Genomic DNA, 137835 nt, shown 5'->3' on the forward strand with positions numbered 1-137835 from the left:
GGATGTATTAGGGGATTGTCTCTCGCTGTCTGGAATTAATATTACGAAAGCGTTGGCAGTTTAAGTGCTCCTAGCCCTTTTCCACACCTAGGGCTGCATCTGTCCCTTTAGGGTTGGGACGGTCCCTGAGCTGGGGTCTATGAGTCAGGGTGTCAGTTCGTTCATTGCTGATTTCTTTTGGTTTAGGTCCATTCCTGGTGACTGCTGATGTGTTTATACAGGAACCATGGTCATTCTACGACAGGTAAGCGAAGCATTCCTCTCTTCAGCATTTCTAATTTTACTTCATCACCCCAAGGACTAATAAAAGTCTTTTTTGTGGGGGAAAGGGTCAAGTCAGGCTATTTTTATCCTATTTCCCTAAAAGGACTGTTACAAGATGTAGAGATACTCATTAGCCTTAATCCTTGATTGGCTTAGAGGAAATCATAGCTCTGTGTGTGCAGTCCAGATTAACCTCGTGCAATGTTCCACTTCTATTCTCTCATCTGGGATGGCCCAAAAGCTGCACGTGAGTCCTGGATATGCAGAAGAATAAAACAGCTTACTGCCTGCCTTGAAGAATGATCTAGTCAAGAACTGATTTTCAGTTTCCAGGAACAGTGCTGCTTTGGCTGTGTGAAAATGGAGTCCTTTTGCACATTTAAAAAAAAATCGAATTGAAGAATGAAGTTGTATGGCAGGTCTCATGTAGATTCTGAAATAATTTAGGGCTTCGTATTGTAGCATTTTCCCTGTGTCCGGGCATAACATGTCTCTCACTCTCGGCTTCTGGGTTGTCTCATTGCCATGTCTCACCTGGGGAGGACTGACAGTACTGCCATGTGTCCTGGGTTGGGGCTGCAGATTGAGACTCCAATACGTCAACGCAGTCAAGCATTGAGGCGATGGAGCAAATCTACCCAACAGTTTTGATTCAACTCTGTGTCTGTCTTGGCAAATATGCTTTTGGCTGAAACTGGGCAGAAAGCACTGGACCTTTGAAGCCGCATGCAGGAACTCATGTGGTACCAGTTTATACCAGTGACAAGAAGAGCTGAGGATAGCTTTGGGGGTGGAAGCAATGTCAAAGATCTCATGGAGCAACTGAAATGCTCTTTGCAGTGTTGCCCTGACCTATCGGGAGCTGTGGCCCAACAAAAACAGGCTGCACTTTGGTAGGGGTGATTAGGGGCTTGGTCCTCCTTCCAAAAGGCTCAGAGGCATTGGCCCTGTGTCACAAACTCTGACTGATGCAGTTTGCGATGCCAAGGAAAACGGGTGTGGAAATTAAAATGAAGTAAGTTCATATGCTAATTTGAAAACTCAGAATAGCAGTTGTGGCTCTAAGAAATACCCTATAACAACTCTGTCTAGGATGGTATCACTCCAGGCTGCCTGTAATGTCTCTCTGCTGGAGGTTACCCCTCTGTGGTTCAGCTCCTAGTTCATAGTCTTCTGTATTGGTCTGAATTCACCCTTTGCAGAGCTTTAATCAAACAGACCGTCTTCCTAGTTATCTAAAAACAAGGTGTCTTGTCTAGCCGGGGAGGCAGGGTGCTTCTGAAGTCATTGCCTTCCCACCTGTCTTAGGGTAGGATGGATATCCTTTCTGGAGATCCTCTCCCTTGTCTACCTAAGCCCTAAGCAAGACTAGCTTAGGTGCTTAACATTTAGATGGAGAATGGAGAGCTGTGGTGCAGGGACATCATTCTTTTCTTCTGTCACCTCTGCTATCAAGAAAGTAACTTACAGCAAAGGGGACAAGTAGATGGCTCAAATAACATCATCAAGGTGCTTTATGCCATCCGTCTAGTCACTAATTAGCCAGTCCCAGGATCTAGTCTGGGATTTGGGTCCTTTTTAAAACCTCAGGATGTGGTTGGTCTGGTGTGAAAATGGAGCTGAATTCTTGGGCTTTTACCTCTCTTGTCTGTAGTATTACAGCAGTAAAGCTAGAGCAGAGCAGGAGTGATGCTGCCCTTATGTTAGCAGATGAGGGGTTATTTCTAGATGTTACAATGGAAGGAAAAACGTAGTGGTGTTTCTGTACTGAAAGCTGGATGCTGGAGAATAAACCCAGAGCCATTTCTGATTGATGTGTTTGTATCGCCTGACTGTTCAAAGCCCATCACCTCCAGGCAGGTGTCCTGGTTTCGGCTGGGATAGAGTTAATTTTCTTCTTAGTAGCTGGTACAGTGCTGTGTTTTGGATTTAGTGTGAGAACAACATTGATAACACACTGATGTTTTAGTTGTTGCTAAGTAGCGCTTATCCTAAGTTAAGGACTTTTCAGTCTCCCATGCTCTGCCAGCAAGCAGGTGTGCAAGGAGCTGGGAGGGAGCAGAGCCGGGGCAGCTGACCCGAACTAGCTAAAGGGATACTCCATACCATGGAACGTCATGCCCAGTATATAAACTGGGAGGAGTTGGCCGGGAGGGGCGGATCGCTGCTGGGGCATCGGTGAGTGGGTGGTGAGCAACTGCATTGTGCATCACTTGTCTTTTCTTGGGGTTTATTTCTCTCTCTTTTTTTTTTGTTATATTCCTTTTCATTACAAGTATTGTTTTTTTTTTTTTTTATTATTATTATTATTATTATTATTATTATTATTATAGAATCATAGAATGGTTTGGGTTGGAAGGGACCTTAAAGATCATCTAGCTCCAACTCCCTGCCATGGGCAGGGACACCTTCCACTAGACCAGGTTGCTCAAAGCCCCATCCAACCTGGCCTTGAACACTTCCAGGGATGGGGCATCCACAACCTCTCTGGGCAACCTGTGCCAGTGTCTCACCACCCTCACAGTAAAGAATTTCTTCCTAATATCTGATCTAAATCTACCCTCTTGCAGTTTAAGGCCATTACCCCTTGTCCTATCACTACATGCCCTTGTAAAATGTCTCTCTCTGGCTTTCTTGTAGCCCCCTTTAGGTACTGGAAGGCTGCTATAAGGTCTCCCGGAGCCTTCTCTTCTCCAGGCTGAACAACCCCAAATCTCTCAGCCTGTCTTCATAGGAGAGGTGCTCCAGCCCTCTGATCATCTTCGTGGCCCTTCTCTGGACTCACTCCAACAAGTCCATGTCCTTCTTATGTTGGGGCCCCAGAGCTGGACACAGTACTCAAGGGGGTGTATCACGAGAGCAGAGTAGAGGGGGAGAATCACCTCCCTCGACCTGCTGGCCACCCTTCTTTTGATGCAGCCCAGGATGCAATTGGCTTTCTGGGCTGCAAATGCACATTGCTGGCTCATATTCAGTTTTTCATCCACTAATACCCCCAAGTCCTTCTCCGCAGGGCTGCTCTCAATCCGCTCATCACCCAGTCCTTATTTGTGCTTGGGATTGCCCCGACCCATGTGCAGGACCTTGCAGTTGGCCTTGTTGAACTTCATGAGGTTTGCACGGGCCCACCTCTCAAGCCTGTCCAGGTCCCTCTGGATGGCATCCCTTCCCTCCAGTGTGTCGACCGCACCACACAGCTTGGCATCGTCAGCAAACTTGCTAAGGGTGCACTCGATCCCACTGTCCATGTCGCCAACACAGATGTTAAACAGCGCCGGTCCCAATACCGACTCCTGAGGAACACCACTCGTCACTGCTCTCCACTTCGACATCAAGCCATTGACTGCAACTCTTTGAATGTGACTGTGCAGCCAATTCCTTATCCACCGAGTGGTCCATCCATCAAATCCATGTCTCTCCAATTTAGAGACAAGGATGTCATGTGGGACAGTGTCAAATGCTTTGCACAAGTCCAGGTAGATGACGTCCATTGCTCTTCCCTTATCCACCAACGCTGTAACCCTGTTGTAGAAGGCCACCAAATTTGCCAGGCACAATCTGCCCTTAGTGAAGCCATGTTGGCTCCTACCAGTCACCTCCTTATTTTTCATGCGCCTTACCATAGTTTTGAGGAGGATCCGCTCCATGATCTTGCTGGGCACAGAGATGAGACTGACCAGCCTGTAGTTCCCCGGGTCTTCCTTTTTTCCCTTTTTAAAAATGCGGGTTATGTTTCCCCTTTTCCAGTCAGTGGGAACTTCCCCGGACTGCCACGACTTCTCAAATATGATGGATAGCGGCTTAGCCACTTCATCCGTCAGTTCCCTCAGGACCCATGGATGCATCTCATCAGGTCCCATGGACTTGTGCACCTTCAGGTTCCTTAGACGGTCTCAAACCTGATCTTCTCCTACAGCGGGTGGTTCTTCATTCTCCCAGTCCCTGCCTTTGCCTTCTGTGACTCAGGTAGTGTGGCTGGAGCACTTGCCAGTGAAGACTGAGGCAAAAAAGTCAGTAAGTACCTCAGCCTTCTCCATATCCCAGGTAACCAAGTCTCCTGTTTCCTTTCAGAGAGGGCCCACATTTTCCCTAGTCTTCCTTTTATCACTGATGTACCTATAGAAGTTTTTCTTGTTGCCCTCAACGTCACTGGCCACATTTAATTCTATCAGGGCTTTAGCTTTCCTAACCTGATCCCTGGCTGCTTGGACAATTTCTCTGTATTACTCCCAGGGTGCCTGTCCTTGCTTCCACCCTCTGTAGGCTTCCTTTTTGTGTTTGAGTTTTTCCAGGAGCTCCTTGTTCATCCATGCAGGCCTCCTGGCGTTTTTGCCTGACTTCCTCTTTGTTGGGATGCATCGCTCCTGGCTTGGAGGAGGTGATCCTTGAATCTTAACCAGCTTTCTTGGGCCCCTCTTCCCTCCAGGGCTGTATCCCATGGTACTCGACGAAGCAGATCCCTGAAGAGGCCAAAGTCTGCTCTCCTGAAGTCCAGGGTAGCGAGCTTGCTGTGTACCCTCCTCACTGCCCTAAGGATCTTGAACTCCACCATTTCATGGTCACTGCAGCCAAGGCTGCCCTTGGGCTTCACATTCCCACCAGCCCCTCCTTGTCAGTGAGAACAAGGTCCAGCATAGCACCTCTCCTCGTTGGCTCCTCTATCACTTGGAGAAGGAAGTTGTCATCAATGCATTCTAGGAACCTCCTGGATTGCTTATGCCCTGCTGTGTTGTCCCTCCAACAGGTATTGGGGTGGCTGAAGTCCCCCATGAGGACCATGGCTTGTGAACTTGAGGCTGCTCCTATCTGTCTATAGAGGGCCTCATCTGCTCGGTCTTCCTGGTCAGGTGGCCTGTAGCAGACCCCCACTATAATGTCACCCGTCCCTGCCCTCCCTTTAATCCTGACCCATAAGCTCTCGGTCAGCTCCTCCTCCATCCCCAGGCAGAGCTCCATGCACTCCAGCTGGTCACTGACATAGACGGCGACACCCCCTCCTCATCTCCCCTGCCTGTCCTTCCTAAAGAGCCTGTATCCTTCCATGCCAACACTCCAGTCATAGGAGCCATCCCACCATGTCTCTGTTATGCCAATAAGATCACAGCCCTGCAAGCGTTTTTTTAATTATTAAGTGTTTTATTATTATTAAGCATTATATTTTGTTATTATTATTGTTATTATATTTTATTTTACTTTAGTTATTAAACTGTTCTTATCTCAACCCACAAGTTTTACTTCCTTTTTTCGATTCTCCTCCCCATCCCACTGGGAGTGGGGGGGAGTGAGCGAGCGGCTGTGTGGCGCTCAGTTGCTGGCTGGGATTAAACCACGACAGCAGGTATTACAAGAACCCTTAACAGCGAAGCCTTAACATTCAGTGTGGATGTTCAGTCTCCTATAGGCTTTTTTAGAGAAGATACTCAGTTGTTTTCCATACAAACATCTTTTAGTTCGTAAGGACTGGGTGTCAAAAGTGTATAAGGAGTCTCCAAGTGGACTTCCAGAAGTTATCAACAATATTTGATACATTACTTTGGGGTTAAAGCTTCTTACTATTAAACAAGAAAAACCCAACCCCCTAAAACAACCTGCAGTTTTCAAAAAGCTCTTCCATTTCTTGCTGTTCTCAATGGTTTTGAGACTAACTCTCCCTGTGGGTTCAGATGCTGAGCAAGTGCTGACAAATACCAGGGAAATGATAGGTTTGTGTAGAACTTGTTGCTTACTGCAAACATCTCTCTGCAATATGGATAAGGTGAGCAAGCACCCCTCCCTAATGAAATAAGGTTACCCAGTTGTTAGCAGATACAGGCTCTTTCTGAGGTCACTTTATACCAGTTTACCCCATCTAAAGGTCCAATCTGGGTCACACTTGAACCACTTTTTGCTCTCTGTGGTCCAAAAAGCTGCTGTTTATGGTGGCGCTTAATTGCAAGTAGCAGCAATATATGTATTTTGCATCCTTCAGTTTTGCTGTAAGATTTTAGAAATACATCTATGCTGTTCCTGATCGGTATGACTTTCCAGGGAGCTTTCCCTCTGTCTTGTCTTCTTTTTTTTTTCATTCTTGAAAGTGCACGACATGCTTACGGTCCTCCCCTCCCGCCCCTTTTCCCCTGAAAACTTTCTCCAACTAGATCACAGAAAAGACCACATCATCGCCTGGGATAGATCAGCGCAGAGCTTTTGGCCCCTACAGCTTGGTTTTCCTGTCCTTACCCAGCTATAAATCCAGGAATTTTGAAGATGAGCCCATGCCATTGCACCCCTTCCACTCTCCCATCAAAACAGTTCGCACTAGGATCTCCCTTGGAGGTTGGCTCTGGGCAGCTGAGCGCAGAGGGCAGTGCACAGCTCCGAGCAAGGAGGAGAAAACGCACAGAGCTCCTGCCCTGTGTTTTCCAGCCGGTAATTCAGAAGAAAAGCCAATATTGTTCCCCAGCAGGGGCCTGCAGGGAGCCGAACTCATCAGCTTTAGTCACTAGCAAATTACTCATGGCAAGTCCATTTCCATGCACAAAGAAAGGGAAGATGAAAAAGGAGGGCTTCCTAAATTCCTGCCTTGGCAGCCTGACAAGTTCATTTGGCTCCGCAGCACAGCGGCGGCTCATTCCCGCATGTTCTGTCTTTTATTTAAAGCAGAGATGTTTTTAGAGCCGGAGTGGAGACCAGGAGGGTGCGGTGGCCCCGGCGGCAGATGACCACACAGCCTGGTGAGGGGCACATCGCTGCTCGAGGGAGAGGGCTTTGCCATGGCCACCGCTGTCCTGGTGGCAAATAATAAATGTTTGCCGCTTGCCACATGGCTGTTTTTGCCAACTCCGTCTTCTCGCTTGTGTAGGCAACCCTCATACAACCTGATCTTAAATCCAGGGTTTGCCAGTGCTGCAAATTTCCTGCTGCTGGTCCGGACTGGCAGAAATCAAAGCCACTTATCTGCTGGGGAATAAAGCATGCTCATAAGTATTTCATGTAGGACCAAGTTCAGCATCCCACAAAGCTCATTCACTAAACTAGACTTGGCAGAAGATTGTATACGTATTGCTGTGGTCTCCTGACCATGTCCAGACCACACGAGGAGCACTGCTGCTGTTGTGGGTTTCTCCCAGTCTTAGTGGCCCCCCAACCGCTCCTGGGGTTATAGGGAAAGAAGTAGAAATAGGAGTGAAAAGAAACAGCAGAGACCTAAGCTAAGCAGATAAAGGAAACGAAAGCTCAACCAGAAATAAAGGTCCTGAGGGATCAAGCACCGTGGATGCCTCATGCTATAAAGCTCTTTTTAGTTCAACACCAAAGCAAGGAAGGTGTCTCCAACTAGTCTGAAGCTTTGCAGGAGCCAAGGCTTGGTCAGAGACTTCAGCTCTGCTCTCCTGGCTCAGCAGTGCTCCTGGTGAGGTGACTCTTGGGGGCAATGCCAAAACCTCGCAGTTTCTCTGCAGCCATCCATTCTGCAAAGTCTGTGCCACCTCTGGCATTTCTTTGAGCGTAAAACCCCCAATAGAGCTTCAGCTTTAAACCCCACAAAACAAGTCCTACATGAACAAGACTGTCCTTGATATGTTCATGTCTGTGTTTTCTGAGGGTATTTGTGGCTTCCTGATCTTGTGCCAGGACTGGCTTTTAGCTAAAATCGTCCTTTCCCCTTCTTGCCATTTCTCAGGTGTCTGTATAGAGAGCAATCGCTTTCCTTCCTAGCCTTGGAATTGACCAAAATCCTACAAAACCCTTTTTTCCCCCCCCTTGTAAAACAAGCTTTGCAGCCCTCTCGTGATGGTGGCAGCCCTTTCTGCACCTGCTCCAGCTTCATTTCTTCTTGCTAAGACCAGAATTGCACATTGCACTGCAGGTGAAAGGGATTTGTGCAGTTCATTAATGAGCAGGAACAGATTTTGTGACCGCCAGCATTTATGGTGACTCGGTTTGATACTCCAGGAGATGTTTTCCCTTGCTGGGTGTAAGACTAGCAGAGACCAGATTTTGAAATCTTTCAGTCCATCACAGACATCTCCCAGCTGGGCTCTGTGAGCACCGGTTTTACCTGGAGCTGACATACACTGTTTTGCGTGTTATTGGATAATATGCATTCAGCTTTGCTAAGTGATTCATTGTGCTATATATTTTATTAGCAAGAAGGAAGGGGCGGGGGAGAAAACCAACGTTATTGTAGGTCTTCTCAGGGCTGATCTGTAATCATGTTGTTATAAAAAGCAAAGCATAAGTCCACTGTTTGGATTCTCTTTCTCATAAACACTGAATAATTTAAGTCTTCTCCCATTTATGCCTTGTATCTGTCTGATCTATGAGTCTGAGGCTTCCCTGGATAGCTGTAATGCAGCAATGAAAAGTCCAGCACAAGCCAACCAAAGGGCACATTTGCATATAGATTGAAACATGAATCGTTGGGAGCCATTCATTAGTTGCAGTGCTCAAGACATTGGGCATTTTAACAGCTCTCTGCATCATATCCTTTCCATCAAATTTATGGGACAATTAAAGTGCTGGGGTAGCTGTGTGCAGAAAATAAAGCTGCAGGCTAGGGAGATGTTCTTGCAGTGCTATGGCTGCGGAATATAAATTACATGATGTCAAATAAAGGTAGAGCGAGCAATCTCAGCCCTAGTGTGGAGATACCCTGTCTCTTAGAAAGCCTGTCTGAAATGCCCTCGTTGCTGCTTTTTGACACCTTAGACAAGCCCCCGGGATCCATCTTCCCCAAAGTGTATGCACTGAAACCTTAATCTATTTGATCTCCAGATAGAGGAGGCTTGGAGTGAGAGTTCTTATATGTGTGGGTGAGTTTAGTTTTGCTTTTTTGAGAGGCAGTAGCAAAATACCCAGCCAATGGGACATTCATTTGAGGGTATAGGAAACGTCAAAGGACTCAAAAAATTTACCTCGAATTAATTTTGGGACCTTAGGTTTCGCCAGGGAAAATCTACATCCCCAGGGACAGCTCTTGCAGAGCAGCTCACATATCATCTTGTCTTGCTTGATGGTAACTTCTCTGTGTCTGTCAGAGCCCTTAAAGATGCCATTTAACTTGCTGAGACCTGAATTCCGGAGCAAGAAGAGAGCAATTCAGCCCCTCAAACTGCCTCCTTCTCTCAAGCCCTCCAACTCATCATGGCCTCAAGCTGTGCCAGGAGAGGTTTAGATTGGATATTAGGAAAAATTTCTTCACCAAAAAGGTTGACAAGCATTGGAACAGGCTGCCCAGGGAAGTGGCTGAGTCACCATCCCTGGAGGTATTTAAAAGACGTGTAGATGTGGCACTTAGGGACATGGTTCAGTGGTGGACTTGGTAGCGTCAGGTTAACGGTTGGATTCGATGATCTTAAGGGTCCTTTCCAACCTAAATGATTCTATGATTCTGTGATTCTATAACCTGACTCTGAAGAAATCTTGCTGTTTGTATATGCTTTCTATAAAGAAAAAACTGGTAATGAATCTTGAACCTCACATGGCCATTGTGCACCAGCTGGTGGAGCTGGGGACTGCTGGCCCATCTAGCAACCCCTTTGCAGGAGTGAGGTTCGGGGAGAGAGGTCAGAAATCCTTCATTTCCACCCACCCCCATCCCACCCCACATCTTATCCTGCTGCTAAGCATCAACACAAAGGTTGATTTCCCTTGGTCCTCACTCCAGCCATTGAGCCTCTGATTACTGTTCGTAACGGGAGGAAGCATCTTCATCCCAGCTGTGCAAACAGAGCAGAGCAAAGGAGCTCCCGTCCCATCCCATCCCATCCCATCGCATCCCATCCCATCCCACCCCATCCCATCCCATCCCATCCCATCCCCATCCCTGCACACCCACCTCCCTCTGTCTGCCCTCCACTCCCTCCCAGATGTGTGATACAGCTGTTGAATGGACCACATTGTCCATAATTTCACCAAAATCATATGACTTACAAGTACTTTAAAAAACCTTGAACATAATTTATTATTTCTTACTTATTGCTGGTTTTTTTACTCAGATCAGTTCTCAGATGGGATATAGGGAGTGACAATTGGAGGGATTCAGGTAAAAAGTAGACATTTAAGCCAACACAGCTGCTGTAAGAAATGTTTGTGGTGTGACGTCCTTAATGGAGTGTGAGACCATGCTTTTCATCTGCTTCTTGTACGAATGGCTGTGCAGCAGGCAGACGGCTCTCCCTCTTCGAGGCGACCTTCCTCTTCATCAAATTCCTCTTGCAAAATCAGAAAACATTCAACAGTAAGGCATTAAAAAGGAAGCCCTCAATATTTCATGGATTTGGGGTCACAGGCACATCTGTGGAATGACCCTGATGTACACTAGCGAAAGATTTGGCCCTTATGGTGGAAAATTCATTCCTTTTTCAAGCCACAGCATCATTTGCTAGCAGAGTGTAGATTTGACAGTTGTTTTCCTAAAAAAAAAACCTTAGCTCTGGCTTTCTGCAATCAGATTCAAGAAGCTGTGCGCAGCTCCTGGGGCCCAGGGGAAGGAAAGCAATAACAGACCTTTTCAATAGCACAAATGGAAAAATGGCATTTCTTTCTCAGGAGAAAGTTGAGCTGGGAGTACAGAGAATATCTACTGAGATGTCATTGCCTGGTCAATAAAAAAAATAATTTTATTGGAATTAAAAACTGACTTTGAAGACAGAATTCCAATGAGAATGTCAAAACGATACGCTCCATGTCAGTCTTCAGCCAAACTCAAGTGTTTTCATGAAAAGCTTTGTTTGTGTGTTTTTCCTGTTGCATTTTAGGTTTTGGTGAAATGGCATTCTCTAAGGGAGATTTCCAGTAAGAATTTTGGAGGAGTAAATCTATTTTTAGTTGTTTTATAAATGTAACCAAAACAGAAGGAGGATTTGGATGTTTGCTAGAATACACATAAGGAGACTTCTGAAAAAAAAAAAAAAAATCTGTTTAAGAGCAGAGAAAATTCAATACCGTGCGTGGAACAGCCTGAGATATGCTAGTAAGCCAGCTGGCACTTTAGATACCTCTACTGGGGCTTTCAACAGTGGGGAAATGAGATGAGTAAGTGTGGACCGGGACTTGGGAATTTGTATGCTGATGCTTTTGCATTTCCATTTTGCCACTCCTGGGTATATTTACAGATATTGCTCTAGTGGTCAGCAGTACTGACCAGCTCATGCAGGGGTTGTGCATTAGACTGTTGCAACGTAAGGGAATTACCTTTTCCCTGTTGACCACATCTATGTAGATGTGAGTTTTGCAAACATGAGAAGGTGAGACGGTGGATCAGTCCTCCTCTCCTTCCCAAATCACCCTTGCTGCTATCTGCACAAGGGAGATGGCGCTGGTGGAGGAATGCAGCTGCTTTCTTGCACTGGGGAAAGGTCAGTCTTAAAAGTTTACAAGGATTTCATCCTCCATTAGGCAATTTTCTGAAAGGAGAAAACTTCAACTGCTATAAATTATGAGGACTTCTGTTCCTGAACAGAAGTTATTATAGAATTCTGAACAGCGTTACAGTATGCTGAAGTTGGGAACATATATAAAATGACCATATTTGTTCAGACCCAGGTCTGTCCCATCTGGTATTCTGTATCCAAACTGACTGTTGGTGAATACCAAGAGACGAGCAAGCATACAGTGTAATTTCCTCACAATATTTTCCTATCCTTCAGCTAATTTCCTGACCTCCACCTATGAACTTTCAGCTCAGTGATTTCCCAAGCCTGATGTGATTTATTTGGTTAGTAGTCCCTAATCCAGCTTGCTTACTTCTCCAGGTGTCCTATCCACCTCCATTGCTTTTTGCTGAACCTAGTGCCTACTGACTTCGGTTGATGACCCCTTATTTTTGAACTGGAAGAGTATTTTAAAGAATTATCTCTACAGACTCATCCACTCTGCCCTAGGCATCCACGTGGGCCACTGGTGAAGACAGGATGCTACCCTAGATGGTCCTTTGGTGTGCCTTAACCTTGCACACCCGTTTTCACGTCCTGCCTGAGGCAATTCCACTTACATCCTGATAGTATTGCTCCCTCCCAGCTCTTTTACCAAGAAGCAGATGCCCTCCATCCTTTCCCCAGAGTCACTTTAGCAGAACCCAGGAGAAAAAGAGGTTGGCTTATTTTGCATGCTGAAGAAGAAAGAGCCAAACGTTGCTTGTTTTTAAGATCGGGAAAAATGCCTATCTGGGACAGAGCCTTGCCAGTGATTTGCACACCACAACTCAGAAGCCTTTTGTGCAGCCAGTGTGAATGCAATGTGAGCAATTTATGTGCATCTCTTACCGCCCAGTCAGACGTTTTATTGACGGCACCATTGCTGGCAAATGACTCTTAAGGTCACACGCTGCATTTTCATGATCTGCAAATCACTTTGTAAAGGCATTTTACTGCCCCTTAAGCCCATAAAATTGCGAGATTCGGTGCGAGACAGACAGGCAGCCCTTTCCCATTAAGTAGATGCTTGAAGTTAAACAGCATTTGCATCCAGCAAAATGCAATGGAGGCATTAACCATATTTCCATGCTGATACTCTGTCAGCCCATTCCTTACAGAAACATAGGCATAATTAATATATCTATGTGATAATACTCTTGCAGTCTCAAAATCAAGGCTATATGGCAATTATTGAGTTTCTCAAAACAAGTATAAAATTGATGAGCGTTCTTCACATGAATTAATTTCCCTTTACATGATTTAGGTTTTCGTATGAGCACCAACCAGCTGCCTGTTGCGGGACCAGGATCTCTGCCATGCTAGGCACCTTGCAAATGTACAAGAAAACCAAAAGTTTTGTTCCAGGAGTAACATTTAACAAAACCCATTTGTAATGCATCCCTTTTCGTAGTAAAGTGGATAAAATGTGAGACAAAACCCCTTTGGAGGTCACATCCCCTTGTGCAGTGTCTGCAGAATGGACTGTCCATGTAATAAAATACCCATGAGGAAAATAAGAATTACCAAGAATAGAGGAATTAGTTGCTGTGCCAAAATAATGCAGAGCTTATTTCTTTTATGGTTTTATTCTTCTAGCTACCGGGGTCCAGGATGTCCATATGAAAGTCTAATCCCACTGGCAATCTTACCAGTCACCATTCCTTGATAATTTCATGTAAGAAATAGGTCCAACTTGCTTTTTCAAGCTGTGGTTATTGCTTTGTTTGCAATGGCTGGTGATTATTTGGTGAAACTTGGATTTTGAAGCAGGTTTGTGTGTGTGAAAAGGACTGATGTTCAGGGTCTGGCTTCTGATCGCTTTCTGAAAGCCAAGTCTCTTCAATATGTGCCCAACAAGCTATGAACCGTTAGCTGTAAAGCCATCCCAAGCTCGCAGTTTGAAGGCATCCACAATGCACATCCGTACGTGTCTTGATCCAACAAGGCAACCGTCTTGGCTGGGTCTGCCAACTACAAGTGTGATTTGAAGAGTGATGATTGTCCCTATCTCTGTCATCTTGTGCCAACCTCAAAATTCCACTCTTTCTCTGTTTGCAACCTCTAGGCTAGGGTTTGTCTAGCTGGACTGTTCCTTCAGACCCTTAATTAACCTGGTTGTCCTCTGGGGTCCCTACCTTCTTCCAGAGACTTCTGGAATTTCACACCTTCCACAGCCCAGCTGTGATGATGTGAAATTTGGGATTAAAATGCACACTCTGTCATTCCTCATTCTGCTCAGTGTACTATTAACATGAAAGTTTAATTAAAACCCATGGAGAAATCATCAGAAACAAACCTCCTGACACACTTGGTAATTCCACAGAGTTACAGCAGATGGGGCTGGTATTGTGCTGCCGGGAGCCCACGGCGCAGCTCTGTGGCTGGTCCACCTCTTCCCTCAGAGGGACCCAACACCAGCAATTTGGGAAGTTATCCAAACACGATAGGCAGAGGGGCTTGACGAATCCAGGCAAGTGGCTGCAATTATCAGCCTGCTCTGGGTTTCCATTTCAAGGGTGGTCTTGCATGGAGCCAACCCTGGAGTCTTTGAACCCATGAAGCAAGCGATGAAATATAGATGATTTTGCTGGGTTTTAATAAATACTAGTAGTATTCTTTTAGTTATCTGTTTCCTGATGACAAAAAAGTCCATGTGCTTCATGTTCTGAAGATTTTTTTGACATCTGGGAGTATATTTTCTCCTTTTGGAAGGATGCTACTTGTATCGCAGCATCTCTGCACCCTTGTGGCTGGCACCTAAGGAACAAAACCCAGTATCAAGACGTTTTGGATTGCATCACAAGCATTGCCAGCATGATTTTTTTTTGTTTTCCATTATGCTTTCTCCTGCCATCCATTCCTCTCAGAACTGGCTTTTCAAACACACCCCTGGGGCAGTTCACTTCTCCCTTAAGCAGTCGTATCACAAACTCCCTCAAGAAGCTATTGACTGAGCTGCAAACTAACCTTCCTCTGGACTCCCTCACTCTCCTCAGTAACCAAGACAACCCTCAGTGGATAAGCAAAGGCAATGTGTAAAAAAGGCAGTGCTGCTCAGATCTGGCACGGTAGTGAAGAAAAATCAGCATTACTCTCCTTTCATTCAATATTTCCGAAGATGAGATATGCTATTTTAAGTGGTAGGGCTTGTCTAGACATATCAGTGCCATTTTGGCTAATGCAGACCCTTAGCACAGACACGTTTCTGCTGGGAAAACTGCATTTACATGAGTATAGATTACTACTATATGGGAAAATAATACATTTTTACTAGGATTAAGCACTTCTTTGCACTGTGTCTACATTAACAGTTGGACTTGATGATCTTAAAGGTCTTTTCCAACCTAAACGATTCTACGATTCTATGATTTCTGTTTATGCAGGAATAGCTGTGCAGATTACGATAGTCCCACATCTATTTGGTACACAGGAACTAATTGCAGACCAGATCTCAGTGAGGTTGCAAAAAGGCAGGGAGGAGGGAAGGAGGAGCCTGAAGTAAAGATATGAAGGAGAAAGGATCTTCCCAGAGCACAAAAGATGAAGCTGAAATTCTGAAAGAGAATTTGACAGGTTGCATATGAAAAGTAAAAGAGATTTTTATCACAGATGGTGGAAAAATCCTGTTTTGTTTCCCCAGGAATAAAATCAGGTAAAACAATTGAATTCATGTGGTTGCTTTTAGGCTTCTTTGAACAGCCTTTCTGAGCTAGAATGAAAAATATCCCTTCCAATTTACATTTCTGAGTATGATTTTTTTTTATTATTTTTCCCCTTCATCAGTAGTGTACATCAGAATTCAAACTGTGTCCTTTTTGTGAATCATTGTGATCTTGAAAAGGCTGTATGCCTCAGAGGCAGAAAAATGTTGGGTGGAAATACCTGATTACCTCCATCTGTTGCATAGTTCTGTAGCTCTCATGCTCATCAGCTGGGACTCTTCTTTCACAAATCAAATCAAACAGCTCTCTGCCTTCACCCGGGGAATAAAGCTCATCCATGAGCGAGGCAGAGCCTTTATCAGTGCTGCTTAGTGATGCCACAGCAGATACCTGCACAGGCAGCAGCTCCGCTCCCCGGGCTGTGCTGCCAGCTGCGTGTTCCTGCTGCTCTCCCTGCTCCTTCACTGGGGCTTTGCTGATTGCCTGATGAGCCAGTTCAGGGGCTAAACCAGCAAAACACTTTGCAAAAACATGTGAAAATGTTGCTGCTGCGTTAATTCCCTGAGCCTGTTCACCGTGGGATCAAATCAAAGAAAGGGATGGGAGCACGCAGCTTAGATGTATTGTCCAGCCATAGGGACCTGCTGGAACCAGCATCCCTCCCAAACTGTGCTCAGAGAAAGAGATGGCATTCCCTTAGTCCCATCTTCCTAAAGCTTGACATACAGAACAGCATGTATTTAAAGGAAAATGTCCAAAATCTTTGCTTCTGGATAGCTAAGGGCAAGGGGTTTCCATCGTGCCTCCTGTTGCAAACTAGGGAGCTCTTAGCCGCACCCTCGGTTGTCTGGGGGGACGGGGTGACTGTTGTTGGCAGATTTAGAGTGGATCTGAGAGCTCCCAGTGTGGTACCAGTGCATCCTCTCTACTCCTAGGACCTGAAGGAATATGTCTTGGTCTAACAGTACTGAATTACATGCTCCCATCCTAAAGTGCTCCCCCTCTGATTCCTCCTGGTTTTATTTTTCCCCTCTCCAGTTTTCCAGATTTGTATGTCTTACGATTGCTCTGTCGTCTTCCTTTGGATTTCTTCCATTTGCATTTAGGACAGGACCCAGCCGTGGGGTTAAAAGGCTCAGTCTTCATTTCCTGTTCCACTTCTGCATCTTAGCAGATTTTTCAATCACATCCCAAGCGGTGGCTGTCGGCTTTTTGTGTGAGACCTGATACGCAGTGCTCTGGCACGGCGTTTGGGTGGGTGATGCCCAGGGCCATCCTAATCTGCCTGTAACGTCAACGGATTGCCGGATTCTCTGCTTCGCCTGCGACGGTAATGCCGTAGGAGCACGGATTAAATCTTCTATCCCCGTGTTTGTCTGCACGCTTAAAACCCACTCCTGAGCCGAGAAGTCCCAAACAGTCAACAACAAGCTCCTTGCCAAAGCCAAGGATGAGGTCAGACGTCACTGGGAGCTGAGCCTCGTTGCACCACGCTGGATTGCACCCCTGCAAACCCGACTAAGTCTATCATTTTTTCTCCCAGAGTCTTTGACTACCCCTCAGCACTAAATGGGAAAATGTTGGGATGGGTGCCACGTTTGTGGGTTGTTTTTTCCCTCCTGTCAGTATCGAAGTTACAGGATGAGCGAGCAGTGCATTGATTATTGAATTATTTAACGATTCCTCTTGCGTCTCTGCCTTTGCTTCAGAAAGCCTTTGTGTGTAGCACGTTACCTTGGCTGACAGCTGGTGCCTGATGTGCTACAAGAAACTGGAAGGAGAATCTTATTTATTTATGAAACAGGAAAATTATTAGGGTTACCAACTACCAGCATGTGTGTTTCTTGCACTACAGTTTGTTGTTAAGTAGAAATTCGAGCTTTTTCTTCCTTTCCCACCTTTTCTTGATGCTGGTGGCAACTGCACAGCTAAAGATGAGTGCAAAGAATAGAGATGAGTGGTCCTAATTCTCCCTCGGGCTGCACAGCTGTGGATCCACGAAAAGCTCCATTAAACTGAGCAGGGTACACCCATGTAATCGAGAGCTGAATTGAACCAGACAGGTGATATCTAGAGGTGATGATATGTGGTTTTAGTGGAGCACAGACATTACACTGCCCAAAGGATTCGGGTAGCTGTTGGAAGTCTGCACTGGCATAATATGCTGCGGTGCACAAATACATTTAGATTTCAGTCTGCTCTCCAAATGACATTGAAATTTGGAGCTGGGCAAATGCCTGTGTTTGCACTTGTGTCTGTGTGCAGTAAGGATTTTCTGCTTCAAAGGTGAACAGCAAGGAAATGAAGGACTCAGCTTGGATCTAGCTCTCTGGAGACCTGGGTATGTGATTGTGCCTGTTTCAAAAACAAAACAAAACAAAAAAACAACTGCATAAACAGGTTAGTTTTTACATCAATTGTCAGAGGTATGGCCCACAGATCACATTGGCCCACACGGTGCATCGACAGCCATTCTGCAGGGTATCATCTTTCATATTTTAGAAAAGCAAGTTTAGTGCTGCAGGGAGTAATTGATGGAGCACTGCTGACCTGAGTCCACAGACAGCCTCTGGTAACCAGTGATTTGCCATATCCTTCAGCTATGCTTAGCTAGCTTTGGACACCTGTACTGTAGATTTCTACCTGTAAACTGTCCTCTTCACACACCCCTTTAGGTCAGTATCATCTGACCTAGTTTAATTACCTGCTTTATGCAGAGGTGACCATAGAAGTGCCTCTTTCTTTTCCTTGAGTGTAGAATAGAATAGAATAGAATAGAATAGAATAGAATAGAATATTTCAGTTGGAAGGGACATACAATGATCATCTAACAAAGATCTTGATGTCTTGCTCAGAGGTGGACAGATGCACTGGGTCAGTTGAGTCCCACCTGACCTGTTTCACTGAATAACTCAGCTTTTCAGTGATAGCTGCAAAATAACTGGTTCAAGAACACTTCCTCAGCCCTGGCAGTGTCTGATGCATTTGCTTTGGGCCTCAAAAACAGGCTGGGGCAAAGAAACCCAAGCTTTCATTAAATTAGGTGGTTCACCTGCTGTGAGGTTGCTTCCTGCAGGTGCATTTCCCTTTTTTCTCCAGCAGTGAGCTCCACACCACCACAGTAGCACTTAATGGGAGCTCAGGTCTCAGCACCAGCATAAACCTATTGCCTGGGTCACATCAGTTCCTTAGGATAAGCATTTGCCCCTTACTATGCGCGTGCACAAAGTGTGTCACAGCAGGACCTTGATCTCAGCTGTGCCTGCTGCTGCAGAGGTGTAGTAAATCATCAGATCAGGGACCGGCATGGCTCTCCGGGCTCATACTTCTATCTCTGCAGTGAAGAGTCTAATGTTACCCTGGGGAGCTGTAATCTAAACCGGATGGCATTGCTGACGGGCTGCCAGCCAGCTAAAGGTTTGTTTTCCTCCGTTGTGTCCCTCCCCTTATTGTCCTAAGTGTGTTTATTTGTTTCCCACATACGGCATAGCACGTTCCCTTAGAAAAAGCATGCTGATAGGAGGCTTAATGCTGTTGCTCTACCCCTTGATGCATACAGAAGGGAGGCTGGTTTCCAAGCCGGTCATCCCTTCAGAGGGATGGGATTTCCCGTTTCCAGGAGCCAGCATGCTCGGGCCATTCAGACAGACAGCACTGCAAATGCCAAGTGCCTCTGGCTGACACACGTGACTCTGTATAACGAGACTCCAGCAAACCTCCTGCTAGCAGAGGAGCAATGCAAAAAATAGGCAATGGAAATGTGTGGAATTACAGACCTTCAGCAGCCCCAGAGTCAGGGAAAAAATAAGCACACTCATGTAATAGGACTGCAGAGGTTGGATTCAGGCCCCTGGGCTTCCATCTCTACTTTGCTCCAAGGATAACCTAGGGCAAATCATTCCACTCCTCTGCCCCTTAGTTTACTCTTTGGCAGCACACGGAGATACGCAGCCTCAGAAATATGGTACAGGATGTAGCTGAGCAATGATCATAATGTCTGCTCCAGTGCAAAGTGAGATAAATACATTGGCTGCTCTTTCTCAGATCTGCTGCTCCCACACTGCTCCAGTTACCGTGGTGTGGCAGTGAGGAAAGGTGTGCTGATGAGCAAAGAGCATCTACAGGACCCAGCTCAAATCCAAAGACCCCATCCTATCAGTCCCTTTATATACATTTATTCAGTCCTTCCTTCTGCGTGCATCCTTTCATTGACTATTAGCCTTGATTGGACATCTATCTTGTACTTTCTAGGGGAGCAAAAATGCAGTCTTTTACAACGCTGTGTGTTCAGGTCATGCTGGAGGTAGACATCTCCCATGAGATCGCTACATTCAATCTGTGTCTCCTTCTCCCTACATTACTACTGCATCTCATGTACATTTTTGCTTGCTCCTTTGGTGGACTGTAGACATCCATCTTATTAATCTCTAACCTGCCTTCTTATCCGTGAGACTCAACCTCTTCCTTAAATCACCTGCACAGCTACAAGAATTAGACACCTTATTGTTTCAGGGTTTGTAATATGGCTTAAGCCTACAAAGTTATTAATCCATTATCTGCCCTTTGGGCAAGGATTGCCTCACTGTTGTCACCACTGTTCACTGATGAGCAGAAGTAGGTTGGTACGAGTTTGATGTACCCATCATCTATGGTCGTCCTTGGTGACTGTGTCCCATCAAGGGGACCTATAAAGCCTTTGTTCCTCTAGATAACTTTCCACCAAGAATATGTCCTCTGCATCATGGACAAATGGATTCAAAACCTCATGGAATCAAGGCATCAGTAGAGTTTTGCATTAAAATAGTGATAAATGAGAATGGCATAGAAAGCTTAGCAGCTGCACCACTGTCTAGTCATGCATTGCTCTGGTCTGTACAAATGATGCTGAGTTAGATTCAAAATTTCCATGGAAGAGACTGGGGCGCAGCTAGAGTGGCCTTAAATTCTCTAAATGAGCGGAAAAGCCTTTCCTAGATGAAAATGAGAAATCTCAAGCACATCTAAGATAGGACAAGAAAAAGCAAATCTGGGGTGACTGTAAAATGTCTTGTGCTCTTCTGGTTGGGCCAGCAGTCCTGACTAGTCCTGACAAGAACAGCCCCCACTACATAGAAGGAGAGATTGCAGAAGTGGATCTGTAGAGCAGGCAGGTGTAGAGTCAGTGTGACCTCGTTATCTCCGTGGTCCTCATGTTCAGCACATTTTCATCCACAGCCCAGGTGCTCCTCTCACCTATAGGCACAGAGGCTGTGCTGCTCTGAACACCTTCCACTCAATTATTTAAAATTCAGTTGCTATGGATCTACTCAAGGCGATCAGTTTAAAGAAAATGCAGATGGCCTCTGGTTTTGAGTTCCCGCTGCGCTTTGGTTAATTTGGTATGTAAAGGTATTAGGTTAATTAAATGCCATGTGTTGCATGGGGACTGACTGCATTTGTGGATTAATAAGCACCCAAGTGTGTTCTGTGCTGCAAGTCCTCAAGCTGGCAGACAGTTATTTCACTAAGAAAGGAAGGTAATGGAGAGAAGTCAAGGGGAAACGAAGAGGTTTCCTGTTAATCCTGCAGTCGTTTTTCCAGAACGGGTGGTTGCAGTGTCCTTCAGGTCTCTGACCAAGTATCAACCCTTACTGGAGAGACTGGAAGAATTTAAGTGAAGAGAAGCAAAGTCGTTCAGTTTGCTTTGAGACTCCTGCAGTGCCGATCGTACGGAGTGAGCATGCTAGCTGGCCAGTGGAGGACCATGGCAGGTGCGTGGAAATTTTTGTGCTAGGAGAAGATCTTTACCAAGATTGTGAATCAGGTCAGAGGGTGTCCTGCAAGCAGCAGGCATGGTCACGCTGGAGGTCTAAAGCAAACCAGCCACAGCTCTCTGGCATTATTCATGGTGGAATACACGTAGAAAACAGGGAGAGGGACAAATACCACTGCAAGATTTTGGAGATGTTGAAGAGGAAGAAAGTCGTTTTCATGCAGCCATGCCCTGAGGTGGTGGAAGATCAGGAGAGAGACCAGGGCAAATGGACACTACTCCGCAACATCAACCAGGCCCTGAAGCCCACGACCATTTTAGCGGTAAGACAGAGGGTCCCAAGATCTGAGCATGGCCGGAAGCTTTCAGGCTACTTCAAAATCAGTCTCGCTGTTTGATGGGATCCTCATACTGCTTGTGCAAGCTTCTATCACCTTCCTCCTGAGTCTTTGTTCCCCTCCAAGCGTTGTAGCTCCCCTGTGGTGCAACCTTCTCGCTCTTTGCATTTGGAAGCTCCTCCTAAAGATCCTCTTCATGATTTGTGTTGATCTGTGTGTGCACCCATCACAGTGTTTCCTTCTCTTGCACCACTGTTTGATTGTCACTGCCCATAGCTTGTGAGGTCCTGAGGGTTTGCCCCAGAGCGTTTGGAAGGACACTAGCACCCAGCGGCTGCATTGAGGAGGAAGAGTTGGACCATGTTGATACTGTAAAGTGACTGGTGGTATTCTCACTTCTCCAGTACTCTGTCGTGTGTGTTGGAAAATAAATTGCATCAGTCCAGGCGTAAGGCAGGTTATGCAACTTATAAGCCAGTCCACCCGAGCTGGTAAATGCATGAATCACCCCGATTTGCCCTGAAATCCCCAATATATCTGCCACTTTTTGGGCTGATCCGAAGGTGATTGCATCAGCAAAAGGAGCGTAACTGACTTCCATGGGTTTTAGATCAAATTCATTAAAGTCAGGGAAGGAAATAAGTTGGCACTCTTAATAAGTGATGTTATTTTTTAACCCCCCAGACCTTTCTGAGCTTACCAGCTTAGCCCATCCCATAAGACTTGCTTTTTTCACCAGTATTAAGAACTGTGCTTTAATGTGTTTAGAAAGAGCATTTTGAGGGGACGAGCACTCTGTGCATTAGGCAGGCAAAGCACAGGAGTTGTCTTAGTGCTAGTACAGTATCAATTTACCTTGGGCAGAGCAGACTGCCTTTTTATCTCAGCTGTGTGGTAGCACAACATATGAAGCAGGCTGCTTTTACAGCTATTCAAAATCAGAGATTTAAAAAAAACAGCATTACAACTCTTGTTTTCTTGATCAAGAGCAATTTTTACACAGCTGCTGAGGTGTCAGAAGGGCTTTCTGCTGAGCAGGGACTGAGCAACCTGGCTCTTCTCTTGCTGACACCTTGATCAAGTTACCCAGACTGTGCATGAATTTGCTCAGCTATGCAGCAAGGATAACAGTGCTGAACACTCTGAAATGTTTTGAGAGTCCTGGATCAAAGGAGCTAAGAAATAAATATTAATATGAGTGGATTTATAATGTATCTGTGCATGACTTACTGCATTCATTAGTTGGTTTTTTTTCCTTTTTAACTGAGTTATGAGATGTGAGGGTAAGGCAGTTAATGAGAAAAAGATCTGAATATTATATTTTTATGATCTGGGTAAAGATACTTACAACAATGCTGTAGCACAACCCTCTGAGGAAAAGAAAACCCAAACTAAGGGCTGGATCCTCAGCTCCATGTAAGCAGGATGACTTTGTTGATATCCTAGGTAAAACCTAGCAAGCAGCTGCCAAGGGTGGAGTCTACTACAAAATGCCTGGGGACTCCTCCTGTGTAGCGTTTCTCCATGGGTCGGTCCCTGGATATAGCCGACATAGCACTCGCAGGTTAGTATCTCTCAGTAGTCCTGGTGAGCAGTGACTTGGAAGGTGAATATTTCACCATGTTTTACATTGCTAGATGTCTCCAGTTCCCACCGCCCAGAGTGGAGCTGAAGGTTGTTCAGCAGCCCATTGGGTCAAAACAAATCTATAAATACTCTGTCCACAGAAATAGTCAATAGTGAATGCCCAGGAAAGGGGTTATATCAGAGCACATGCAAAGTGATCCCTCCTATTTTTCCCTTTCCCTTCTCCCAGCAGTTTTTCAGGACTTCAAAAGGTAGATATTGCATTTGCATTGTGCTTACTAGGTACAAGTGGAGCTGGCCCCCAGGAAAGTGGCATTAGGTGGGGCTACAAGTTCACAACATCAAACTCAGCTGCGTGAAAAAGTACATTTACTTGCTTGATACAAACATGCCTGACAATAATTTAACTAGGTGGCTCCCAGTTTTAGCATCTCTTCACATTGAAAATAGGGGTGGGAAATAATTCTGCCTTGTTTCATAGAGTGTGGGTCCTGCTTGGGAAGTTAGTTTTGTGTTATTTTGGGGTTTGCTTTTGTATTGAGGAAAACAGCTTCTTTAAAAGCCTGTTTGCATTTGAGTAATTTAATATCCACAGAGCTGATGAGCAGATAGATAGTCCCTGACCAGCAGGACTGACAAGAGGTCTATAGGATCACCAGTGACATGGAGTGAGTGGATAGGGGTCAACTGCTTGCTGTGTCTTCCAAAATGAAAACAGAGAGGTCTCAAATGAAAGAGGTGACGCATTTGAAACATACAAAAGGACACAGCTTTTCAGCTATTTGTCAACGCTATTTGTGTAAGCTAAAAATCGCTGTAGCTGGGAGACCTCCTGAAGAATTATATATATATTTACCCCTCTGTTATATTCTTAACCCTTCTTTAGTAATCCCCTTGTCACCAGACTCCAAGGTAGGGGAATGTATATTTGGTAGTGGTTAGCTGCAAGGAAAAAATGTGTCACAAGCCTCCAGACAAGGCTTTCCAGAGCTCAAAACCATCTCCTAAGCATGACTTTCTAGGCTTGTACATTGCACAGAGGGAAACCTCTACCTGGGTGGGTTATTCTGCCTGTATCACTGCTCTGTAACCTGCTTGCTGGATGCAGTCTGTGACCAACAACCACTCACGAGCTCATGAAATGGAGAGATCGTGCAGTGGGTGTATGCTGTGTGGAGCATGCCCTGCTGCTATTACCTTGCAGGGCGTTTCCTGAGCATCTGTGAAAAAGGGATGGTTTGTGGGTCACAAAAGAAGTCATTTGACTTGTACCAATGATTTGGGTACAAAACATCAGCAACTTGCATCCCAAGGGATGCTGAACCTTCTGCAGCCCTGATTCTAACTGTCCTCTCTTTGGTTCCAGGGGGATTATGTGTGGATGGACCTCAAAACCGGACGGGAATTCGACGTCCCCATTGGAGCGGTGGTTAAACTGTGTGACTCTGGACAGATCCAGGTTGTGGATGATGAAGGCAATGTACGTACAAAGGGTTGTGATGACCCTTCTTCAGCTCTATGGCCCGGCTAGGCCAGGGGTCATAGGGTCATGATGATTGACTTTGTCACGGACTTCTCATATGTCCTTGGGAATCAACTGTGCCATAGTTTTCTATTTGTAAAGACAAGATAATGTTGTGTCCCTACTTTTCTGGCTGTACTGGAAGTGAAAGGTTGAGAAGCTTCTTTGAGTTCAATGATACTCAATGTACTTCATTGAGTACAATGATAACAGAAGCCTGCAAAGTACATTTAGATAGTGCTTTGAGCAGAGCCACCTTGACATGCTGTTCCTCTGCTGTTATCCAGTCCTTCTTGACCTCCTACCAATACAGGATGTGCCCAAACACTGGTTCTCCTTCAATTTCCCACCTCTAATTCTGTGCAGTGGTGGCTGTTTTAGAGTAACATCTATATCACAAGCAGAGGGCAATCTGAGGAGGTTCTCTGTCCTTTATTATTTTCTTTTCCAGCCTGAGATGATTGTAAATGCTCTCATTCCCTTCAAGGATGGCAGAAAGAGATTTGGTTCAGCAGGGTCCTTGTGTCAAATTTGTAGTGGCTTTTGAAGCCACTTAGAAGTGTTAAGTCTAAACAACACTCTGCCAATAAAAGTGTGATCTTGCCACCTCTGTGCATCCCTCTCTCTTTTTATAAATCATCTTTTCTCTGCTCAACAGTATTTTGTGGCAGAGGGTTAACCAGTGGTGTGAAAATGTAGTTGGGTGAAGGGAAGAACAAATCTGCTATTTGTTAAAAACTCCCCTGATGTGCTGGATGTCCATGCTGCCATGGATGATGCTCCTGACAGGACGGCTCGTGTCTCACGTCTCTTGCTGCTCCAGTAAACCAAAAGATGTTTTCCTTCTTCTGCTATGAATCTTTTAAATTAGTCACTGCTACGCCCCAGGAACAGAAGCTGTGACCTGTGTGCTAATGCTCTCCTGTCTATGTTCTTCCATCTGGTCCTTCTGTCTGGGGTGGGCTGTTTCTGTCTCTCATCCCAGTGGTATCTCATTTGACTTATCTTTCTCTGCCCTCGCTCTCTTCCCAGGAGCACTGGATTTCCCCACAGAATGCTAGCCACATCAAACCCATGCACCCCACCTCCATCCATGGAGTGGAGGACATGATCCGCCTGGGAGACCTGAACGAGGCGGGAATCCTCAGGAACCTGCTGATCCGCTATCGGGAGCACCTCATCTATGTGAGTGTCCTCTCCACCTCTTCCTCTGCACTGCACCCCCTGCCTCCTTAGCTCTGGGGAACTCACATGGGGGAAACTAACTGAACTGAGCATCTGGGTTTCTACCTTCACCTGGACCCAAGTGGTGGAGGGCTTCTGCACTGCAGAGGACACATTGCAGAGCTTATGGATGCCTCAGTGAAAAACCCATGAGTTAGGTAATGAGCAAGGTCCATACCACCTCGCTGTGTGGCCCCTGTAGAAGTTTTGAGGACATGCATTAACTTTCTGCACGCCCAATAACCGGTTCAACCCAGGCCATGTGCATGCTGTAGTAATCCTAAAGTGAAAGCCTTTGGCAACTGCACGCTGGATGTGGCCCTTCTGACTTCTCCCTCTGAACCATTAACTCATTCAACCCAAGTGGGTGAAGACAACAATTGCGGGAGGTGCAAGGGGTGGAGGAAGGATGAGGAGGTGCGTGCATGAAATAACTTGCAACGATATAGTGAGCAACTCCCAGAACAGCTCTAAAGTACCTTCCCCATCTGTGTTTATGACTTACTAGCTCTGGGCTGCCTGGGATCCTGACAGCTGATCTCTGGGGACAGCAGTGTCCTTCCTTAGGTCAGCTCAGTCATGTCATGCCCAGTGGACCCAGTGCAACCTTGCCAACCCAACCAGACATTCAGAAATTGAGGGTTTTACAGGGAGCCGGCCAGAACTGCATCTCTTTTCTGCAACACCATCACAAAGGCCACCTCCCCAGCAGGACAAGAGTCAGCATTCAAGTCTCTGTGCTGGTTTTATCAGTGTGCTATATGCTGTGTAGTCTGGTGCACATTCTTGGGGCAGAAGTACGGAGTGCGTGTGTGTGTTTGCCACTAGCTGGTGTACTCAAACCACCTATGCAAATATGGAAAATTTGATATTGCTCTCAAATCCTACAGTCTTCAGATAGTCGGGTAAGTGCCTGCTGTGCCTTTGAAGGCCTTTTCAAAGCCACCTGGTAATCTAATTTTTAAAAAGCTCTAGAGTCTGCTAGATTTTCAGGCCAGAGGGAATTGCAGTACCGTCAGACTTCTCAGATAGCATAAGCTAACAGACCATATCCAGGATTTTATCTATCAATCAAGTCTGCTAGTTCTGCTTGATGTCCAGTGCCTTTTGATAGGATGGTTTTGGATTAGAGCTGGGCAGTGACGGAGAACACACCACTCTCTTACATGGGCTGTTCATATGGTTGACAGTTCCCTGCCCCCAACTCTGGAAGACATCCATCTCTTATTTCAGAGATGGGGTTCAATCCTAGAGGAAGGGGACATGGCTGCTGAAAAGGCACCCCTAAGTTCCCAAAGGTTGGAGGAGAATAGACACCCCCAAATTCATGTCTCACTCAAGCACCTTATTTGTTGTGCATGATGTTGTGCATGCCTAGGTCCCCTGTATCGTCAGTTTAGAGAAAAAGGCACGACCAGAAAATTGTTCACACATTCAGTGAACTGAGTTACTCCCCGGAGCTCTCTTCAGGCAGCCACAGCCATTTATAATGATAAACTAGCAAAAGTTAGCAGCCCAAATTCATACTTGAGGTGATGCCTCCATGTGCACTGAGCACTCATGGCAGTCACCGGAGATATCAATAAAGCCAACAGAGCCAAGACTGCCTTTCAGCTGTGCAAACATAGGTGCTTGTCAGATGAGGTGATTGCTGTAGAGCTGGCTGGAGCTTGGGTATCATAGAAGAGTTTATGTTGGAAGGAAAGTTCAGGTTGGAGGTCTACAGTCCAACCTCCTCCAGCTCAGAGCATGTCCATCTTCAAGGTTAGATGTAGTACTCATGTGGATAACTAAATACAAGCAACCTGAATGCCACCCAAGAAGTACAGATAGCCAATAATTTGTAGCTGATTGCCTCATTCAGGGAACATGTATTTATCCGTTGAGCATTGCCCCTTTTTCTCCTGCTTGTGGGCACCCTGCAGTGGTACCAAGTGGATTCCCGCAGCTCTCTCTTGCTCTCTGAGAAATTTGGGATCATGTTGGATATTTTTTCAGTGGTGTCCATGTGTCTCTCCTGGGGTCCCTGTGTCATCAGGCAAGCGCCTGTTGCCTCACTAAGTGAACAGAGGTCCTCAGATAAGATTTCATGTGTGCAGTATCAGATTGCCTGAGAATACACCCAGCTCCATGAAAGCTCTGCCTCTGAGCTCCCTCACCAAGCTGTTCACAGGCATCCAGGGAGATTACAGACACAAACGAGCACGGGGCAGAGTGTTGTTTGGCAGCATCGTACTAAGAAGGGCTAATGCAAAGGGCAGCTTCTAACCTGCAGGTGAGCGTGGGCAGTGATTTGGGCTGAAGTGACTCAGCAACCATGTGGTTTCTCCACGTGTTCTTCGGGTCTGATGGTGACAGTGCCATGTGTCCTACAGAGCTACTGCGTAAGGGATGGCCACATCCCACAAAGGGATTTGCATCACAGAGGTTCCAGGTTACTGTGCCTTGATTGCTCCACACCACTAATGGCTTTGGAGTGCCAGCCCACAATCCTGGGCACAACACAGCAATTAGTGCAATCTCAAAATTAGAATGACACTCTCAAAATGACATAGAGCGCATCATTGATAGAGGGGCACATAAACCACCTCTGTCTACACATGTGTTGTTGGAGGCTCAGGAACCCGACCTTAGATCTCAGCTTTTAAGAGTGGTGGCACTAGGAGTAGATTTGTGTCGAATGTGGTAAATATTGATGGCAAAGCCAAGGTGCCGTATGAATGCCATGTGGGTAGGGGATACCCAGTCCTCTGAGGTATTTTTTTCTGGGATATAATTTGCTCTGTTTTAAAGACAGTGGAACTCAGTGTAACTTTACCTTCACTGCTTGAAAAGATTTCTGAGCCTGCTGAGTAAAGGGTGACTTTTCCAATGGGACTTCAGTCCCTCTTGTTTCCTCATCTCCTTAGCTTTGTGGAAGGGGTAATTCTGCTCTAATAAAATATAATTTTCCTTTTTCTCCTCCTCACATTTTACTCGTAAGACAAACTGCGGCGGGAGGGTAAGTATGACTCTTGGAGCTGTCATTTGCAATCGCTGTCATGCCTTCCACTGGATCACTTGTTTCTGTTCACCATTGTGGCGTTCTCATTTACTTTGCACCACCATTGCTGCTGCTTCACAAATGCACTGAAAGCATCATCCCCTTTGCCGCAGAGCTTGACCCTCATGGTGAAGTTGTGACGCCTTCCCCGAGCTGGAAAGTCCCCAACCTGTGAATGTGGTTAAATCTGTAAGCGCTTCTCAGTAATGACCTCAACTCAAAGGAAAGAAACTTCTGCAGCAAAATGAGAAAAACTTCAACAAGGGCTTGTTGCCCATGGTTTGGCTTGCATGCACTAAGAGAAACTATGCTGAATAGCAAGATCTGGTAGGGAGTTTGGACTTGTGAGTAAGGTTAAGTCTCTTTATGTGGAGATGAAAGCAATGCCTGCTCCTGCTCTCTAAGGGTTGCCAAAATGCAGTAATGTTTGGTAGAGCTTTAACCCCATAAAAATCCAGATGAAGTCAGCCATGGTGTTCTGGGTAGCAGGGGAAGCAGGCTCAGAAAGGATTTGTTAGGGGCTAATTAAAATGTAGGTCATGCAGGCAGTAGTGAATTTGCACCAAGATGTGGTTCTGGTGGTCAGCTATGGCAGAGCCCCTGCCTATCGGTAAAGCTTTATTTTCCCAAGACAGAAGGGCTTTGCCTTCACCCAGCAATAGAAACCAGAGAGATAATATTTCCTTGGAGGTGCCCTTTGGCCCCTCATCAGCAAAGCAGACAAAGTTTTGCATTCCATCAACTGTGAGATCTGGGCAAATTGTGAGTATTTATCAACTAGGAATGACCTGCAAAAACAAGCAGTAGTACAAGAGTTCGTGCTGACAAAGTATTTTGTGGATCACAAGGGAAGGGTCAATGAGAGCATCCAGAAAGCATTCCTGCAACTAATGGTTAACTCCTTTAAAAGTCTCACTGGCTGCGTTCACGGCAGGGCAGAAATGTGACTGAAATGCAGGGATTTCAGAGACCTCTGCAAAGAGTCAGTCTTTTTTGAAAGAGGCTTAAGGAAGATTAGAAATGTCCCTAAAATTAACCTGGTAATAAATTAGGAAGAGGAAAAACAGTTTTCCAAGTATCTCACTGAGGACTGGAAGGAGTCTTGGGGTTCATTGGGGAGCTTGGTAACATAATCCCATTCAGAAATTGAGCTCACTCCTTCTCTGAGCACTAAGCTTACCTGCTCTGTCCCTGTGGAAGGCTGCTCTGGGACTTCTCTGCTCCCTTATTTCAATGCCTTCTTCCTCTAACATCCAGTCTACATGATTTCACAGCCAATTTCTACCCTTTGGATTTGTGACAACTTAGTTCTCGAGCTTAAAGGGCTTTTTTCCTTTCCTGGCACGTAACCCCCTATTAAAGGGAAGACTCTTGTATCCTTTCTCAGTTACCACTGTAAAGTCAAACCGCACCTGGGACTGAACAGAAAGTTGCTCTCTGGTGTTGGCCCTGAGGCTGGGAAGTGAGGACTCCCTCAGGGCTTTCAGCATCCCTACTATAGGACACAATTGCCACCTACTGGCTGCCTTTCAGGAAGCCTGAGCTGCTGGGAAGCATTGCATAGGTGGTGGCATCAAATTATCCTCTCACTCCACTCAAGCCCCTTCCATCATGATTGAGGGATACTGGCGTGATGGGAGAAACTCGACATGGGACTTGTGTCTCAAGTCTCCCTTTCCCCTCCGCTCGCCAGCAGTGGTAGTTATTTTGCTGCCTTCAGAAATGAGGAACAGTTCAGACTTATTTTATTCATCAGCCATTTTGCAATATGCACAAAAAGAGGAGCAGCCGGCAGAGCACGGAGAGATTTTCTTCTTGGTTCACAGCATCCTTCCCTGTGCCGCTTTGCTGCTTTGTGCCAAAGGCTTATTGTTGGTTTTAGTCCTCGCAGGTAAAAACCCGTAAGGATTATTCTTATGTTGAAATGATTTTTTTTTTCCTGAAAGGAATATATGCAGCAGTGGGGGCACTTTCACAGCTGGTCCCACCAGGAAAGAAAGGTGAGATTAATCTTGTAACTTTAGTTGCCAAAAGTTAACCTAGAGAAGGCAACTTGGCTCCTTTGAAGTCATGGAGTGAAAGTAGCCTTCACCTCATGCCCCTTGGTTAGCCCGAGATGGAGCCCCATTGACTCGCTTGCTCTAGACACTAACTTTTAGACAGCTGAAGTAGGGACGGAGATCCTTATTCTCTGCCTTGAGCTTGGGATGTGGCCAAACCTCCTAACCTCAGAGCTGCATCTGAGCAAGATGACAAAGGTCATGAGTCCTTTGGTGAGTGGCTTGAGAGAAACGGCTCCTGGAAGGGCAGAAATGAAAGAGCAAGACGCTACAAAGGGTTTGCTGCCCAAGGCCCAGGACAGCTTTGCTCGTTCGAGTGCTACGGAGAGCATGGGATGGACCAAAGGCCATTTCCAAAATTTCAGAAATAGCTGAGAAGGGGTATGTCAGGACTTTGTGGGCCATATCCATGTGCACAGGATAAGGTTTGAACTTCAGCATGGAGAGGTTTGGTTAGGCAGAGATGGTAGAGAAGAACGTATCGCAGAGGGAGGCTTAGCAGCTCTGTTGTGGGTTTATAAAAACAGGTTAGACAGACATCTGTCAGGAACAGTTTGGATCCAGCTGGTCTCGCTTTGGGATATGGCAATGGTCTTCAGGTTTCTTTCATCTCTAGTTTCTCATAATTTGTGCAATGCAATAGGTACGTATGGATATGTGCTTGCTCTGGCAATATTTTTGCAAATATGAATGTGACAAAACTCTGAATCTTACCTGAGGAGCATCCAAAATATGAATTAAGGCTTGAATCCATGCTGTGCATGAGCAGGGCTGAGTATGAACTGATTTAGGTAGTTTGGGACTTTTGTTCCAATTTTGCTCCAGGCTTCATCTTGCAGCATCTTTGACTTGAACATCATCTTTCATCCAGCTTTTGAAAAGCTTTGATTTTTCTGGCCTCCACACTCTATCCAAGCTGCCAAAGCCTCTCAGCTACATCTCACTGTCACCATAAACCTTCATGTGCTTCTCCCCCAGACATACACTGGTTCAATACTGGTGGCAGTAAACCCCTACCAGCTCCTACCCATCTACTCACCTGAGCAGATACGCCTGTACACCAACAAAAAGATTGGTGAGATGCCACCACACATCTTCGCAATTGCTGACAACTGCTACTTCAACATGCAGCGCAACAACAAGGACCAGTGTTGTATTATAAGGTGAGTTGGTGAATTTCCAGATGGGCCATATCCTGAAAATGGATGCTGAGCACCTGCGACGTGGGTGAGAGGGAACAGCTTATCAAATAGAATCAGCAATTTGAATGACCTATTAGATCTTACATCCACATATTCCCAGTGCAGAGGTGGTCTCTGTTTGCAGTCACTGTTCCTAGTAAAGATGCTTTATCGTTCCTTTGGTACTTACCCTACAACCCAATAGATCTCATATTCATCTTTAACCTCCTCTTTTAAATTTAAACTCAATACTCCTCCAGACATCAAAGATGCAAAAATCTATACATTCTGCACAGGGCCAAGGGCCAAGGACAAGCTTGATCACTGAACCTGTGATTGTTCACACTGCTGAGCTGGTGTCTTCCTGCATGGTTCTGCTCTGGATTGGTCAACCTTGGGCACCAAGAAATGCCTGGTCACAGCTATAGGTATAGTTCACTCCAGTGTCTGTCCCAAATGGTGGTATGAACCAGATTTGGTTCCCTCAGCCCTCCAATGCTGTCCTATCAAGTTTTGAACCCTCAGACAGTCTTTGTGCTTTCAGGGCACCACCTCTCTCCAAGGCATGCCTACCCTAAGTTTCATTGCATGAAAACATAACTCTGGAGCATCCCCTGCACAGTATTTCAGATACGTGGGACTGAAAAGGCCATGCAGTAATGATTACTTTGCAGGGCTAAAAAAGCGTCATATGGGGCCCAGAGGAGAGTCAAGGCCAGGCGTGATGCTGTGTGCCAGTGGCCAGCCAACCCTGAGAAGTGAGGCAATTCGGCCATGGGGCCGGCCCCATGGCTGAATTGCCTTACTTCTCAGGGTTGGCTGGCCACTGAACACCAGGAAGGTCCATTTTGATCATTTATATTGGCTACCCCATGTATCAGACAGGCCATAGACTCACACCAAGGGATTTCTGCCCAGCCCTTCCTCTTGTACGATTGCAAGATAACGGAAGTTATCTTTCAGTGGAGAGAAAGCTTTGAGGAGTAACTTTTGCTTCCTGCCCCGTGATCTTCTCCTCTCCTGCCTGCCCCTTGGTAGGACAAGCCTAGGGGACCTGTGAAAGTGCCTGCCACTAAAAGGCAGTATTTCACAGTCTGCCTTCTAGGGCATTTTGGCAGCTCAGGACTGGTGATGAAGATGCCCCATGGGACCAGCTAGTCCCTGGACCACAGGCTCATGGTTTGGTGATCATACCTGGAAAAGCACTGTCTGAAAGTGCTTCATGACCTTCTTAGTGCTGACTGAACGATGGTATTTGCTGGAGAGACCCAAACTCAAGCAACAGCTTGGGCCAAATGGACTGTAAAGCAAAACTGGATCTTGGCTGGAAGCTGTCTGGTACTGTGTCCTACCATTTGTCCTACAACCAGTCCTTGGGATGCTGGAAAGCCATCCTTAGTGGCCTTATCCTACCTGTGCTAAGAGAAGAGGCACAGAGACAGCAGTCCCTTTGGAGACACAGGGAGGGACATTGGCAGGGATGCAGCAGGGCTTTCACTGACCTCGATTCCTGTTGTCTTTGCAGTGGTGAATCCGGAGCAGGGAAGACAGAAAGCACAAAACTGATTCTGCAGTTCCTGGCGGCGATCAGCGGTCAGCACTCCTGGATTGAGCAACAGGTCCTGGAAGCAAATCCCATTTTGGAAGGTGAGGCCTCAGCTAAAACAGAGCCATTTTTTTGCTGGAAAAAAAAAAAATCAGATTCAGGAAACACAAAATATGGCAAAATGTAAGTCAATTTTGTTGCATTTTGAGTTTTAAAAAGTGACAAAATTGAAAAAAAATCAAAAGCAATGATGTAAACATTTGTTAAACAACATATTCAGTTTCTTTCCTTCTGAATTTATTTTTCACGAGACTAATATTCTCTGATTTGGGCTCTCAAATTTTCCATTAATATTTTTGACAACTATTGTTGAAAGCAAAACATTGCAGCTGACCTGAAAAATTTTTCAATTGTTTTATTCACTTAAAATTGAAAAATGTGTTTTTTCCACTTAAATCAGTACTTTTTTTCCCAAAATTTCAAAACAGAAACCTGAATTTTACCTAATTCTCTGTGTAGTCTGGGATTTAAAAAATGCTGATCACCAAATACACAAAGCTCTTTTGAAAAATCTCGCCACCTCTTCCAGTGCTGGAATTATAACTGTATGCAGAGCACCAATATCCTGTAAACGCTGCATTCAATTAACTAATTTTTTGTTTTATTTGACCGTAACTGCAAAAATCCTATTCCTATTCTTTGCTGGTTCAGCAGAACATGAGATTAATTTGACCAGAGCTTCACAGACTAAACACCTTGTGCCGGCAATACACAATAGCAAACCCCACCTTTTCCTTCGAAGATCAGTGAATGGCAGCAGAATGCAGAAAAAGAAATAAAGGCAGTTGAAGAAAGAACCAGATAACGAGAATTGGCTTGTGGCCTTAATAGGTTCATTGGCAAGCTGTTACTGTGATCAGCGCCACTGTTTTAATTGGATGTCTGTAAATTAGATAGGTGAGCTGACCCTCTGGCCCCAACATGATGCCAGATGGACCTTTTACACTTATGCAGAAAAATAGCATTTTCCTTAAAGAACAACATTATTTTTACCTCCCCTGCTACTCACAGAGAGCAGCGTTTTGCTTGGTAAATAGCCCCTTAGGAATCAACGGGAATGTGAATATCCTAACTGCTTTCCATGCGTAACATTAGCAGAGCAGACAAGAAAGTCACTGGCTGAGCTTTCCTTCTCTGTGCTCTGTTGGAGCTTCCTTCTGTCATGGCACGAAGATGCAATGAGGCTCTCAGGGCACCGCAGGGCTGCCTGACCGCTGGCGTTGTAAAGCATCACGGTGCATGGCCTGCACACAGGGTGTTTTTGAACATGCACTTCATCACTGCCAGGATTGAGGGGAAGCGAGGCTCTGTATTTCAAATGCATCTCCACCACCTGCCAGCAATCCTGGAGCATAAATTCCAGGGCGTGCTGGCCAGGGCGCTCATGCCAGCGGTCCGCACCCACACAGAGGATGGACACGGGTACCTTTCTCTGTACACAGCCTGTTTGCAGGGAGAAGTCTCCTCTGGAGGTTGGATTAGTCCCTCTGTATTTCCCCAAAGGACAAGCTCTTTCCTTTCCCTCTCAGTCACCAAATCACTCACCAGCAGCTCCGTCATTTCCTGCACGGCGTCACCTCGCATGCTGCAGCATCCTCCTGCCAGCCTTGCTCAACCCTCTTGTATTTCATCGGCTGCTGCCAAAATCCTGCTGTCCTAGCCTTTCTTCCTGGATGAGGTCACCCCGTTCCTATGCCTCCTTCTCTGTGCTCCTCTCTGTATTTCCAAGGACAGTCATCTGCTATATATCCTGTTTCCCCACACTGAGATGAAATTGAGCCAGGCAAACTTAAGGGAAAGGCTTTGGGGCTGCTTTTTACCCTCTCAGCCTCACTCTTTTGATTATTTTTTTTGGCCATGAGACCAGATCCATGATCCTCCCTGCATCAGGTCCTCTCTAACCCACTGCAATTCTTCCCCGCAGCTTTCGGGAATGCAAAGACCATCCGTAACGACAACTCCAGCCGATTTGGGAAGTACATAGACATTCACTTCAACAAAAGGGGAGCCATCGAGGGGGCAAAGATTGAGCAGTACCTGCTGGAGAAGTCCCGGGTCTGCAGGCAGGTAAGGCGATACATCTGCAAGGCGTGGGAGTTGGTACCCAGTCAGTTGACCTTTGCGGTGCCGTTCTCCTCGCAGAGCTGATGCTTGCTCTTCTACTGCAGGCCCAGGACGAGAGGAATTACCACGTGTTTTACTGCATGCTGAGAGGAATGACAATGGAGCAGAAGAAGAAGCTGGGTCTTGGGAAAGCTACGGACTACAACTACCTTGCGATGGTGAGAGCGCAGCGAAGCGGAGGTTTGGTGGGGTGATGTGGTGAGAGCTTCTTAGCAAGGGAGAGAGAAGTGAGAGGTGCTTCCTTCTCAGCCAGGAGCTGCTTTGCTGGTTATAACCTTCCTGAGTCTTAGCCACAGGATTTGTGGGACTTCTTTGTCCCACCACTGCAATCCTCACGGTCTTAGTGCAAACCCTCAACCCCCGTGTATGAGACAGGTTATTTCCACTCTTCCTGTGAAGCAGGACACACACTTGGATGGTTTTGGTGTTCGGTGCCCAGACCACTTGTTTGGAAATAACCAGGGTGTTAGATATGACCTGATGCTCTTGCAGCAGTGATGGATGGGGAGGCATGCATGGCTGGATGGCGCATTCTCAGCAGCATGTGGTGCTGAGCTGTCTCTGCTCCATGTGTCCGACAGAGCCAGCAATCTCCAGCCCTACTCCCTATATACCAGTGTTGCAATCCAGAGGAGCTAGTAGAAGCAGGTGTAATTAAGGCTAGCCCATCATCAGCAAGGCTGGCACCCAGCTTTCCAGCTGGATTGGTGGGAGCCTCTGGCACGTCTCCTTCTCGCTCTGTATCCCCACCTCAGGGAGCTTCTTCTCCTCTGCTGATTGCAGCCAGATACAGGGTAGCTGGGGACAGCAGGGTAAGTGCAGGTCACAAAGCTGAGCACCAAAACATAGTATACACCAAAGGGCAGAGCAGATCTACGGGTTCAACATCATCTTTTGCTTATTCATCCCTTAAACAAAATGTCTGCTGATTTAGGGGGAAGCCCCGGATAGCTTAGGGTTACACCCAGGCACTCTCTGCTTTACCCCATGCACTGTGTGACCTCTTTGCCTCCCCAGGGTAACTGCACAACCTGCGATGGCAGAGATGATAGCAAGGAGTACGCCAATATCCGCTCCGCAATGAAGGTCCTTATGTTCACCGACACGGAGAACTGGGAGATCTCCAAGCTGCTGGCTGCCATCCTGCACATGGGGAACCTGCAGTACGAAGGTAAAAGGACAACATACAGGGACGTGTCCAGCGCACTTCTACTCTTTATTCTGCATGGTGAGAGGGAGCCAAGCTTAGGGACAGGGGGCTCTATCCAGACCACCTGCCATGGTGCCATGCCAGGGACTCAGGTGCTTGTTGTGGCGTGTAAGGACAAGAAAGGAGGAGTAAGTCCACCTGCCCACTCTGCAGGGCTGCCAGGCTCCAGTATGCTCAGTGACATCCACCTTTTCTGAATGTAGGGAGGTTGAATATGGCCACAGGCCATTCAGTAGACTCAGGTTTTGCAAGGAGAGACTAATGGAGTGTTTGACAAGTGCCTGTGTGATTGGATATGCCTTTGTAAAGGTGCCAAACCGCCCTGCTGTCAGAAATGACACGGAGATTTAAAAAGCCTCTTTGGAAGATGGAAGCCTAAAGCACTTACGTGCTAGAAACGTTTTTACCCCATCAGTCATTTAGGGTGGCTGGCAGAGCAGAGTGCAGGTCCTGTGCAGCCAGCAGCAGGACTCCAGCAGCTGCATAAACTTTTCTCTCCCTTCTGATGGCCAGATTTTGCCTGGCCATCAAAAAGAGGCAGTGGAGAAAGACCCTTTCCCTCACCCCATCCACCCTCTGCAGAGCCATGTCCCTTGCTAATGGCTTTCCCTCTGCCTTTCTTCCCCCAGCTCGGACCTATGACAACCTGGATGCCTGCGAGGTTGTTCAGTCAGCGTCGCTAATCACTGCGGCATCGTTGCTGGAGGTCAGTGGCTCTGTGGTGCTGCTGTCCCCTTTCTGGCTTGTTCCCGTATTTCTAGTGTTGTGGCAAAGCTTCGTCTGAGCCAGGCTCTCCTTGCACCACCAGCTCTAGGAGGCTGGAGAGGCCTGGGTAAGCCATACTTTGCCCAGCACTGGCAGCATGAAGGTGGATGTCTCCATCTGAGCTGGGTATCTGAGCTCCCCTTCACGCCAGTGGAGAGAAACAGCCACTTTGGTGGCACGTCATCCTAAAAAGGACATCCAAAATAGCTCAGCCCCTAAAATAGAGTGTTTCCCTCATTGATGTAAAGAGAGTTCGTTACAGTAGCTGAGACAGAGATGTCACTTTTACTGTGTGTATCTGAAGCGAGGTGAGATGACCCTTACCCAAACCATCCATGCAGTGGCTGGCACATTCTTCAGTGGCCTCCCCAGCAGGCAACAGGGCTCCCTCGGGGACACCATCCACAGGCACCATCCACCTCCATAGGCACCGCTGGTCCCAGAGTGTGATCCACAGCTGTCTGCAGGCTGTTTTCATGTCACTTTAAGGGTGGACATTTCCCTGGCTTGATCTCAGAAGTATGAAAAGGGGTCACGGGGGTGCAAAGCTACATTCATGCTGGTAGGATACAGCTTTGCAGGCTTTGCTTTTTCATCTTCTCTCCCCGTGCCTCATTAACATCTCACACTAAGTCACAAGAACACTTTCCATAGTAAAACACTGTATAAAAGTGTTAATTACTCTCTCTGAAAATGCCTGTGGCATCATTTGAGATATTTGCCCTGTACAGCTAAGAAAAGTCAATTACCTCCAGCCATGGGGGCTGTACTGTTCCTCTCTGGCCGTGCACGATCAGGCCAGTAGCCCAGGCCGTTGTAAGGACACCTCGTGTTATAAAGTCAGTAGCTGTGTTTGGTGGTGTCTTTGCCAGGTTGACCCTCAGGACGTGATGAACTGCCTTACCAGCCGGACTATAATCACCAGGGGTGAGACTGTCTCCACCCCTCTCAGCATGGAACAAGCACTGGATGTGAGGGACGCTTTTGTAAAGGTAAATCTTAGGGCATTCCCTTCTGCTCCTGTCGATAAGCTGAAGAAATCTGCCACTTTTGAGACCAGAGCATGCACTGCACAGGAAAAGTGTCTCGCTTGGTGCCCATGCGAGCTCAGATCAGCAGATGGCCTTGAAACTATGTTCTCATTGGGATGCACAAAGAGTTGAGATGGAAGGAGTCTAGATAGCCTGGTCTTCAAGGGATTTGCAATCTGGACTTGAGACTGTCTATACTCAAAAATGACCTATGGAAGGAGCCAGCATTCTGAAATTACTTCACCTCAACTTCAGGAAAACATCCCAGATGGAGCCCCAGGGTTAGATCCTCAGCTGCTATAAATCAGAGCAGCTCTATCAACACCTGTAACACCCACACCTGAATTTCAGGATTTGGGCATGTCTGCAGCAGTAAATAAAGCCAAACATCACAGGAACAGGGATAGAGCAGTTCAGCAGCCACCAGAGCACTTAGAGAGAGCATCACCTGAGGCCTTGGGGTGATGAAGGTTGATGGGGTGGATGTGCATCACTGCTGTGCTGTTTGCAGCCCCATGTAAGGTTGCAAAACAAGCATCGGTGGCATACTTTGGCCAACTTGGGCCCCCTGCTCTATCTGTGGGGAACTGGTAGATCAAGCTAGCTGGTTGATACCTAACTAGTCTGCAAATTCAGACAGTGACTTCTCTAGTGGTGATGGGCCTTTGAAACAGGCTCCCCTCCCGGTAGCACTGCTGTAGCTTATACAAAATAAATGAATAACGCTGTAAAACATGGAGTTCTGGAACTACTGAAGCAGCAACAGTTGCTTCATTAAATCAGCAGACTGTTCAGCCAGTGCTGCAACATTTAAGTCAGCACCTTGTCCAGGTGAGATGTCCTTGGCTTGTCTAGCAGTGTAACATGGCTCTGCTGATCTGTAGAGAGAGAGATGTTTAGAAACCAAGGAAAGGACTGTCTGGCTTTACAGCGAGCCCATAGACCCAAAATTTAGGACTATCCAAATTTGGGATTTTGCTTTTGGTTGTCTTTTATCTAGGCTTTCAGGTCCATTTTCCTTGATCTACATAATGGCTCTTGAAGCTTTAAACCATGCCAAGAGTCTGGCATAAATGTTGGTGAGCGCGTCCTCAGGAACTGTCTAGTTGCTGGCCATGCTTTAGGGGAGCCTATGCCATCACAAGTGAAGTGGTGCCACAGACAAGCAGAGTGAGCTACTAACCCGCCTCAGTGACCTCCATCTTTGGGATATTGCAGGGAATTTATGGGCGGCTTTTCGTGTGGATCGTGGAGAAGATCAATGCTGCAATTTACAGACCTCCTTCCCAGGAACTCAAAAGTGTCAGGAGATCCATCGGCCTCCTTGACATCTTTGGCTTTGAGAACTTCACTGTGAACAGGTATGGAGCCTGCAAAAGGAGAACCAGGTCTTAACCCTCCTTCACCACCCCAAGTTCAAGGTCTTGCAGTCTTTTCACCTCTTCTGAGATGAACAGGACTGGGCTGGGCCAAGCCTTTTTCTATATGAGAGATTGTCAAAGCTGACCACTTTTATGTTGCAGCAGACAACATATTTCCTAAACTGATTGGTATAGGCTACACACAAATAATGGCTATAACATTGTTTTGGGGGAGAAAAACTGATTATCTGAACCCATAAGGAAATTCTCAGCCAACAGCAACCTTACTGAGTGGTTGACGTGGTCTGAGAGTATTGCTTCAAGCATGGAGAGAGATGGAGAAAGATAGACCATGGTGAATCTAAAATGGCCTTTCCTTGACCTTCCCTCCACAGTTTTGAGCAGCTTTGCATTAACTTTGCAAATGAAAACCTGCAGCAGTTCTTTGTGCGCCACGTCTTCAAACTAGAGCAGGAGGAGTACAACCTGGAGAACATCAACTGGCAGCACATCGAGTTCACTGATAACCAGGATGCCTTGGACATGATTGCCATCAAGCCCATGAACATCATCTCCCTCATTGACGAGGAGAGCAAGTTCCCCAAGGTGTGTTTTGGGCTCAGCCCTGCTGCCAGTGACTCTTCTGTTTTTACCCGCTTTGCAGTTGCACGCTGGCACTCTATAAGAGGTCTGATCAGCCCCAAACACACATTCACCAGTTGGTTGCCTATTCATAGTTTTTATTGCTCTGTCACATTTTCTTCCATGAGTACCACAACCATGCTTGAAACAAGTTGGTATTTCTGATGGAAGAATATGCCTGCAAGAGGCTCAAGAACAGCCTTTGAGAAAGTTTAAGAGAAAATAATGTTAAATATACTCCCTTTGGAGCACTATTTTGAATATAGCATGACATACCAGTGATATTTAATCCATTTCTTTAATTTCTGCCCTTGAGATATCCCCTCCAACACATCTCTTCTCAAAATAAATACAGATTGTCACCCAAGACAAAAAAAGAAATGCACTATTGATTGGAAAATTATTTTAATGGGACAAACCCTGGTTAAATGTCAGATCTTTTCCTGCATGCACAGGGTACAGATGCCACCATGTTACACAAGCTGAACTCCCAGCACAAGCTTAACACCAACTACATTCCTCCGAAGAATAACTATGAAACCCAGTTTGGCATTAACCACTTTGCTGGAATTGTTTACTATGAAACAAAAGGTATGGGACGGCTCCTGGGGCACTGCAGGTGTGAGGGGATGCTCGGGGGAAGGTGAGCTGCTGCTGCGTTGGAGCAGAGCAGGATGGTAGCCCATAGTAGTGTCAGCGTACTCCTTCTCTGGCTGCAATGACTTGGCCCTTCAGTGGTGCCCATGAGCTACAGAGTTTGGTGCTGTTTCATTCGTGTGTGCCCATGACAGAATTGCAGTGCTTTGCACCACGTGCGTCTTTGTTCCAATCTCAAGATGTGCCTCTTCTTTCTTCTCTTGGTCCCCCTTTCTGTGCCTACTCATTACCCCCATTACCTCCCCAAGAATGGCCAGTAGTCCAGCAACCCAGAGGCTGCTTGCAGGGCACATCCTGGCCATGTTGCACTGCATCATCTGTCTATGTGTTGTCCCATTATTCTTCTAGGTTTCTTGGAGAAAAACAGGGACACGCTGCATGGAGACATCATTCAGCTGGTGCACTCCTCAAAAAACAAATTCATCAAGCAGATCTTCCAAGCAGATGTGGCGATGGTAATGCAGGCAGGAGAAGACCTTTATTCATGGAGGGTGTTCCTGGAAGGGGCAGAAGATTTGCAAAGAGTCATATTGCTCTGATACTGTTTGGGGTGTTTCAAACCTGTTAGCGTGAGCCAACCATCAGAACGCGTTGATGCGCTGTCACGGGTACCTCCACATTCACGCCCCCAGTTCACTGCATTCAGTTCGTCAAATATTGATTTGTGCTGTGATTGCTCCTCTCCTAATTGTGTAGGGATGGGAACAATAAGGTTTGTGATTGTAGAAATCTGAGAGAGAAAGAGCTAGCCCCTCCAACTGAGTAGTCCGGATCTGTGTATAATAGAGCGAGAAGTGAAAATCAAGTAGTTGTAGACCAGAGCAGAACAAAGGGACAAACTGGCTGGCTGTTAAGCACTGCAGCAGGACTGGGAGGGACCAGCCAACAGTCATGTTTTACTGTTACCGCAGCAGAAAGAGGGGACACCAGGTATGAAAGCTGAACTTTAAAGCTCCCCTTTCTACATTCCAGTCCTCCAGGAGGGCATGTGCTTACTCCATGCTCAGTGCGGAGAAGACCATGTGCGCTGAAGCTTTGGAGAAAGGCACAGTTGTTGCTTTAACTCTTCCCATCCCATTTGAGCATTTATTACTAGGATACCAGCTTAAATGCTGAGATTAGTGACTATTTCACCATTAATAACACAAATATATGATGTTTTCTTGAGTAAGTTGAATATCTACATCTCCCTGCTAAGACATCATCAGCCCTGCTCCCAAAATTAAAGTAGAAACTGTTTTAAAATATCAGCCTTGCAGAACCTGAAAGCCTACACAGATAGGTCACTATGGCCAAATCCCCCAGTCTCCCTAGGCAAAGCCATGGGGCTGCAGAGGGTGTGGGGATAAAATTTTCCAAAGCAACCAAGTTTTTTAGAAGTTGGGGTCCCGTTTCCAAATGCCAGCCAATGCCGCTGATGGTCCAAAGGACTTAGGGACTTTCAGGAGTGCCAAACAGATGTAAGTGCTGAATTCCTTTGCCTCCTAAGGGAAAGAAATGTTGAAATTCCCAAGAAATTTCTTTAAATAGGCTACAGACATGTTTGCAAGCCTTTTTCAAAACCTTTAGCCACTCATTTTTGCTCCTGCTGAAATGAATAATCAATATCCTTTTGACTTCATTAGGAACAAGATAACGTTTATCAGCCCCAATTAAGCTACCAATTGGCATGACACTCCCGGTGGGTTCAGAGCTATCCCCAGATGTGGATACTCCTGCTGAAGTAGGCGCTAACTCCCTTAGCATCAGCGCTGCTTTGCTTTTTATTGCTTCTTCCTCACTGCTTTTTATTTTCGGTGCAAGCTTTGCAGTTCACCTTGGAAATGATTTCTTGGTTGCCTGAGCAGAGCAGAGATGCACTCGGGGGAATCAATGAGAGGGAGCTCTTAGGTTTACACAGTCGTGCAGACTTCTTCACAGGGACACCTACCAAACATCTTTAAAATATGCTGGAAGTATATGACAGCAAAATTGAGATTTTCACCCGGGCATTGCCTAGGACCTGAGAACTGAGACTTTTTAAAGCATCAGAGCACTTTTTTTGAAATAAACCTTTTATTTTATAGTTCCATTAAACACCTTCAGAATCTGTCCTGAGTGGTGGTCCCTGTGCTTTGATACTTTAATGATCTCTGCTTTTCTTTTTTGAATGAGAGATTTGTAACCTGACTGGCACAGAACTGGAAGAGGAGCAAACGTTGTGTACCAGCTCCCCTAATCATGCACAATGTTAGTGTGAACTGGGAGAGCACCAATCCCCTAAACACCACGCAAACAAAACTTCTCAGACAAACACGATCCAACATTGGGCTGAGATGATTTTCCCATTGCTTTCCACCAAAATTCAATAATCTTTGCAGCCCTTTTCTTAGAACACATTCCCCAAAAGAAGGAGCAGGTGAGCATGGGTCATGGGAATTGACTGCATGCAGCAAAGAGCCGGGGCAAAGGCTCTTCTTGGAAGTGTGCGTGCCTTCCCTGAGCATCAGTGAGACAATCCGTGGAGAAACCTTCCAGAGAGACTCGGGCCAGGTCAATCAAATCTAACATCTTCCCTTAAAAAGAGACAAGTGGCTGCTCTGCTAAGGGCTAAATCAAATAATGAGGCATTTTGCTCAACAGCTTCCAACCTTTGGTCCTCAGGAGCTTATCGATGAGTTTGTAGGATTTTGGGAGTCAGTGAAAAGCAAGTCCATACCTGATTTACATTCAGTCTTTCACATGGGATCCTTGTATGCCAGAAACTTGAGAAAGCCACAGATCAGAGAAGTTTGAAAACTAGCCGAGAGTGTACATTTGAATATCGTAGTAACTGTTTGGTCCCTGAAAGACCTAATATTTGTGCACAACGAAACCTGTGTGGTGAACTGGGTATTGCTGGAGCACATGGGGCTGTGCAGCCTGATTTGTGCATGCCCGTCATGGAGGAGGTCTATCTGCATGTGTTTGCTGGATCGGAACATTGCTTTGAGCGGTGCCAGGTGAAATGATGGATTCAGTGGGAATTATACACTGTTCCTCTGAGGAATTAGCCGGTACAGTCTGACAGCGCTGCTTGCTTGATTAACAGGTACAAGGAGCAGTGGGGGTGGAAACTGGTGAAGGGAGAAACAAACAGCAGATCTGGGGGCTTTCCCCTTGGCAAAAATTTCAATTCCATAGAAACTATCTGATAAATTGGATTAAAATTAGGGAGGAAGGGAGAGATTTCTTCTGAATTTTTGTGAAAATTTGTTTTTCCCTCGCATCTTCCCAACCACTGTCTATTGAGAGCGCCGGTCACAGGAGAGCAGGGATGTGTGAGGGAGAGGAGTGGAGGTGGCTGAAACTGGATGGATAACGAGTGAGGTTAAAAGATGTAGAAGAGTTGTTTCCAAGAGGCAAGAGCTGGACAGTGGCCATTCCCTCAGCTTCAGGGAAGTGAACATAGAGACGAAGAGGAAAAGCCAGGAGGGGGATAGACAAAAATCTAAGAATTAAGGCATTTTGTTTGTGAGATATTGTAACAGCTGGACCTCCAAGACTAACAATGTCAGGCTCCCATTTCAGTTATTCCTTCTTTTCACTATTTGCTCTTCTCTGTCTCTGTTTTTGTTTTGTTTTTTTTTTCATCTGTGCTTCATGTAGTTTCTCTGTGGCTATGCATCCAGCACATTTGGCCAGTCGCCCACACCCACACCAAAGGTAAACTGAATACATGAGTTCCTCTGTTGTATATTCACCTCTCCTTGGCAAGGATTGTGCTTTGCTTTTGTCAGTTTATTCCTCCTCCTGCACTATCTATAGAGGATCCATTTCAAGTGATTGATGTGACAGAGAGCATTTTTATGGCTTGTTGAATAGATGCAGGAGTATGACTGTCATTTATTTCTAGAATTCAACTCAGAAGAGCTTTGTAATGATGGGAATTCGGTTTGGATGAAATCAGAACCAGCTCAAGCCAAAGTTTTGGGGTTTTTTCCTAATATTTTGAATCATTTTAATTAACTTCAGATGGACCATCTGTGGGATTTGGCTGTTGTTTATCATGGTGCCACCACTGGCTTCAGTGGGACATTATTCCTCCATGGAACTGCAAATCTGGCCCTGTTTTGCCATTTTGGGGCAGGAAGCTGACACTTCATGTGCAAAGAGAGACTCCCACATAGCATTTCTGGGTCACTTGGAAATGCCATTATTCTCAGAGGGGGTGTAGGTCTTGTTCAGGGGAGAGCTCAAATCCAAACCTTCAAAGACACAGTTAATATTGAACTTTGCCATGATCATCCAAACAGGCTCTTGGCACCTTTTTTAGGTCTTTTCTGTTGCATCTCATCTCCTGACTGGTTCTGATGGCTTCCCAAACCTTTATGGTTAGATATTTGGTCATAGGGTAGCATACTGTGTGCTAAAGGTTTTGTGACATTAGCTTTGCGACTCTGCTCACATTTCCGTGACAATCTTTCGATAGCCAGAGGATTATGTTAGAGATGGACCTGACTTTCAAAATTCAAATCTTTGCATGGGGCTGAATTTCAACCCTTCTTACCTCTGCAGTGTCTCGGGGTGTTTGGACTTGGAATTCCAATGAGGGGGATTGGACCCAAAATGACCCAAAAAGTCATTCATTCCAGAGCTGGACTCCTGCCCCTCCATATCATGATTGCAAATTGTTTGGATTGCAGCATCTCATTGGGCCCTGCTCTAGAGCTGTAGCGATGCCACACACACAAGAAAATAGTCCTTCCTGAGTTAGGATATGGTGGGATTAAATCTAGGAGAGAATTGTTGTGCAAAATCTGTCAGAAATGCCCAGGCCAGTCTTCTTCTCTGAAGACAACAACAAGAGATACAGGGAAATGAGAGACATAGCGCTGATGATTTCTATGAATTTTGTTGTTGTCATAGTTGTTCTCATAATATAGCCTCGTGTTTTGTAGGTTTTCTAATGAATAAAAATTGATTGTATTTGTTAGGCACTGAGGCAAGGGTGGAATAGCCAAGCCAAAAAAGATTTTTAAAAATATGTCAACATCAGTAAGTTTTATAAAATGGAGGTGTAGTTCAAAATAGTGATACTCGGGACTGTTATGTAGCCCATGTCAACTTTGCATCTGAAGGCACTTTCCAGACTGCGCAGCCTTTAGGAGAGAGACTGTCTCTTCACTATATGTCACTGCAGAACCTGCTGTGAGGGGCCTCACCTTTCAGTGGTCACCTGGAGGCCTCCCCAGTGACATTTCATATCACAAAATAACAACCAAAAAGCATAATTTTTCTCAGACTTCAGAAAAAATGGCTGAGAAACAGCATGTCATGTCGGCATGGCCCATTTTAGTGACCTTATAATCCTAAAAAGATGGGAGGGCGGTCCTTTGTCCAGAACCTTTCCCCAAAGTATTACGGGTGGTACATGCTTCTCTCCTTCCCTAACTCATCTCAAGTAATTCATCTTTCCACATTTCCACTGAAGCAGGTCGCCATCTCCCCGACAGACCTAGAGCTGAGCACGGCGATCCTGGTGCAACACGCAGCCTTCTCCTTAAAGTGGGAGGAGAAGGTGCAGAGGGATAGCAGGAGTAACTTACCATTTCTGGCTCAGTGACATTTCTCCTTGTACTTGCCTTTCTCCTTGCTTCTGTTTTCTTGGTTTGAATGTTACAAAGAAAAAAACCTGGTGCTTGCCCTAGTTGGAACTCCGGGTCTGTATTAAGACCATCCTACTTAACATAACTTTGTGTCCACCTTAACCCACTGAACCCACAGGGTGCAGATAGGCTGAACTGGTTATTGCTTTCTCAGCCCTGGACACATGATAAGTACCTAAATGTGTCCGGGACACCAAAGTAAGGAATCTGAATAGGTCCCTAGAGATTTTACAGCTTCACAGAGATGCTGGGAAATGGCCTAATGCTCCAGCTGTGCCACTGGGATCTCAGACAGCCGTGCTGAGGGAATGTCCTCTTGTGTCCTGCTGATGATATTCTGCCTTGACTTTTGTCTTCACGTTACTGCAAACAGCCACACGTGCATCTGTGCCTCTAAAGTTCAGGCTGGCTTGAGATGGCAGAAAGAAGTGGCATTGAAGTATGTCTGAGTGTCATGCTGGTCTGCACAGCTTTCTGAACTTCTCTTCTGAGATGGTGCTTCTCTGTAAATCATGTAATTCTCTTATTTTTCTTATTTTTCGCTTCTGCTTTTTTTCCTTTGATGCTGAGCACAGGGTGAGTGATTACTCAGTGCCCCAATCTGGGCTACAGCACCTGTGAATCCTGCATGTCCTTCCCCATGACACACAGGTCATGTCCTCCTGTGTGCTAGACTCTGTATGGACACCAGTGAAGAGATAGTCTGTGTCCCAAAGATGCTACAGTCTCAGAGTTTGAAAGCTAAGAAAGACATATATGGCCAGGAGAAAAGAAGAATGTGTTCAGCTCTTTCTGCTTCAGGCTACAGGGACTGGGTCTGTTTTGAGCTAAAAAATGCTCCTTTCCTGCAGTAAAACCTGTATTTTCAGTGCCTCGCTAGACTGTGTCGGCAGGCTTTTTTTTGTGCCATTTTCTTGGAGTAAGGGAAGAGGCGTGATTCTCCCCACATTGGTGTTGAGGTGAGGCGGGAGGAACCACGATGACTTCAGTGGTGTCACCCTGTCCCTGCAGGAGGAGGCTGATGCAAAGCACTCGCCTGAGGTTTCGCTGTGTGGTTGAGAGCCTGGTTAGTGCCCATATGGCTGGTGCCCACCGTTGAGAGGGGTCTGTGCACAAACGTCAGGCCCAGGAGGCATGTGCATGGATGGGATGGTGCAGTCTTGACAGGAGGAGCTCAGACCACTCTGACAACTTGGATCGGAAGACAAGCAGCTTTCTGGCCGCTGTCCCTTCCCTCCAACCCCTCCCAGCAAAAAGCTCTCAGGTTTAAGGATGGAGATGGCACCACTGCTTTTTACCAGAGCTGGATGCGTGCAAGGAAGAAATGCAAGGCATCCGCAACCTAGAGAGGCAGGTGTTGCTGTCTGGGAGCAAACCACTCATGCATTCCCTTGTTAGACTCTTGTACAAAGTCTTGCACCCTTCCTACCACCACGGCTGAAAAATTACCTCTCCCAGCCAAGCCCAAATTGACAAACCTGGCTAACATGCAGTTGCTTCCAACTTCCAGCCTTGCTCCTGCATCTGTTGCTGCTTCTAACCCCTGTGGCTATCCTTTCACATTTCACAGAGGTGACCCCTTGCACATAATTAGCAAAATGATAAGAAGACATTAATCAAAGCTATCCAAACCAGGATTCTTGCTGAAACAGCCTATTCCTCATCAAATCTGTGGCAGAATCTGAGCACCAGACTCTACAGTGCTCTGCAGGTAGCAGCTGCATCCGTTAATTACTCTCGATTTGTTAATAATTTGTCCTTCGGGGGAGGATTTTGCTGGGAGAGATCACTGATAGCCCCCCATGCTCTTCTTGACAAGCAGGCCAGGTTTTTCTGGTGTGTGCATGAGCTGGGTTTTCTCTTGTTGGAATTCCATGATGACTTTGTGTTTGTGTTGATTGGGTTTGTCTCAACATCATATCCAACCTGAGCTGTGCAAATTCCCTGCCCACAGCAAGGGGGTTGGACTAGATGGTATTTATAGTCCCTTCCAACCCAAACTATTCTGTGATTCTGTGAAATTCCTCAGTTTTCGGGGGTGGGAATTTTATCTGACAGGTTGTTAGTGCTATACAATAAAGCACACATAAAGACTTTAGCAAAAATAGAAACAAAACTCGCCACCTTGCAAAACATAGCAGCAAGGCCAGTGCAAATGGGGACTTTGTGACTCCGCGCATGGCTTGACCACCTGCAAAGAAGGGGATGTTTGGAGGAAAAATGCATTAAAATCCTGCTGGAATCCTCCCTTTGGGAAATCCCTGGCCATCAGGTCCTGTCACTAGTCATGTCACAGTTTGCCCTATTTTTTATTGGGAGGGAGTTGCATCCTGGTGCCCAACTCTTCCTCCAACCCACCAGCAGTACCTGCTGCCCCACAAAGGCTCCCTGAACACCAGACCCTATGAGACACACAGCACCACTGCGACTGATGTGTAATGAGCTCAGGTAATAGTGACTGACACATAAGATGAGCTAGGGGCTTGATTTAGTTTGGAAGTGGTTTAACAAGGTTCTCCAAGGGCAGGGAGAAGGGTCTATTAAGGGAAACATCTCCATTCTGCTTTAGAAACACTTGCCCCAAAATGGAGATTGGATTATTAATTTAACCAAGGGAGCTAAACCAGGCAAAATACTCAAAATCATCTTGATTCACCCTAAATACTCACTTCATTTAGTCTAGTTAATATTCTTTTCCAAACACAACTCGAATCTTCCCTGTAGTACAGGCTGAGAAATATAGACCTTACCAGAAGTTTGTGGAGCTATTGCAGAGTCACCGCACAGCAAAAGTGTCCCTGGCTTGCTTTTTACCCTACATGGGTCTCTGGTACTACATCCCAGGGAGCAGGAGGGCTTCAGCCTGACAGGAGGAACCACGACAGAGGGGTTGGCATGACCATGCTGCAATGCATGGGGACAGGGAAGCCCAAGCCGTTCCCGAGGAGCATCCCTGGGCAGATGCATTGCCCCAAGCTGCAATACAGAGATTTTTGAGGGCCCAGAAGGGTCTGTTTGCTCTCATGGGCAAGATCTCCCTCGTGGCTCTGCATAGGGCAGATGGGATTGCCAGTCACACAGGGAGGTTTGAGCAGGAGAAATTAAATTATGGCACTTTTCCTCCCTGAGTAGAGGCGTATGGAGCAGGTTGCCAGGGTCTGGCCATTGCAAGCTCGCCAGCTCTGCCCTGCCCCTCTCCTGCTGCAACGCTTAACCACCTCTGGCCCTGCTCCCCGCTCTGGCCCCGGCTGTCACGGGAGGTTCCTGGGGACGCGGCCGGAGGGGAAAGGCGCTGTTATCCTTTCATTTCCTGAGCCTGCTCCGCTGCGGTTTTGCAGGGAGCGGAGACGAGGAAGCGCTCGCCGACGCTCAGCAGCCAGTTCAAGCGGTCCCTGGAGCTGTTGATGAGGACTCTCAGCGTGTGCCAGCCCTTTTTTGTCCGCTGCATCAAGCCCAATGAGTACAAGAAGCCCATGGTAAGTCCTGCTTTTCTCTCCTGGTTGCTTTTCGTACAGGACTGCCTGCAGGGTCACTCTGCCCTGGAGCTAACGGCAAAACTCCTTCGGGTGTCAGTGGAGTCAGGATTGACCCTGGGTGCTTAGAAAACCAACCCACAGCCTGTTCTGCAACCAAGGGAGTCACCAAAGGGTTGGCAAAAACAGGGACTCGCTTTGCGATCCAACAGCACCCCAAAAGCTTTTTGCAGAGGGGAGCTCCGGCCCCTGCCTTTCTTCCCAAAGACGACCTCGAGGAATTCACCCTGCAGCCCTTTCTCCTATAGGAAATGCCTCTGAATTGACTTAGGCTGAGCTGTAGGGCCCTGAGTTTAGTCCTATGGCAGGGTTCAATGTTTCCTAAAAGTGATTCCACTTCCCATGGGTGTTTTCTACCAAATCTTTGCCCCCGAGAGATCTCACTCGGTTTCACCCTGTTTGATCCTTTCAACTGCTTTTTTTTGCACCAATTGCGAAAGCAGGATGCTAAAAGCAGAGGAAAAAAGAGGCAAAATAGCACAGAGGAAAGGTGAGAGGAATTATTTTGCTCTGATTCCCAGGGACTTGCTTCAAAAGCAATGAACGCTCTGGGGACAAAGTTTAAGGAGCAAACGAAAGGGAAGGAGACGGCTGTAAAACCCCCTGACCACAAACTGCTCACAGAGGGGACTCCGAGTTTTGCAGTGAAAGGTAGACGATAAGGCGGGTGCTGAACGCCCCGATCTCACTGTCAGCACCTTGCAGGATTGGACCCTGGTGCTGTTAGCAATCACTGGTAGCTGCTCTTAATAGTGATACTGCTTGGGGAGCAAGAGCTTTGTTTAATAATAATTTCAGCTATTTGTTTCTGTGAATCATTTTGCCCATGCCTTTGCACTTCAGTAGCAGTTAATCTAGCCAGAGCTGGAAATTTATCTAAAGTCAGTGTCTGTTAGTGAAGCTCAACTGAATGCAGAAAAGCATAAAATACTAAATTTCAGAGCTGGTAGGTACAAACAGTGTTTGTTTGAAACTTGTTTTTGCTGCTCAGTGAACCTAACATGATGCAGGGCAAAAGGTTTGGTGGCTTTCTCAGAGCAGTTTACTATGCCCTTATCCTGATTTTGGTGAGCATAAAAAGGCACCTAATAGCATGTTAACGGAATACTTTGGGTTAATATTTAACAATATGTCTGATCTGAGGTTATCACCCGAGCTGAGATCAAAACAAGACCTTCTTTAAGAACATGGGTGATGTTGACAAATAGATGTACAACCTGAACTGATGTTAACAAAGTATTCCCAACGCCCTGACTTTGAGCTGCTTTTACACCTAGATGTCTGCGATTCAGTCTGGCATTTTGTGTTCTGCATGGGAAGTCTATATTATTTCATCAGCTCTTGCAAGTGCTAAGCCAGAAGTCTCTGTCCAACCCATTTGTCTACAAAACTTTCAGTGGGACATAAAAACAGCTATAAGTTTGAAAGAATCAGGCAAAGAGAAATTAACGTCCCCATTAAAATAACAAGTGGATGAGCTACGACTGAATCAGAGACTGTAGTGCTATATGATATGAAATGTGATTTCTTGCTAAATTTATTTTTGGCCTTGGTTTAATAATACAAAGGAAAAAAAAAATCCCAGATAATGGTACACAGAGCTGTGCAGGGTGACTGCAAAAGAGAACATTTTCTGGGAGTTCATTTTGTGTCCCTGGCTTTGAAGGAAAGTGTACTGATAGTGATAGGAAATGGGATAGTGGGAAGTGAAAGGTCAGTGGAAAGTCCTGACTGTTTGTTACTTTATGTTATTTTAAAACTTTTGCTTCCTTCTAAAACGTGCTTTGGGGGAAAAAAAAAATTGTTTGCATCGGGATGCTGGCTGGGGTTCTCTGGGTCTGTACATCGTCCCATGCTGCTGTTTCTGAGCATTGCTCTGTTGTTCTGGTTAGTCCAAGAGAAATGTGTGGGATGAATTAGGTAACAAACCATGCAAAGAAAGTCAAAACTGTCTCCAGCAGTCTGTGCCTCATCAGGCCCTGATGCCAGGAACGCATAGTTGCCCATATGTGCAATGAACAAGACCTACAAACTCTGGAGGTTATTTGCAAGCCCACAACTGCTCGCATACCCTTCTGCTTCATGGTGGGGGGAGACAAAGGAACACACACCTCTTTCCTCTGCACCTTTCTTGTCCCCAATACCCACTTTAGATAGGGACAGCTTGAGAACAATTCTGGATGGTGCTACTTGCTGCCTTTTCCTTGCTCATCCGTTGTCTTCTCCTGGGATCAGGATCTGTCTCACTTCACTCCAGTCCTTTCATGGTTAAGTCAAAAAGCTAGTCAAAAAGCTCCCTCCAGGGATGGGGAGATGGAAGCATCCATAGGACAGATCCTCCTGTCCCAGGAGATGCATCTGAGATACAGGGATATCTGAGATACAGGCACATACCTGTGTCTCCTCGCTCACTTCAGGGAGAGCCTAGGTGACTCACATTTTAGATGCTCATATCTGTATATGCACAGATGCTCACATTTTAGACAGCTGAAGGGAAGGCAGATGAATAACACCCTGGCAGTAACTCTTTGGCCCAAGCTGGGATTTACTGACCCGACTTTCTGTAGTGTGCCAGCACCACACCACATCTACCTTTATTTTACACTTGGGTTGAACACTTCTTGGATGCTCCCGACAAATATCATCAGGCTGTAAGAAGGTGCTCTTAGGGGCTCCAGGATCCTCCTCGATGCTCTAAAGCATGACAGAGACTTTCTTGAACCTCCTTTTGCTTCAGCAGATCTGCCCATCTAGCAGCACCACTCATTATCCATGCTGAGGCACCCGAAGCAAGGGAGAGCAGCCAGGTTTATTAGCAAACATCTGCAAGGACTGGGTTACCTATGTCTGCTGTCTGGCCTTGAAACTGTCCATTGCTTGTCAGGAGCAGCCACGCATGCTGGTCTGAGATTTGTCCTTTCCCTAAAACCCTCAGCTGGTCTCAGTTCTGACCTGTTAATTTTAAGCTTCTTGGATGTTCTCCTGGGTACAGGGTGGTTTGATGACAGCAGGCTTATCTCAGGACCTCGCATCTCCAAGGCTGCGCTCTTCCTTTGTGTGACTTTAGGGTGTCACCTACCCTAAGATCAACTGGTGTAGGCATCCTAAGACCTTTGAGTGTCTGAGCCTTCACTGATATGGTCCTCTGCTTCCTCTGCCTGCAAAACAGTACTGCCCTGCCCGTACAGGAGTGCTGTGATCATGCCGGTAAAGCTCAGAGCAGCAGTCAGAAGTTAATGACCATGAGTGGTCATTGCAAGGGTGACTGTACAGTTTGACCCTTGTAGATGCAGCATTGCTGCCCATTTTCCCAAGGTGATGTTCACCATTGCATTGCGCTCTCCAGTTCTCCTCTCAGTCCTTTGTGTAATGTGTCGGACACATCCAGTCTTGCAAGCGGGAATTAAAGAAATGGAGTGAGTCAAACATACTCAGCAGTTCATAGGATCAGGCCCATGACAGCCAACAGTCCTACGGCCTTGGGTCCACCAAGTGAAGGATTGGGGTGGATGCCTGACTTGCTTGCCCCTCACATCTTCAGAGTTCCCACTCTCTTATGGCCAATCCAGGCCAAGATGTGCAATCAAACCACTATGTCCTGTAACCTCCCCAGCTGTTTGACCGGGAGCTGTGCGTCCGTCAGCTGAGGTACTCAGGGATGATGGAGACCATCCGGATCCGCCGAGCTGGCTACCCCATCCGCTACACGTTTGTGGAGTTCGTGGACCGGTACCGGGTGCTCATGCCCGGGGTGAAGCCAGCATACAAGCAGGTGAGCATCTTGTTCCACAGGTAACGATTGCTCTCTGCTGGCATCTCCAGAGATATTTATGGGGTGCGCATCCTCTCCAAAAGCAATTATGCAACATTTGATCCCCAGATGTTACAGTGGTGCCCTGGGCTTTCCACGTGAAGGAAAAACGGTTACGGGGCTGGCAGGGACAGGTAGCCATATTCAGCCTGTCCCTCTCACTCACCTCAAATGTGGTGACAGTAAAGCCCTGGGAACCTCATGAGCAGAAAACTGCTGGAATTGGGACCAGAAAAGGTCTCCACTGGGCTTGGGAGGAGCGATGGGTGAGACTGGTCCTGGTGAATCCCACCCCCTCTCCTACCAGGGCGACCTGCGTGGGACGTGCCAGCGCATTGCCGAAGCGGTGCTTGGGAAGGATGATGACTGGCAGATTGGCAAGACAAAGATATTCCTGAAAGTAGGTGGTCCTCCACATCCCCCCTGCCACCTGGGACCCTTGCCTGTGAAGGGGTCTCCTATCATTCCCTTTCCATCACAAGACGTGACCCTTTCCCGTGGTCTCTGGGCTGGCGTGGCAGTGGGTAGAACCTGGGCCAAGGCAGGATATTTGGGGCCGGTTTAGGAAGCAGCAGGCAGGAGGAAATCTTGACACTGCCAGCACTGATGCATGCACATACCCATACGGACACAGAAATAGTCACATACGGCGCACAGCCTTTTCCCTCCTGGGCTGAGCCACTCAACCTCATCTCCTGCCTTCACCCAAAAAGCACAGCAGCAGGAGGGATGTCCATGCAGAGCCCTGCAGACAGAGGGACCGAGAGCACAAGAGGCTTCCTTTGCTTTCAGCACGTCCTTGCACAACCCAAGACATGCTTACAGCCCCCCTTTCTGCATTGGTCCAGCTGACATAGAGCAGCCCAACGTTGCAGGTCCCCTGCAGCCCCATTCGCACTCATCTCTCCTTACAAACCCATTCCTGTGTTGCTCTGGGAAGACGAGGCTGAGCTGGCCAGGAACCAGGCTGGAAGCAAAGGCTTCTCTCGAGCAAAAATCTCCGCAGTAAACCCTGACCGCTTATATCTAAATTCACCCCCAACCCCATTGCCACCGTGAACACCCCCATCTCTTCCCTAGAAGCTGTTCCCACTAGTCACTCTTTCCAGAGCCTGTTATCAAGATCTCGCAGCTGTCAGGGCAGGAAACTGAGAAATTGGGAGGCCCCGAGGGGCCGCATGAGGTCAAGCAAAGCAGGAAACGTGTGGAGCTGCCTCTGCTGCACCCAGCACAGCAGAGCTCAGCATGCCGCAACCGGGAAAGAAAGCCGAGTTACAAACAGTATGAGAGGAAGCAATAGAAAGCTTGGACTGGTGCATCTGAAAGCCTCAGGGCAAGGAAATTCAGTGTTTCAGGGAGCTGGTTTGTCCTTAGGGTATGGAGGCGTTGCAGCCTTGGCTAGAGGGAGTGATGGGACCTAGGCAGCCTGGAGTTTGTTCCCAAACCTCTCCAGTGCTCCTGGGAACTGCTCCCATGGCTGACAGCACTAGCAGGGAGCTCTGCATGGAAGGGCAATGTAATCTGGTTGTTTTCAGACTATGAAGTATTGCATATGCAGCTTCTGGATGCTCTGGTTCATTTGGGAATGAAGGCAGTAGATCACTAGGATTTATGTTAGGATTTCTCCAGTGAGTAGGTGGGTTGGTACTTGGGATGTAAAATGTCCCAAGAGTTTCTTTTGGACATGTCCTCTGGGCAAGGGCCTTGTACCACCCCTCCTGCCACATGTCACGCAGATGGAGAGCTTGAGACATGGGTGCTGTGTCGCTTCCTCCCACAGGACCACCACGACATGCTGCTGGAGATTGAGAGAGACAAGGCCATCACGGACAGAGTCATCCTCATCCAGAAGGTGGTCCGCGGGTTTAAAGACAGGTAGGTGTGAGCCCCAGTGCCAAATAGGAGGTGGGCTATGTGGGATGCTTCACCCAGCAAGCAGCTCCTGGGGGATGCGTCACTCCCTCAGTGCCATCTGACCTGCCCTGCCCGCAGCTGGGGAGAGGGGAACCCTGATGTGTTGGCACTCAGGTGCAGCAAGTATTAGAAGAAAACAGTAGAGGAAACAAGAGGAAAACTGTGTTATCTGCCTCAAACATGGACAGAATAGGACCTCCTGTCCATCTTCAGTGCTGTCTTCAGGGGAGCTGATGTTTGCTATGACAATGCAGCAGTGGGACTCTGAGCCTGCTGAAGGCAACGCTAAGCCTCCAGTCTGTGGGGATCCCCACAAGACTGCAATCGGACCACTGGGTCATCCACTGTGGCTAACGTTGCTCTCCCCAAAGCCCATGGGGTTCAGGACTCTTCCCTTTGCAACCCAGTTGCCAGACTTGGGAGGAGGCCAGGGAGCTCATGGCACAGTTGTGGAAGAAGAGGAGGAGCCACAGCCAAGGACAAGCTTCACCCACGGAGAAGGGACAGTTCTTGGGGCTTTTTGCTTTTTGACTGTCTGAGCCATGGCTGTGACTCAGGTTGTGCCTTAGGCTTCGCAGAAAGGGCACATGCTAAATAACTCAACAATCTTTCCGACAGTAATCCTAGCGAGACACCCAAGCCCTTCCAACACAGTTGTCTCCGAGGCGTCTACAGGTAGAATCAGGCCAGGCTAAGAAGGATGGCAGGAGCAGATGAGGGTAGCAGGGTGGTGTTGCTGAAGTTTGCTTTTGATCATCTGGGTGAGATTGAATCTGTTCTCAGGTGCTAGGACTGAAATGGGGAGAGCAGGCAGGGAAGAGATTTCAGATGCGAGAGGAGGGTGCAGGGCAGGAGGAAGGAGGGGACCATTCTCAGCATCTCCTACTCTGCCCATTCCCATAACCTGGCAGAATCTGCCTGCAGAGACCTATCAGAGAGAGCCCCTACAGGTCTTTTTATGAAAGCAAGGAGAGCTGGGGGAGGAGATATTTTCAGGCCAAAAATGCAGTGTTTACTCCACCTGGCCGCTCAGTTTCAAATCTCCAAAGAATGAGGCCCAGGAGGATGATAACTTGCGGCCAGACCGCAGAGGCAAGTGATTGAAATGCCTTTGCAGGTCCAATTTCCTGAAAGTGAGAAATTCAGTCCTGATGATTCAGAGGTACTGGCGTGGACATAACTGCAGGAAGAACTACGGTGCTGTAAGTATGGGGGTGCTTCCTCACACCTCTGCCTTCCTACCTCTTTCAGCTGGGACATACGTAAGAGTTTCCTGGCTCAAAATGCCCCACTGAGTGTAGGAGGGGGTGGGGTTGGCTTTTATCAGTTGGAGCGATGAATGGTGGTTTGCTCTTGCTGCTTCACCTTCTCATTAAAGAGAGCATCTGACCACCTTCTAGCTGTCCTTTTCCCTGTGATTTAGATGTCCATTGCACCAGCTGGTCACTTGGGGTTTTAAAAGTCTTCCTCTAGTTTTCAGGTGACTGAAAACTCAAGAGCAGCTTCCTCTGAAAAACAGACTCCATCTCCAGGTGGGACTGTATCTGGGTTTCTCCCCAACTCAGTCCATAGCCCTCTTCTCTCCCTGTCCCAGCTGGCTCTGACCCAACAGTGGGTCCTTTGGGAAGCGTGTTGGGGTCTAAAGTGTCTCAATATCACCCTCCAAGCCTGCAACTTGATAGGAATAGCCACTTCCAAGCTGGTCAGGATGCTGCCTCCTGCCATGAAACAGCACCTTGGCTGTCAGGCAGGAGGTCTGCAGATGCTGGACCTCCATGGGAGCAACCCTCATGGCTTGTGGCTACCTTGAGATGATCAACCAGACCTCCTGAGGTCTCTCAAGGGCAGAAACTCTGTAGGACTCAGTAGGGAAGAAATTGCCTTTGTCTCTCCTGGGCTTTGAATCAGCGCAGCAGCCAGAGGGCTTAATTTCTCCACCCTCTTGGAGAACCTCCCTCCTGAAGGCTTGTCCGGGTGGCGGCTGATTTCAGTGGCTCTTATTTACAGCCGTGCAAGGAGATTAGCGTTGGAAATCTGCTTATGGTGGGCAAGCCCCTGGGTGGTAGGGTGGTTTCATCCTGCTCCTTCTTGCAGATGCGGATCGGCTTCCTGAGACTGCAGGCCCTCTACCGATCCCGCAAGCTCCACAAGCAGTACCACATGGCTCGCCGGCGGATCATCGAGTTTCAGGCACGATGCCGGGGCTACCTGGTCCGTAGGGCTTTCCGCCACCGCCTCTGGGCTGTCCTCACCGTCCAAGCATACGCCCGGGGCATGATCGCCCGAAGGCTGTATAAGCGCCTCCGGGGGGAAGTAAGTACCACGGCGGAGAGGTCGGTCATGGGAAACGGAGGTGGGGAGAGGGGATATAAACATGCTTCTACATCACGTGCTTGTGGGATCGGTTTTTAAAGAGCAAAAAAAGAATTTCAAAAATAAGTAGATGCCTATTCAGAAGGGCTCTTGCGTTTATTCCCCCAGTATCATCGACGCCTGGAAGCAGAAAAACTTCGGCTGGCAGAAGAGGAACGACTCCGAAAGGAGATGAGTGCCAAGAAAGCCAAAGAGGAAGCAGAAAAGAAGCACCAAGTACGCGGGGACTGGTCTCTTTCTGGGGTTCTGTCTCTGTTTTCCAGGGACTGGTTTTGCTCCTTTGAGGGGCAATGCCAAAAATATCTAAGGGATTTCTGCCCTGCTTGAGCGGTTTGTATTTAATCCACTAAAGTACTCTGTGCACTAACTAGTTTGAAGCTGCTCCAGAATTTCTGATCTGCTGCACAGGAATGCCAGAGATTACAGTTATTATTCACTTGCTTTTGCTATTGTATAAAGGCTGAAAGGGGAACTGGGACACTCTGTATGTGTGCACATACAAGGTTGTTGTATAAAAGAAAAAAAATAAGGTCAGTGAGAGTCTCTGTGCATGAACCAAAGCCCCTAAACAGGCACTAAGGAAAGAGAAAATGCTATTGTTTTGTCTTTCTGCAGTTAGGAAACTGAGGCATGGACATGTCACTGATTTGCTCCAAGTCACGATGGTGGTATAGTGCCCCAAGCACCAGGCAGTCTGCCTTTCTAAAGCCAGGCCCTGCAGAATTTAGTGCCAGCTCTTTGGAGGGAGCAGTTTAGTCACTGTACTTGTCCTCTTGCAGGTACGCCTGGCCCAGCTGGCACGGGAAGATGCAGAGAGAGAAGTAAAGGAGAAGGAGGAAGCACGTCGGAAGAAAGAGCTTTTAGAAAAAATGGAGAAAGCTCGCAACGAGCCAGTGAACGACTCAGAAATGGTGGACAAAATGTTTGGATTCCTGGGGACGACCTCCTCCCTGCCTGGCCAGGAAGGACAGGCACCCAATGGCTTTGAGGTACTGGAGACATACATGAGCCTGGCTATCGCATGAAAGGCTTCAGCAACACATTAATGAATCAGGCAATGCAAAAGTGGGATTCTGAAGCCTTCCTTCAAGACCAGGCTCTTCTGTGTGGCCCCAGAGGGTTACCGTGCTGTGGGTGGGGACAGGCAGGCAGTCTGCAGGCTTTCTCTGGGGCTACCAGATGGAGGAGAGCAGTATCACTACCTGCTCACTGATCTGCTCACTGCTCACTGCTCACTGATCATTGAGGACCTGTGGCCTTTGAGATCTTTTCCTTCGTGGTTCATCACAGCTCACGGCATTTAGCTCTTGGACACCCTTTCCCCATGCTAGGAGCGGGGCCATGCTTGTTGCTTCTCCTACTGCTCTGGGGACATTCCTGGGCGCAGGCATGTTCTTCAGGACTTGGCTTTGCGTGGGCTCCAGAGTTATATTTCATGGTTTTCCCTCCAGCTGGCTTTTCCTTTTGGGATGGAAATCAGACAGACAGAAAAGTCAGGCCCAAAGGGAAAGGGTAGTTCAGTATCCAAAGCCATGCTGAGTGCCTGACATGTCCTTCCCCACCAGGATCTTGAGCGAGCCCAGAAGGAGCTGGAGGAAGAGGACCTGGATGCAGCATTGCCTCTCCCTGAGGAAGAGGAGGAAGATCTCTCAGAGTACAAATTTGCCAAGTTTGCCGCCACGTATTTCCAGGGCACAACGACACACACCTACATCCGCTGGCCTCTCAAGCAGCCTCTCTTGTACCATGAAGATGAAGGAGACCAGTTGGTGAGGCAGGGGATGAAAAACCTCGAGCAGGGCAGGGTGGGTTGGAGCAAGCCTGGGGAACACTTCAGCCAAAGGACACCGGCAGTTTCCCTTTGGGATACACTGGTGTGCTCGTGGTTCAGCGGAGAGCACAACCCTCATCTGCTGCACGTGTGTCAGTAGGCACTGTCCCACCAGCATGCTTTGAGCACTAACAAGACAATGAGTGTTAAAGGGACGTAGTGGTGAGTCCATCTCTGTACCTCGATATTTGTGTTAGGACAATAATGAAGTGCTCTGGGCTCAGGGCATGGATGATGCAAATTGTTGAGCGAGTACCACTTGTAAAGCTGCTATTTGGCAGCTAGAAAAGTTGCTTCTTCCTTACCAGTGCAGAGCTAGCAGAGGAGAAACACTTGTCCTATAACCAGCAGTACAAGAGCAGAACCGTATTGAACCTGCATGGCTACAATGAACACTACATTGGCCATGAACTTGCCTTCACTGTGGTTCTCCTTCCCCTCTGCAGTGGGTCAGGAGCTGCCAGTCGCTGCCCCTCTGTACAGTTGGCATCTCCCAGCCAAGAAGCAAACCTCTTGTAGGGTGCACAAACACACTCATGATGGCGTGAACACAGAGCCTGAATTTGTGGTCCCAGCTACCAGCCTGCCCGGCTTGCTCAGCTGGGATGTATGCTGCTATGTGTGATGTAGGAAAGTGTTTTATCTCCTGCAGATGTACAGAGAGACCACAGTGGCAATCCTGATGGATTCAGCATGGCTTGACCACCCCCTCCACTGCCCTGGTGCGAGCTAATGGAGTTAATCTTTCCTTTCAAATAGGCAGCACTTGCTGTATGGATCACTGTCCTCCGTTTCATGGGAGACCTCCCTGAGCCGAAATATCATACAGCCATGAGTGATGGTGGCGAGAAGATACCAGTGATGACAAAAATCTATGAGACTCTTGGGAAGAAGACCTATAAGAAAGAACTGCAGGCTCTGCAGGGAGAAGGAGAGGTAACTGCTGTGGCTGTAAAAGAGACGCTATTATTAGGTGTTGGATATTGAAATGTGTTGGAAAGAAACAACTTGTGAGGTTTGCTGCAGGCAATCAGTTTGTCAATGCTACGAAGGGACAATTGTCTGTGTGTCAGGTGTCGATCCTGTCCCTTCTTCACAGGCATAACTGAATGTCCCCAGGTAATACCGTAAGGGAAGTGCCCTGATATTTTTCATGGGGCTTTGATCTCTCTCCTCCACCCTGTAGGGCAGAAATACATGGGGGAATGCAATGTCCTGTGCCATCGGTCTCTCATTTGGGGATTTCTTTTTGATCTGCCCTGGGTCAGAAGAGACTAAATTAAAAATGTGCTCTTAATCTTGGAGCAGGAAGTAAAGAGTTACCAGGAGATTAAGCTGTGGAAATAAAAAAAAAAAATCCCTATTGCATCCTCAGTGCATTCTGGGATGTCACTGGAGGACTTCATCTTAGGATCTCATCTTAGGACATCTAAGACTTCATCTAAGGACCCTTCCCAGATAAGACCTTGCTCTGGATAAATCACTGATAAATCACTGAAAGCTGATATGCTTTCACCTTTGGCAATTGCTTTATTCAATAGGACAAGATATTACCTGATATTGGCATTTTCTAGATGGCACTGTTGCATTTTCAAGAAGTTTTCTGTAGTATCATCTGGACAAGCCCCTGCGGCATTTGCAGATGCAAATTAAGAAATCTCCTAGTTTTTAGAGACGGTGATATCATTCATCACTTTCAGTGAATTACCTGAGAAGGAAAGTAGCCTCATCTGGATTGTAATTCTGTAAAAATATACACCAAGAATCACCTTTCATTCCTTCTACCCATCATTTCTTGCTTGTTTGTTACAAAAAGGCACATTTTGGCCAATTGAGACATCAGGTAGTACAGAAGAGAAGGAAAATTTAAGCTGTCAGTTTTCTCTGTGGTTACATCTGCTCTGCAGAGTGCCCAACAGTGCAGAGAGATGTCTGAGCTGACCCGGAGCATGATGATCTGCAAATCCAAGTTTACAGTACCAACTTGGCTTTATAACGGATATAAACCATCACAGCTGCAGGACTCAAAGCGTTGATCTGGTGTAAAATCACAGTCTTTTCAAAGCTGTTTAAATGGGGAGATGTTAACTGGGTCAAAAAGTGAAGTGATTATCCATGCCATTTTAATCCCACAGCTGACATAAATTTGGTATACAAGTAGAAAGCCAACCGTAACTTGATGATATGTAGTCAGTGCCTGGTCCTGTCCCACATCAAATTTATTCTTCTGGGAAATCTGATAGAGCACAGAGCTGGTTAATGGTGATGAAACCACAATGGGTAACTACCTGTCCATGAATCCCTGACTAGATGACTTCCAGCTCACAAACCTGCTGTGCAAATGGCTCATCTCAGAGAGTGGTCTTGCTCATCTCATTTGCGATGTGGGAACAAGCCTGAATGGCATACAGCAGAACTGGGTGGACTTAGGTTGACTAGGAGTCAGCCATGTATTCGACATAACTTTTTTCAGACGTCCCCAGTACGTAATTTTGACCTGAGGGAGGCTCATTGATCAGAGATTATCTACAAAATTCAGAGCCAGAACTGGGTTATCGGGGGGCACGGGAATATGGGTCCACACCTCTGGTTCCCATCAGCCTCTGAAATATCTCACTCTCTGCCCAGGATTAATGGTCTTTTGCAGGAGCCTGGGGGAGGCAGGGAGAACAAGTACTCGGCAGGGCTCTGCCTCTCCCCGCATTGCATCCACGCCTCTTGCTTTGCAGAGTACTCACATTGATGGGCACAAGAAGAACAGTGTGCGGCACAAACTGGTCTCCTTAACACTCAAGAAGAAATCCAAACTGACGGAGGAGGTGAGAGGAGACGCTTGGCCGCCTGGCAGCACAAGTGCCATTGGATTGTCTGCAGCCCTCTCTGACTCTCTTCTGCTTTTCCCTAGACAACATAGAACCAGCCCTCCTCTGGGTTTGGCGCTACCTGTCTCTCTGCCTGAAAGATTTAAGGAGTGTTTAAGGGGAAAGGTTGGCTTCCCGTGTCTCCTTGAGTCATTCTGCACCTCGCGCCGGCCTCCCCTCGGCTCCCGTTCTCCATCCATCCAGCACCTTCCCTCCCCTCTTTCACAGCCCTCCATCCAGCTGCCGATACCTCTCACCACTCTCTGATGGTCTGAATGTTATCCCTGCTTTTAGCTTCCTGCCCTCCACCATGGCGTAGGTAGCAGAGGTCGGGTCTTCAAATGCACTCACCCGTCCTCTGCTCCTCTCCAGTGCCAGGGGCAAAACTCCCCAGGGGAGCAGTTAGCCCAAGCTGAGAGCTTTTGAAAATCCCATCTCAAAAGAGTGAGGAGCAATAAATCTTTTTTTTGGGGGGGTGGGGATGAAAGCAATGCAAAGACATGGATTCAGTCTTCTTTTACACACTGCCATGTCCACTTCCAGAGCAGGCACCATCTCACCTGGCTATAGCTGCTTGAGAGCATGAAGATTGCTCTCTGAGATAGTCACCCTCCTTCCCTTTAGGGTCAGTGGGGAGAAATAGGACCCAATCCAGCTTACCTTAATGTGGCTCTGAACGCACTCTAGAAATGGCCGTCTTCCTTCAGTGACTCTAAATGGAGACTGGGTTGACTAGCTCAGAGAGAGAGCTGGTAGGTGGACGAATGCCATCCCTGTTTTCACAAACAGCATCGTGCTTATGCGCTTTCAGCTGCATCATTAGCATGGGGAGCAGGTCCATTTTGTCAGTGTTTTAATGATTTTTTTTTAACATGGCTGAGTTAAAGGGACAGGTCCTCCTTGGCAGTAAGCTGGGCTTATTCCAAAGATCCTTGGTGGCCCTCTCCCAGCTGCAGGACCAGCTCAGAGCTAGGACGCAAGGGTGCCATTGTAGAAACCGTGGGGAAAGACCAAGCAGGTGGGAGTGTGACTAGACAGGACCATTTTCAGCTTCACCCGTATGTGATTAAAGCCAACAAAGTCACACCTTCCCATCGCTGACAAAGTGCTAGGCTGAAGAACTTCTTAGACCCCTCCTGGCTGGCGGAGGAGTCCTCCTGGGGGAGCACCACACATTTGGGATGGGGGTGGGGGGGACATAGTAACTGGCTGTACTGAAAGAGAGCAATGTGTCTGGTTGGCAGGTGACAAAGAGACTTCACGATGGTGAGTCCACGCTCCAGGGTAATAGCATGCTCGAAGACCGACCCACCTCCAACCTGGAAAAGCTCCATTTCATTATTGGTAATGGCATCCTCAGGCCAGCCTTAAGGTTAGAAATCAAGACAAAGGCATAAACATGCCATTCTTTTCATTCCATCATCCTTGAGCTATTCTTGTCCAAATGATTGTGCTATTGTGTGCAGCTTTACAAAGCTCTCATCATATAATTTTTCTGGTTGTGTTGTATAATATGGGCTGGGCTGGATCATGGTCCTCGCTGTCCCTATCAGGCCTGATGGGAAGACCACGCAGAGGGACTCAAATGCTTCTGAAAGTGCTAGTGGCTACAGGATTGTTTTTTTAATGCTCACTCTTGTTGTTCACTACCCTTTGTTTTCTATTTGACCATTTAGATCTCTTTTGTTTGTGTGAATATTTTTAATGGTATACTAATGAAAAACTTAAACTCATTTCAGTTGCTAAATTAAGCATTCAAAAATTGGAAAGTGCCAAATTAAGGTCAACTGCACATCTTTGGTTTAGCCCATTTATGTGTGTGTGTGTTATAATACAGTCCTTGTTTATGTAGTCTCACGCTCTTTTCACTCACACCTATCTGCTCACTCCAGAAACAGGACGGGCATCCTCATCTGATGACCAGCTTCTCTAATTTTCATTTTATCCTCCCAGTTCACCATGAAACCCTTAGCCTTACTTCTCTGCACAAAGTCTGCTCTGAAGGCAGACCTGGTAGTGTCCCATGGGCTTTCCCATGGGTTGTCAGTGTAACAGGCTGGCTAACATGAGGAAGTACTGTTATCCCTCATTTTGCATGTAGAGAACTAAAGTTAAAGTCAAAAGTGGACGTTAAATCCCAAATTGAGATACCTGTCAGTGTACGTGCCTGTTTGGACGTAAAAGCTGGACAAACCTTGACCTCCACTGGAGCTGATGATAGTTCTCAACACTTCCACAAAGCAAATTCAGGTGTCTCAAGAGGAACAGCCAGCAAATGAAGACTCCCAGCTGATGGCCCTCTATGAAAGTTAGTTTAGGAGCCTCTCTTGGTATTACTGGGAAATCTTTGTTAAGAAGCCAGAACAGACTCCATCATCAAGAGGTGACATTGAGCTTCCTTGAACCTTGAGACTCCCTTTTATTTCCCTCCTTCTCTAAGCAGTGTCAGTCAGCAGTGGGAAATCTCAGCTGAAGCACAGGGAAGACTCAGCAGACGTTACAGGACTGATGATGGATGGCATTTTAGAGACCCTGCAATGATCAGGGTGACTATCATTAGGACAGTTACATTAATATCCTTGCAATGTTAAAATGAACTTTTAACTATCAGTCACATGCAAACAGGGTCTGTCTCTCTCTCTGTTCATGTTGAAAACCACCACTTCGTTAACTCTAATGCTTTTTTCATTCCTACTGCAGGGATGAAATCTATTGTCAAATCTGCAAGCAGCTGACCCAGAACCCATCCAAAAGCAGCCACGCCAGGGGTTGGATCCTGATGTCCCTCTGCGTGGGATGTTTTGCTCCTTCTGAGAAGTTCGTGAAGGTAAATTGTAGATGATATTTGTCTCAGGAATTATCTGCCATTACATTTTCTTTTCCATCCATGGGACCAGCTTTTCTCTTGGGTTTCACAGTAGAGGGAATCCTGGTGTTTATCTTTGCCAGGAATGAAAAATGGCATAAAGTTCCTAAGAAAAGCATGCGTGATCCCAAGTTCAATTTCTAAAGTGGATCAGATGAGTCACTCCTGAGAAGTGACTCTCTCTTTCCTGTGACTTTAAAGGGATTGTAGATAACCAGTTCAGATGATGCCTCCTGCACTGTAGATGTGTGAAGGTGTGGTTAAGTGACTTCTGGCAGGAAAGTTGATTGTGGGAGGCTGCAAGTGGAATTTGCACAGCCAGAAGAGCCCACGTCTCCTCTATTTCTCATGTGCAAAGGTCTATGCATTCATTCAAGTATCTACTGGCCTTGACAGTATGACCTCAGCATGTACTCTAACAAAATTGGCAAGGGATGGTACTACACAGCTAATTATAAATATAATTAATATAAAAAAATGCACATAGAAAGGGAAGTGTTTAATTTACCTGGAAGTATGTTTGCATAGTTGCTCTCTGCATGCCACAACTTACCCCATCATGTGTCATACTGAAAACGTCCAACTCTAAACAGCCACATGAGAGATGACATGGTATGTATCTTCAGAAGCACTGTGGATCAGCAGGACTGAAGTCAGTGGGACATGCTAAGTGGCTGACACTTTTGAAAATCAGGTTGTTCTTAAGGATTTTCTTTTTTTCTGGGCAAAGTTTTGTTGCCTAGGTTTGAACAGTCTGCCTTCCAAATGAGTTACACACCTAGAGTCTGACTAACACCCACTGGCCTGTTCAAGTTAATCCCATGCCTGAGAGTTTGGCTGCCTCAGGACAAAGGGCTCAGCACCATGTCTTTGCTTTGCCATGATATAAGACCTCCTTTGTCCCTCTCAGATCTTTGAATGTTGGAGCCTGGACCTGCTCCCAAGCCTGCTGGAGATAAGGGTGTTCCATTAATTTCCATAGATATCAGATCAGGTACTGGGTCCTCAGCCAAGAACAGAAATCCTTCCTTCATCCCCAGGCCTTGCCAGTATGAAATCTAATAAAGCAGATAAATCACTGGCAAAGTGGCAGAAAATTAAATTATGTCTGGAAATGAGATCTGAGAAAGTATGCCACAAGAGGTTGTGTGGGTTTAAATCTTTAATAGCGGAAGATTATTTTAGGTGAGTGAAGCACTTCTCAGAAATAATTTATGGGTAGCTCTGGAGACTCAGACATAGAATCATAGAACCATAGAATCATAGAATAGTGTGGGTTGGAAGGGATCTTTCAAGGTCACCTAGTCCAACCCCCTCTGCAATGAGCAGGGACATCTTCAACTAGATCAGGTTGCTGAGAGCCCCGTCCAACCTGACCTTGAATGTTCCCAGGGATGGGGCATCTACCACCTCTCTGGGCGACCTGTTCCAATGTTTCACACGTACCTCTGCCCAAAGTTACGGTCCATGCTGAAATATGTGGCAATATTCCTAACAGCTTCGGAAAGGATTTATACTAATTCTGCTCTTATTCATTACCCTTTTCCAGCTTGGGCTGTTGGAGATGATAGGCAGCCTGTGGTGACTGAAGCTCCTCGCGTATGAGTGCAACCAACACTTGCAGCAGCCCACACTGTGGTTACCTTTCAAGGCCCCAGTCTTGCAAACAGCAACACACAGGCAGTGACGTGGGCAATGTCTCGGAGGTCCTCTGAAGCCACTGTAGTTATCCATGGGGACATCATTGACACCTTCCAGCTTCAAAATGTTATGTTTTGAGATAAAGCATTCTCGTGATGAAATGTTAACTCTGCCCCCGAACCACATACGTTCCCATTCAGACTCACTTTTTTTTGTGAAAAGCAGAGGAATATTCAAAGTTTGTTGAAGTTCAGTGAACTCTTCTGTTTTGAAGCTACATTAACCCAGGCCACCTAGCCCAGTCTGTTCTGGGTTGGAAGACAAACTCCATGTCAGTGCCAGACCTTACTCTCAGACTCTTAATCTATTAGTACCGTGTTTTCAGGAGTTAGTAGCCGGCTGAAATCTGATTTACTATGAGTTCGCTGACTGCTGCTTTAACCATGCAATAGCTACCATTGAATGTATGATAGCCACGCATTGGCTATCAGCCAGTTAGCTAGATGACATTTTGTTAACCTCACGTCTTTTTCAATTGATGCCGTAACTTCTCATTTCGCAGTAATTATCCACCATTTTAATAGAAGGAAAAGCATGTAAGAGTAAATATCTCCTAGCATTTCTTTCCTATACTCTGCCATGCAGCGAATGTTGTATCAGACTCCTGGATACTTTTCTCCTGAAACCTCTAGGCTCTAACTTTGATAGCAGCAATATATGGAAAAAAGATGAGGAATTTCAGGAAACAGTTGTGCCTGGAAGTTGTTCCACAGTCTTCAAAAGTGTCAATTAGAACTGAACATTTTGAGAAGGATTTAGCTGATAATGAGGCAGTCTTCGATATGTTTTCCTGCTCCCATATATGAAGGTCACGCTTTGGATCCCATTAGACACCTTTATCGCATCGTATGCTAAGCATGGGTCAAGACACATTAGCACTCCTGTTCTTTGTACCTTTCTTTCAACTAATAATGGACTTCTTTGGTGGGAAGGTTCAGTCACAAGGAAGGAGAAATACAAAAAATATGTAATTACATAGTTATTATTAACAGCATAATTAAAACTACACTTTCACACAGCATCAGCTGCTTGCAATCATTTGCAACAACTCCCATCCCTATAACCTGGCTGTATTACCTAGTTATTTCAGAGTATCTCTAGAAGTTATGATTGACAGAGATATCTGTCTCTCTACACATGTTATTTATGGACTGACAGTGTTATAGAGCAGTCTGTGTTACTGAAGGAACAGCTATGTGTTATGATTCAGAGAACTCTTTATCTATCTATAAAGTCTCTCTGAAAAATATGATTTACAGAACTGTCTTAGCTACCTTTTTAACCAAGATATTTATGTAATATTTTCAAGTGTATTATCTTTCATATTGTGGAAGTCACTGGATTCAATTTTCTCTACAATAATGTGATTGTATTTTTAACATACGGTGAAGTGCTTCAAATTCCCGTTTAGGGTCTTATAAAATGCAGTTTAAAATCTGACTAAAGAAACATCTGTTTAATGTAATTGTGAAAGATCTTTTGTACTGGCAGCTAAGTGTTCTGAGTGGCATTTGCTTACAATTCCCCTGGATCATTACTTATACATCTTTTTCATTCACTCCCGTCTTTTTGGCCAACACTTAATAACATTTTATACTACATCTTTAAAATACAGAGATAGAAATCAGTGGCAGCAATAGCAGGAATAGAAAAGCCGCTGCACTGGCTTCGATCAAAAGTCTGTCTAGGCTGGTATCTTATCTCCACCGAGGACAGAAATGCACAGTATAAGAACAAGGCAAGGGTGCAGACTGTCCTACTCTCTCTCCGCTTCCAGCAACGTGATGTAGGAACATCCTGAGCCTGAGCGGTATCACTGCCATTAGTCCCAGAGGGCTTTTCTCCAATAAAACATTGCTTTTTAACCTTTGCAAATGCTTGGCCTCCAGAGCCGATGGTCTAACCAATGTGTTCCCTGCTGCCAACAGTATTTAAGGAACTTTATCAACGGAGGCCCCCCGGGTTATGCTCCCTATTGCGAAGAGAGGCTGAGGCGGACGTTTGCCAACGGGACAAGGACGCAGCCACCCAGCTGGCTGGAGCTGCAGGTACGAGCCCCTCCATCCCCTCCCCAGGCAGCTGGGGCTCAAGGTTCAAACCTTTCACTATCACGGGAACCACATCTCTGGCAGGACAGAAAGTAGGGCGACAAAATGCCTATTTCTCTCAAGAATTTTCAGGTAATTCCAAGATATTGCAGTCCCTGTGCATCCTGGCTTTGCTCCAGAGTATGTTGAAGATCAATCCCTTTGGCTACATCAATACTTGTAAATTAAATGTGCTCAAGAGTGCTCTCGGGCATTGAGGGCAGCTGGCATGGAGCAAGCCCCCATGTATGCTAGGAAACTGTCTTCCAGATGAACGTGGCTGCAGGCAAACTGCCTGCTGAGAATGGTCCCTGGGACTTGTTCGGAGATAGCCATAGCTGGAACAGGCACAGTTAGTGCAATAATTGCTCATTTTCTGTGCTGTTTTACTAGCATAGACAGCTGTGCTCCAGTGCCCAGGAGCATTCCGAGGCATGCTTGGATTTACTGGATTAGGCACTTTGATGAATGAACATATTAAATAAAAAATCTGGGACTTCCAAGTGCTTCCAGTGGCTGACCGTACATTGTCCTGTTGAGAAGTATGTTATGGTAGTATTGAAACGCAGCCAGTCAGTGGGGTCAGGAATTAGAAAATGGTTACCACAGTTGGGTGGAAGAGTATGTAGGTAAATAGTCTTGATGAGATTGAAATACCCATGCCTTTATAAAGTTTGACTTTAATCCATTAGGCAACCAAGTCCAAGAAACCGATCATGCTGCCTGTCACATTTATGGATGGGACAACAAAAACGCTGTTGACCGATTCTGCAACAACTGCTAAAGAGCTCTGTAATTCTTTGGCCGACAAAATCAGCCTGAAGGACCGATTTGGCTTTTCGCTTTACATTGCACTTTTTGACAAGGTATATCTTAAGTTATGTTCCTGACTAGCCTATGAAAGAAGAGGGAGGTTCTCCTTGCCATCACATATCTTCCAGAGGGCAGAAGGACCCTGTCCTCTGAGCAAATGGCCAGCCTTGAGGTCAGGAAGGAACATTTCTACAGTGCAAGTGCCAGCATGATTTTCACAATAGGAGTAGTCAAATGCTGGAGCAGTGTTGTAGAGACACTGTGAAATCTCCCTCCTTGGAGATACTCAGAATTTAACAGAAGGCACAGGGCAACCTGATCAAAGATGGACCTGCTCTGACCAGTGGGCTGGACCAGAAACCTCCAGAAATGCCTTTCCACCTACATTATTCTGTGATGCTATGCTCTTACTCTCAGTCAAGCTACTTTGAGGTGAATTTCCAGTAAAACAAACAGCCTGGATTTTTATGCAAGGGAGAAACTACATTTAATTGGAAAGCTAATGGTTGAAATTAAGCTTCTAAAATGGGTTCAAATCTGAACTGCCATACCTGCATTGGCATTTAACCCGATTTATTTAACCTAAAAACATACCTTTTTCAGAAATTCTGTAAAAATAAAGGTGAGCATAATGAGAAGGGAAAACAGACCTAGGGTAAAACTTCATCAGGTGAGACAACAGCTGCAAGCCAATGAAACAGAATTATTCCTCCAGCTGTTGTGTAAGAGGATGAAGTATATTCTCACCTCCAGATGTGGCCACCTCTGCCTGTGAGTGGAGAAGAAAATGGTTTATACTCCATCATCTTGGTCTTTTTTGAGGAGACATTCATCCAGGGATGTTCACTCTGAGGAGATATAGTGCTTTAGGGCTTCATGCCAGACCACAGTGAGGAGACAGAGGTGATAAATCTTCTGTAACAGGACAGGCTTTTTACTCTGGGTTTGTCTGATGCTTAGCGTGGTTGGATCCAAGTCCATGATTTTGAAACAGGGTGTTTCAAAGCGGAGTATGAATAAACAATACTTTATAATGGGACTGTTGGCTTTGCTAATTCACGCTGATGCTCTCCTTTCATTCTGGATGGGAAACGGGCTCAAAACAAAATGGCTCAGTCAGCTATGCTGTAGACCTATTCAGTCTTTGCTGGCTAGCAGAGATAGATACTTTGATTTATTTTGATTATAAAGGAAGTCTGGATGAGTGACTCAGAGATAGATATCTCTACCTAGAAAGGTCAGCATTTAGTTGGGTGAATGCCACATTTCCCTCTGCCCTGACCAGGTCTCCTCACTGGGGAGCGGCAATGACCATGTGATGGATGCTGTGTCTCAGTGCGAGCAGTACGCCAAAGAGCAGGGAGCGCAGGAGCGCAACGCGCCGTGGCGGCTCTTCTTCAGGAAGGAGATCTTCACTCCTTGGCACAACCCGAGTGAGGACAATGTGGCCACCAATCTCATTTACCAACAGATCGTGCGAGGGGTGAAGTTTGGGGAGTACCGGTGTGACAAGGTATGTGACCTCAGCAGCTACTGGTCTGGTCCAACACGTATCCTCGACATGGTGAAATAGGTTTCACCAAAGGGGATGAGAAATCTTCCTCCCTGAAGACCTGCCAGCTTGGGGATTATGGTATTCACTTGGGAAACAGTAGCTACAAGAATCAGATCCTCTTGGCTGGGGACAGACTGGATGCTGCCATGTGCTGCATGAGCACTCTCTCCTGGTGAATTTTGGATGGGAGAGCGAACGGCCACTTCATCCATCAGCCTCGGTTTGGAGGGCCACAGGTAGTCTGTAACCAGATCACCAGATCAGGAATACACAGCAGGATCCTGTTTGGTGAATCCTGCTAAGCCTTAGACATGAGAGATGCTTTTCAGGATACTCAGACCTCTGCCATGTAACACAAAGCCAGTAATGCTGCCATATGCTGAAGGGACACTGGCAGCAGAAACCTATGCCTCTAGAGTCTCTGGGAACTTACAGAATTATTCCAGTGTCACTGAAATGAGCATCTCAAGAAACATCAAAATCTCTGACAATATGTCCATCACTTTTTTTTTTTTTTTTGCTTGTGTTTAAAATCATCCAGGTGTCAAATTGAAGATATCTCTCTTCCCCAACACCTAATCATTCTCCTGTGGTCTGGTAGAGTCCAGTCACCTTGGGAACTATATCATCTTTTCCCATTTATATTGCATTAACTGCAGCTCTTTTATCCTATCAGAAGTCCTGCCCTTTCTTCCTCCCCTTCTCTTCCTCCTGGTCTCCTTGTGCTATGTAGCTGCACTGAAGGACATTTTACAGTTCTGCATTACGCACAGGTGCTTCAGTTGCTGGGCTTCTCAAGTATGAGAAATGATGGATACATGCAGTTTTCAATCATTAAACTCTGTCTACCATAGCAAGATCACTCACTGCTGACTGCAGGTATCAGAAGCAGACTGAACTGCAAGGAAAGACCGGGACAAGCATGTTCACACACAGTACAGGGTTGCATGGTGCTGGTCACTGAACATGTTAAGGCTTAGTCATAGCTTTTAGTGGTCAATCTCCTCAACTTCAGATGTGCAAAGAGCACTGGTGAAGTTCTGCTGAAAGAAAGCATCCCCACATCATTCTGAAGCAGCAGTACATCCAGCCTCCAGAAACAGCTCCTTGAGTGGTGGAGGATGGATGTCGAGGTGATGGCCTGGTAACAGCATTAACTTGGCTTGTTTGGCTCCCACAGGAAGAAGATCTGGCAGAACTGGCTTCCCAGCAGTACTACGTGACTACGGGTCAGAGATGGTACTGGAAAGGCTGCTAAATCTAATTCCATCCTACATCCCAGACAGAGAGATCACAGCTTCGAAAACAGTGGAAAAATGGGCTCAGCTCATTATAGCTGCACATAAAAAGGTGGGGACAATAGATAACCTGGCAAGGACCAAGGCATGCTTCAGTAGCTCCGTGTGCCTTTTAAACATATGTCAGACATCATAGCTCAGCTCTTAGTCTGGCCTGAAGCTAAATCAAAGAGAAAGGGCAGGTTTTGTACTAGCCATATTCAGCTTTACCACTGTTTTTGAGGCAAGATCTGACGGAAGAAGACAACCTGCAGAGATTCACTGTGAGAAGCAAAATGCCATCTCTGTGGTCTCATTCCTGTCACACAGGACTGTGGTGTCATTGGTTGTATTACAGTGGCGGTTCGTGTCTCCAGGCAATGTCAGGACCTCATTGTGCTAGGTGTTGTAGAAAATCTCCCTGACTTCCATTAGAACATTTGTGACACCCTCCCACAGCGACACCTTCCGTAACTCGTTACCCATAACTCACGACCAGTCACCAGGGTTGGTCATCCAGGCATGAGAATTGGCATTCATTTAACAGCAGGAGCCAGCTTCAGATTAAGACCCCTAAAATGCAAGCATCTCCATGTGTGTCAGGAGTCTCACCTCCCGTTACTGTCAATGGAGACCCAGGGATGCAATTCAGTTGGATCTTGCAGGTCCTCTGTCAGCCTGTCAGCTACATACAGAAGTGTCAGGTGTCTGAGGATGTTCTAAATAAAGCTAGGTGCCTGTGCTTAAGGGCTGTTGAGTGTCCATTTCCAGCTAAAGGACTGTCAAGCCGAAAGGTAGACACCTACCTTAGGGAAACCCAAAGTTAGCTGGGACGAATCCCACCCAGACTGGTCATTCTAGATGCTTGCCCAGCCTTCTCAAAGTCAAATTATTCCCTGAAGTAGGAACCAAAGGGACTTCGTCCAAACTATCGCTTGTTCCTGTAGGACTTTGTTTGGCCCTTATCCACAGAGACCTCAATTAATATTAGTTCCAAGATCCTCAGGTGACATGAATTGGTTTTGTTTGCTCCTTTCCTGGATAGAACTGGGTTTGTGCTTCATGTTTGTTGTGGTTTACTTTGTCTGTAGGGAATTTATACTCAGAAGAGGGCAGACCCCAAAAAAGTCAAGGAAGAGGTAGTGGATTTTGCACGTTTCAAGTGGCCTTTGCTGTTTTCTCGGTTTTATGAAGCCTTCAAATTCTCAGGTGAGTCAGTAGAGCACATTCCCAGAGCACAGGATGCTCCAAAGCAAAAGGAAGGAGAGATAGGGACTCCACAGACAAGAAGACTTAATAGACCATCTAGCTGGTCTTTTTTCGATACATTGTTTTTTGGTGCATCCTGATTAGCAATGACTCAAGCTATGAGTCTGCCACTATTTCTCTTACTAAAAATAACACTGAGTTTTTTGATCATTGCATCCTCCTTTGAAATGCACACATTTTCTATATCCTAAGACCCTTCCTGAACTGATTGTATGTCTTGTCTTCAATCCAGGGCCAAGCCTGCCTAAAAATGATGTGATTGTAGCTGTCAACTGGACAGGGGTGTACTTCGTGGATGAACAGGAGCAGGTTCTCTTAGAGCTCTCCTTCCCAGAGATCACGGCTGTGTCAAGCAGCAGGTAAGGAGGAACAGACTTAGCTGGTAATCTCACCATAAACCAGCCTTTTTCTAGGCTTTGCCTCTTGATGCCATTATGTTTCTTCTTTACGTCTCCTATAAAAATATATCCTAGAGGGGGAAAGCTGCAAGGGCAGAGTTTCACCTTGGCCACCATTAAAGGCGATGAATACACTTTCACCTCCAACAATGCAGAGGATATCCGGGACCTGGTGGTGACCTTCCTTGAAGGACTAAGGAAAAGATCCAAGTATGTGGTCACTCTCCAAGACAACCCAAACCCTGGTAAGTAAATGGTCCAGCCCAGTGGTAAACATATAGATAGATTAATTACTCCCAAGGGGTTTGGAAAAAAAATCAAACTAATGGTTGTTTTTCCTGCAGTGGGAGAAGAATCTGGGTTCCTCAGCTTCCTCAAAGGAGACCTCATAGTTCTGGACCAGGACACAGGAGAACATGTGATGAACTCAGGGTGGGCTAATGGGTTCAATGAACGGACCAAGCAGAGAGGGGATTTCCCAACCGATTCCGTCTACGTCTTGCCTACAGTCACCATGCCTCCGCTGGAGATCGTGGTAAGCTGTCTTACAGAATGGCACAACTTGATACAAAGCCCGAGGATGTCAAAGCCTTCCTCAAGAGCTTAGATCTGGCCAGAGTCTCCCTGATGATAAGGTGGAAACCAAAGTGGCTGAGAGAGTGACAAGTTGTCCAAGGCAGAAGTGATCTTAGCCTTTCTTGTGGTCTTGTCACTTTGAACTTGGAATATCCATGAATCCTGCTACATCCCTCCAGCTGGCCTGGTTACTTGAAGGTGTATTTGGGGTTGGAGGGAACCACTACATTCGTGTAAGGAGATGTAGGATCCAAAGCACATCATCTTCGTTAGGAAATGATCCACACTACAGAAACATTTCTTATTCCTTGCATTAGCGACTGAGAATGGCACAGAGAAATGACAACTGCACAGTTCTTACTGACTATTAACTGGAATTAATGGGTTATTCTTATCCACTCACTGTTCTTCTTTTCATTTTGTATCTGCTTCCTCTCTCTGAATACATCAGATATATCAAATATACCAGGTGACAGAGACATTTTCATCCCACAGGCACTGGTCACGATGACCCCTGACCAACGACAAGATGTTATCAGAACCTCTCAGCTGGCAATTTCAGACAGTGAAGAGAGAGTAAAGCCATACACCCTGGAGGAATTTTCCTATGATTATTTTAGGTGATTTTTTAAACCATCCTCAAAAATTACAGGAATAGGAATCCATCTCCAGGTAGCTTGGGAACCAGGAAATTTTTGGCTACTGGAAAAGACTCTGAATATCCCCTTGTGTGACTTTGTGCAACTGCAACCTCCAGTTCAGGTCATGGCATTTGAGCTGTAGGTTTTCCACAGACAAGGTTTTCTTCAGATTGGCTCAGCACAGGTGTAACTGTATGAAATTTATTATTATGTGGGAGGCTGTGCCTCATGGTCTGATATTCCTTTCCTATGATCCCATACACAGCCTCAGACCATATAGGCAGCAGCTGAATTAGGTGCGGGCATTTTCATCTCAGCTCCAAAGATTTAAATGCGGACCACTGCTGAATGCAGCTGACCAGACTGATCCCAAAACTCCCACTCCTGTTCAGATGGGCTGGCAATCCAAACAAGCAGACCAGATCCTCTGGGATGTCTTCACCCTGGTAGGCTTGTTCTGCTCGGCAATATTCTTTCAGTGTTGCTGCCCTGACCATCCATTGCCATCATCCTTCCTCTTGTGGTTAGAAGCTTTTTGGGGTAGAGAAGGTTGTTTTGGTGTCCGTACTTGGGTAGGGTCCTTAAGGGACTTTTCTGAGCCCTGGGAAAGTACAAGTGGTTATCTTTGGGCAGAACTGGAGCTGGATACTCGCTAAACTGTGAAGTCCCATTTGGTGCAAGAGTTCATTAGCCAGGTGCTGTGAGCAACCTTCCCAGGTGAAACATTGGCCGCAAGCTGTCCCTTTTATCCCTGTAACCTCTCCACCTTTCCTCTTGCTTTGCCTTTGCCACCAGGCCACCTCCCAAGCACACCCTGAGCCGAGTCATGATCACCAAGAGCCGTGGGAAGGACAAGCTGTGGTGTTACACCCGTGAGCCCATCAAACAGCCGCTGCTGAAGAAGATCCTGGGCAGCGAGGAACTGTCCCAAGAAGCTTGCATGGCTTTCATTGATATCCTTCCACTGCCTGGAGGAGCCCTTGGGCAACAGGTCTGACAGGCAAAGGGCTGAGCAGGCTCTTTGGGGCCCCAAGCAAAGCCCTTGGAAAGGTTTGTGGTCCCTCTTAAGGGCTTTGGGACCATGTTGCAGGCTTGGAGATGGGTCTTGATCCTGAAATCTGTACTCAAGCATCCTTGAGATCTGAGGGGTGTCTACTTCTTAATAAATGAGGGCCAGGGAACAAGTTCTTGAGTCCTGCTGGTCCACACTGCTTAGTGGTTAACTCACCGTCTCTGTTCTGGCTTGCTTCAGCTGTGTCTCTCCAAAAATGCATCTGCTGTGGAAGGCTGTAGCCCTAATCAGTGTGGATGCAAACCAGTCCACATGGCATCGGGGACGGGGTTTGATGCCTGAATATCCCTTACTTGGCAGAATGTACACAGCATGGGAGAGATGAGCTGAGTGCAGACGTAGATCCAATCTGTTGAAGTAGCCTTTATTTTTTGGTGGGGCTTTGCTCTAGGATCCCAGCTTCATGGTTTGAACATTTCTCTTGGTATAAGCCTGTTACTGATCGATATTACACTATTGCTGCTACTACTGGTTTCCTTTTACTAGCAAACAGTAACAGGAGGAGGAACTAAAAGAACTGGCAGAAAAATAATAGGACATTTGCAATTTTATCCTTTTCCTCTTGCTGTGTCATACATGTTATTTCAGAAAACTGTGGCCTGTTCTCGTGCAGAATAGTTGCAATATGGCATGATAGTGAAGTTATGGTCATTTGGTTTATGTTACTGCAGCTCCGCTGGTGTCTGACACTAGCTGAAAATCTGGTCTTTTACAGTGGTACCTGTATGTGTGATCAGGTAACACACGATCACACGCAGCTTTCTTAGGTCTACATATCCTGACCCCAAAACAATTCTTTCGACCTGAGATCATGCATGATAAAGAGAGAGAGCTTGCTGGACATCTCCCAAAGCAACTTAAAGCCTTTACCATACACTGTGCCCCCTCCACCAAATTGCAGCCACTTCTGCAGTCATGTGTAGGATGTCTTTAATCACATCATCAACAGAAGGGCTTCCCCAAACATCCTGCTTCGCTGATCCTTGACTCCTACCTCCCACCAGTGCTGAAGTATATGGGTGACTACCCATCCAAAAGGACCCGCTCAGTTAATGAGCTGACAGACCAAATATTTGAAGGTGCCTTGAAAGCCGAACCCCTGAAGGATGAAATCTACTGTCAGACCCTCAAGCAGCTCACGGACAACCACATCAAGTAAGAGTTGTTCGTTCCCCTTGGCCCAAATGCACTAGCCTGTGTTGGGCAAAGCAGATCTGAAGTGTCCATGCCGTGAGTGATTTTTTTCCTCCTGGGTCTCTCCTTGTGTAGGTACAGTGAAGAGAAAGGCTGGGAGCTGTTGTGGTTGTGTACAGGCCTTTTCCCTCCAAGTAACATCCTCCTGCCCCATGTCCAGAGGTTCCTGCAGTCCCGGAAACATCACCCCTTGGCGGCAGACTGCATCCAGAGACTCCAGAAAGCCCTGAGGTATGGCACCAAAAGACCTCCTAGTCCTGATTGTGCCACAGCATCCGAATATGTGTGAGAAAATATGAGTAGGAGATATTTTGGTGGCTGGGGGGACAGTGGAAGCTCACAGCCTCTCTCTGTGTTCAACCAAGCTGAACAAAAGGGGCACTGGGTGGAGGATGTCACTGATAAACTGTGTGGGAAAATAGAGATTAATTCAGTTGACTTTGTCAAGGTCCACTTAAGTCACCTACAACCTAAGCAAATACACATTCCCCATTACAATTTTTCTTTCTTCTTTTTAGGAGGGAAAAAACCTAATATTAAGAAAGTAGCTGAAGTTACTCAAAAAAGAATATGTATTAAAAAGGAAGATTTAAACAAAGGATTCTTGCTTTGATGCTGTGGCACTTGCCACCTCGTGTTTTGCAGGAATGGATCCAGGAAGTACCCGCCCCATCTGGTAGAAGTGGAAGCCATTCAACACAAAACCACCCAAATTTTCCACAAGGTTTACTTCCCTGATGACACTGATGAGGTAAACAAGGGAGAAGGAAATTCTTCTTTTCTGTCAGGATGGCTGTCAATTTTCTTATTAAAATCTCAGAAGAGGCTAGTGTTGGTTCTGATTCAGAAAAACTCAGCCTTTCTAGAAGACTCTGGACCAGAGCAGTGTAAAGAAAACCCATCCTTATCTACCCTGACCAGCTCAGGGGTTTGATTTACTGCAATTCACGTTTTTCAAGACATGGGTGCTGTGCTGGTGTTCACTGGAGGCTTTATAGTATGACCCCAGAAAGAAGGAAACCGGGTGGGTTCATCTTCATTCACTCGCAGTGGTTCACAAGCCTTGGATATCAATTATTTGCAGCCTAGACCGACAGATATTGTCCACCCAACTATACCCAGCGGGGTACCATGATGGGGCTCCCTGGGGACTGGGCAGACTATGGCAGCACTGGCAAGTAGGTGGCAGAAATTATACCTTCTGACCTGAGATGATACAGAAATCATACCTGCATTCAGGAGCCTCTCATTAAGCATCTTACATGCTAATAAGGCAGCTAGTTATATTGATGCCAGAGCAGATATGCATGTCCTTGCAGATACTGCTGTCTCATGCTACTGATTAGTCTTCCTGTGAGGCTCGCATCATTTTCTCCCCTCATGCCCTTGGGCACAACTAAATTCCTGTATTTCCAACTGGATTTATGTGTAAAGCAGTGCACACCCATGGAAGGAAAAAGATGATTCCTCTCCAGTGGCTTGCTTATCTGTAATGGAGAGTTGAGAGAACTGTTGGGATTTGTCATCACTTTGAGTAGTTTTTTCTACACGACCAGCAATAAGCATGACACTGCTTTATACACATGCATCTGTGTGAGAGCCAGTAGAAGGAGGCAGTGGGGACTTCTGCACTTGGATGGGTTTGCTGTGATCCTTTTGGTCATGGCAGTCACCCACGGGGACCGGCAGAGTAGCATCATTCCAGTACAACATGCATCTGCACTGAAGAGCTGCTGAACACCAGCAGCACTGAGCTCCAGACCGGTCTCTCGTGGGATGTGGAACACGGGTCCTGGTGGTTTGGTGGTTCAGGCTAACACAGTCATGCATGTGCTAGTCAGAAGCTTAAATTCCTTAAACTGCTACGAACTGAATCTCTTCAAGTGGGCAGAGCAAAACTGAGGCGATGTAAATGCTGAGCACAGCTCAAAAGGCAAAACGGGGAGTGGGACCTGCATGCAGGCGGGACAGTCCTTTAGATATCCCATCCACACGTAAAGCAGGAGTCATCTCCCCTCTCTTCAGCTATCTAGAAGTCAGGCATTTGGTCTAAGCCAGGCATCTGACCTCCTCATCATCAGTGGACAGGCAGTTGGGACAAATCAGCCTGGAGGTATCTCTCTCTCTCTCCCTACTCTCCCTAGACAAATAGCTCTGAGACCTAACTGGTAGATCAGAAAAATCTCTTGCCTTGTCTGGGGAGCCCCGGTTAAGCCAGCACAGGATATAGATAGAGCATCACGAAGCACAACAGTACAACAGTAGCATGGCTGAGCTTCTGCAAATGTCCCTTCCCATGCCCAGAGACACAATCCACCAAGTCACCTATTTCGTTGGTGGTGGGCACCTAAATCCCTTTGTGCGTCTGAGCCTAGAGTTCCTCAGACAGCATAAAGTGGAAATTAACCTTGAGGTAGCAGTGATGAGGATCTTCCTTTCTTTGTAGGCATTTGAGGTGGAGTCCAGCACGAAAGCCAAGGACTTCTGCCAGAACATCTCCAACAGGCTGCTCCTAAAGTCCTCTGAGGGCTTCAGCCTCTTCGTCAAAATCTCCGACAAGGTGAGTGACCCACCCAGAGGCTGGGGTAGCCCCGAGGCACTCGGGGTGACCCACCTGCCAGTGGGTACCCATTGGTAGAGCCAGAGCTATCTGCGCCCTCACAGGTGACATGCATTTCTCTGCAAGCAGTGTAGTGTTTCTAAGTCAGATCCAACCTGCTACAGGGGAGATTTGCGGTCCCACAGCCTTGATTTACAGCAATGATCCCAAAGGGCTTAAAACACAGACAGGCAAAGCTCTCCTAGCCTGTTGCTGAGTCAGGTTTGTAAAAAGGGACTATGTAAGAAAAACGCGCAGCTTAGAGCTGCCTCAGGCAACAGGGAGAAATCTATGGACATAGTCATCATGAAGGGAAATGAATTGCTCCAGTGAAACAGGAAGCCGCAATAAGGAGTAATGGGTGAAATCAGAGACAGAGCCTGCAGCAAGGTTCTGGCGGTGGCTTTCTCACGTCAGCAGTTTGTAACACATCAGTGTAACCGGGTCAAAGCAGTGAGCAACAACTATAGGAGATGGTGCAATGGCCAACCCTGCCTGTGGCCTCTTGCCACTTGCTCAGCCTTCGTAACCATGTACCATGTCCCCCAGGTCATCAGTGTGCCCGAGGGAGATTTCTTCTTTGACTTCGTGAGACACCTGACGGACTGGATAAAGAAAGCAAGACCAGCAAAAGATGGTAACAGTGACTTTTCTCCATTGTGGGTCACACAGAGCCCTCCTAGAGCTCTCCAGCCTTTTCAAACAAGATGACTGACCACACAGTCTGCCACGTCTGTTGGGCCGCACTACTGTGGGTGTGCTGTCTGCACCAGCCCCGAGGACATCACCTGGGAGATGATCTGTCCAGGAGCAGCAAGACCTCTGCTCCAGGGCTAGTCCTGGCCCCTATGAGGAGCTGCTGGCAGGCAGTGGTGGGAATCCAGTGGTGGGATTCATCTCACCTCGCTGCCCACATCCGCAGTGGAACTGGCTGCAGCTCTGCTGAACATATCAGTGGCTGCAGGACACGGTTCCTCCAGGGTGCCATTCCTCTGTCCTGCATTAGGCATGAGCAGTATCATTGAACCACAGTCATGCAAATGAATCCAGACACTCTTTCCATTTTATTAAAGCTTTGCAAGGGAAAGATGTGGTTTTCTCTGCAAGGTCAGAGCCCATTTGGCCTTGTGAGTGCCCCTGTCCCTGCAAGTTGTGACAGCACATGGGCACCGCTGGCTTGCAGGGACACCGATTGCCAGCTGGTATTCACAGCATTGCTCTTACATATCCACTCCCTGCTTCCCTTGCACAGGTATAGTGCCTTCCCTCACCTACCAAGTGTTCTTCATGAAAAAGCTGTGGACTAACACAACGCCTGGAAAGGACTCAATGGCAGACTCAATCTTCCACTACTACCAGGTACTCTGGGAGCCTGCAATAACAGTGGAGACTTGGGAGGAAGTAGGAATGGGTTACAAAGGATACGTCCATCTGCAGATGGACAAAGTCTTGCGTTAAATAGGAAGAACTCTTGCCTTAAACAGAGCACTACAAAGAGCGCTGTTGAGTTGCATGGCAAGGAGCAGCCTTCATGCACTTTAGGGTAACCAGCTCAGCTGGGATTTGGGCCAGCTGCTCTTGGGTGGGCAGCAAGAAACAGGAGAGAGTGTGTCCTGCTGGCAGCCTCAGCAGAGAGGCTGAATTCAGAAGCATCCTGAGGGTTTTCAGCCACCTCCATTCATGGAGATGAGCTGTGATGGTCCTAGGAGTCAGGTAAGAAGTTACAGTTCTTCTGCTCTTGTTTCTTCTGGGATGGAAGAGACACCTTCATGTCCCAAAGCGCTCTCTCACACACACATACACTCCCTGTGCTCTTGCCTGGATGCAGTGGTTATCCCAATATGACTGTATCCCTTAATGCTTGGGTTAGTCACTTTACACATTTTCAGACACTTTTGCTAAAGAGGGAATAGATTTTTAAAATTGCAAAAAAAGCACAAAACCCATTCAATTCCAAGTGGCCATTACTAGGGGTGGATTTCCTGGGATGAGGGAGGGTGAAGAAGACTGTAGGTTCACACACCTGACAGCTAACTTAGGGACCTCCCTGTTCCACACAACAGGAGGCTGTTTTAGACCAGAGAGGATCTTTAAACATTGAGTGTGGTTTCAGCTGAGCAGCTGCCTTTCCACTACACTCAACACAACTGCTATGAGTGTTCCCAGGGCACAGCCTCTTAAGCAAGGGCTGGATACCTCCACAAACTCCGTTTAACATCTGAGGGTGAAGGTCCGTGGTCATCCCCTTTATCTCTGTATCATTCTTTCCTCCATGCAGGAGTTACCAAAGTACCTGCGCGGCTACCACAAGTGCACACGGGAAGAGGTCCTGCAGCTGGCGGCTCTCATCTACCGGGTGAAGTTTGAGGACGACAAGTCCTATTTCCCCAGCATCCCCAAGCTCCTGAAGGAGCTGGTGCCTCAGGACCTCATCCGGCAGCTCTCTCCAGATGACTGGAAAAGGGTAAAACAGCAGCTTGAGTCATATGCCAGGCCTGGCTGGGGGAAGCCCAGTCTCTCGGGTGACTTGTCTGATGTTCAGCGTTGAAGTGGGGTTGCCAGAATGAGTGACCCATGGTCCCTCTCGAGCCTTAGCAGAGCTGCAGCCTCTCCAACATCACCAAGAGGAGGAACTGTACATGCGTGTTCATACATGCATGCCTTGCAGTGGGTTTTCTTTGTGCTGCATGTGGCTGTGGCTGTAGTGGTGGATGCAATGCCATGCTGGGAGAAGGTCTCATGTAAAGATCTATTGTTTAAGGCAGACTACTGGGTAGAGGGGTATTCTCCCTGCTTTACACAGGGAGAGCTGCGGCACAGGTACAGACAGGTCTAGAGCCGTAAAATAACAGAGGTGTCTCACTGCCAAGAAATAGTCTTACAAGACCTTTCTGTTTCTTGGGACTTGAACTCAGCCATGTGCCTAACCAGCAAGCTATCAGCTTCTCTGAGTTGAAGGTCTGTCAGTCTCCTCTGCTGCATAAATTGGAGGATCAAAACTTATAATCCCTTTAATGGAGTCACCAGCACAGCTCATCTGAGAAAGAAGGACCTGCCTTGGTTCCAGGCCCTGCTCCAGTGACCAGCCAGCACTTTTGTGAAGTGTTCATTGGAGCGGAGACTAGGACCAACCATCTTTGTGGGACTGATGCTCCTTCCCTGCAGACATCCCTGGTGCTAAGTAGTGCAAACCCTCCAGCTCTGTTGTGTTCTCTGTTGCAGTCCATCGTGGCATACTACAATAAACATGCGGGCAAAACAAGAGAAGAAGCCAAGCTTGCCTTCCTAAAGATTATCTTCAAGTGGCCTACATTTGGATCAGCATTCTTTGAAGTGAAGGTACCTGCCCTGCTTGGGGGTTCTCTGGCAGCTTTTAGCCAAGGTCAGGAGCCCCATATCACAGAGAGGTTCCAGGTATGCAGGGTTGTCCCAGTGTCTGGACCAGACTGGGACAACCCTGATGAAGCAGCGAAAGAGTGTGAGACTCCACATTAGTAAAGGGCCAATACACTCATTTGTTGCTGCCCTGCCTCTTTACGCAGACAGAGGCATTGTAGAGCTTCAGCATATCTCAGTCATTAGGTCTCTACTCGTAGCTGTGCTGCTGAAGAGCCAAGAGCCATTCTCTGTTTTGCCAAGGCAAAGGGGAACATGTGGTTTTCCAAGGGACACATCTGCACCCACCACAAACCAAATCCAGACCACCCACCATGGCACCAGACTCCCATCAAAGACAGTAGAGGCCAGCAGTCATGAAGTCTGTCCAAGTACTCTGGACACCTGATTGCAACTCCCTCTTCTCAATGACCACACAGTGAGCCTGGGCTGCAAACAAGTTGCTGAAATCACTCATCAGTTCCTTGAACTTGGGCACCCCATTCTCTGTTATGTCCCTCTCAGATGGCATAAGGGATCTGAATATATCCTGTGATTTTTCCACCAAAAGTGACTTGGTAACCAAGAAATCTGTGGCAGGGCCAGGAGCTGAGCACCCGTCCCCTGTGCTCTGTCTCATCAATCAAATAAATTGGAGGTCTTCATGGCACAGGGCTAGGAGAAGGGTTTACCAGCAGGAGCAAAACTGAATTTAAAGATCAGAAGGGGACAGAGCAGTGTAGTCTTGGCCTGGAGCTCCACAGCAGCAGGCATGAGGAGGAGCAGAACACCAGAGACTGGAAGGGGAGAGGAGACATCTGGGGTTTGCCAGCCTGTCCCAGCTTTTCCTTGCCAATGGAAACTCACTTTTGGGAGGCCACCAAAGGGAGCAAGGAACTTAATGCTGTCAGCAACTCACCCACTGGTTATCATGCATTTAGGGGATCTGTACTAAACTAGACAGCCCTGACTATTGGTGATACCTTAATGAGCTCTATGTTTATCTTTAAAGGATAAACTGGATAGCAGTTAATGGGCCACCAAATGCTGGCAGGAGAAGACAGGGAGAGAAGAAATAGGAAGGGGTCTGATTTTGCATGACACATGGCCTAACCAGTTCATCTCATTTCCAACAGCAAACTACAGAGCCAAATTATCCAGAAATCCTTCTAATTGCCATCAATAAGCATGGAGTCAGCCTCATCGATCCCAAAACCAAGGTAAGCAAAACTGAGGTCTTCACCAGATGCTCCTGAGCCCACTCCCCAACCCCTCACAGAGGTCATCCCAAAAAGCATGTTGTTCAGAACTTCAGGAGTTCTCATTAAGCCTAGTTAGAAAGGCTGGATAGCCAGAAAAGTTTCTGGAGGCAGAAATTCACTGTTGCACAGAGCCAGCCCAGCCTTTTCCAACAGGAGATGGATTGGGAGCATCAACTGTTAGGGCCCTGTAACTGGACGATACACACACTCCTTCCTTAATCCTTTCACAGACATTAGGACAGGAGCTGGAGTAAATGAGCTCCTACTAGTTACTTCCACCAGCCGCATGCTCATTCTAGTACGGCAGTCTTCCACAATCACTGGAGGATCCAGAGTCTTGCATCTCACTGCCGTTCCCATGAGGCCATGGTACAGTCTCATCAAAGTACACATCCTTGGTCTGCTTTGAAGGGAACTGAACGAGGACATGAGAGGCCCCCACAGCCCTTCATGAAAGTTGAGGCTCTCGCGTGTTGAGTCAGTCTTGTGTTCCCACCAGGATATTCTCATCACTCACCCCTTCACCAAGATCTCCAACTGGAGCAGCGGCAACACGTACTTCCATATAACCATTGGCAACCTGGTGAGAGGAAGCAAGCTGCTCTGCGAGACCTCCCTGGTAAGGAGCGTTAAAGATTATTGGGCACAGTTAGACCAAATCCTGACTTTGGCAGGCAAAATTAAATGCTTCCAGCAAATTGTGTCTCAGGGATTCTTTGGGATGAAAGTGGTCTCTTAGAAGAGCCCCCAAATGTTTTTTTTCTTCTGAATTTCCCATGGCTCTGCTCTACGGATCAGGGCTTTCACTGGGTCCATCACCCAACTTACAAGCAAGCCTGAGGTGCTTGGGATGTTGCCATCTCAGGAGCATGGAGCACTGCTCCCTGTCACTGGACTGAAAAGCACGTTAAAGGTCATGTGGACTCAGGGGATACTCTTGAGCCCTTTTACCAAGATCCTTTGCCCAGCTTGTCCCTAGTAACAGTCACAGCAACAAACCTCCTCCTAGACCATCTTGAACCCAAAGCATGAAGGATAAAAATTCCTGCTGGATTAATTGTTATTAATCTGAGGCATTCAGTATTTTGTTGGCCATTTGAAAATCCAGGTTCCATCCAAAGCTCCCTATGTCCTTAGCCTCAACAGCATCCTGGGACGGTGAGTTCCTCTATCTCAACACTGCAAATTACGTTTGGACTGTGTTCCTTGTGGCGGTGTCATTTCACCCAAGGAGAATGGTGGAACAGGTGAAAATGTACCTGAAAACTTGAAAGTCAACAACTGGTAGCCAGTGTGTTCAGGAGGCATGAGCCAGAGACTGTAAACTGTGCTCTAAAGGCAGGTAACATCTTCTCTCTCCTCTTCAGGGGTACAAGATGGATGATCTTTTGACCTCGTACATCAGCCAGATGCTAACAGCCATGAGCAAACAGAGGAGTGCAAAGGGTAGCAAGTGAACTGCAAGAAGCCACTGGCAGGTGGCCATGGGGCTAATTCACCAGCTGAGGCCTGTGGGATACCCATGCAGCTGGCGGAGGACCTTTGCCTCCCAGATGTGGAAGATGAGCCGAACACCATCAGGGAGTTCGCTGGACTCTGACCTTGAGGGCTCAAATCCCACCTCCCCTTCCAGCGAAGACGACTATCTCTGACCTCCCATTCTCCTTCCCCACCCTGCACCCTGATTCCATCTTACACGTCAAAGATTTCCAGGGGACACCACCACTTTCAGACAGGGACTGAGCAAAGACACTCCGGCATGAGGTTTGCCTGAACCCAATGGTTGGCATCGCAAAGGCTCTTGGAAGAGGATTTGTGTGTGTGTGTGTGCGTGTGCGTGTGGCTTGGTTTGGTTTGGTTTGGTTTTTTCTTAAGTAAGAGAGAGCTATCGGGATGCTAACGGCTTTTTGATGAGGTTCTGGGCATTTCAGGTTTGAAGAGGAATAACAGAGCCCTGACCCATGCTGGAAAGATGTCCAATGAACACTGCAGGGCTTATTTTTTGACATTACAAAAGAATACGTTGTGTTCTTAAGAAGGACAGAAAGAAAAAGCAGGCTGGGAGGAGCACATTTTAACTAGGAATCAGAATAAACAAACTACTGATCGAACAGGCTAGAGTACTAAAGTGCTGTCCGTGCAATGCTGGAAATATTTAAAGAACAAATTTTAAAGTTTTGTTTCTTCTTCTATTTATTTTTTAAAATATTAAAAAGGAAAAAAAATCCTGCATTTCGTGCCGGTATCTGGATGCTGACTTGGGGCTGAGAGTGACCTGCAGGACAATCCCTCGCCCAGGGATTCCCCCAGAGCCGTGATTGCCAGAGGCTGAGTAAGGCACATCTTTCCCAACTTAGGGGCTCAGCTGGAAGTGAAGCTTGGAAGACGAATTATCTCCTTTTGCCCCCTGTGCCCAGACAAATTAACCCTGGGAGGATCTTTGCTGCAAGCTTCAGTATGGATGTAGGGGTTTTGAAGTCCCCATGCTTGGAAGACTGAGGCCAAGCCTGTGTTGAGCTGTAATTCAAACATGAACTTGGCCATCAGGGTTGGAAACATATGATTGGAAAAATAATGATTTTATTGTGCTTTTGTGTGTGTTGCTGTATAAAATGGCTCTTTACAAGTCCCAGCTGGACCTGAACCACTCACAGCGAGGGCAAGCCCTTGATTTCAGTAGGCTTTTGTCCATCTTTGGTTGGCTGTACTAATCTGCTGGCTGGTTGTCCTGTCTTCCACCCGACGCCACGCAGTGCAGACCAGCCTGCTTTGGAGCAGAGATGGGACCTGCCAGCAGAGAGGAGGCTGAAACCATATTGTGTCTGGGGAGATGCAGGGGAAGGAGCCTGGGGTGCCTTTCCAAAATCCAGGCTTCAAAGGAGCGTGTGCCTGGGTATGGGGCATCAGGAGGGGTGGCAGTTGTTCACCAAGATCTGGTGCTGGCGTCACTAGCACTGAGTGGATCTCAGTAGATGTGGGAGACCTCTCTTGGTCCTGTGCATTGGGCTGAGTGGCTGCTTTCATAAAAGTCCATACTGTAGGGTGTCGTGTGTTGTTCTGTTAAGCTCAGCTGGGCTCAGTTCTCCAACACCACGGTGTGCCAGGCAGAGTCGGCAGCACTGCCTACCGGACCTCAAGGACCGTGACATCCGACTGGGATGTAGCAGTGATTTTGGACCTCGGTTGCTCCACCAAAGTGACTGAAATGCTGCACGGAGACATCCACCAGCCAGCCAGGGCTGCTAGGAGATCCCCTTCCTCCACCGTCCCCCTACCCAAGGCACTCTGGTGATGGGAGCATGGTTACACCAGCCAAGACTACATTGGGAGCCAAGCTGCCTTCTCACCATCCATCTCTGATGCTTCTCTCCCTTCCCCAGCTGCCATGATCCAGCTTTCCCAGGGATCCCACCTGTCCTTAGACACGTGCCCATCATCCCCACCACCACCACCACTGCTTTTTGTGAGTCTCCAGCCACCCCTGCTTCCCACAGCACACTCAGTAGATGATGCAGCACAGCAACGTTTTCCAGCGCTGTCCTGGGCCAGCTTTCCCCCGCCACCACCCTCGTCCCTCCACTTACAGCTCTGTCGGTCTCCCGTGCACCCCACCATTTTGGGGGGTGCTGGGACTCTGTGTGCGTGTGCCTGTGTGTCATATGTATTAGCGTCTGCTGGCCTCTTTGTATTCACACCAAGCGATGTAACATGAAAAACATATGTCCAAGCAAAATACTCTAATTAAAAAGCATCAAGTGGCTTGTGGAAGGCTGTTCTGCACTGCACGGTTGTGGTGGTGCTCCACGGGGAAGGGTGGGCTCAGGGCTCCCAGGTCTTCGTTGTGAACAAGACTTCTCCTTGCAGAGTGGGAGTCCTGGTGAGAGTATCCAGCAATGGGGAGCAAATCATCAGTGTGCCCAGGCTGGAAATTAAGTGAAATCTTTTCTTTTTGGGTAAAAAACACTGGAGCCTGAGGAATCTCCATTGCTCGTCCTCTAAGACAAGGGCTGGTTCTTCCACAAAGGCCAGTTTTGAGCTGAATCACTGGATGTAGGAAGTACTGGGTGAAAAGTTTGTGGGGGGAGTCAGACTACCAGCCATGTGCTTAACAGCGTTGCCAGACCCTGCTAGCTGTGAAGCAACAAAAATAGTAGCTGAGATGTGACAGGGCGTAAGGCATTGCAGGAGACCACAAGTCTAATTGGCCAGGCTCTGCCTGGACAAGGCTGCTGAGGATGAGGAAGGTGAGTACGCGGAGATACCACTGTGTAATGGCGAAGCAGCAGCTAGATACATGGATGAAGACGCATTGAGGTGGCTTTTCTAATACATATTAAAAGCAGCGGTTGGGGGACTACAGCCAAGTCCCTCACCTGAACACCAGGGGTCGGGCTGAGGACCCCATGGTGCACACCACCGCTCAACCCACACACTCTCCACCTCCTATTTTTGCAGCTCACATACCTCCACATGAGTGGTACCCACAAAAAATTATGAACCAGCTATGGATGCGGGGTATGGCGAGGGGGTTTAACACCATCAGTAGGATCCTCTCCCCATGCTTCATGGATCTGGAGCTGCTCTACACCAATCCACCAGCCCTTTAGCCCTTTTCCAAAGGAGGATGCTGCCTTTTTGCATTTCTAGCCTCCAAAATACTCCAAAGTTGCAACTTGGAAAGGTTTGAGTGCTTCTCAGCACAGCTAACTCTGAAACCTAATGCTTCCCTGTCACAATTTACTTGTGATAGCTTTATTTAGCAAAACCACCAAGCTGCATGAGGCTCACGTATGAGAAAATGTCTATAGCCTGATTCAGGTGCAGACTACTATTTTCTTCCCCTTTCCCAGTTTGCCAAAATAAGAACAAAACAGGATAGGAGAGCTAAAATGTATTTAAAACAGCACTTGCAATTTACAAAAAATGTGTTCTTATTATCTGTTCAAGTAGAAATTTATGGCTTAAACCTAGGAGGTGTTCACATCTCCCTTGCAGAGCAGGGCATAAACCCCCCTCCCCGCTGTGTGCCAGCAGCCACTGGGAGAAATGAAAATCAGAATAAATCCCAGGGTGCAGCGCAGGTATACAGACCTTCCCACGGGAAAAGCAAGCAGGACACTCGGTGGGATCAATTCACAGGGGGCTCAATCCTTCTGAAGAAAAGTGGTGTGCTCCTGGTCGCAGTCCCAGTAGCTACATGGCCAAGGCACCAAAAAGTCCTTCAGCACCCGTGGGAAGATATGTCCTTGCCCACAGCCAAGGGGAAGAGACTGTCCTGTTAGGGTCTACGGCAGGGCAAGAGTGGGGAAAAGGAAAACCTAAGCTGCCCCTGCCTGCATTATATGGACCCTAGTGACCCAACCAGCAGCACTTGACCATCATGGTGGGGCTAGTGTGCTCTCGGGGCTGGAGGAGACCTGCGAGGAGGGAGGAAGGAGTGTGTGGAGAAGAGGCTGGTCTGACGGGAGAAATGTGGGCAGCTGAGAATGAGGAGGACTGGAGGATGCTCAGATGTTTGCAGCACGTGTAAAATGCAGCTGTGGAAACAGAGGGCTTACGCACGGCGGGAGGGATTACAGGATGATTTCCCTGTGGGATGCCAGTGGTCTCAGAGGTAAATAGTGGCTCCCGTGTGGTTGCTGCATCTCATCATGGTGCACAGCTTCTTCATGGCTGCAACTCCATCTGTGCTCCCCTACACCCCAGGGATCCCTGCCAGGCAAGGGATTGCAAGAAAAACTGTAGAAAAGGAAGCTCGGTGCTCATCTCTGGCAGGGTCATGGAGGCAAACGGCTCCTCCTCACCAGGCGGATCTGAGCCCCCCCAGCCAGCCCCCTTGGCAGGTTGGTGTTTGCATTGCAGGAAGGGGCAGCAGGGGAGGGTCTGCTCTCCAGTCCTCAGCGAGATGGCAGGTCCATGTCCCCTCCCTGTCCATGTCAGGCCGTGATGGCAGGCATGTCGCTGAGCTCTGGAAAAGGGGACACACAGTGAGCTACTGAAACATCCGTAGTTGTTTTGCCAGCCGTCGTGAGCAAACACAACCTGGCTGAAAATGCACGCAGCCCAGGTTGGGTCATTTTTGTCCGGATGATAGCTCCATGGGTGCGGAAACGTGGTGCATGGGAGGGTCCCCAGCCGATCCCACCCTGCCTTGCAGACCCAAGAGTGCTCAGCACCTCTGGGCTCTCTTTTCACAGCATCGCAGAGTAATACATATTGGAGGGGACGTCTGGAAGTCTCTGCCCCAACCTCTGCTTGAAGCAGGGCCAATTAGATCGGGCTGCTTAGGGCTTTGAATGTCTCTAAGGGTGGATATTCCCCACCTGTCTGGGCCCCTGTTCCAGTATCTGACCACCCTTATGGGGAAGATTTCTTTTTTCTCTTTATATCTAGTCAAAATTTCCAAAGTTGCAGCTTGTGCTGTTGTCACTGCACATCCAAGAAACATCTGGCTCCATCCTCTCTACACCCATTTGATGGTTGCAGACAGTGACAAGATGCCCCTTGACATTCCCTCCCACTGTGCAAACCCAGATCTCAAAAGCCCCGTCCTCCAGCTTAGTGGCCTCACTGAGCTCACTCCCATTTGTCACAATCTGCTTGGTACTGGGAAGCCTGAACTGGACCCACTGCCTAGACGTGGCCTCACCAGTGCTGAACAGAGGGGAGAAATCACTGCCACCTGCACCTGAGACTGAGATAACCCAGGATACAGCCATCCTTCACCACAGCATGGGCACCCATCACAAACCCATCCATCAGGATCCCGGTGCCCCCACGGAGACGGCCCCGAGCAGGATGCGGCTCCCGGCTCTCCCTGCCCTGCTCACCTGTCCTGAACTTGTTGTAGGTGCCGCTCTCCAGCATCGGGCCACCGTCATGGGCACAGCAGGAGAAACTCTGCTCTCGCCACCTGCATGGGGCAAAGGACCTGGGTCAGGCCACCGCTTGCTGTGGTTCCCCTCGCAGCTCCCTGGTGCCCTGGACACCTTTTTTCTACTTTGTCAGGGAAGGAACTGCCCTGGTATTTTGGGATTTGTTCAGGTTCTTACCGAGAAGGGACCCCAGTGCATGACTGATATCTAAGCATCCACACTTCACGTATGCAACAGCATGTTGAAGGTAACTTTGTGACTAAGCCCTGTTTCCTAAGAAATATTTAAGAGCTCAAAAGCCCCAGAAATGTTTGCAGCTGCTGGTTCCTACGCAGCCAGGGAAATTTAAAAATTGTGATTTTGGTGCGTTCATAAACCTGACAAACAAGACCAGGCAGGGTTCTCAGGCACTGCTGATGGCCCTTCACTCCCAGCAGGGCTGGGCATGCCCTTGCTGCGGTGCCAGCCCAGAAGAGGTTGTTATTTATTTGGCTGGATCAGAAGCATCTGCAGGGCCCTGGGAAATGCACACACAACATGAGCACGAGCCTGGAGGAGACAGGCATGGGAAGGTCTGAGAGTGGTGGTGATGCATTGCAGGGGTGATTGTGAACCACCCTGCAATGTGCAGCCTTGAAAGCAAGGTGAAAGCCGCTAAAGCAGGACCTGAGGAGAGCAGGGCAGGGTGAGAGGGGAAGGAAGGGAAGGAGCCACTTTGCCTTGCAAAGGGAAAAGCCTGGATGCCCAGCAAACGTGCCTGTACAGCTGCTAGTTCATCACCTGGTCGTACTGCTACTAATTCATTTCTCCACCATCTCAGAGCAAAATTAGAGCTGCCACCCTTTCCTATGCCAAAGCAAGCCATGGTTACAAGCAATCCAGACTGCTCACTCAGGACCTTCCCGAATTTTCCCCTTGCTGTCACCTGCAGCACAGTTGTGCTGCCAGCAGCCCTGCAGAAAACAGCCCAGGGCTGGCTGGTCTGGTCCTTCCACCCATCCATAGCTGGCCAGCTGAAGAGCTGAGCCCAGCATCTCTTGCTTTCCTTGGCACCACTGGGATAAGAGCACAGGCAAGTTCCTCATCCAGCCGTGGCAGAGCAGAGCATCCAGCAGCCCAACCCGACCTGCTGGAGTGAGCCTGTCCCGTGAACCCCAGATTTCCCAACTATTAAACAGAGGCTATGTCTTTGACAGCATGGGAGAAAACAAAATGCGGTGTCTGTGACACACTCAGACATTTTCATCTGGGAGGATGGATTTCCTCAGGGGCTCTGGTATATGCAGACAGAGAGACACAAGGTGCTCAAAAATGAACATTGAGAGCTTTCCTCCTAAGTCAGTCCAATGCAACAGTGTCTAAATAGTAACAGTAGAAAAAGCAGTTCCTTTCTCAGCCCATCAGCTTTGATAATGGGTTTATGTTGCTACTGTAAATCCACCAGGTCTCCACTGAATCTTGAGAGTAGATGATGCCTGAGCTGCCAAAATGGAGAGGGAAAATGAGAGCAAGCAGAAGCAGAGAGGTTTTTGGAGACTTTCAGGGCTTTCTTCTAGTTCCTGAAGGGAAAGGTAATGTTCTCAAGAGTAGTTTTAACCCTTCAGATCACCTGAAAGCATCCCTCCTTCCCTCCACCTGGTGCAAAAGATCAGGTTAGGATGGCCATTAGCAACTTGGTAGTTACCAGTGCAGAGCAAAGATGAGTGAGATGAGGAGCACAGAGGTCAGATCTGTCAGGATCCACATGATGTTGTACTGCTGCGGAGTCTGGAAAAGAACAACAGAGGATGTGTCCACCACCAAGGACCCCGAGATATGCAAAAACGTTTCTCAGGCTCTTTCTTGCTGCTTGAATATGGCCATTCAGCTGCCTGGTTTGCATGTGCAGTAACATCCCTCAGGTGTTTAAAGCATTTGGTGACATTTCAAAGTGGCCACTCACCAGTGAGTGTTGGTGCCAAATCATCACCCTTCATAAAAACAGGTCTGCTGTGTGGCCAAGAAGATTGTACTACATCACAGTGAATATAAGCGGGACCTCTTGTTTGTACAGGCAGGCCCTCTCTGCTTCCCCCCAGCATTAACATCAACTGGTGGCATCTCATTTTATCTGGCAAGATTGTCCTTTAGTGAACACCACAGAGGGTCTGGGGCGGCTCCTGCTTTAAGTCTAAGAGCATCTGAAGATTCATCCTTAGACTGGACCTCCACCCACCCTCAGAATGGACTGAAACACTGCGGTTGTCTGGATGGGAGCATCATAAAATCTGCTTCAAGAGTATGAAGCCAGTTATTCAAAGTAGTAACCTTTAGGCTGCAGGGACGCTGGTGGGACCAGTGCCCCAGGTGCTCCTTAGCCCTACAGGTCGTCCAAGGCAGAATAGGGAATAGACAAATTATGTGAAAAAAAATTCCTCCCAGCAAGGAAGGGTTATTTCTATGGTTGTTTCCCTCGGGCTTGTGGAACAAGACTAAATCTGAGAAGGGCAGTGGGAAGCGCTGGGAACTGAGGAACTTCTGACATCAATAAGGTGCTTCAAAAGCTTAGAAATGGAAATCCTCATGCATCAGCTTGTGCCCTCAAAGGCCCTTCCTTTCTCCCCACACAAGTCTCAATATGACTTCTTTTACCTCATCTCAAGGCCTAAGTTGCAAATCCTAACAAGCAGGGTGCTTCTACCTGAGCCAAGAGAAAAGAGGAGAAAGGTATGGTGATACCTGGAGTGGCTCAGAGGTTCCAGGTAAGCAAGGTTTCAACTCAGGTCCTTTTCATGCAAAGGGTCCTTTATCCATGCATGAACTGGCCCATGATCTCCAAAGGTAACCATGAACATCCCAACCCTACTTCCTACCCCTGGGAGGCGAAGGATTTTCGCTTACCATGAGGAAGAGTGGCTGGCTGAGATTCTTCAGCGTGTGGACGGCATTGGTGGTCACAGAGTGTGCCCCAGAGCACCACGCCAGGGAGAAAAGCCAGGGCTCATTGACCACGTAGAGGTTGGTGGTGATGTTTGCCTCAGCATATTTCCTTTAAAAGACCGAAAGGCAATAGCCTTCGTTAAGCAAGGAGGTTAGTACTTCCTTTGGGCTGAACCAAGGAGAGACAGCAATTTTCTGTAGGAAAGGCTTGCTTTAGGACCTAGATAAGGAATAGGAAGGAAAGCTAACCAGCCAATAATTAATCGTTCACAATTGGTCAATACAGAATAGCTGATCTGCTGGAAGCAAATGCAGTTAAAATGTCCAAAAGGTCACAACTTTGCTTACCCTTCTGCCATATGAATCACTGTAATGATGTGTTTGTAATCTCCCAGCAGCGTGTTCAAAATCACCTCGAAGCTGGCTACTCATGTTTGTTATGTTTGCTGCATCAACTCATCATTTTTCAAGTTCTTACAAGTTATTGAAACTTAATATGAAGATCATACTCTGTATAATAGTCAAGGAATGTATCGATCATCAATATCAGCATTTGTAAATCTACCTAGGATCTATCCAGGGTTTCTCCAAATGGATCTACTTAGGATTTCACATCCTGTGAAAATTACCATTGAGAAAAAATGAACATTACTCTTACCCAAAGGATTAAACTTTTTCTTTTCTTCTTTTTTTAAAATTAGATTTCAATGTTTTTGTGCACTGGAAAGAGCAAAAAATCCTATTTACAAAAGGACAGCTGGACAGGTAAGACTGGTTTTTGGTTTTTTGGGTTTTTTTTTCCATATGAGAACAATTTTGGAAACTCCTGCAATGAATGTGGAGCCTTCCATTGGAGAGATGACATTTTCAGTGTGTGACAAGCAACAGAGTACTGGTAGTAACAAAAAATGAAGTCTCCAAAACACCAGCTACAAGAGGGTGATGGTCTCTCACCACAGCATTATGCACTCACATTGATCTTTGTGGAAGAGCCACGGGAGGTGAAACAGTTGTTCATTCTCCATGATTCAGTGTTGGTGAGACTGAGGATGGCATGAATAGAAAGACAAGAAATCAGGAGACAGCTGTGTCATTCTACCCAGAAGATCCTCAGATCCTGGTCAAGTAAATATGGACTTAGGGGCAGGAGGGGTGTAGTTACATATGCCACCTCTTGGCCACACACAGGGTCAACAGTAGGAGTGAACTACAGCCCTTCACGCCCAAAATGCAACAGGGATGGCCACTCGATCTAAGGGAGCTCTTCCCAAAATGCTATAGATCCTGGAGCTGGTCACTGGAGGGAGACATTGCCACATGCATGAGGCAAACATAGTCCAGACGAAGTCCAGCAACTGTACTTGGGGCTGAAGCTGCAACCTACCGGATATCCTCACTGGACATTTCAGTGTAGGCCAGATTGAGTTTGACAATATTGTCCATCATTAGGTCTTCAACTGAGGCCTTACTGCCCATTGTCTGCTGAAACCCAGGAGCAACAGATTGAACAAAGGACCTCATGTCGTTCTCCAGCCATAGGACCTGCAGGCAACAAGAGGACCCAGTGAATTCACAGCAGACGTACTGATATGCCCTGCCCTTCACACAAAGCCAGTAAAGATAATGTCTTGAGGGGCTTAACCCAGCCTGTCAAATGACATGTTTCTTTCAATGATCAAAGAACATTTGGATGCAGGGTTAAAACTTGCAAGTCACTTTCATCAAGAAGTAAGTATTCACTGTTCCTTGCTTATCAACTTGAAATCAGTGAGTAAGTTTCACGCAGCCCAACAAAAGATGCGGTGTTTGAAATGAATGAAAAGACAGCTTTGGTTTATGGGAAAGGCAACAGAAAGTATTCTGTTCTCCCATTCTCCCAGCATGGGAGAAGAGATCTTCAGCAGATACAGATCAGCCTAACTCCCTGGACATCGATGGGTACATAACCTGATCCACATGAGTTAGCATTCATCCATTGCCAGGGGAAGGAGGAAGGCAACAAAGGCTCCCAACTCCATGTATTTTAATTTAAGCCAGGAGTTTCTATGCAATACATAAAATAAGCATGGGTGGCAAGGAGTAGGCTGCCAATTAGTACAATGATGAAAGGATGCACTTCGGGGACTAAAGCATTAGCTGGTATATACACTGGCTTATTTCCCCATGCTGCTGTCTGGTTACACCATTTTGTACCTGCTGAGGAACAAATAGTAGGAATATACTCTAAATGATGCCTCTTAAAACAAGTGAAATGCAAGGGGCTGGACTTTATGCAGGTGAAATCATGCAGGGTGTGACCCCAAAGTCCCAATTCAGAGAGCAAGAAAAAGGGATACAGAGGAGTGAGACCACCCTACCAGATGGGGTCTAATCCCCGACTCATTGAGGATGACTTCCAGGGTTCTGTTGATCCATGAGTTCCTGTAAGGATGTTTCTCTGGAGGGCGGTAGAGATCAAATATCACAAGTTTATTCTGACTGTCTGCGAGGCGCAAGAAATTACTTAGCTTGTAAATTGACTGATTCATTGCCTGGTTTTGATCTGCCCTTGACAGTGAGCCCATGCATGAAAATGGTTTGTCCTAGAAATAAACAGATATAAAAAAGGAAATCAATCAGGCAGTCACCTCTGGGAGTCAGCTACATGCAAAAAACTCGTATCTCTAAGAGGGAAAAAGTTTGACATCAGCCCTCAGCAGGTGAGGATATTTTATTTTGCTTACGTCTTCTACCTGAGAAACAGGGGAAATTAACCCAGGGTGTGACGACACTGCTTCTGGGACCTAAATTGCATAGGTCACAGCTAGCTCTGCCGTGCTTCTCTGTCGCACCGCATTAGCTGTGACTATTATACGCAGCAACTGGCACAAGTAGCTCTTGTCTTCTTCCCCCAGCCCATGTGTTCTGCTGCTGCTGTGATAAGGAGCCACAAGAACAACCACCAGCCAATTGTTATAGGTCTCCTAAGCCTAAAGGCCAACTGGACAAAGCAAGGAGACCCCAGCTGAAGGATTTCTACTGACTTTGAGTTTTGGCTCAGCCAGTAGTTCCTCTCCTAACATTCATGCTATTAAGTAGTTGGCAGCTGGTGTCTCTTCTATATCCAGTTGATGACAGTCCTTTATGGTGCTTACCTTAAGGAACCACATTCCAGCATTCAACTCCTGCAGGGTATCCCAGGAGAATAACGCAGCATTTTGAGCAGTGTCATTGGGGTAGACCTCCTTGATGTTAGTTGTCCTCCTCAAGGTGCTGTCATGCATGAGGAAAGGAACCCCATCATAGCTGTTGGAGAGCAAGAGTTTAGGTCATCTGGGGTGTGAGTTCATTCATGGCATGAGTAGACTCATGCCAGATCAGAAGAATATGTGGGCCACCGTGAATGCAGCAGTACAACCTCCCTCAGTGCAGAGGGTGGGATAGGGAGGAAGGCTGAGGCTCAAGACACCAGGTTATTTCCAGCTTAAATACTGCTGGGTGACCGTGGAGAAGTCATGCCTGTCTGTGCCTCAGTTTCCTCAGGGGCAAAGTGGAGATGGTGGCATTTATGCCTGCCAGCCCCCCCAAAATGGATAGTAACTTCTGGTCGAAATCTCTTTTTGCTGACACCAAAGTGTTTCTATGGGTTTCAGAGGACTGAAGTCTAAATGGACAGTGATGGAAATGCAAAATTTTCTCTTATAGAAAGGTCTACATTAGTAGAACATCTAAGCTTCAGTATTTTTCTCATTCAGTGCCTGGAAACTGCTCATCCTGCACAGCCTGTTAGCAATTCATGCTAATGGGTCCCCCAAACAAAGGCAATTAAAGATCTAATAATTACGACAATGCTGTCACAAGTTTGAACGCAATTTTCTGTTGGTTTGTAGGCCTGATACAACCCTCACTGTGGCCTGGAAGTCAGACTAGGACAGGGACTCGTCTTTATACTCTGCAAAGCATGCAAAATATACTGTAGAAATAATGATTGTTAAATCAATAGCTACAGCTTATTGACTTGCCTGAGAACAACCATGCCCTACAGCCCCTATCATCACGCGCCAGCTGAGGGACCCTGTCCCAGCCATCAGTAAAACCTAATTGCCTGCAGTTGCACGTCTCCAAAAGCAACTCTTAGAAGAAGCAGCGTATATTCTGTGAGATGCGATGTCTTCCCCTTACCTAATGGTGACATCTGTTTCAAGACCATCCCCACCATGTTCAATTGTCTTCTGAAATGACATCTCAGTGTTTTCTGGCGCCAGCTGAAAAAAAAAAGCGCATGAGCAGATCATTTTCAAACACACTCGGGAGGACTCTATGAGTACTTTCTGTCTCTTTGTAACACCTCTGGTTTTTATTAAGGGAACATCATTATCTTGTTAAAGTCTACTGTTTGTTTTCTTCCACTTTAGCCACCAAACCCATCTTGTCCCTCAGGAACAGTGTTATTCTTGTTAGCAAACCCATGCAGTGATGCCTTTGGCATGCAGCTCCAAATGGAAATATCTCCCTTTCCACCCTCCACAGATTTCATGGAAAAAACCAGATGATGATGATGAAGGTAGCAAGACACAGGATGAAGAAATGATGTAAAATAACTTCTCCAGACCTACCATTGGTGCTCCACGGTGTCCAATGAGGGCTGGCTTTGGTCCAAGTGTCCCCATCTCTCTGATGCAAGGAGAGTACATCCCCAGAGGTATCAAGAAAAGAAAGAGAAGGATAGCCAGGTATGGACCAACAATTATCACCTGAACAACTGAAAGAATTTGAAGGAGGAAGGCTAGAGTTAATCCATGTGGTAACATACGGGTTTGCCTTGCGGCTTGTCTTTTAATACAGCCCTCCAGCTAAGTAGCTGTTGGGCTTTGTCCCATCCTTTTTTCCATCCCTTCTTCCCCTAATTTTCACTTTCTCTCCAAACAATGCAACCCAGGAAAACAAACTGATCAAAGCAAGGACATGGGCTGTCTAAGTCAGGACTGCAGGGTTTGTGCTTTAATTACATCTCACTATGCCTCACAGCAAGACACGGCCTTAATTTCTTTTTCTTTAGAGGTGGTGCAATGAAATATCCCCCATCCGGAGAAAAACAATCCTGAACAGAAGGACGCTAATTTTTTTCTTACTCAGATAAGAACAAGCAACATTTTGAAGTTTCATTCACAGTGAAGAAGAGGAGGAACCTCTCTCCTTCAACTATGTTACATCCCCTTAAGGTGAATACTTCCCTGGTTCATTCAGATTGCTGTCAGTGACCTTCTGTGTGTGACCTACAGAATCCTACAGACTCTGACTGCACAGGTATTGCATCTCAGAAACTTGCCAACTCATTACCCACGCTCTTCTCTGGAGTCTGTTGACACATTGCCCAAAAGCTTCAGTGAGCCTTCACCCAGGGAACAAAACAGTTCCTCTGCGAAATGAGCACCTACGCACCAACATCTCTTTCTTGAATGGGTACCACCACCCCTCTGCACGTTGTGCCAGTGGCTCTGAAGGAACTTGGGCTTACACCAAGCTGATGTATTGAGCTGAGAGTCCATTAGGCATGGTGGATTGTAATTTCTAGGGTCCCAGCATATTCCCCCCAACCTCCCCAGCTGTAGTTCAATAAGAAAAATCCTGGGCAGGAAAAAAAACGCTTTCACCCACCCATTCTGTCCGTGATTTTTATTACAAATCAACATCTGCAGATGGGTGTCATGTAGATAATTTTGGCTAAATGGAGAGACTAGGTCAGAGAAAAACAGCCAGTCCCAGAGCCAGGCTCTTCTGCACTTCTTCCTGGCATCTGGCCTTGTCCTTACACTACTTGGTCACACTTCTCAGAGGTGGACAGGAACTTCCCATGAGATAACGTTAGGAACTGACCAAAAAGCTCTTTCCCCTATCTCAGCTGGCTTCTCCTGAGATGCACTAGCCTGAAGTGGATTGGCTGGACTGGAGATATCTTCTGAGACAGTAAAGCTGAGTATAGCAAGCAAAGGTCAGCCAAGAGAGCTGCCACTGGCTGCTTTCTCCCACAGAGGGCTGAGCAAATTTCCATGCATGACTCGGAACATGGGTACTTCTGCTAATCTCCTCCGTCTCAAGGCAGGTCACTGCCTTGGTATAGGCCAAAACTGTGCAAGGGAGCATGCAAACCAGTAACGCACCTGGACAGCCACAGGACAGTGCACAGCCTAAGCCCCAGCCCCGCTAATTTCCCTGGGATACATAGAAGTTAAAACTCTCCTCCAGCTGGAGTGCAGGTGTGGGAGGAAAGGGCTCTCGCATGCCTGTTTTCCCATGCTGACATACGTCTTTTGTCATATAGGGAGCAGGAAGCAGAGCTACTGTACCTTTCTTATCTGCTCTGATGGCATGAAGAGCCACAGGCCAGGACAGGAGGACCATGATGGTTATTGCCCCTATGTGGAGATAGGGCGCTGTGATCTGGCAAGGAGAGAAAAGGATTTTAGTGAAAGGATGAAGTGTGGAGACAGATGGAAACAAACCTCAACATGGCTACAGCCTTCCACCCGGATGAGCTCCTGCTGTAGATACCAGCAGTTCAACCTCTCTCCCGCACCTATGTTGGATCCACCAAACACCTCTGGAGCTGGAGAAGAGATATGTGCCCCCAGCCAGGCCAGCTCCCCAGGCTGAGGAGTGCTCCTTGCTGCACTACACAGCTCTCCTTTCTCCTAAGTCAGCTGAAGGGGACGTGGCTGTCTTCTTCCATGAGGACGCGATTGCCATTGCTGCTATGCCATAATCTGTGAGCATCTTCCAGGGAGTGGCCAGTTTAATCCAATCTAACCCAATCCAGTCCCATCCAGCTAACAGTCATCTCCATACCCCACTGCAGCTAAATCATTAAACTGATGTCAACAAACTTGAGTGATAAAATGTGGTATTTACACCTGTATGGAACTAACTATTGTGGTATAAGAGAAATAGTTAATCTGGTACATGTCTGATCATGGACTTTAATAGGCTCATATACACTCTGCAATACCTAGTTTCACATATTATCAATATATGCCAGAAACATAATTAATTTTCATTTATTTCAAAGCATTTAATTCACTTGCATTAGGGCTAATTGCATTTTTTCTCTTTTATTTTTTTTACTTTTAACTCAATGTGTAGATATTTTTCTTGATTTACTAACACAAAAAAATATATTCATTTAATGCTCATGATATATTAGATAATACCTATTGCTGGACAGAGAGAGTAATTGGACTTGATTTCTTTCATACTAAAGATTAAACAAGAAGATCAGAAGCTAAGAATCACTTCTGTGTTTATCATGAATGCATGAGCACAGCCAGAAAGCAAGCAGAAATAGTTTGTCACTTGTACAGACACTGAATGGATGTTGGTATGACACACTTTTTATAAAACTAGGCAAATCTGTCAAAGAAACCAGTCCATCATTTTCTCACGCTCGGCAGAGCGCCGTGGTTTCTGTTCCAGCTAGAACTGAGAGTTATTAAGCTATGGGCTAGGAAAAAAAGCTATCCAGATGCAAGCCTTTCCTATTGCTTAGTCCATGCCTGATTCTCTAAGCTGGAAGGGTTGAAGAAAGCAGCAGTCATTGAGAGATGTTGTTGCATGTGATACTGTCTGCCCTGGACACTTGATACCGACATCTTTTGATCAGAAACAGGATTCAGTTGCATAAACAGAGGTGCCATCTGAGATGTCCAGGATATTTGAGATAGCTTTGCAGGGCTAATGGACGTGACACAGGATCTACAAGAGATTCACGTCCTTTGGGAACAGCAGCGGGAGGCCATGTGAAGCACCTCAAAGGGCATGAAGACCCAAAATAAACAGCACCTGTAGGGAACCCAAAGGCTCTTATGTCTCCTTCTCCGCATCCACCTCCCCTGGAGTCTGTAAGGGGGAGGAGAAGCTGATGGCTTCTCATTACCTTTGCCAGTGCATAGCCCAACAGTTACCAAACTCTGTAGGACAGGAATGTGCAATTAACCGCACCCTACAAACACCACATCTGTGATTCCTCTTCCAGTCCATATGCATTGCTTTCCCAATGTTCACAAGTGGTAAGCCACATGGGGGAGAGGTGATAGGCCCACATAACATCTGCAAGGCAGCTGTGTAGTCAAAGGCTACATACTTCTTCCTTCCCAATACGTGTGGGGACCTGGATGCTCAGACACTAAACAGCACTGGGCAGCTCTTGCCTCCACCTTCAGCTCTGGTGAGAGTTGAGGAGGCCAGCAGACCATGCGCTCTGACCTCTTGCATCCAGCATGTTGTCCCACCTGACACCAGCGTTCCCCACCTGCTCCCCAAAAATTCAGTGCTGTCCTGCCCTCAGAAGATGAAGCTCTTCTGAGTCACAGAAGACTGAAATTGTGCTAATGCTAAAGCTGCTGAACTGGCAGGAGCTGATGAGGGAGAAAGTTCTTCCTCCAGCAACCCTACCAGCCAAAGGGGTCTGATTTACCTGCCCTGGGCACCTGCAAATCAGCAGTACACCTACAACATTTTTGCCACAAAAAAAAAAAAAAAAAAGGATATGACTTCCCAAACTGAGACATGTTACATCAGATAGCTTGAAACTCAACCTCAGGTCTTGGTTTCCTTTCTCCCAACAGGAAGTGTTAAGTCATGACAAAAGTGTACTCAAGGCCACGTACCCTGCCGGAAAACCCATGTGAAAAACACCCACCATACGAAATATTTTCTACCAATTACCACAAAATACTTCTATAAACAAATTGTTCTTTCAAGCAGACCTCCCAGCCCCTCTTACCTGGAACGACAGGCGGACAGTTTTCCATTGATCTCCCCAGAGTACTGATAATATGAAGAGGGCTGTGACAGAGAAGCCCAGGACAAGAAAAGTCCCAATCTGGGGAGACAAAGAAGACATAAATCAGCTTCAGCATTTCTGCACAGGGTGTGCCATCCATTTGACTCACAGGCTTATTTAAGCAGCTTGGACTTGATAAGTTTAGGAGGCATGAGTTTGACTACGCCAGTTCAGAGACAGAGAGATCCAATGGGACTAAAACCAGACCAACAGTGCTATCAATTGGCTTTTCCGTATGGCAAGACTGATCTTAAGAGTTGGATACCCAACTAAGTCAGCCCTCCGGGCTCCCTCTATAATCATTGGAGAAAGAGAGGAATTTCCAGAGGTGATCCATTCCCACTTGCTTTATGATGGAAGACGCCTCTCTCTCTCTCTGTTGATGAAGATGGAGCCTAGATCATCAGCTTACATTAAATCCCTAACCTGCAGATGGCTAAATTCAGAAGTAATGAATTCCACCCAAAAGAGACAGCAACACAGCTTCTCTATGCTATGAGCTGCTTTGCAACAGGCTTCAGCAACAGCAAATACTCCCATAATTAAGAGATGAGAGTTCACTTTTTAACCAAAAAAATGAGGAGGTAGCTCAGTCTATCCTTCAGCTTCTTGCTCAGTTTGGTACCAGCACAGTGGTGATGGCAGGCTCTTCTTGGTATCTGCCGAGAACTAAGTGCAAGTAGAAATTGGACCACGGCCCTAACCACTTTTCAGGGGGATCCTACAGATCAACACCTTAATAATCCACCCTTAATCTCCTCCACCCAAGGATGCAGTCTCAATTTTTTTTACAAATTGTTCGACATCTTTTCTTTCTTCTGGAAGCCAATTTTCAATAGTAAAGATGACTGTGTTTCCATTACTTAAATGAAGAAACACAGGATCAAGTATCTGCATGTTCAGCTATTCCCTTCCACTGCAAGATTTGCAATCACGTTACATTCTCCCCTAAACTGCATGGCTAGAGGCTCATTTTTTAAATGCCTCACATAACCTCAAGAATTTCTTAAGGAAGGTGATTCTAATGCATCATTCTGCAGCAACAGCTCTCTGAGGATTTGTTTCTGCACCTTCAAAACTCCAGGTGGCATTTCCCAAACCACCCAAAGACCAAAAGGCATAAGGCAGCGGGATGCCTTGGAAAAGCCGCCTTTCTCTTCTGCAGAGATAGCAGCCACTTTTTTCACTACTGCTGGAGTCTGCTACAGAAAATTATGCTGTGCTCCTCACGAAAACTTTCCTTTTGTCTTCATATTACCACATGTAGACGTGTCAAATATAGACATCCTCACCTGAATGAGTCACTGCAGGCTCCTTTTAGAGTCAGTGGGGAAAAAAGGTACTTTAAGTGTGATTCATTTCATCTTAATTTAGATGTCTATGACCAGCTGGATGAATTGCATCCTCAGAGGATTCAATTCCCTCCACTGACTGCAAAAGGAGTTTAGGTGATCAGTTCAGGTGGAGATATCATTCTCATGCGTATCTAATGTCTCCTAAGATTAACCTCTTCCCTCTCTTCCTTCTCTTCCATAATCTAAGATGTTTTTCATGCAGAGAAACACCACAGACTCAACTGATTTAAAGTACGGATTAGAGTTACCAGAAAACCCCGAGTCTCCCCACCTTGTGACTCCAGTGCAGGTACAGCTGCTGACCTTCTGCAAGCAAACACATCGCTAGGACCTGGGAAATCAAGAAGAGATTGTTTGCATTCTGGTAGAAGATGATGAAGTGTGTTCAGTGAGGTACTTCTGGAATTATTTTTGCATTGGGAAGTCACTTTACACTAGGTCTTCCTGCACAATGTCAAGGCTGTTAGCAGGACAGGTGTATGGAGAGAAGTGTTTATCGCTATAGTAAAAATGCTTCTGAAACAGCCAAGCACATACCAAGGCTGCCCTGCAGGATCAAAGCACTTTCATGGGTAACAGATAACTGGGCACTTTGGGGTACACACTTTCAATGACTTTTCTTTGTAAGTACAAACTCTGAAAGAGGAACGATGGCCAGGATCAACTGCTATGGTATGAACCAATACAGCACTAATCTTGCCTATTTTCTGTGCATTTGTTGTGATTAGAGGCATATCAACCATGGGAGAGAGGTCAGGGAACAAAAAATGCCTCCAAAGCACCACAAAAATACAGAGCAGACAGCAAAGGAGACAAAGCTTCCACAGCAATCGCAGGAAACGCAAGAGAAAGACACATCTCAGAACAGGGAAAACTGCCTTGAACATTAAAAGACTCTAGTCGTTGGTGGCTGGCACTTTCCTTCCCTCCGATGGCAAGTTGGAGCCCTTGGCGAAGGTTCCTGTGAGGCATGGTGCACACCCCAGCCAGGGCTGGGGACAACCCGAGAAGCCTTGAACACTGAGAAGAAAGGATGAGGAAAGCCAGTCCACGGCTCTGATGGAGAGTTTCTTCAAGTTGTCCCAGACCTAAGCGACCGATGAACCTGGTGATGAATTTCACCAGAAGTACCTTGCTGCCATGAAAACGCACAGGTCTATGCTCAGAATCTGAGTGCCTGGGGCAAGCTTCCCGACCACTGTAAGGGACAATTTGGGGACCAGTATCACCAGATATCAGGGTTTAGAGAAAAGTATCTGTTAGTAGACATCAGTGCTCCACTGAGAAGGACCATTTATGATGAAGGTCTCTCCGGACTGTAGCACAGTGGGACTGTACGAAAAGAGGATATATAGATTTAGGGGAAGAGGCTCTTCTCTCCCGAAACATAACTACAAAGCAATGTAAGCTGTTTCCCATCCAGCTACAAACACGCTCTCTTTGCGGGATCATGCTGATTTGAAGCAAGATATAAGCTCAGCAGAGAATATAGATCAGCTTTTAAGTGCTTCTTGACATGTTAGCCTCCTTTAATCAAATCCTACACCCAGTACATGATGAGTAACCACGGGAGCAGTTCAGAGAGAATTGAATTACTGCTAAAGATCTTAAGCCAGCCCCATTTAAATAAGCTATTTCAGAAAAAGGAAGAAAAAAGACACTTTGCCCCTTTTCTGCAAGCAACGTTAAACAAAGACCTGGTCCTCGCCAAAGGTACAGCCAAACACTTATTTCACAGGCCATGCTCAACCGGACTCTCCCCTGCTACTGCAGTACAACTTTTGTATGAATGATGCATCACATCTCGGAATGCCATTGGAGGGTGAGCTCATTTTTATGGATGGAAACAACATCTCATTATCAGCTTACAAGAAGAATAATCATCAGGTTTCATCCTCAGAGGGTGAAGAAGGAACTCTTGCAGTTGCACCGCTGGTCACTGTAGGAGAACACATCTTGACGGACCAGTGAGCTGATGTGATGTGCACACCTGAAGCTTAACATCTCAAGCCGCGATCACCTAGCTTCATCCTGCTCCTCAAAAACTGCCTCAGGACCTGTCCAACATGCTCTTCCACAGAGAGCAGCTGCCTTTAACAATGTCCCACATGCTTGCACCTAGAACAGAACTTCTTCAGGCAAAGGGACAACCAGCACCAGCAGGTCTGTCTCCTCCAAACTGCTTCCACGCATGTCCTAGGATTGTCTAACACAAGTACACAGACATGTGGGCTTAGGTGACCAGTATGTTTCTGACTAGTACTGCTGAGGCTAGAGCCAAGGTCCCTCCTGCCAGCCCCATCATCTCCCTGAAATCTTACAGCCTCCAACACTTGCATTCTTCTCTTCTTTAGTATGAGGTGTGCCTCCCCTCCACCATCTACCTGCAAAGTGGTAATTAAGGGATGCTTCCCAGTGGCAAGAGAGATAGATTCACTGCAAGGAGGATTGCACCTCTGTCTCCCTCTTTCTGAGTGGGTGCACTGACCACAAGGTTATGCTGCAAAAGGAGGGACAACAGACGCTTAACCCCCTCTACTTCGGCGTGGGAATGACCTTGTATTTATTTTAATACTGCTGGTGAGGCTTAGGCAGGCTCTGAACCTACCACCATGAGGACACGGAGGCAGGCACTTAGACATTCAGCTCACCTGAAGCATCTGCTCACTTAGATGTTCACAACAGCAGAATTCAGGTCCTTACATTCACTTTTTGGCAAAAATGCAGCAACTTAGAACTTGTCTGGTACCCTAGTCTCTTAGGGATGGAGGTTTGAGATCACTTTTTGGAATTCAGTGCCAGTGTACTATTTTGAGTTCTCTCTTAGCCTACAAATGGAGACGCCACAGCACATCTAAACCTCTTTACTTTGTACAGTCACAAGTCACCTCCCCAAAACTCTTAGAACAAACATGGTTGAACTGCAGAAAGGAAAATATTATCTGTCGGTGTTTGAAAGACTGAACAAGAAAAGTTTTTTCTTCTCCACTGAGCATGAACGGTCCTGCAATTAGACCCCTCAGCTTAACCTTTTAGCTCTAAAGGGGATGAGAAAATTGTCTTGGGGAGTAATAACAATTGAGTTAATTGAAACTGATTGTCTGAAAAAATTACAATTATGCATGTGGACGGAAAGCGTCTTTGTACAGACAGCAAGTGCTTTGTTGTGCACTGTTTTGTTCAGCCGCTGGTGGCCGGTAGGCAGAAGAGTGTTTGCTTCAGTGGTTCACAATAAGGTCATGGAAGCAGGCTTGAAAGCTCCAGTTGGGTGCCACCATTAAGGAGGAGGGTATGGTGCTCACAAACAAAACCAGACCAGCCACTGGTTGCTATAAAATCTCTCTGCTCCAACAAGGGCATCAGTGTGCTTGGTTTTCTGACGTGATGGGCTGCTGATGCAAAACATCACAAGGAAACATTGCCTGGGTGAAAGTCCCCAGTCCTTCCTGCAACACCACAGGGGCAGTCTCCATCCAACACTGTTCAACCAGAACATGGGATGCAATTCATCATGGGGGCAACCTATTTGGCCATCAGTTGTCTGAAATGTATTAGAGCGATCCAGCTATCGTATAGTACCCACACTGATGATTGATCTATTTGGATGTGGAAGGGCTGAGTTGCACTTACTAGCCTGTGAGGCTCCTAGTGTTTTGCTGGGTGGTTCATCAAAGGCTACAGTGAAAGGCCAGATGCTGTGACAGGGCAGCTTTGCAAACAGCGATGGAGGGGTGATTCCTGGTAGAGTCTTTCTCTGAAAGGAGCCCTGTTGGGATGAGCATTGCCGAGCCACAGTTGTTGTAACAAGACCCTACATGCAGGCATGTGACCGTCGTGTGACCCTGCATGTTTTGAGATAGTGGGAGCATGAATGGCGGCGGTGATAACTTTCCTCACTCCCCTTTCCTTCAAGACCTAATCGTATTTAGGTAACAACAGCTCTGACGGCGTGGGGCCTTATGCCTCCCAACACCCACTGCTCAACATAGATGCATGCAGCAATCTTGCCAAATGAGACACGATGACATGGTGATGCAACCAAGCAGGGCAAGTGCCCTTAGAAATACCCAACAGCTTTGGGTGCATCGCTTAACGGCTTCATGAAAGCAAGGAGCAAATGGACCCTCACTGCAGGGGCTGTCCCCAGAGCAGAGGAACCTCTGAAGTGTTTCTCTTGTAGGACTTGTCTGATAGCATCCAGACTACTTGTACTCTTTCAGGTTTACCCATGCTCACCCTCCTGAGGAAGGCAAATGCTGTTAGCCTCATTAGACAGAACTGAGCTGCTGAGAGGAGGAGGAGAATGTGTCTACACAATGAAGAGAGGGACCAAGACTGAACAGAACCATGTAGGACACCAATTTCACCTCATATTTTCCATCTTGCTTTCTGGCTTTACTTTGCCCATCACCTGCCCTGATAGCTTGCAGTCATCACATTCATGCTGCTGAAGACATGAAACTCCTCTAAGAAAGTCAACTGCTTGGACACTGGCTGATGTTTGGATCCAGACAGAGCATGACCAAGCTGACACACCAGCCCCAGGGGTCTTCAGGATCCTCAAGCCCAGAAAGTCCTGTAAAGCCCATTTCTAGCATGTGCTACGATGGGTTAGTCTGATCCTGAGGTTGACTCCAGATCCACAGCCTGCTGAGGTACGATCTCAGAGGTATCCATGTCACATGGGCATCTCTGGCAAAGCTCTGACTTGCCCGAAGTAGCATTGTAACCACCAAACCACCCACACTACCCCATGGCCACTGGGAAAGCCAGGTAAGCTTTGCTGAATAATAGACGTTGAGCCCTAGAGCCACCAGGGTGTCACAAAATCCTTGTAATTAAATATTGTTATTTGTCGTACTCAGAGCTCAGTTAGTCCACAGCTTTTATGATGCTATTGATCAGTGTGGGCATGGCCAAGCAGCTGTCCTATTTATCACTTTGTTTTTTTATTGCTAGCACGAGAATAAAATCACTATTTATTTGTACTTCAGCAGGGACGAAGGACCCCAGAAACCTCTTGTGTTAGGCACTGCATGAACAAAGCAAAAAGAGATTCCCTGCCATGAGCAATTTAGCGACTGACTATATGATGACACATCAGGGAATGGGTAAGAGCAGCAGGAATTGATGGTAAAAGCTGTTTGTCTTCGTCACAGAGGTGAGTCAAAGCCATAACCTCACCCTCAGCAGCTGGCATTTCAAAATGAAAGTTGGAGCAGGCATGAGACTGAACATGGACTCCAGTCCCTGGAGTTCAAGTGATTTCTTAGCCTATAGGTCTGGATGCAGAAGGTGGAAACACAGATGCAGATCTGTCTTTATTTGGGGGGTTCCCTGTGAGGGAAAGGACAGAGAAAAAGGATGAGTAGGTACAAATTTTAGGAAACATTTGCTTTTGGTATGTTTTCTGTAACCAAAGCAGACAGTGGATCAGAAGTCCAGAGAAAATTTCACAGGATTTGGAAAAGTGAAGATTTTAGGAACATTGCCTCTTTGGGCATAAATATCAGCAGCGTTTTGCAACCACGTCTGTAGTCTCTACCTGGAGAGAAACCTTCCAGCAAAGCAGAGTGAGTCAAGGCAGCTTCAGTGATAATGTTCCCCTTCTTCTAACGAGTCTTTTTATTCAGGATTAGAGGAATAACTCAGCTTTGATGACATATCGCCACCACTATGTGACTCAGAGCTCCATACTTCCCTGCTGTCAAAGCAACAGTCTTTAGCTTCCCCTAAATCTAAATCCAGCCACTGCTGGCTCGGCTTTCCTTGGTTCAAAGGAGAGACTGGACACATTCATCAAAGGGAAACCATCGAGAGAAATCACAGAAAATACATCTGGCCCCCCCAAGCTGAAATTGGTCATCTACAAGTGGACATGGGGAGAAAGTACCGTGAACACTCATTGTGTTCCCAATATTCCCCAGGTATCTACTGTCTAAGGATCATACGCAGGGGTAGCCTGAGCTTTGGTCTGACACATTAAAGCCATCCCTATATTTACTTTTTAGGACTATAAATCATGGTCAGCTTACAAGGAGCATTACTTACCAATAATAGGGTGATGTACATGAACAAGATTGCAGCCACAATCAGGAGAACAAGAGACCAGAGAAACCAGAAGCCCAGATTCCCATAGTTATACCTAAAAAGCAATAAAACACTACAATAGCACTTGTGTTTAGCACATGGACTGGAGGGGAACAACAGCCCTGTTCCTTGAAATTTTGAAATTTTCAAAGCAATACAACAAAGAGGGAGGGAGGAATAACCTACCCTGTAACATGCAAAAGTGGTTAAGAGCCTCCTTCCCCAAATCCATGATTGCATTAACCGCCAGACTGATATCCCAATGTGCTGGGGTGGTAAAATACAGGACCAAACTGATGGCCTTGCTCCAGAGAGCTCCCAGTCTGACTATAAGACACAGCACCTTGCTGCAGACAAGGCAGCCTGGGGAAACAGTACGATGACATGACTCAGGCCAACAGGCCACCATGTCTGCCTGCAGTTGTGTAAGGCACCACAGCACAAAGGAGATTTGAATCAGGTTTTGAAGCAGAAGACACCAGAAAGCTGGAGGACCTGTAGAGGGATTGCCCAAGGAGAGAGAGAGGGAAGCTTTACTTTTTACCCAAAGGCTCAGTAAGGATGAATAACATTATTACACCTTTCCTCCTGCTCTGGTTTTGGCTGGGGTAGAGTTAATTTTCTTCATAGTAGTTAGTATGAGGCTATGTTTTGGATTTGTGCTGAAACAGTGTTGATAATTCAGGGATGTTTTCGTTATTGCTGAGCAGCGCTTACACAGAGTCAAGGCCTTTGCTGCTCCTCACCCCACCCCACCAGCGAGGAGGCTGGGGGTGCACGAGGAGTTGGGAGGGGACACAGCCGGGACAGCTGACCCCAACTGACCCAAGGGATATTCCATACCATATGACATCATGCTCAGCATATAAAGCTGGGGGAAGAAGGAGGAAGGGGGGGACGTTGGGAGTGATGGCGTTTGTCTTCCCAAGTAACCGTTACGCATGATGGAGCCCTGTTTTTCTGGAGATGGCTGAACACCTGCCTGCCGATGGGAAGTGGTGGATGAATTCCTTGTTTTGCTTTGCTTGCATGCACGGCTTTTGCTTTCCCTATTAAACTGTCTTTATCTCAACCCACGAGTTTTCTCATTTTCACTCTTCCAATTCTCTCCCCCATCCCAACCAGGAGGGAGCGAGCGAGTGGCTGTGGGGGCTTAGTTGCCAGCTGGGGCTAAACCACAACACCTCCCCATAATATTTGAGCTCTTTTAATTTAATTTTAGGGGCCAGATTTGCATAACTGTTGCCTACGTAGTGCAGAAGGAAAGGATTTGCATAAATCCCTGCCTGTTATTTCTTACTTTCGAGCCTGGGAACATGTGATTCTCTTTCAGTGAGATAGCTGGTGCAATGCCTCTGATACCAGCCACTACATTTCTTCAGAGGGAACAGAGAAAAAAAAAAGACTTAGAGAAGGAAGGAAAGAGCTATTTAGTCCCGTTCACTCACAATTTTTGTGATGATGATTCTCCCCTTTCTCCCAAATTCACACTTACACCTAAAAATGGTAGCCAAGCAAAGGGCAGAGGCTCAGCACCTCTGAAGTCACTGGATGTTCAATTTGGATGCTGTAACCAAGAGGTTAAGGAGCCAAATCTTTGACTCATGGCTAAATTGCCCTGCTGCAGCACAGCTGCTGGGGAGGGTGCTCATGTCTTCCCAGCCACCCTGGTGACCTGCCCAAGGAGCGGGAGAGGAGGAAAAGACGGTACTTACCAGTCAAAGTTATTGTAGTCATTTTTCGCTTCACCCCACATGTACAGAAAGACCAGAGAAAAGCAGAAGGCTCCAACAAGCAATGGGAAAAAGACGCATTCCCGCTGGAGAGGGAGAGGAAGGACAAGTGGTCAGAGCCTTGTCTACCCCAAAGCAATCATCAGAGCAAATGGCAGATACTTTTAGGCTGTCCCTAAAACGCGTGGCTTGGTGTTGGACCTCCCGAAGTAGATATGGAGAGGACTTCCCTCCCTGTCCCCTGTGACCAGGGGAATGTCCTCAAAAGCATACTCTGCAGTACTTATTTTCAGGGAAAACAGGTCTCATGACATCACAAATGAACAGGATTTTAAGCGCCTCACATGAGAGGGAATTGCACTATGCAGCAGCCCTCTGCAATTCTTACTGCGCACCCATCCCCAAGTTTACTTCTTTAATTTGATCCTATGGGTTTGAGAGGTTTCACTGGCCGGGAGGGTTTGGTGCAAGGTCCTTTCCTGCCACCACACATTTGTTAGCTGCGCGATGGCACAGACAAACTGAGCTTGCCACAGAAACACAGCGATACATCAAGCACTTAGAGCAAAACCTAACAACCCAACAGATCTCGGTGGGCTCCAAATGATGTTGGGCAGGGATGCCTTTGGCCCACACCATCAACCACTTGTCAGCTTGGACTGACCTGTCCCTACACAGAAATCAACGTCTGTGCTGATTTTGAGCTAATTTACCATCTTGCAGCAGCATTTCCCAGGCTCGGTCCTTCTGCGCTGGTACCGCTTCCACCGGCAGCTGTAGAAACCAGCCAGGCAGGAGATGAAGGGCTGATGCTCATACCTCTGTAGCAAGCGCCGACGTACCACCTTCAGCTTTCCAAACTTGAGCCTCTTGAGGCTGGTGGAACTGGCCTCCATCTGGCTTTATCTCATCTTCCTCCTGAAAGAAGACCACAAGTTTTATGGGGAGACTGTAACCCTCCTTTCCTTTTGGGTAAGTTTTTCATATCAGAAAAAAGAGAGGAGGTTTTTTCCTGCTGCAACCAGCAGGAAAGGGTGCTGAGGACACCCCACCTAATTTTATATACCTAAGTGAGATGTCTAACAGAAAAGCATGGTCGTTGCAAGTCCCCTCAGCAGTCAGTGATGCTCCTGGTTGTAACTTAGATGCTCTGAATCACCTCTGAGGGAACGCCCGCCTCATTTTGGCTATACAGGGAGCTCTGGAAAATGAAATCACTAACTTAAGCACTCCGTGCAGATTCCCAAATTATGTCAGATGAACCTGAGCCTAGGCTTAGCCATGGGAATTAATTCAACATCACTGTGACCTGTCTGCAACCTGCTACCAGTTTAACTAGTTCATGTAGGAAAGGGACTAAAACTCTCCAGGTAAACATCTCTCTTATCCTGGCAAAACTACAGCACTGCAGAGACTGATTCCTTAAGAAAAAAATATTTCGTGACTGAAATAGCTTTACTTGGCACAGTTTTTCAAGGGTAGAAAGAATAGCTGTAAAGATGCACACATGGGAGATCTCTTCATAATCAAGATTTTAAACAAAGAACTTGGTGGTAAATTGCAACCAGTGTAGTTAACAGTGAAGCAAACAGCACAAGGGTTTGTGCCAGCAAAGAGTGGTTCGCCCAGCAGGGCACTATCAAGACCGCAAGGAAAGATTTAGAAAAAGAAGTCTTGTGTGGGCATACAAAAAAGCACCGTTATCCGGCACTTCTTTAGAGCACAGAGGTAGCCAGAGACATTTTTCTGTTGCGTTAAAAAGTGCCATTGTATCCTTGAGTCCATACCAACCATGTTCAAATCCAGGCATGCCTGCTGCAAAGTCCCAGCTTAGGACTCCAATTTCCCTGATTTATCTGATATAATAACAGCCATTTAGGAACAAGAATGAACAATTTGCTGCACTATACACATGGATGAAACACACATATTTATTGTTTGCAAATAACTCAGAGCCTAGTGTGTCTTTGCAGAAATCAGTGGATAAATCCTTGCAAACTGACACTTCCAAAAAACTGATCAGTTTGCAGAAAGCACAAATAAAAGAGAGACATAAGACGCAAGTTAAAACTGAAATGACACATCCCTGGTACCCTTGCCAAATGTCCCAGCCTACTGGCAACTGGAGTGCAAGGGGAGAGGATGGAAATGAAACAAAAGGGGTTTCAATTTGGACCACTACTAATTGAGCAGTGCCCAAGCATGTCATGCCCTGAATGCCTTCCTGAGACAGACGTGTCTGCCCATCCAGGACAGTCACAGGGAATCACACGCTCTGGGATATGGTGAGGTCAAGCCATCCCTAGAAGCTCAGCAGTATCGGATCTGGGCACCAGTAGGTCACCCCATAGTAAAAAATTGATGCCAATATCTCCTGTGGCAAGACGGTGATCCTGCTCTTGAATTACCCAGAGCACAGACCGGGGGTGCGGGCGTTATGCCACCGGTGAGTGGTGCAGACGACAGTTGATCCTGCTGTCTTCATCAGCTGGCCTCAAGTACACCTGGCATAAACCCAGCAACTACCAAGTTACCCCAGCCACATCTTTTGAGTATATCTGAACCTTCAGAGCTCTTACCAGAAGGGTGTCTTTTGCCACGGGGTTGCAGTATTTGTTACCTCCTACGGGGATCCCTAAACCATGAGTTCCCCTGTCACAGGACCACAGCACCCATTCTTGCCCAGCCCTTCTCCTTCAGCAGTAGGAGTTCAGGACACTGGACCAAAACCATCAGTTTTGCTGGCAGAGGGCCATGAGGTTTGTTACTCACATTTCTGGTGTTGGCACGAGGCTCACGCATCAATATTTACCTATGAGCACAGAGGATTTGACAGGAAAACAGAGATAACAGAGACCTCAAAACACTGTTCGCTCCATCTGGCTGGTTACAGCAGCATGTCAGGTGTTAAATCTAGAGGTTAGTCTTCCCCCCTCATAAAATTTGCCAGTGGTGGCAATCCCACCAGCTTCCAAGACAGGCTAATCCAGTCCAAACTAGCTTTAACATTAAAAGTTTTTTCCCCAATGTCTAGTCTCCTGTGGTACAATTTAAGCCCACTACTTCATGCCCTGTTCATGGTGGATATAAAGAACAGCCTAAGCCTTTCCTCTGTTACATATTTCACAACGGTTTGGATGTCTTCCACTAAGCCCTCTCTAGACTGAACAACGCCAGGTTTTCTAGTCTTTCCTTGTAGCTCATATTTTCTCCTCCTCAGAGTATCCTTGTATGGAGTCCACAGTTACCTGCTATTTGGGATTTTCCTTGCATTTCCCATGTTTTTCGGCACATGGTAGCCATAACAGGACGTGGTGAACAACCCACAGCCCCTCCAGGGCAGACCTGTTCACCCATAGCACAGGCTACTCGACACTTGCAGCATCCAGTTTCTCTCACGTATCAAACACATCGTCTGGCCTTGGTCATCTGCATGCTTAAATAATTCACACTGGACTTGCCCCCAGTGGCAAGGGAAAGGTATTTTCAGCTTTATGCATCAGAGCACTTAAGAACATCTCTATAATTAAGCATTTAATGAACTCCTGCCTTAGTCTTCCCACGCAAGTCATCTCTCCAAGCCCAGGGGTTGTTGGGGAAGGGACCCTTCATTGCAGGGGAGGCTGGGGAGGGAGGAAGAGAGGAACACAGCCTCCTTTCCACAACCACCTCCACCAACCCCTGGCCCTCCCAAAAACATCAGGCTGGCCAAAGATGAGCAAAAACCTTCATGTCTCACATCCCCTGGATCCCCATTGACCGCATTGCCCAAGATGTTTAGGGTACCACAGCAATAAGCAGCTTCGTAAAACCTTTCAGATCAAGAAACAAAGAGCATAACCTGTCCCCTGCTTTGGGCTCTGGCTTCTGCTGGCGCAGCATCCATCCATCCCTCTTCCTTGCCCTGCCTCTTCTCTTTCTCTGCCCAGAGACCTCGTCCCTCCTCTCCCAGGCCCCAACAAACAGAGCTACCTCGCCCAGCTGCTCCTCTGCAGCCTGCAAAGGGCCAAAGCATCCCACAAAGGCAATAAACCTAGACTGAACTTTCATCTTGTTGAACACACATGCTTTCTGACATCTCTCCACTCAAGTAAATGGAGATATATCATCCCACACGAGACAATCTGGCCTGCTAAGGAGATACGTGGTCCCCACAGGCCAATTACTCTTAGCTAGCTCAGTGATGCTAGGCTGAAGTTACAAAGTGTTGTTACTTCAGGAGCATTTCAGGAGCTTGGGGTTTTGAAGGCTGTTTCCACCAGGAGGAGAAGGTACAGTTGGGGTACAGGAGCTCTTTGATGCAATGCAGTGTCTGAACGTACACGGGACAGTACAGCAGAAACAGCACAAACAGCAGAAGGAAGCCACTATGAACATGGTGCAACCCCTTTCCTTCTTCAGGATGCCAGTCCAGGGCTAGGTATCCATCACGGGCTCAGACCTCAGAGTCCTCCATGCTCAAAGGGGACATCCTGTCCAAGAGCTGATCCCAAACAAAGTCCTCAGGGCATGGTGGCACCCAGTCCTTGCCAAACCTTGGGAAATGGCACTTACGAGGCTTAAGTTTAGGCATCTGAGTTCACAAATTCGGCGCCCAGGAAAACGATTCCTTGGAGCTGTTTATAAGAAGAAGCCCGTCACTCTCTGCCATCCTTTACCAGCATCTGCTCTTCCGCTCTGACATGAGCTGACTAGGGAATGAAAGCTACTGCGGCTGAAGTCCTCCTCTGCTCAAAAGAGAAACAGCTATGCACAAAAGACCTTGCAGTCACCTGCTGGACCATCCAGAAATACAACTGGAGACTGACAGAGGCTAGAGACCAGGGAAGCCAATAAACCCATTATACCACATCTACTGGGATCAGCAAGCTCTCATCCAAAGCAGAAACCACCCTGCTAAGCCCCAGACCATGACCTGACTCAAGGCTGCTCCTGCTCCCTCTGGGCATACAGGGCTCACCTAGCAAGTGGGAGACTTTGAGCCACTCTGCCCCACAGCTGTGGGGGACTGCTGGGTCTCTGCTGAGGAACGAAGCAGAAGACATGCTTGAGGCACTAGACAAAAGGTAATGCTTGTGTGTGGATGCAAAGGAAAGAGTTGACAGGGATCAGGAAGACCAGGGACAACTCACCAAATATTTGGGTTCCTTCACTCTGAAGGCAGTGATTCCTAAGAAGAGCTCATCTCCCTCTGCAGCTCTGCAAGGTGCAAGTATCTGCAATGCATTTACACCGTGTTGTTGCTGGTATCAGCAAACACTCCAGTGGTGACTACAGCAGAAGTCCAGGAGAAACCTTTCTTAGAGGTTACAAGTCCCGTGTGAGGATGAGGAAGACAAAGACAAACACAAGGGCAACCAGAAAGGTCCTTCTTAGCTCAAAATGTACTCAGATCTCCAGGTACTCCTTTTTTCTCTTTATCTGTGTCCTTCCACAGAGGCATCACTCCTTGCCTTTTGCCTCCATGTCTTCTCCCAGGTTCCTGCCCTCAAGTGCACCTCCATGCGCTCAGAGAATTGTGTTTAATTTAATGCAAGCTCTCTCCTTACGCCTCAGCCACCCTTCAGGTTCTCCATGACCCTCCATCCCACGGTTTCATCCTTGCTCACAAATTGCCAGCCTGCTGTTACAGCTGTGACGGGGCATTCAGAAGCCATAACAACATCTCTGCCAAGGTCTGGAGGAATCTGCAATGCCTCGGACCACATCAAACATTGAAACATTTGAATTCACAAGCATCTGACCCTAATAAAGATAATATCCCAGCATCTGGACCCAGCAACCACCTAAGGGGCAAACAACATTGCAACATATGGTAGATGCAGAGGCCAAAAGACAGGAGGTCTGCGTTAAGATTTGAAGCAGTTCAGTCATTGCCAGGACGTAGCAAGAAGCCTCACAGTGCTTGCATCTAGAGTTGAAGCACAGTGCTCCTAAAATTTAGAAGTCTTCCACAATCCCTGCCCATCTCCACCATGCAAAGGTAAATGGACAGAGGAGGGAAACAGCAAACTTGGATCCATTCACTGGGAAAGCCACAGGAGCAAGGAGCAAGCAGGAAAACATGCATCAGTAGGAGAGCAAATTTTAGGACTTCTTAGCAAGTGAGCCATGAAAGCGGTAACATATGTTTTTCAGCTCCATAAACCCAAGAGACCTCAGGTCTTTCCCTTGCAAACAGAGACTTTGTTTGCTCGCAGATAAGAGTCCCCGTAATTGCAGGCAGTTGGACAGGGCTGCTCGTTTCCCACTGCTTGACAGAGAGCAAGGCAAGGCATGAGAAATAGCCCAGGGGGATGACGGAGGAAGGAGCAGAAGAGAAAAAGCAGGAAAACTATTCAGCCACGTGACCTGAATGCAGAAGGTACTGCAAGAGGAGCTTGCTTGAGATGTCAGTGAACAAGCAAGGAGAAAAAGCCCGTGCCTTTTTTGTGCTGTGGAGCTGGGGCATTCATCATTCAAGGGATAAACAGGTACAGCAGCCAAATTCGGCATTGCCCTATAGCTTTTTCCTTGGGCCTTTTAAGTATTTCTTTCCTTTCCCCTGCGTCTACCCAGCTTTCTCCAACATAACATCCTACAACATGTGGGCAGGTGGGTGCAGGGCTTTTTCCAGATATTACAAACACACTTCCCAGTCCGCTGCAAGAAGAGAGTTGGGAAAAAAATTACGTGGGTACCAGGAGCCATACGAGGGACACGGAGATGGTTGTTTCTCAGCACCTGAGCATGGCCAGCTTGCCCTCAGCATCTTGCTGGCATAGGAAGGCAGGTGATAGGAGTGATGCCCACTTTGCCTATACCACCATTTCCAAGGGATTTGGAGAGAAAGTGAACCCAATGCTAGGGGATGGAGGTGCCTTGAGCCTGAGCTGAGCCTCCCCGGCACCTGCAGCTCCCTTGCGTGGGGACTTCTGGTGCCATCCCCCACGCTCCGGGGCATTGTTTCCTACCCTTCCACCCGGGAGTCTTCCACAGCATCACACCAACAGATGCAAAGGAGTAAAATCAATCTCCTGGCAAGCTCCTAGTTGATCACCATCACCACGAGCTCCGCACAGACCTTGCCACCAGCCAGAAAAGCTCAGCAAAGAGCATCCCTTACACCTGCATTTCTGTCCGAGGCTCTGAATCACAGCCTAGGATCCCTTTTATTTCACCATCATCTGCTTTCCGTTTCTTTTTAGGGAATTAATGAGGTTTAACACAGGAAAGGAAAAAGGATCAAATAAAATAAAGCTGGGCATAATCTCCCTATGATATGGAATATACTCTATATCCTTTCCTTTCCCTGGCAGATGATAATTATAATTTATCACTAAGACTTTCAACAGTTTCTTTATAAGCCCTGATTATACCTTACTTGTTTGTGGGATCCCAGGGGGTACGTGCAGCTTGAGACGAACACGTGCAACGTACATTTCATGAATTGATGAGCTGTTGGCTTTGAGGTGCCATTAGCGCAAAGAAACAGTAGGGCTTAACACAAGAAATAATGAAGGAATGTGGAAGTAGAAGGGGCTAACAAGGAATAACTGCTCCTGCGACTGCAGGGACAATATTTATCCATTTCATTTGTCGTAGTACACCTCCAACGGGCAACGGCTGTGGTTTTCCAAGCTGTGGGGAGGTTTCCACCAAGGTTAATGCCCTGTATTTTGTAATACGCCACCACACTTTGAACAGACACAAATAATCAAACACATTTCTACCAAATTAGCCTACAAATACAGCCAAAATCCTGCATCTATTAGGATTGCACAGGGACTTATTCCTGTCACAGAGGACTCTCTGCGCTACAGTCTAAAGGTCAGACACCCAGCGGGAGCTGTGCTGGAAATGGTTGGCATGGCCTGCTCGGTTTTCAGTCCCAGTGTCTGCTGAGACCAGGATTCATCGGTGGTCGCATGTAAATGCTTTAAGGCAAGATCTTCTGAGGCAACCAACCAATTTTGTGGGGTCAATTTGACAAGCCCTTGAGGAACCCCCATTGCTGGGGATGAGTGATACGGGTTGGTAACACTGCTGCCGGCCCCAAACTTCTACACATACCCTTGCATGGTGAAGCAAGCCTCGCTCCAAGGTGGGATCTATTCACCACAAAACAAAACCAGATGTTGGCCATAAGAATTTAGGGTAGAAAAGGCACCTTAATCCCTGGCTTTATTCCAGAGTGACCATCATAGGAAATAAAGCTCCAAAGTTGAACCACATTTTTGCACAGATCACTTTTTCTTCTCCCCTAACCTGCCCCCAAAACTGTTCAGTGTCTCTCTACTCCTTCAAGGTACCTCTCTCAATAGTCTCTCACATTTGGAGCATGTTTGTCCCCAATGTCCGGTCTCCGGGGATGACTCATTGTCCACAACCACTTGCAGAAACCTTGTTTAATCATAGTCATCACTGTTAGAAATTACAGCTGTTTTTCTTCATCTTCAAAGCACTTTGCAGGCTATGTTGACAAATGTGTGCCCAGGAAATTATTGGCCAAGCCTCAGAGCATTTACAATGGATTTTATACAAATGCTTTCAGTTTCATGTGGAAACAGGCAAGGGGAAATCATCGTGTTTGTAAAAGGGTCTCACGGTGCTAAAATAGATTTTCCCTCTTGCCTGCTAGGAGCGAAATGAGTGTTTTGAATAAAGCTGATGAATAGTAGCTTAAAAAAAGGAAGAAAAAGAAGGGGTGGAGAAAGACTTTTCACAAATGCCATGTCTTTGGCTGGACTCAGGCATATTCCTGTCCATTATTATTACTCAGAAACCTCCCAAAAGGGCCGGGTGGTTTCGGTTCTGCAGAGGTTTGCACGCCACTGGCATCCCTCCATTGCAAAGAGCAAAAGCATGGGTCTGGCACAGACGGGGACAATTTTGGCTAGGCAAACTTTCCTTTGAGGGGGAACGGGAGGTTATTCCCAGCACAGCTGTTCAGGGGGGTCTGGGTTTAAATTATTTTTGACTGACAGCTTCTTTCTACAGAGGTCCACCCCACCTACCTTCTAGAGAGGTCCTCCCAGTCCAATCTGCTTTTCTTCTGGAAGGTCTTGCCCACCCCAACCCTCCTGGTAGAATGTTACACCTGCCCCTCTTCCTTCTGGGAAGTCCCAACAGCCCTAACTGTCCTTCTAGAAACTTCCACTGCACCACTCGAGCAAAGATGGCCACCCACAGCCACCAGCCCAGCATGCTTGGTGGCCATCGGGCCACGCCAGCCCTGGGTCTCCATGGTCCCAAGGACTAAAGCTGCAGCTGCTCCATCGTGGTGGGTCCAGGTGATGAGTGGGCAGGAGGCTCACCAGACCTTGCTGCTCTGGGGAGGGGACGCTCCAGTCCCAAGGGGAGGGAAGAGTGACCCGTGTCCAACCCAAGGTGTCCTAGCCCCAGGTGGCAGCAATTGCTGGCGGCTTTATTGATGGTAACGTGGGAGAGGAGATTCTGACTGAGGATAGCAAAGCAGCCCCCAAATCCAGCATCAGGTGCTGACCCAAACACAGCAGGATTTTGCACTTTCATGTCTGTCTGCCGTATTTTCCTCTGTACTAAAGTGTGGATAGGGCCCAGTTTGGCCATGCAAGGGCCTGAAAAACTCTGCTACATCAGAAATCTCATTAAAAAAAGCAGATATTCACCTATATGAACTGGCTCGGATGATGTGTTTTTCAGGAATTGCTTTCCCAGAGTGTATTCGCATGGCTCCTGGTGTAAGAAAGCTCTGACCCAAGAACAGGGGCTGCGGGCACTTTCCCAGTGTCCTGGTTTTGGCTAGGACAGAGTTAATTTTCTTCCTAGTAGCTGGTATAGTGCTGTGTTTTGGATTTAGTAGGAAAAGAATGTTGATAACACACTCATGTTTTTAGTTGTAGCTAAGTAGTGTTTATACTAAGTCAAGGATTTTTCAGCTTCTCATGCCCAGCCAGCAAGAAGGCTGGAGGGGCACAAGAAGCTGGGAGGGGACACAGCCAGGACAGCTGACCCAAACTGGCCAAAGAAATATTCCATACCATATGACATCATGCCCAGTATATAAACTGGGGGGAGTTAACTGGGAGGGGGGATCGTGGCTCGGGAACTAACTGGGCATTGGTCAACGAGTGGTGAGCAATTGCATTGTGCACCACTTGCTTTGTATAGTTTAATTCTTTTAGTATTACTATTGTCATATTATTATTATCATTATCATTGTTTTTCATTCCTTTCTGTCCTATTAAACAGTCTTTATCTCAACTCACAAGTTTTTTTTCCCTGATTCTCTCCCCCATCCCAGGGGTGGGGGGGCAGTGAGCGAGCGGCTGCGTGGTGCTTAGCTGCCGGCTGGGGTTAAACCACGACACCCAGCATCACAGAAACGGGCACAATGCACAAGTAGCTTTGGCCCTTTTGATGCCAGACCCATCAGCAGTGCCTCCCCTCTTTGACCCTGAGCTCCTTCATATAGCTGATATATAACCCATAAACTTGTTATAGCCCCCCTTAGCTCAGTCTTGAGGGTCCCCTGTATAAGGTCGGCCAGCCCTTTGGGGAAGCTGGCGTCCCTCTTCTGGGCAGAAGAGGTGGGAAGAGGCCAAAATTAGCCCCCAAAGTGGTCAGGAACAGCGACCTTCCAGTTGTGACCGCACAGAGACCTTCCACCACCCAGCCAGATGTTGGTCCCAGCTGGCAGCAGCGAGATGTCCACGTCTAGGTGTCATTTTGTTCGCCCGAAGAGGGAATCAGGAGCATCAGTGAACTCGTACCTCCAGGTCAAGCCTGAAAACGGAGACTCAGCATGACCAAACTGGGGGGAAATGCTGCTCCCCCCACTTCAGCGTGGTCAACAGGAGAAGGGAATAGTTTTGTCCTCACCATGCCTGTGGCCGTGCAACATCACCAGCAGCGATGTGCGCAGCCGTGCTCGGCTCAGCCCCGTGCAGCACATGGGGCACAGCCCCGGCTTTGCCCCTGGGTGGCCCACGGCTTTCTAAGAAGTCGCTCTCCCACTATTGAAAAGCCACCGTGGGGAGGCAAAAAGTGCTTCCACGGCTCAAAGCCTGCCTGGGGGGGCAGGGGGAGAAGGAGGAGGAATAAATCCCCTGGAAAAAAAAAAAAAAGGAGCTCAGAAAGAGGGGAAAATATTTCTTTGAAGATAAATCCTACTTTGTGCAATTCAGCATGCCCTGGCTTGGGTCCCTCTCTGCTCCTGTGAATGCCTAAGCGGCTCTTTGTGCCCTGCTGTTAAGGGGAGACGAGGAGATTGGGACGCAGCGTGGGGGACCCTCTCCGGCCCCACAGCCCCACCGAGGGCAGTGCACCGCCGCGAGCGTCGTCTCCGAGGGAAGACTTTGTCCGTCAGCCAAGAAAGGGGAAGAAAAGAGGTTTGCAGATCGCATACCTCTGCCCAGCAGCTCTGCAGAGCGCTATTCAGCCCGGACAAAGGACAGGGGCCCTAGACAGCCACCGTGCCGAAGCCCCCAGCACTGGCCCTCCCCCAGGCTGCGGGTGTTAAAGTTCAGACCTTGGAGCAAAAGACCCCTGCAAGGAGGGGAGGAAAAGGGAAGAAAGGACGCTTTCCGTGCCACCGGCCGAAGGTTTCTCTGTTTAGTTATGTATAGCATCCAAATGCATCAGGGCTGGCCCATTTTTGCACCGTAAGAACGTGGTTCTGCTGTTCCCAGAGGAAAATCCTTTCCAGCTAATTAAACACTACCACATTTCTGCATAAGCCATCTCAGAAAACTTTTGAACCCACTTCAGAGCAAAAGGATAGATAGTCTGACACACAAGATCCATGCTCAAATCCCATGACCTAACACCAACCTACGGATGCAGCAGCCCGTCACCCAGAGCCTCAGTTTCCCAACTTAGGGTTGCATCAGCAGCACAAGAGCAGCAGATGAGGACTGTATAGCTCATTTGATTTTCATCCATGTGGTGGTGCGAGCCATGGAGTCTGCTTAGCAAGGCAGGAAGATTAGTGCAGATAACCTATGGGCAGAACCTTGATGGACCTCCTCAGGGCCCAGGACACCCAGCACAGTCAGCTCTGCTGGATCAGCGCCCAGCAGCACTCACATCCCAGCAGCCTGGAGGAAGGGATCAATTTATTTAGTTGCAGAGCTTAGGGTGGGTGTTTTCATTCCTCCCTTGGTCTTCCTGGAAGAGGAGTTGGACTCATCTCCTCTGTGTTTGAGCAGTCACCCTGAATTCCCGGTACAGCCAGTGAAGAGAAACGGGCACAGCTCAACTCACCCACGGGCAGATGAACCGTCCCGCACGTGTCCAGAGTGCCAGGGCACGAACCCAGCCCAAGACGAAGGGGCGTTCATCACTCAAACCCAGTGAGCGCAACTCAGCCCTGTGACCTTCCGGCTCACCTCCAAGGAACTTCTGCATCCTGGGCTTCACAAGCTGCCTTGGTATGGGCACCAAAGCCCATGGCTACCTGGAAGATGCCCCCCTAGAGAAGCTCGGACCAGGCAGACGTCAGCTAATGGGATGAGGAAAGTATTTCCCAGGATCAGGGAGAGCCAGGCACCACCACGCACATGATGGACCTTGCCCTGCTCAGTTTTGCACTGCTCGGTTTAGATTCCCCAGTGCTGGGAGCCAGCCCTGAATGTCTGTGCCTGGGTCAAGGCACGAGGGCTCTGCAGTTACAGCTGGCAGCAACAAACATGCACCGGCTCGGTGCCAGGAGCCAGCAGGCGAGCCTCTGACGTCCCATACAGGCTCTCCTGACACCAGCCCTGGTGGCACTTCCAGATGACAATGTTTTCTGGATCTTTGTTAAAGCCCTTCTCACCTACAGACCGTGTTTCACTTCCTTCCAGCCCAACAAGCAACTCTTTCCGAAACGCGGTTTCTGCCAGGTGCATCTCACCCTCAGCTCCACAGGGGCAGAGGTGGACAGGGCCGCTTGTTGTCACCCAGCCAGCAGCATGGAGAGGCCAAGGCCACCACTGCCAGGGGGTGGCTCCCCCTTGGCTGTGGGTCTATCCCTGCTGCCGTACAAAGGGCAGCCACAGAAATTCTCCATGCAGGGTTACCTGAAGCAGTCACAGGGACGATGGATGGTCCCATGGGTAGGACCATATGGCTTATTGAGGGCAGTAGTTCCCAACCCTATAGTGCCTCATTCTCACAGAAGGGCCAAAAAATCATCCCCAAAACCAGCATTCACCATGAATTGCAGAGGAATATGGGACAGGCTCGGCTTGGTAGCAGGTTGCCAACTGGCAGCAGGGAGGGAAGGAAGAGGTTGCAGCGGTTAAGCACTAAGATGGGGGCTGGATAATCTGGGGGATGGAGAAGGTAAAAGGGTTGGTGTCATTCACCTGCATTTCTTGCAAGAATTGGGTTTTATTCAACCAAAAATTCTTAAAAATTTTGCAGGGAAAGAGAGCACTTAGGTGGGAGCCCCCATGACCCCACAGAACCTTTCTGACTGCTTTAAGGCATGAATCAATTAAAGCAATCACAGAGCAAAGGATAATCAGTAGCAAGTAAATCTTAAGAAATAAGTAGTCTTTTAAAAAGCAATTGCTCTTGCCAATTTCCCCCTCCCCCCTTTTCTAAAGTGTCTTTTATTTCTCCAACTCTGGAGACCTTCCAAAACAAGTTCAGTGATTAAGAGCAGCTGCCGAGAGGACTGGACTGAATCATGTGGCGGCAGCCAGGACCCCAGGAGCAGAGGACTGGACCCGTTATTGTCACAGAGGCTCGGTGCTGTACAAACATCTCAGGGATTGAAAACCTTCCAGGGCCTTCCAGCCTAATTAGAGCAGATGGAAGTTGGAGGAACAAGGAATTGCTCACAACTGCATTGGAGAACAGAGGAAATGAGGTGGGAGAGTAAGGAAGGGACTGACCCCAAAGCATTTCTCCACAAGCAATGAGACTCCAGCCTGAGCGTGCAGGCATACAGTGATGCTTCGAGCTGCTCCTGTGCTGTGCCCTGCTTGCAGATATGTTCTCCCTTCTTCTTGCACCCAACAGTGGAGTTGACATCAAAACTGCCCCCACGGGCAGCAGCCACAACCTCATTCACGCACGTACACATTCCCCCCACCCAACCCTGCCCCATCTCCCTGCCTGCTGCTCTTACAGTGCTCCATCATCATGGTTAACTTCTTGCCCTTGTCACCTTTCCCTGCAAGCGTTAACTAAAGAAAAGAGCTGGCACGCTGTGATGGCCCCAAGAGCCTTCCCTTGGCACCAGACCTGCAGAGGACAAGTCCCAGGACAGGGTTCCTCATCTCTCTCTTGCTACAGCGTCATGTGCACTCACGTAGACTACAACTGCCCAGCTACCAGAAAGGACCTGGGCCAGGAGGATGGCGAGTCCATCCTGACCCTGGCAGCAGGTCCTCATCATGCTTAACACAGCATCTTCCCCGGGGACACCACAAAGACTTGCAAGGCAAACAATGACAGGAGAATAAGACCAATATGAAACCAGGACATGGGCATGTTCAATCTGTTCAGCCTTCTAAAGTATCACTCTTTCTTCTTCCCTCCTTTTTCCTGGAGAGGACAAGAAAGAGTTGAAACGCAGCAGATGCCAATGTCCTGCTGGCGGGGAGAGTCACAGGGAACGTGAGCCAATGCCACCCTCCATTTACTGGGATCTTATCAAATGCCAACCTCCCCAGCCACCAAAAAGCAGCCAGCTGTGGTCCTTCCTTGAACGCCGCTGGTAGAGCAGCGTCCAGCACATGAAGAACAGGATGAGGACAAGATGCTGAAGAGATAAGCACCTGCAGGCAGCCTGCTCAGCTCTCTTGCACAAGGTGTCTGGAGCTGGAGCAGAGGTTGCGATGTGGAGCCAAGCCCGTGCTGCCCTCAGGGCTCATCCTGCCATGAAAGCATGGTCCAGGGTGCATCACAGGTTGTGTCTTCAAGCTGCTCTACCCACGCTGGCTCCCTTTCTTTCCTTCCAGTAAGATCTGGAGCCCAAAGGATCTTCCCAACTTCTTATCCTATCTGCTCTTTTTAAAAATAGTCCAAGACCCTCATTTATCACACACCACAGAGGTCTCTGGGGCAGTCCTACAAGCCAAATCGTAGGTGGTCACTCCAAGATGAGGTACAGACCTCCGCCTTCAAAATATCCCAAGACCTGGAGTCAGGTTTGGACTGAAGCCTGGCTGCTGCTGCGTGCACGGCGTTGCAGTCTGCAGGGAGCACCCATCGCAGGGCTCCCTCCAGCCTGTCCCCCACGCAAAGCCACCGAGCTGGGACTTTGCCACTGGGCAGGATCTGCTCCACGCTGTGAGGAGGCAGGAGCACACGTGTGTCAGCTGATGGGCGATAACTTCTGAAACCATTTGCACACAATGAGAAATGTTTGCCTGAAGGAGGGCTTCTGGGCTCTCACGCAGCGAGGAAATTAAGTGCACATTGTCAAAGGGCCACAAACTTTTAAAAAAAATGCTTTCTCTTAAATTTTGGCTGATATTTTATCACACTAAACACCACCGTATGGTGACAACTTGCGCAGAGGCGCTTTGTAAGCTGCATGTAGTCTCACAACAAGCTACCACCACCAAATTTAAAGAACTGCATTTTCATCACCAGAAATGACACATAAAGCTCAAGAGACACCATCCAGTCACCTTCTCGGTCCAATGTCATGGCATAAAAAAGTCACAGGACCGGTTGTGAAACCCAGCTTCATATTTCTTTGCAAAGATTTCCAATTGCCCTAGAAACCTTGCACACCTTTTAAACATTTCAATAGCAAAGTTGGAAAGGAAGCGACAGCTTTGGCTCCTTTCACATTCAGAATATTTTTTTAATTAAAATCCAGCTGGTCCCATGGTACATTATGCCTTTTTTTTTTTTTTTTTTTTTTTTTGTTAAATGCAGCTTAAAAGCTTTGAGCAGCTGTAAGAAATTATTTCCGTTCTCTCTTGCCCTTCCACCTGGTATCACGTGCTGGAGGATAAGTCCTGAGAGACGCTATACTGTGAGATCAGGATTCCCAAAGACAGCATAGAAGTGAAGAGGAGGTGATGTACACCACGGGCTGGACCTCCAGCTAATCAAAGTTTGTACTATCCAACCCAAAGTTGGCCCGGTGTTGGTCCCCAGATTCATACCAGCTGAGCGCCTGATGCTGAATTAAAATTCACTCTTTCCTAGAAGTGAAAATTCCCCCCTTTCACTGCTAATTATGGTTATCCCTACAAATAATGTGGAAGTATTCGGACAACAACAGCAGAATAAAGCAAGGGCCAAATCCTGCTTTCAGCTGCGAACCAAGCTGCTCTCCAAACAGTTGCCCATCAAAACTCCCAGGGTGACGTGCAGTGGCGGGGCAAACGTTGGAGCAGAGGGTTGCTTCCAGCCTTTCCAACCAGGTCCTGATTATTTACAGCTGTTCCCAGATGTTACCCTTTCATGGGTTATTCGTTCCCGAGTCGACCTCCCCGTTCACACGCTAGGCGAGCTCAGGGGAAGAAAGAGAGAGGCTCCTTTCTCCCTTTTACTATGGAAACAGCCCTTTATCCCAAGAATTGCAAATGCTCGGCCGCCGTTTCCCTCCCACCACTGCCCCAGCTACAGCAACCCCACCAGCCACCCACCGCTCGTGTCTCATCCCAGCTCTCATTTCTCCCCTCAACAGGTCACAGACCCTGAGAGCGAAGCCGGACTGCTGAGCACCTTCTCCTCCCCAACCAGCCATCAGAAATCCCCCTGCTCACAAATCACCCCCTTCGCTCCCCTTTTGTTTACCAGTTCTCCCCATTCTCTGGCTCTTTAGGCTTTGTTTCTCACTGCAATCCAGGCAGGAGCTGGGTCGATTGCCCGCTGTCGCATCCCAACCAACACACTCAAAAGTCAAAAGAAAAAAAAGGAAAAGTCAAAGAAATCCCCCCCCCCCAGTGCTAACTTTTAGGGCAGGCAGGAAAGTGCAGGCAGAGATGCATTTCACGGGGCAGGAGCATCTTTAAGAGTTAGGAGAGAGGAGGTAACTTACCTCGCCGGGACGCACATGGAAGGGTTATTTTTGCTTTCCGCTGCACTTGGATTGCTGTGTCCTTTGCTTGTGACACTCTGGGACCCGAATGGTGGCACCGCTGTGTGACACCCAGTATTAGAGAGGCTGCTGGAGCCGTCCCTCCCACGGTAGGAGGGGCCATACGGGGCTTAATAAATTCAGTCCCCAAGGCTGGAAAAATGAAAATCTCATCATGGGACACAGGCCACTGCTCACCGCGTGGCTCTGGGAGACACCGGGGACTTGCGGGTGAACCTGGGTTTGATTCCTCCCTCGCCCACCCAGAACAGAAGAGGTTGGTATTCAAATCCCGCCTTGGCAGAATTAGGTGTCCAAAGGATGGGATCCAAGGAAACATCCCAAAGGAGATTTGGGCAAGTCGTGTCATCGCTGGCCCTCAGAATTAAAGCTCCCGAACCTCCTCCGTGAAAATGTTGCCCACGGCTGTGAGCCCCAGGCAGGAATCCGCTGCACCAGATTTCTGAGCAACCCTGGATGCAAAAACTGCTTATTTTACTTATTTTTTGCATGGTTTTGGGCTTTAATATCTGAATCCTATTAGAGACATAACTTCCTTGGAAGGGGGAGAGGGGGCAGGCCAGCACAACAAAAGCGGTTTGTGCGGCTGTATTTTGTAACCTCCGATGCACCCTGGACTTTCAGAGAGGCAAAATCCCACCATAAAGTTTCTCGGGCTAGGGAGCTGCACAATCTCACGCAGCTCCTCCTGCTCCTAAAAAGCTCTTCGTTGCATGAGAGGCTAAAGAAACATCCCCTCCAGCCCCGGAGGGCTCTCTGAAACACCACTGGTGCAGTTTTTTCATCCCTGTGGTCTCTCACATTGGGATTTTTCTTGTTGGATGAAAAGACGGATCAGAGGATCCCTCAAAAGCAAAATCAGCAAACTGCCCTTGCAAACAGAGAGGGGAAGAACAGGGCAGAAATGATGGCCCAGCAGTTTTTGGGCAGCTTACATTACAAAGAGAAACTTTTAGTTAGAAGATGAGCTGCAGAGATGACAGCCTGGTTCACTCTGAAACCTAATGATGAGCAGAAGGCATATAAGAGTTCCACTTTAAAAGCAGTATTGCTAATCCTTACTTAGCACTAGGTCCTAAAATATCACCATCTCCCTTTGGAATTGGAATATTAAATAAATGAGGGAACCGTAAGGTATGAAGGTAGAAGCAGCTGTTTTTATTGCTGATCTTCTTCCAGCTAACGCTCAGCTGGCTGGGTAAAGGGGCATGGGATTGTGTGTGAGCTTCTAGAAAGATTGCTTGCTTTATGGTCTGATTCCTGGAAAACTGATAAATAGGGCAGGAAAGGGTGAGATTAAGAAGCCTGATGGCACTGATGAGATGTAGGGAGCAGCAACAGCAGCTTTTCCAGGTACCTTGCAGTTTTAAGCTCCTGAGTTGATCCACTGCATTTTTCTCCTTATATATTTGTGGCCGTGTTGAGCCCAGCTTCATCACGGGGCCTTGCTAAGGTCCTGAAGATCCATGCCCAAGGGAGGCATGGCATGGGGGTGGCCCGACAGGTTTGAGGGGTAGTGGAGAGCCCAGAGAGCCCGAGAGCTTTGCTCTGCCTTTGAAGCCAGCAGCAAGGTCAGCGCTCCCCAAAATACCTTCTGAAGGGGCTTCACCATCATCCTTGCCCGGGCTGCCTTTCTTCCAGCTGCTGCATCCTCATGGCATGGATGGACTCCACGGGGTACGTGGGGGATAAGGGGATAGGCTTGAGCAACATCATCAGCGCAAAAAAGCTCCCTGCAGTGGAGGGAAGAGCCCTGAAAAATGAAAAAGGTCATTTAAAACACCACCATAGCCCCACCTCCTAACAAGCAAAGAAAACCCCAAATACCCCTGTTCTCTGCCCTGAAATAATGCCATGTTTTTGCTTTCTTCTGGGTATAGAGATGCAAAGCCTTCAGCGTCACGGTTTGCTCTGCAAACACCTGGCAAAGGACTCACCGGCCAGGCAGAGGCTGCTCTGGTTTCAGTATCTTCAGCTCAGAGTTCACCAGCTTATCTCAACCGTAAAATCCTCGCCCGGTGTCCCGATCAGTGTCCTAGCCCCGCCGGCAGCTGGCAATGAAGGCAAGTGAGGATCTGCTGGAGCCCTGCCACCGGCGAGCCCAGCCTTGGAGTTTATGAGCCCATAAAGGAAATGCCTGCAAGGGAGTGGTGCCGTACAAACCCGCCCCGAGGATATCAGCGGGGCAAGTCAGCCTTGAACCCCGGTGAGCTTTGCCTCTATTTGTGTCAGGGGAAGATAAAACCAGGGGGAAAATGGCACAAACAGGGAGCGGGGACGGTCTCCCTGCCCAGCTGCCGGCCACAACATGGAGTATTTTGTTGGGAAATACATACGTTCATGTCCTCCCACCCTAAGCCCTACCCAGCTTGGGACATTTGCCCTCTTGCAACGCCCTGCCTTGGCAGCACGAAGGGGCCGGTGTGTGTCCCCCTCCCTGGGCTGTCCTTGGGTGTCCCCCCGCCACCGCACGCTTGCACAACGAGCGGCTGCAGAGCCTTGAGAGCAGGTGACTCATGCAGGTAACGACATCCCCGCAAGATTAATTACAGAAACGGCACCATTTATGGCGTTGGCGTTTCCAGGAATGATAAGGGAGGTGGGGGGAGAAGGAGGAGGTGACCCGAACTGATCCAAACTTCAGCCCTCGCTGTCCCGGGGGACGGCAGTGTGCTGGCACAGACCCCGTGGCCACGGGCGAGCAGCGTCTGCCTTTTGCAGCGAGCGGTATCCCACCGAAAAGCAGAAGCATCAGTTGGTGGAGGCACAGAGGATGGGCTGGGGGGAGAAAGGGACCTTGGGTGGCTCCAAGCCCCATCATACGAGAGCAGAGATGCTGTCAGACCTGCGACGCGTGGCATGTCCAAGGATAAAGACGCTGACAGCCAGCTTCACGCTGAGCCCCGGGGAGGAGGCTGCAGTGAGGTCTCTCTCCTCATCTCCCAGCCTGAACCCTTTGACACTCGGCTCTGAAACATCAAAAATCAGGGAGAGCATTAGCCTCCCCAAAGCGTTGGTGCGGGGAAACTCAGGTTAAGCAGAGGCACCGTGCAAATGGGGAGCAGCAGCTTTTGCAGCACGTTGGCAAGCCTCCAGGGAAGCCAGGACCTGACCCTGCTCCTGCATCCTGGGATATCTCCTTCACCGTCATTTCTCAGGCTGCTTGGATTGATCAGAGTTATTTTTAAGCCCGCTCGCTCCCAAGAAATGCTGCTGTTCCTTCCCGAGTGACAGCAGCGGCTGTGAATAATGGTGCAAAGCCCGTCGAGATGTGCCAAAGACCTGGCAGTTTCTTCTGGAGTGTGCGACCCACCAGCTGCAAAACTTACCCCAAGTGTCAGAATTTAAACTCAGAAAATCAACTCAGGCAGGCAAAATTGCCAGGCAACTCCTCTTGAGTCCTGGGACTCGGAGCGGGGCTCTGAGCATTGTTTCTGAGTGAGCCGCATCCCTCGGGCACGCAGCGGGAAGGGACCAGACGGATTCACCGTGCAGCCCAACCGTGGGGAACCAGCCCCCCAGCACAAATACAAGCCATGTTGTGTGGATGGAGGGCAGCCACAGGAGATTTCACATCACCCTTCAAAGCAGCCGGCAGCAACAAACTCTCTGCCTCTCGCAGCCGTTGCTGCAGCAACTCCACCGCCCGCTCTCCCACGGCGGGGCTGGCTGCTGCTGGCGCCGCGGACCGGCTGATACAGCGTCATGAAAAGAGGGCGAGAGACGGTCCTCGTCCTTCTTCTATATTTTATGGCTGTCCTTTATGCAACAGCGTCATTTTGTTCTTTCCTAGCAGAAATCAGGGGGTTGCAATGCAGCCGGGAGGATGCAACTTGAGTTACCCTGAAGGGCCAAGGGAGTCTCAGAGGGGAAAAGCAGATGCAAGGACCGGTGAGGAAGAAGAGGGTCCGATAAACCATCCCTTGGCCAAATGTTTCTGTGCCCAAGCAATGTAATGTGGCAAACGGTGCGGGGGGACTGTGATGGATGTCAGGGGTGAAGCACATCGGGGTTTTGTTTCGTGAGGGCACAGGCAGCTGCTCTGTGCTGCCTCCTCCTGCCTTACCCTCCTCTTTGGTGGGTGAATCTGGAGAACTGCGTTAGCTCCTTCCCTGATGGTCTCCCCCCGGCTGGTGGGGACACTCTGCTGCTTCTCAGCGGGGATGTCACAGCGAGGTTCCCCCTTTCCCAGAGTTATAAACCTCACAGGTCACCCTACAGGGATCCACGCAGTGTGTGATGGTCCTGAGCCCCAATGAGTTTTGTGAGGGCTCAGATTTGATGCTCTGTTTTGGGTCAGCAAAAGTGTTTCCCACCACTCAGGCTCTTAAACCCATGCTGCGCCCCATCTCTCCCAGCCCAGGCCACGATGCTTGGTCACCATGGGGGCTCTCGGGTGGCACTTGTCATCACCGGGATGAGCCCAGAGACCTCACCAGCCACTTCTCATGCTTCACACGGTGGGTGGCCCAGGTGAGCAGAGCCAGGCTGGTCAGAGGGAGCCGCCAGCGATGAGACGTCCCTTCCCCAGCACGCCAACACAGGAGGTGGCATTGCCTAAAGCCCTCACACCCGCCTGGGCGCACCCAGCCCACCCTCCCCGGCGCAAGGGGAAAGCAGAGATGGACGGTGCCCGGTGTGGGGACACCACCATCTCTCTCTGCCCTAGCATCACCACTGACCTTGTGCTTGCCCTCTCTGGGCTGGGACCTGCCTGCTGGCTTCTTCATGGTGGCAAAGGAGATGGGACAACTTATAGCATCCCTGGGTTGGACCATTCCCAAAGCCTGGGGTGCCTACAAAAAGACCAAAAGACCTTGGGTGAGAAGTGGGGTTAGATCCTAACATTTTTGGGAAACAGGGAATAGAAGAAAGTGGCAGGTGCTTCCCACCTAGGGGACCACTATCCATGCAGCCATGAGGTCCTGGGGAACCAGTTTGCCCCCCAGCTCACTGCCCTCCTGCACCAGTCCAGCCCCCAGGAGCAGCCTTTGAGCATTTCAGGTCACCACCAGTGAGAAACCAGAGGGCTGTTACTTGCCCACTGCCCTTCACGGCATGATCCAGGAGTGCTCGAGTCCTGGACACCTTGCCAGCTGCACACGTGGCCAGTGGGAACCTAACCTTGACTGTGAGCAGAGCTGCTAGCCCCAAATTTAAGCAGGCTAGGGGGGTTTGGGGTACAAGGTGTGAGATGAGGGATGGGTCCTGGTTCACTTCACCCATGGCTGCATTCGGAGCGGATGAGCCTCCGCTCAGCAGTGCCTCGCAGCCTCTCTTAAACCCACCAGCTCCTATGTCAGCACGGACCTGGCCCACCAGAAAGCCCCACCAGACCCGGGTGAAGCATGGGGGTGTCTGCAAACACCCACCCTGTTGATGTACACAGAGGACCCAGCATCAGGGACCTGTGCTGTGATGGGAGCTGAGGGCCTCTCCTCGATGGCTCACACATTACCGTTGGCCTGGAAGGGACACGTTTCCCTTAGGAGGCTGCCGCAACCACCTAAGTGTAAATAATAACTTAAAAATGAGACAGGAGCAAAGCTGGAGATGGGGTGATCGCAGGGGAATGGACATATCGGGACACCAGATCCCACGTCACGACCATCTCCGTATCCCTGCTGGTGCGTGCCGGCTGCCTTCAGCATGCAGCCTCCAAAAGAAACATAAAAAGCTCCTTTTTACATTGCTCATGGAAACCGAGCAACAGAAAAGGAAACGAATCCCCAGTGCAGCTGCCGGGAGAGGGCATTAGAGCCCCAGGAATGGGCAAGGACCTGCCAGGAAAGCCCGGCAAGCTCCCTGCTCACCGTGTTCAAGTTACAGATCCTCCCAAAAGATCCTCCCAAAAGATGAGCTTGGGAACCGAAACTTGGAAGTCTTTTGGGTGCTGCTAAAAATAAGGGACTCAGTAAAAGCATCATCTGTTGCTCCTACTGCTAATTCCCCATTTCACTCCCAAATAAACTAATATCCTGCAGTAACACACAGAGTAACTCTTCCCACTAGGATTTAGCTGCCAGTTTGCCGTGTCTGGCTCATCTCCTTTGCCGTGGGTCTGCCTTCCCACACGCAGCTGAGTGGGTCCTTCCTTTTCTCTATTTAAAAGGTGCAACCACAAACCTGCTTGCACACACACGAGCAGCCGAGGAGAACACTGCTGAACATCATATTCTGCTGGTTTGCACCCCAGAAATGCACCCACAATGGACAGGCACCAAGGTTTGAAAGGGTGACCCGTGCCCGGGCCAACTTCTTTAGGGGCTTCCTAAGTAGAGATACATTGAGACCTCAGTTTTGTACAGATGTTTGGTTAAAGGCTGAAATCTTCAGAATTATTTATCTGACTCCAAAACTGATTCAGCTATCAAAAAAACCTCCACTAATTTTTTACTTTTAAATTTGAATTCACCTTTGAGGAAAGCTCCCTAGGGCTCTGAAGAGCCTTCAGATGAGTTATACTTCACCGAAATCAACATCAACCATTTCTTAAAGCCTCGAAATCATTCATTGTCCAACATCTCCCACCCCCAGCAACTGCTGGGCAATTCAACCAAGTTCACCTCAAGGGAAGAGGCCTCCAAGACAGAAAGTTCCCCCCAGAAATCATGGAAAATGGCAGCTAGTTAAAAATAGACTGTGCATCCTCCACGGGGCAGGAGGTAGAGCCACCAAACACCAACCCAGTAGCATTTTTAGGGGCACTTTTGGGGGGTAAGTTAGCAGGAGCGTAAGTTTGCTTCATACCCTGAAGCTTTGTGAAGCTTCAGAGGAGAAGGTGGTGGCGGCCCAGTTAGATTTCCTTTCTTTAATGGGACAAGGACATCCAACGTGGGATGATACCATATCACGGCTAAGAGAATCACCCCCAATGCCAGCCAGCTGGGCTGCAATGTTCCTCTTGCTCAAGTGATGGGGCCCCTCATCTTCACAGAAAAAAACAGAGAAACATGTCTTTCCTCTGG

At 47.5% G+C, this 137835-nt stretch overlaps 2 protein-coding genes across 2 annotated transcripts; one reads left to right on the plus strand and one right to left on the minus strand.

The window, feature by feature from the left end:
* The first annotated feature begins 24365 nt into the window (after positions 1-24365).
* Positions 24366-87685, plus strand: MYO7A (myosin VIIA). Its single transcript, XM_050892421.1, is given in 50 exon segments — positions 24366-24479; positions 25554-25706; positions 28729-28746; positions 31827-32011; positions 33555-33676; positions 35560-35702; positions 35804-35917; positions 36777-36930; positions 37599-37690; positions 38607-38726; positions 39984-40126; positions 40522-40732; positions 41224-41359; positions 41774-41880; positions 45053-45109; positions 50391-50528; positions 54199-54357; positions 54704-54796; positions 56177-56271; positions 57428-57512; positions 58405-58623; positions 58792-58899; positions 59463-59672; positions 60249-60452; positions 61274-61450; positions 63244-63333; positions 64620-64747; positions 66076-66202; positions 69871-69990; positions 70722-70895; positions 72128-72355; positions 73578-73614; positions 73617-73747; positions 74766-74883; positions 75176-75302; positions 75417-75586; positions 75686-75876; positions 76413-76537; positions 77354-77511; positions 78632-78785; positions 78900-79055; positions 79470-79575; positions 81271-81384; positions 81973-82060; positions 82676-82782; positions 83702-83887; positions 84646-84762; positions 85935-86018; positions 86560-86679; positions 87428-87685. Coding segments are annotated over 50 exon segments (6588 nt in total). The 5' UTR covers positions 24366-24380; the 3' UTR covers positions 87518-87685.
* Positions 87686-91996: 4311 nt separating this feature from the next.
* GDPD4 (glycerophosphodiester phosphodiesterase domain containing 4) lies at positions 91997-114746 on the minus strand. The gene is made up of 15 exons (XM_050914879.1): positions 114564-114746; positions 113833-113936; positions 112079-112172; positions 106299-106358; positions 104613-104711; positions 102181-102274; positions 100450-100595; positions 100016-100098; positions 98989-99139; positions 98212-98436; positions 97239-97396; positions 95816-95963; positions 94620-94702; positions 92891-92973; positions 91997-92028 (listed from the first exon to the last, which is right to left on the minus strand). The coding sequence occupies exons 1-15, from the start codon at positions 114744-114746 to the stop codon at positions 91997-91999; spliced, it is 1743 nt and encodes a 580-aa protein (XP_050770836.1).
* Between the last annotated feature and the right edge of the window lie 23089 nt (positions 114747-137835).

The sequence above is a fragment of the Gymnogyps californianus genome, chromosome 1, assembly GCF_018139145.2.
Source record: "Gymnogyps californianus isolate 813 chromosome 1, ASM1813914v2, whole genome shotgun sequence".
NCBI classification, from domain to species: Eukaryota; Metazoa; Chordata; class Aves; order Accipitriformes; family Cathartidae; genus Gymnogyps; species Gymnogyps californianus.

What these genes read in the sequence shown, in the direction of transcription:
- GDPD4 (XM_050914879.1), bottom strand. Translation starts at nt 114,746, where the DNA reads ATGGAGGCCAGTTCCACCAGCCTCAAGAGGCTCAAGTTTGGAAAGCTG. An exon ending in GACACCGTGGAGCACCAATG is followed by an intron (nt 100,099 to 100,449) that starts GTAGGTCTGGAG and finishes TTTTTTTTTCAG; the next exon opens with CTGGCGCCAGAAAACACTGA. An exon ending in CTACAACAAGTTCAGGACAG is followed by an intron (nt 92,029 to 92,890) that starts GTGAGCAGGGCA and finishes CCCCTTTTCCAG; the next exon opens with AGCTCAGCGACATGCCTGCC.